Consider the following 144,179-nt stretch of genomic DNA (forward strand, 5'->3'; position numbering starts at 1 on the left):
ACAGGGATTTACAGAAAGTGCATGAGCTACTGTAGGTGTTATCCGATAAGCAGGATTCAGTTAAGAGAATTGTGTAAGAGTAGGTGGTAGGGTTACTGTATGTATAAGGTGGTGCTTAGAATAACTGACATAACATAAAGGGTATAGTAACTGATAGTTTGTCTTCCAAATAGCTTTGGTAAAGTTGAGTTACAAATGTCTTGGAGAGTTAGAATATTGTAGGCTTAATAGAAACCTATATCAGGATGAGTAGCATTATGGGGCAGTACATTTGGAAGAAAGTTGTATGTTAAGGAACGATAGAAAGGTGGATATGGTTTGTCTATATATTAAATTGTATTTAAGACCTAGCGAGTGGGAGGACATGTGTTAAAATGTCCTTATGGATAGATATATATGGAGAGAAAGACACCAATAAAGTGCTAATTGGGATTTATTCTATGTCAGCGAGAATAAAAGAGTGTACAAAAAATTAATTATTAATGCAAATGGAAAAGGCACCAACGCATAATGGGGTTCTAATGATGGGGGATTTTAACTACACTGATATAAATTAAAACACTGAATCTAGTTCTGGTAAAGGAGACAGATCCTAATCAATATTAAATACAACTACCTTTTTCTTGTAGTGGAAGAACCAGTGGATCTTAAAACTAATAGAAATAATATCATATCTAGTACAAAAATATAATTTACAGTAACTCAAAAAAGCATTACGGTGACATACAATATTACCTAAATAGCAATAAACAAACTCCAAAATCAAATAGTTTTAAGACACTAAAATATAGAAATATGAGATTGGTTTGCGAGAGAAAGAGAAAGTTGAACCCTTAAAAATATTCTTTAGAATGATAGTCACAAAGGATGTAAAATACTATGGGGGAGATTTATCAAAACTTGGAGAGAGATAAAGTGGAAATAAAGTACTAACTAATACTAAGGGCAACAGACCGTTGTATCAAAAGTGTTAGGAAAAGCACCAGGAAAAGGAAGCCAGTGTGGTTCACAAAAGAAGTATCAACTAGGGTAAAAGCAAAAAAGATGGCTTTTAGGAAATACAAACAGACTCAAAATAATAACGACAGAGGTGTATCTTGACAGATGGAAGGATGCTAAGAAAGTGATACGACGTACAATGGCAGACGCTGAGGAAAAAATGGCCCCGTCAGTACATAAAGGGGGAAAAACTTTTTTTAAGTATATAAATGAAAGGACAAAATCAAATGGAGGAATAATAAGACTTACAAATGGGTCCTCCATTATCTTGACTGTTTCTGCACCTTGACGGATGTTTAGTCACGCTTAGGCGATAGCTTAGCTTGCCGAGTTTAATCACGGACAGGCGCATTGAGGCGATACTAGATACTCAGCATGCATTACACATCTACACCACTGGGTGGCTAATGCTCCACTAATCCAGTACTTTAGATCGTATAGCGGCGGATTGATCTACAGCTCTGGCAAATGGTCAGTGACAACTGTAATGTTAATAGATGGTGACCAATGGTCAGACGGTGAGAGTTCTCAAAATAAATATATATAGTTTATACAGACACAAACGAACATGTTAAAACACTTGTGTATGCAGATGCAAGATTGTGTATGCAGATGCAACTAATTGTGTAAAAGAAAGTATGTGCAATGCATAAACACCGTGCTTTTGAAATACATGTATGAGCGTCCAAGTCCCCTAAGGCATAAACCAACACCAATGGGGAGGGGTCGCTCTTTGCAGTACTTTTACACATGAACTCTCATGAAGCATCGTGAACTAGCAATGAAGGCTCCCACCTCCCTCGCTGAAGGGATCCCGGGTTCGAGTCCTAATTTTTTTTAATGTGTTCCCTTGACATTCACTTTAATTTTATTTTTTTATTTGTTTTTGAGTATAAATTAATGTATTCTGATGCAACTAACTGAGCAACACAGTACTGTAGATCATCGGCGTTTGTGTGTTGCACATGACCTGTACTCTCTCCCTGTCTACTGCATGACCTGTGCAGGCTCCCAGGAGGAAGGGCGATGGGGGTAGGGGGAGGCGGTGGAAAATCCCGTGCTAATGAAATACAAGTATGAGTGTCCGAGTCCCCTAAGGCATAAACCAACACCAATGGGAAGGAAGTGCCAACTTTTTTTTAATGTGTTCCCTTGACATTCACTTTATTATTATTTTTTTCTTTGTAATACAGTACATTCAATGGAAGGGTGCACACAGGTTTCACATAAATCAGAGTAAATCTGCAGGAGCGATTCTTTACGCTAAATGCAAACACACAGCAGTAATGAGTATAAATTAGTGTATTCTGACGCAACTAACTGAGCAACACAGTACTGTAGATCGTCAGTGTTTGTGTATTGCACATGACCTGTACTCCCTCCCTGTCTACTGCATGACCTGTGCAGGCTCCCAGGGGGGGAAGGGCGATGGGGGTAGGGGGAGGCGGTGGAAAATACCGTGCTTTTGAAATACAAGTATGAGCGTCCGAGTCCTCTAAGGCATAAACCAACACCAATGGGAAGGAAGTGCCAACCTTTTTTGTTAATGTGTTCCCGTGACATTCACTTTATTATTATTTTTTTCTTTGTAATACAGTACATTCAATGGAAGGGTGCACACAGGTTTCACATAAATCAGAGTAAATCAGCAGGAGCGATTCTTTACGCTAAATGCAAATACACAGTGGTAATGAGTATAAATTAGTGTATTCTGACGCAACTAACTGAGCAACACAGTACTGTAGATCGTCAGCGTTTGTGTCTTGCACATGACCTGAACTCCCTCCCTGTCTACTGCGTGACCTGTGCAGGCTTCCAGGGGGAAAGGGCGATGGGGGTAGGGGGAGGTGGTGGAAAATACAGTGCTTTTGAAATACAAGTATGAGCGTCCGAGTCCCCTAAGGCATAAACCAACACCAATGGGGAGGGGTCGCCCTTTGCAGTACTTTTACACATGAACTTGTGAATCTCTCATGAAGCGTCGTGGGCTAGCAATGAAGGCTCCCGCCTCCCAAGCTGAGGGTCCTGGGTTCGAATCCTAAAGTGCCAACCTTTTTTTTTTTTTTTTTATGTGTTCCCGTGACATTTACTTTTAATATTATTTTTCTTCTTTGTAATACATTCAATGGAAGGGTGCACACAGGTTTCACATAAATCAGAGTAAATCTGCAGGAGCAATTCTTTACGCTAAATACAAATACACAGCGGTAATGAACAGCCATAGACATAAAGTACCGCTAAATATAAATTAGTGTATTCTGATGCAACTAACTGTTCCAGCAACACAGTACTGTAGATCGTCGGCGTTAGAGAATCTGTGTTGTTCTTAATGAGAAGGGATCACTGCTACTGTACCATTTACACATCTACAGTATCAACGCGACTGCAGTTCTCTATTTGATTTTGTGTTCTCTATGTGAGGGGGGAAGGGGAAAGTGGGATGGGGGTAGGGTGAGACAGTGGAAAATACAGTGTACAAAGAAAAGGCATAATCAAAACCAAGGGGAACTGACGTAACAACCGGGGATGCCTGGAACGCACGTCGTCTGAGACGCTTATTGCAGTTAAGGACGATATACCTGTACTGTAATGGCTGTTAGGGATCGACCCTATACACTCGGGGAGCTCCGTCTTCTCGTTTGCTGGCGGGACAGACCTCTCGCCAGCAACGAGGAGAAGATAAGGGCCTACCGGAGGGCCAGTAGGGAGATCCTCCGGAAATACAGTAGGAGGAGGACCGTAAGGTCACACCAAAGGCGATGGAGTGACCTAGTCCAGAGGAACCCAAGGTGCCTGCAGGCCATATGGGATTCTAAGTACATTACTGTAGATTGCTGTACTTTACTGTAGATTGCTGTACTTTAAGTTACTGTAGTTACAGGGACTGTATAACACGTGCTAATGTAGCAGCAGGTATCTGGTCTATACAGCACTGTACCTGTGGTAAATAAATGGTTAAACAAGGCCCAAACATTAACCAGGGTCAAAAGGTCAATTTTGTTTTTTTTAAACTTTTCCAAAAAAATTTTGCATTTACTATCCATGTCAAAAGCGACACCATCTAGGTCGACACACCATGTCAACCTATATCTGGTGTCAACCAATTGGTGTCAACCTAAGCTGTGTCGACATAGATGGTGTCACTTTTGAAATTGGTTGACACCAGATATAGGTTGACATGGCCGTTAAGTTGACATGGCAAAAGGTCGACATGAGTTTTAGAAACAAAATATATTATTTTTTTAAACTTTATACAGTTCTTTACAATCCACGTGGTCTACGATTGTGCAGTGTATCATGCAGTGTACAATATATGCAGTGTATCACAGTGTATCGTGCTGTGTAATTGCAGCGTGTCATGCAGTGTACATTCAGTATATGGTATTGTGCAGTGAAATTGCAGTGTAATGCATAGTGAATCACATAGTGCAGTGTACTGTATACAGGTATGTGGTAATTGCAGTGTATAGTACATGCATTGTATCAAATTTTGCATGGAAATTTGCAATGTATCGTGCAGTGTAATGTGCAGTTTATCGTATCATGTAGTGTATTGTGCAGTGTACTGTATCACATAGTGCAGTGCATATGCAGTGCATCGTGTGGTGTAATTGCAGTGTGTCGTGCAGTGCATCATGTGGTGTAATTGCAGTGTGTCGTGCAGTGTACCTGCAGCGTATTGTGCAGTGTATCGTACATTATCATTCAGTGTAACGTCCAGCTGTAATTGCAGTCTCCTGCCTCCCACGCTGAGAGTCCCGGGTTTTATTCCCAAAGTGCCAATCTACTGTATATATTTTTTTATAAGGGAGATTTGTGTTTCAGATAGTATTCTAAGGGACGTTACTGTGGCAGAAATTATTCTAAGGGACGTTACTGTGGCTGAAATTATTCTAAGGGACGTTATTGTGGCCTAATGTGTTATGACGTGCATTACTCTTGCATAACGTGTTATAAAGTCCATGACTGTGGCAGATCTCTACTTTGTGACGTACTGTAATGTGAATATACTACTGCACTACTGTGATGTACAGTACAGTAACGTGAATAAGGTGCTCTACTGTGTGACACAATGTGAATCAAGGACAGTACTGTGACGTGACGTGAATAAACTACACTACTGTGATGTGACGTGAATAAGATGAATTCAGGTGAGTGCTGCATCATCTGTCATGAAATCAATTTATACTGTAATGAACAGTACTGAGATGGTTAAGGGTGGGAGGGCCGCATGTTGATGTGTGTCATAATGTTTATAAGGGCAATGCTAATGTGTGTCACAATGTCTATAAAGGTAGTGTTCTGTCTAATACCCTGGACCTACTGTACTGTACTGTAGCAATACTGTTAGTGTACTGTATGTCACATTTAAAAATGTGCCCCTTAAGTTTTGAAGACAGTACAGTACACTGTGCTCTCCTGAGTGATTAGGTGCAGGGTACTAGAATGAACAAATCCATTGATTGTGATGTCATAAAGATGCTGTCAATGTTGAATTTCATTGGCTGTACGGTATGCTGCCATTATACTGTATATATATTTTTACAGGGCTGGAAGCACGACACCAGCGAAGGCGGGACAGGCGCCACCAAGCTGGTAAGTATTGTCAAATACAGTAGTGTACATAGTGATTTATACAGTTCCACCCCTCTTATTTTATGGGAGACCACACACACGCGCAGTGGTGAATGTAAAAAGCGACATCTGGTGGATGATCACAGGTATTACACATAAAGGTAACGTCGAATGCTCTGTGCGCCTCCGTGAGATTTGGCGCGCCTCTCTGTGACTAGGCGCGTCTCCCTGCAACCCGGTACGCTGCGTATGCCTGATCGTGACTAACGCCTCAGCCAGTCAAGATAACGGAGGACCCATCTGTAAGCCAGAGAGTGAGAATTTGGTGGGGGTAGACAAGGCAATAACAGATCATCTAAATAATTATTTTTGCTCAGTATTTACTACAGAAGGAGTAGGGAAGGGGCCACAGTTAAGTTGCAAGGACATTCATAAAAAGAAAGTAGATGAAACTACACTTAGAGAGGAGAAGGTCCTAACAGAACTTTCAAAACTAAAAGTGGATAAATCAATGGAGCCAGATGGGATACACCCAAGGATACTAAAAGAGCTAAAAGATGTGCTTGTGGCACCATTAACAGAACTATTTAACGAGTCACTAAATACAGGTGCCATTCCAGAGGACTGGAAAAGAGCGAATGTAGTTCCAATGTACAAAAGTGGAAGCAAGGAAGAAGCAAGTAACTACAGACCAGTAAGCCTTACATCAGTAGTAGGGAAAGTAATGGAAAAACGATTTAAAATAAAGAGTTGTGGAATATCTTAAATCAAACAACTTACAAGATCCAAAACAGCATGGATTTACTGGTGGGCGATCATGCCAAACAAATCTTATTGACTTTTTTGACTCTGATGAAAATAATAGATCAACTGTAGATGTAGCATCTAGACTTTAGTAAGGCATTTGACACTGTCCCACATTGAAGACTGCTAAGTAAACTTGAAAGTGTGGGGGTGGATTATAAAACAGTTAAATGAATAAGAACCTGGTTGCAGGATAGGAAACAGAGAGTTGTAGTGAACGGAGTGCAATCTATGGAGGGAAATGTTACCAGTGGAGTACCTCAGGGATCTGTACTTGATCCAGTTCTCTTTAATATCTTTGTTGGTGACATTGCAAATGGTATTGAAGGGAAAGTATGCCTTTTTGCAGATGATACAAAGATTTGCAACAGGGTAGACACATCGGGAGGGGTAAAACAAATGATTGATGACCTAGCTAGGCTTGAGAAATGGTCAAGAGCGTGGCAACTATAGTTTAATGCTAAAAAATGCAAAATCATGCACTTGGGTCTCAAAAACCCAAAGGCTAAATATAGTATCAAGGGTACTATAATGGAAACTACTGAGGAGGAAAGAGATTTAGGAGTCACTATTTCAAGTGACTTTAAGGCAGGAAAGCAATGCAGCAAAGCAATGAGAAAGGAAAGTCAGATGCTTGGTTGCATAGCGAGAGGAATCAGTAGCAGGAAAAGTAATAATGCCACTATATAGGTAATTGGTATGGCCTCATCTGGAATACTGTGTCCAGTTCTGGAGACCATATCTCCAGAAGGATATAAATACATTAGAGAGTGTACAAAGAAGGGCAACTAAAATGGTGCATGGTCTACATCACAAAACTTACCCGGAAAGGCTAAAAGATCTTAACATGTATAGTATGGAGGAGAGAAGGGAAAGGGGAGACATGATAGAAACTTTCAAATATATACCAAGGGTTTTAACAAAGTTCAGGAGGGAAACATTCTTCAAAGGAAGAGAAGTATTAGAACTCAATGACATACACTGAAACAAGAGGGAGGCAGGTTCAGGTGAAACTTAAGGAAAAATTATTTCACAGAAAGGGTAGTGGACAAGTGGAATAGCCTCCCATCAGAGGTGGTAGAGACTAAGACTGTAGAGCAATTTAAACATGCTTGGGATAGGCATATGAATATCCTTACAAAAAATTAAGGTTCAAAAAGGGTTGAGATTACCTAAAAGATACAAAAAAGGGGCAGACTAGATGGGCCAAGCGGTTCTTATCTGCTGTCAAATTCTATGTTTCTATTAGTGATGAGCGGGTTCGGATCCTCGGGATCCGAACCCCCCCGAACTTCACCCATTTTACACGGGTCCGAGGCAGACTCGGATCCTCCCGCCTTGCTCGTTTAACCCGAGCGCGCCCGAACGTCATCATCCCGCGGTCGGATTCTCGCGAGATTCGTATTCTATATAAGGAGCCGCGCGTTGCCGCCATTTTTCACTCGTGCATTGGAGATGATCGTGAGAGGACGTGGCTGGCGTCCTCTCAGTTTCTATGTTCAGTGGGCTGCAAATTGTGCTGCAAATATCTGTGCTCAGTGTGCTGCAAGTGCAAATATCTACGTTCTCTGCCTGAAAAACGCTCCATATCTGACTGTGCTCACTGTGCTGCAAATATCTGTGCTCAGTGTGCTAATTGCTTTATTGTGGGGACTGGGGACCAGCAGTATTATATAGTAGGAGGACAGTGCAGAGTTTTGCTGACCAGTGACCACCAGTATTATACGTTCTCTGCCTGAAAAACGCTCCATATCTGTGCTGCATTGTAGTATATAGTAGGAGGACAGTGCAGAATTTTGCTGACCACCAGTATAACTATATATATAGCAGTACGGTACAGTAGTCCACTGCTCTACCTACCTCTGTGTCGTCAAGTATACTATCCATCCATACCTGTGGTGCATTTCAGTTTTGCACAGTTTGCTGACCACCAGTATATACTATATAGCAGTACGGTACAGAAGGCCACTGCTCTACCTACCTCTGTGTCATCAAGTATACTATCCATCCATACCTGTGGTGCATTTCAGTTTTGCACAGTTTGCTGACCACCAATATATACTATATAGCAGTACGGTACAGTAGGCCACTGCTCTACCTACCTCTGTGTCGTCAAGTATACTAGTATCCATCCATACCTGTGGTGCATTTCAGTTTTGCAGTTTGCTGTCCACCAGTATATAATATATAGCAGTACGGTACAGTAGTCCACTGCTCTACCTACCTCTGTGTCGTCAAGTATACTATCCATCCATACCTGTGGTGCATTTCAGTTTTGCACAGTTTGCTGACCACCAGTATATACTATATAGCAGTACGGTACAGAAGGCCACTGCTCTACCTACCTCTGTGTCATCAAGTATACTATCCATCCATACCTGTGGTGCATTTCAGTTTTGCACAGTTTGCTGTCCACCAGTATATAATATATAGCAGTACGGTACAGTAGGCCACTGCTCTACCTACATCTGTGTCGTCAGGTATACTATCCATCCATACCTGTGGTGGATTTCAGTTTTGCACAGTTTGCTGTCCACCAGTATATAATATATAGCAGTACGGTACAGTAGGCCACTGCTCTACCTACCTCTGTGTCGTCAAGTATACTAGTATCCATCCATACCTGTGGTGCATTTCAGTTTTGCACAGTTTGCTGTCCACCAGTATATAATATATAGCAGTACGGTACAGTAGGCCACTTCTCTACCTACCTCTGTGTCGTCAAGTATACTATCCATCCATACCTGTGGTGCATTTCAGTTTTGCACAGTTTGCTGTCCACCAGTATATAATATATAGCAGTACGGTACAGTAGGCCACTGCTCTACCTACCTCTGTGTTGTCAAGTATACTATCCATCCATACCTGTGGTGCATTTCAGTTTTGCACAGTTTGCTGACCACCAGTTTGTGCAAGGAGAGATTGATTGATTGCTTCTTTTTTGGTGGGGGCCCAAACCAACCAGTCATTTCAGTCACAGTCGTGTGGCAGACCCTGTCGCTGAAATGATGGGTTCGTTAAACTGTGCATGTCCTGTTTATACAACATAAGGGTGGGTGGAAGGACCCAAGGACAATTCCATCTTGCACCTCTTTTTTCTTTCATTTTTCTTTGCATCATGTGCTGATTGGGGACTATTTTTTTGAAGTGCCATCCTGTCTGACACTGCAGTGCCACTCCTAGATGGGCCAGGTGTTTGTGTCGGCCACTTGGGTCGCTTAGCTTAGTCACACAGCTACCTCATTGCGCCTCTTTTTTTCTTTGCATTATGTGCTGTTTGGGGACTATTTTTTGAAGTGTTACATACCCTCCAACATGACCCGCCCCACTAGGTACAAAATGCTCTGTTTCTGGACTTCCCTCTTAATTTATTATTGCCATCACCTGTGAAGAAACAGCTTTCTTATCATTTAACTAGTTCAACACAGGTGATGGAAATCATAAATTAAGAGGGAAGTCCAGAAACAGAGCATTTTGTACCTAGTGGGACGGGTCATGTTGGAGGGTCTGGTGTTATCCTGTCTGACACTGCAGTGCCACTCCTAGATGGGCCAGGTGTTTGTGTCGGCCACTTGTGTTGCTTAGCTTAGTCACACAGCTACCTCATTGCACCTCTTTTTTTCTTTACATCATGTGCTGTTTGGGGACTATTTTTTTGAAGTGCCATCCTGTCTGACACTGCAGTGCCACTCCTAGATGGGCCAGGTGTTTGTGTCGGCCACTTGGGTCGCTTAGCTTAGTCACACAGCTACCTCATTGCGCCTCTTTTTTTCTTTACATCATGTGCTGTTTGGGGACTATTTTTTTGAAGTGCCATCCTGTCTTACACTGCAGTGCCACTCCTAGATGGGCCAGGTGTTTGTGTCGGCCAATTGGGTCGCTTAGCTTAGTCATCCAGCGACCTCGGTGCAAATTTTAGGACTAAAAATAATATTGTGAGGTGTGAGGTGTTCAGAATAGACTGAAAATGAGTGGAAATTATGGTTATTGAGGTTAATAATACTATGGGATCAAAATGACCCCCAAATTCTATGATTTAAGCTGTTTTTGAGGGTTTTTTGTAAAAAAAAACCGAATCCAAAACACACCCGAATCCGCCAAAAATTATCAGGGAGGTTTTGCCAAAACGCGTCCGAATCCAAAACACGGCCTCGGAACCGAATCCAAAACCAAAACACAAAACCCGAAAAATTTCGGGTGCACATCACTAGTTTCTATGTTAATCATCATCTAACTCATGCTACAGGCTGTGTTTGAAAAATGACAGGAGCTCATTGGTTTGTAGTTTATCTCTCTCCACTTCATCTCTGTACAAGCTTTAATACTTCTCCCCTTTTATAATGTGTTCTGTAATATTAACCAACACACTAAATATTACGTTAATATTTAAAAATGGATAAATGTCTGTATATTTCAAATGATAAACCAGTAATCAGTTGTGGGTAAAATATTTTAAGACATGTTACTCACAAATATATTATATGTAATATTTTTATAATAAAATGGATGTTATTTAAAAAGCACAAATATGAAATGTAATCAGAATATAAAATCCGCTTTGATCACACTAACGCGTGGTTTCAATTCGTGCCTAGAGATGGCAAAATACATGGGCTCATAGTACAAGATGGCGACATTGCGGAGAAACAGATGTTTCTATTACTGTACAGCAGTGGCGTGCGGTGAGGTCAGTGGCTGGTGAGGCACTGCAGCCATAATGTCCGCCGAATCCTGTCGATGACCCCTACCACCGCCAAGCCAATGCACGCTACTGCCTCTGAGCCGGTACCCGCTGCCACCGCCAAAGGCTTACAAACTCGCCCACAATCAACTGACTCAGCCCTCCGCCACTAATTTTTATCTCAGTCCGATGCCGCCAATGCCCGCTGCCTGCTCATCATACTTGTAGTGTAGTGTACTTGTAGTGTAGTGTACATTTTTATAGTGTACATTTTTATAGAAAAAATAAATAAAATTAGTGTTTGGGACTGGGAAGGGAGTGGGAGGAGGACATGAATGCAATTTTGTTGTCCAGGGCTTCCATTAACTTAATGGAGAAGGGTCTGAATGGGTTAAAAAAAAATGCGTGGGGTCCCCCCTCCTAATTATAACCAGCCTCGGGCTCTTTGAGCCAGTCCTGGTTGTTTAAATACTGGGGAAAAAATTGGACAGGGGTTCCCCGTATTTAGACAACCAGCACCGGGCTCTTAGTCCGGTCCTGGTTCCAAAAATACGGGGGACAAAAGATGTAGGGGTCCCCCGTATTTTTAAAACCAGCACCGGGCTCCACTAGCCAGGGACATAATGCCACAGCCGGGGGACACATTTATGTAGGTCCCTGCGGCCATGGCATTACCCCCCCAACTAGTCACCTCTGGCCGGGGTTCCCTGGAGGAGTGGGGACCCCTTAAATCAAGGCCCCCCCCCCCCCCTCCAGGCACCCAAGGGCCAGGGGTGAAGCCCGAGGCTGTCCTCAGCACCCCTGGGCAGTGGGTGCCAGGCTGATAGCCATGTGTGTAAAAAAAGAATATTGTTTTTTGTTGTGGAACTACAAGGCCCAGCAAGCCTCCCCCGCTTGCTGGTACTTGGAGAACCTCAAGTACCAGCAGGCGGGGAAATAACGGGCTCGCTGGTACCTGTAGTTCTACAACAACAAAAAATACCCAAATAAAAACACAAACACACACACCGTGACAGTAAAATTTTATTAATACACACTTACACACTCACACATACTTACCTACATCCCACGCCGGTCACGTCCACTTGTCCAGTAGAATCCAAAGGGGTACCTGTAAAAATGAACATTATACTTACATATGATCCACAGGAGAGAGAGAGAGAGAGAGAGAGAGAGAGAGATAACGAGAACAAAAAAACCCAAACTAACCTGCTGCTGCTGGAGCCGGCGGAGGAGGACAGCCGCACAAGCCGCTGCTGGCTGTCAGGTGATCGGGAGCCGGGAGGACGGAGCCAGACGGGGGAGGACGGTGGGAGAGCTGTTAGGGTCTCCTGCCCTGTGCTGCCACGTCGTCATGGCAACCGGGAGACAAGTGCTAGCGGAGTGACCTGAGCGCAGCTGATACTCCGGTTCGGGTCTTTTGCTGTGCAGTGGTTATAGGCTCTGTGCATGGCAGGGGATCCGGTGCTGGTTTTTGTGCTCACAGTCTGTGAGGTCTGAGTGGGGCGTGGACAGCACCTGCTTTATAAGGCCTCTTCTCAGGGTAAGCAGATGCTGCTGAATCTTTGTTGGTTAGTCAGTTTCTGAAAGTTAGCCAGTACTGTGTAGCTTTGTATTTGTTTGTTGCTTACTGCAAATAGGCCTGGGGATTTGGTATTACACTCTGCCAATCCAGACCTAGCAGTAAGACTGGAGTCAGTCGTTTAGCTTGCTGGGGTTCTGTTACTACTCTGTGAACTTAGCAAGTTTGCGGCTGTATTCTAAGACTTGCCTGTCTAATCCTGTCTCACTGTGCTAGGTGTCAGGGGTCAGTTTAGTGGCAGTAAGCTGAACCTGTGCACTGCAAGTGAGAATTAGGATTGTGGAGACTCTCCTTGTGTCTATCATTCCATCTCTGACCAAGGAGTTTACTGCCACACCCGTTGGTAACCCTTTAGGGTTTTGCTGTTGCCCTTAGCAACAGCATTTCGGGTTCTCTACGTATTAAAACACAACATCTTGCTTTTCCCATCTGAGCAGTTCTAATACAAGGGAGATACCCAGTTCCTTAGCCTCTGGGCTTCTCTGTTCACTTTGTGTGTATTTTGTTAACCTATCACCTTCTGTGTACGTTATGTCATATTCCCCAGTCTGTCTGTAAGTCCATTTGTTTTGCATAACAGTTCAAACACCAGTACATTCCTGCAGGCACTGGAGTGCATAACAGTCCTGACACCAGTACTTTCCTGCAGGCACTGGTGTGCATAACAAGAGCTGCACAAGCTGCTGCTAGCTGTCAGGTGATCGGGAGCCAGGAGGACGGAGCCAGACGGGGGGAGGACGGGGGGGAGAGCTGCACACTCCTCAGGACCGCCGCCGCCGCTGGCAAGGTGAGCGGGAGCCGGAGCAGGAGGACGGGAAGGGGGGAAGCCGCAGACACACTGGCCACCGCTACTCACGCCGGGACCCGCCGCCTGCAGCGCCGCATGTGGGTGATTGGACAAGCGGATCCAGCCCTGGATCCGCTGTCCAATCACAGGTGCCTCGCTGACATGGGGGTGGTATCCCTGTCAGCGAGGCACTTGGAACAGTGCCGCTTTCCCCATGTTTTTTCATGGGCTTTTACAGCCCAGTGCTAGGCTCCGCCCCCCGCACTGTCCCGTTCCCATTATCCACGGGAGGCACCTGCTGTCAGTGCCTCCCAAACTGCTTTAAAGCAGTAAAATGAGTAGGATTCAATAAAGAAGATACTTATGACACAGAATATGTGTCATAAGTATCTTCTTTTTATTATTTTAATAATGAATCACAGGGGAGGCACTGCCTCCCCTGACTGCACGTCCCTGCTGTACAGTATGTTTGGGTGCCTAGTTTTGCAAAAGCGTGCTATACTTTATTAGGACATATTTTGTGTTTCCATGTTGTACTTGAGGACAGAAGTGTTTTTCTAGGCACCTTAATACTAATCTTAATATAACTATTCTAATGGTGTGTACATACGGTGAGATTTTTTCTTTCGATTTTGACTATATAGTCAAAATCGCAAGAAAAGTTAGTGCAAATCGCAAGGTGTTATCCCACTTGCGATCCCAATTCGATCCCGATGCGCGGTCCCGCCATGTCGGTATTGCAAGAAAAGATAGACTGTGCAGGCAAGTCAATCCTTGCTAGATCGGTGTACTATCTAGTTCATCTCACATGTCAATTAAATCTCACATAAGCCAAAATCGTAAGTACACATAAGGGGTCATTCCGAGTTGTTCGCTCGCAAGCAGAATTTAACAGCATTGCACATGCTAGGCCGCCGCCCTCTGGGAGTGTATCTTAGCTTAGCAGAATAGCGAACGAAAGATTAGCAGAATTGCGAATAGAAATTTCTTAGCAGTTTCTGAGTAGCTCCAGACCTACTCACAGATTGCGATCAGCTCAGGCCATTTAGTTCCTGGTTTGACGTCACACACACGCCCAGCGTTCGGCCAACCACTCCCCTGTTTCTCCAGACACTCCTGCATTTTTCCCTGACACGCATGCGTTTTTCCACACACTCCCAGAAAATGGCCAGTTTCCGCCCAGAAACACCCACTTCCTGTCAATCACAAACCGATCACTTCAACGATGAAATTTCTTCGTTCGGATGTGAGTAAATCTACTAAGTTTTGTGCTAAAATACTTACCGTATGCGCACTGCGAACCATGCGCATGCGCATTTTTGCCTTAATCGCTCCGTTGCGAAAATCGGCAACGAGCGAACAACTCGGAATGACCCCCATAGTCCATATCTCAAGAAAAGTTAGTCAAAATCGGTGGTGCTGGGCTCTGGGGAGGTCAGGGGAATCACAAAGTGAAAATCGGGCATAGCAAGGATCTCACCGTGTGTACACACCATAAGTCCTAACTAGAGATGTGCGGCAGGCACTTTTCGTGTTTTGTGTTTTGGTTCTAATTACACTTTCGTATTTTGGTTTTGGCTTGGTTTTGACAAAACCACCCTTTCTTGTTTTGGTTTTGGATCTGGATGATTTTTGAAAAAAACATGAAAACAGCTAAAATCACAGAATTTGGGAGTAATTTTGCTCTTACGGTATTATTAACCTCAATAACATTAATTTCCACTCATTTCCAGTCTATTCTGAACACCTCACACCTCACAAAATTGTTTTTAGGCCTAAAAGTTGCACCGAGGTGGCTGTATGACTAAGCTAAGCGACACAAGTGTGTGGCACAAACACCTGGCCCATCTAGGAGTGGCACTGCAGTGGCAGACAAGCTGGCAGATTTAAAAAAATAGGCCCCAAACAGCACATGATGCAAAGAAGAAAAAGAGGTGGAATGAGGTAGCTGTATGACTAAGCTAAGCGACACAAGTGTGCAGCACAAACACCTGGCCCATCTAGGAGTGGCACTGCAGTTACACACAGGATGGCACATAAAAAAACTAGTCCCCAAACAGCACATGATGCAAAGAAGAAAAAGAGGTGCAATTAGGTAGCTGGATGGCCAAGCTAAGCAACACAAGTGTGCGGCACAAACACCTGTCCCATCTAGGAGTGGCACTGCAGTGGCAGACAGGATGGCACTTAAAAAAACTAGTCCCCAAACAGCACATGATGCAAAGAAGAAAAAGAGGTGCAAGATGGAATTGTCCTTGGACCCCACCCACCCACCCTTATGTTGCATAAACAGGACATGCACACTTTAACAAACCCATAATTTCAGCGACAGGGTCTGCCACATGACTGTGGCTGAAATGACTTGTTTGTTTGGGCCCCCAATCAATCTCTCCTTGCACAAACTGGCTCTACAGAGGCAATATGTCGACCTCATCATCATCCTCCGATTCCTCACCCCTTTCACCGTGTACATCCTCCTCACAGAGTATTATTATTATTATTATCCTTTATTTATATGGCGCCACAAGGGTTCCGCAGCGCCCAATTACACAGTACATAAATAATCAAACAGGAAAACAGCAACTTACAGTTGATGACAGTATAGGACAAGTACAGGGTAAATAAACATAGTTACATCAGCAGATTACACTGGAATAAGTATCAGGTGGCAGAAGACTGCTGGAGTTGATGCAGTTGAAGATTATTAAAGTAAGACAAAGGATAAGCACATGAGGGAAGAGGGCCCTGCTCGTGAGAGCTTACATTCTAAAGGGGAGGGGCAGACAGACAGGGGTGACACAGATGGGGTACATAGAGAGTGTAGAACAGAGAGTTAGGATGAGATTTGGCTGGGTTTGGTGAAGAAGTGGGTCTTGAGAGCCCATTTGAAGTTTTGTAGAGAGGTGGAGAGTCTGAGGGGGAGAGGTAGGGAATTCCAGAGAAGTGGTGCAGCACGCGAAAAATCTTGGAGGTAGGAGTGGGAGGAGGTGATCCGTAGGCAGGAAAGTCGTCGTGCATTAGCAGAGCGAAGAGGACGTGTGGGAATGTAAAGGGAGATAAGATCAGAGATGTAGATGGGAGAGGAGTGGGTGAGGGCATTGTAAGCGAGTGTGAAGCTTGAAATGGATTCTGAAAAGGAAGGGGAGCCAGTGAAGGTCTAGTAAGAGAGGAGTGGTAGACGTAGTGCGTTTGGTGAGGAAAATGAGCCGGGCAGCAGCATTGAGGATAGATTGGAGTGGAGAGAGGTGTTTGTCAGGAATGTCAGTCAGGAGTAGATTACAGTAATCCAGTCTGGAGATGACCAGTGAGTAGATAAGATTCTTAGTAGCATCCTGGGTCAGAAAGGGTCTGATCCTGGAAATATTTTTTAGATGAAAACGGCAGGTTTGTGAGAGGTGCTGAATGTGTGGTTTGAAGGAGAGGGAGGAGTCAAGGATTACTCCAAGACAGCGCACTTGGGGGCTAGAGGAGATAGTAGTGCCATCAATAGATAATGAGATTGTAGGAGGTGAGGTTATGCGGGAGGTAGGAAAGATGATCAGTTCGGTCTTAGACATGTTAAGTTTAAGAAAGCGCTGGGACATCCAGGAAGAGGTAGCAGAGAGACAGTTGGAGATACGAGTGAGGAGAGCAGGGGAGAGGTCTGGAGAGGAAAGATAGATTTGGGTGTCATCAGCATAGAGATGATATTGGAAACCAAAAGAACTAATGAGCTTACCTAGTGAGGATGTATAGAGAGAGAAGAGGAGAGGACCAAGGACAGAACCTTGGGGTACACCTACAGTTAGTGGAAGTGAGGGGGAGGTGGAGTCATGAGAAGAGACAGAGAATGAACGGTCAGAGAGGTAGGAAGACAGCCAAGAGAGGGCAATGTCGCGCAGACCAATGGAGTGAAGGATTTGCAGTAGGAGAGGATGGTCCACAGTGTCAAAAGCAGCAGAGAGATCAAGCAGAATCAGTAGAGAGTAGTGTCCCTTAGATTTAGCAGCATGGAGGTCATTGCATACTTTTGTAAGGGCAGTTTCAGTGGAGTGGAGAGGACGGAAGGCAGACTGGAATGGGTCAAGTAGTGAGTGTGAGGAAAGAAAGGAAGTAAGGCGGTTGTAGACAATACGCTCAAGGAGTTTGGAGGCAAAAGGGAGGAGAGAGATGGGTCGGTAGTTGGAGAGAGTGTTTGGATCAAGGGTAAGTTTTTTAAGAATAGGAGAGATGAGTGCATGCTTGAAGGCAGAGGGGACAGTGCCTGATGAAAGGGAGAGATTGAGAAGGTGGGAAAGGTGGGAACAAGCAGAAGGAGAGAGGTAGCGGAGGAGGCGGGAGGGGATAGGGTCAAGTGGGGAGGTGGTGAGGGGACAGGAACGAATGAGGTCCATGACTTCATCTCCAGTCGCATGGGAGAAAGAGGTCAGAGTAGGTGGGAGGGATGGGGAGGGGTGGTAAGGGATGGGGGAAAGCTGGCTACTGATGGTCTGGTGTGATGTGATGTCCTTACGTATGGAGTCAATTTTGGATGTGAAGTAAGTGGCAAAGTCAAGAGCAGAGAGAGAGGAAGGGAGACGAGGTGGAGGTGGGCAGAGGAGTGAGTTGAGTGGCAAAGAGGCGCCAGGGGTTGGAAGACTGAGAGGAGATGAGGTTCTTGAAGTATGACTGTTTAGCAAGAGAAAGGGCAGCACTGAAGGATGAGAGCATAAGTTTGAAATGGAGGAAGTCTGCCTTAGAGCGTGATTTCCTCCAGTGTCGCTCAGCAGTACGTGAGCATTTTTGCAGATATCTGGTGCATTTGGTGTGCCAGGGTTGAGGTGTTAATTTGCGAGGGTGAATAGTGGTTGGTGGAGCAACAGAGTCAAGAGCAGAAGTAAGGGATGCATTGTATGTGGAAGTGGCTTGTTCAGGGCATGAGAGAGAGAATAGGAGAGAGAAGTGAGTCAAACAGGGAGGAAAGGAATGTGGTGTCAATAGCCTCAATGTTACGCTTAGCGATGGTAGCCTTGGGAGGTAGAGATGGGGAAGTCGAGAGAGATAGGTTAAAGGAGAGCAGGTGGTAGTCAGAGAGGGGAAATGGGGAATTGGAAAAATCAGAAATATCACAGCGGTAAGTGAAGACTAGATCCAGTGAGCTCCCATTCACATGGGAGGGTGAGGAGGTCCACTGGGAGAGACCAAGTGAAGAGGTGAGGTTAAGGAGTTTAGAGACAGGGGATTATGGGGGGATGTCAATAGGGATGTTGAAATCGCCTAGGATAATGGAAGGAATGTCAGAAGAGATTAAGTGAGGAAGCCAGGAAGCAAAGTTGTCGATGAATTTGGAGCAACACCAGGGGGGTCGGTAAATGACAGCTACTCTAAGATGGACTGGTTGGAAGAGGCATATAGTATGGACCTCAAATGTAGAGAATGTAAGGGATGGTTCTGGTGGTATGAGTTGGTAGGAGTAACTAGAAGGTAAAAGGACCCCAACACCACCCCCATGGCGACCCCCAGGTCGGGGTGTGTGTGTGAATGTGAGGCCCCCAACAGAGAGAGCAGCAGGAGAAGTAGTGTCAGAGGGCGTAATCCAAGTTTCAGTAATGGCTAGTAGGTGTAGGGAGTTGGAAATGAAAAGGTCATGAGTGGGGACCAGTTTGTTACAAACAGATCTGGCATTCCACAGGGCACAGGATAGGGGGTATGAGTTTGTGGGAGAGATGTGAATGAGATTATTAGGGTTGCTGTAGCGATGAGGAGAGATTAACTTTGAGGGCAGGGATGATGAGAGAGTAGTGATGTTATGGGTGCCTGAGCTAAGAGGGAAACTGCAGGAGGTGGGCAGGGAGGGAGGTCAGTGTGATGTGGATGTGGGGAGGTGACAGGGAAGGGAGAGAGGGAGCAGGGCTGAGTTGTGGGGTAGCAGAACCATGGGGTTGACGTGAGTGAAAGTGGGGTAACAGGAGAGGAGGGGAAAGAATACAGAGAGATGGAGGGGAGACAGAGGAGGGAGGAGGAGGTGTAGGAGACTAGGGGGGAAGGATAAAGACATATGATTAGGTAGACACTGAGTAATGTGGGGAGTATAAGAAAGCCTTGACATAGTGTTTAGTAGGTAAATAGGTTGAGGGAAAGTGGAAGTAGGAGTGGAGGCTGTTAGGAATTCAGAGTTGAAGAATTGCAGAAATGCAGATTAGAAAAGCAGTGTCGGCTCAATGGGTGTAGATTTAGTATGAAATAAATCAGAAGCGTAGATAAAGTGGGAGTTGAAATGTATTTGGACCGTATGTAATGAAAAGATTGTGAGGTTTAAGAAGCAATGGTAATTCTGTAAGATTTTTTAGGTGTTTGTAGGTAAGATTGCATTGGTGCAGCTGTGCATGAAAAACAAAATTCCAATAATATAGATACAAGCATTTGTTGGTAAAATGGATGGTTTATGAAATGTCCAAGTAAGGTAGTCCAATGCTATTTAATCAGATGCAACAATCAGGAGGTGAGTGGTCTGAAGAGTAAGTGATTCACATTTGTTATTAGTTCCTCTGGTTTCTTTGTTTTGTTAGATTGGTGTGCTTCTGTTTTCCTTCTTTTTCACTTCGTATGAACGCTGTTGGAAAGCTGCAGTTGTGTGTCAATTTTATCACGCTTTGATAAAAATGCACGCTTAGATCATAAATGCACAGCCTACACCATTGGATTTAAGTAGAGGACTAATACAAGTGAAACCAATAATTGAAATCTGTAACCACACCCCACCCCCTCAAATGCCAGGCAATAAATTAACTTAGAAAAACAACCAGACATTCCACAAAGATTAAACTGGGTCTATATCATTCTAAACTAAAAAAAGTACTTCAGAATCACATACTATGCAATAATGTTTCAATTTGCATTACCTAGCAGAATCAGCTTGGCCTATACAAATATATAGTGCAGCAGAGTATGTTGGTGGTTGTATTAATTCGTCCCCACTGGAATCCAGCATCACAGGTCCCTGTGTACTATCTGGAGGCAATTGCTGGTAAAGGTCTTCCCGGAGGAATTTATAATTCATTTTGATGAACATCATCGTCTCCACATTTAGTGGAAGTAGCCTCCTACGCCAATCGCTGACAAGGTTACCGGCTGCACTAAACATCCTTTCAGAGTACACACTGGAGGGGGGGCAACTTAGGTAAAATAAAGCCAGTTTGTGCAAGGGCCTCCAAATTGCCTCTTTTTCCTGCCAGTATACGTACGAACTGTCTGACATGCCTACTTGGATGCTGTCACTCATATAATCCTCCACCATTCTTTCAATGGTGACAGAATCATATGCAGTGACAGTAGACATGTCAGTTGTTGGAAGGTCCTTCAGTCCAGACCAGATGTCAGCTTTCGCTCCTGACTGCCCTGCATCACCGCCAGCGGGTGGGCTAGAAAATCTTATCCTTTTCCTTGCAGCCCCAGTGGCGGGAGAAATTGAAGGAGGAGCTGTTGACAGGTCACGTTCCGCTTGAGTTGACAAATTACTAACCAGCAGGTTTTTGCACCTCTGCACACTTGTGTCTGCTTGAAAGAGACATACTACGTAGGCCCTCATTCCGAGTTGATCGCTAGCTGCTTTCGTTCGCAGCGCAGCGATTAGTTGAAAAAGCGGCACTTCTGCGCATGCGTACGGGCCGCAGAACGCACGAGCAAAGTATTTTCACACAAAACTATGCAGTTTTACGCTTTTCAGTCGCAATGCTGATCATTGTGTGATTGAAAGGAAGAGGGTGTTTCTGGGCGGAAACTGACCCTTTTTCAGGGAGTGTGCTGAAAAACGCAGGCGTGTCAGGGTAAAACGCAGGAGTGGCTGGGGAAACGGGGGAGTGGTTGTGACGTCAAAGCATGAACTAAACTGACTGAGGTGATCGCAAGGTAGGAGTAAGTTTCGAGCAGCTCAGAAACTGCATGAAAATTTTTACGTGCAGTTCTGCTAACCTTTCGTTTGCACTTCTGCTAAGCTAAGATACACTCCCAGAGGGTGGCGGCCTAGCGTCTGCACTGCTGCTAAAAACAGCTAGCGAGCAATGAACTCGGAATGAGGGCCGTAGGCTTTAAAACTAGGATCGAGCACGGTGGCCAAAATGTAGTGCTCTGATTTCAACAGATTGACCACCCTTGAATCCTGGCAAAGCGATTGAAGGGCTCCATCCACAAGTCCCACATACTTTGCGGAATCGCTCCATCTTGGCTCCTCCTTCAATTTATCCAGCTGCTTCTGCAAAAGCCTGATGAGGGGAATGACCTGACTCTACCTGGCAGTGTCTGAGCTGACTTCACGTGTGGCAAGTTCGAAGGGTTGGAGAACCATGCACAAGACGGAAATCATTCTACACTGCGCTTGAGTCAGGTGCATTACCCCTCCTTTGTCTATATCGTAGGTGGATGTATAGGCTTGAATGGCCTTTTGCTGCTACTCCATCCTCTGAAGCATATAGAGTGTTGAATTCCACCTCGTTACCACCTCTTGATTCAGTTAATGGCGGGCAGGTTCAGGAGTGTTTGCTGGCGCTCCAGTCTTTGGCACGCAGTGGCAGATTGCTGAAGTGGCCCGCAATATTTTGGGCCACCGACAGCATCTCTTGCACACCCCTGTCATTTAAAAAAAAATTCTGCACCACCAAATTAATTGTATGTGCAAAACATGGGACATGCTGGAATTTGCCCAGATGTAACGCACGCACAATATTGGTGGCGTTGTCCAATATCACAAATCCCCAGGAGAGTCCAATTTAGGTAAGCCATTCTGCAATGATGTTCCTCAGTTTCTGTAAGAGGTTGTCAGCTATGTGCCTCTTAAGGAAAGCGGTGATACATAGCGTAGCCTGCCTAGGAACGAGTTGGCGTTTGCGAGATGATGCTACGGGTGCCGCTGCTGTTGTTGCTGCGGGAGGCCATACATCTACCCAGTGGGCTGATATAGTCATATAGTCCTTAGTCTGCCCTGTTCCACTTGTCTGCATGTCCGTGGTTAAGTGGACACTGGATACAACCGCATTTTGTAGGACACTGGTGACTATTTTTTCTGACGTCTGTGTACATTCTCGGTATTGCCTGCTTAGAGAAGTGGAACCTAGATGGGATTTGATACCAGGGACACACTACCTCAAACAATTCTCTAGGTCCCACTGAACTAATGGTGGGTACCGGAAGCACGTCTAACACCAACACAGCTGTCAAGGCCTCAGTTATTCGCTTTGCAAAAGGATGACTGCTGTCATATTTCATCTTCCTCACAAAGGACTGTTGGACAGTCAATTGCTTACTGGAAGTAGTACAAGTGGTCTTCCGACTTCCCCTCTGGGATGACGATCGACTCCCAGCAGCAACAACAGCAGCGGCAGCAACAGCAGGCGTACCACTCAAGGATCCTACGGAGGAATCCCGGTTAGGAGAGGACTCATCAGGGGATTTGTGATACCATCTCAGAATGCACAGTTATTTTCTGTGCTCTTTCCAGCTTAACTCTTTTAATTTTTCTAGCGGGAGGATGAGGGCTTCCATTGTCATGTGAAGCTGAACCACTAGCCATTAACATAGGCCAGGGCCTCAGCCGTTCCTTGCCACTCCGTGTCGTAAATGGCATATTGGCAAGTTTACGTTTCTCCTCAGACCATTTAAATTTATTTTTTTGGTTCTTTTTACTGAACTTTGACTTTTTGGATTTTACATGCCCTCTACTATCACATTGGGCATCGGCCTTGGCAGACGACGTTGATGGCATTTCATTGTCTATGTCATGGCTAGTGGCAGCAGCTTCAGCACTAGGAGGAAGTGGTTCTTCTTGATCTTTCCCTATTTTCTCCTCAAAATTTTTGTTCTCCATTATTTTTTGGGAGTTATATGAGACAATATGCGGCACGAGAATGACTGGAATGACTGATGAGACTGGACACTACCACTGGTCTGGTGCAGCACAACACAACAACACTTTATACAGCTACACTGGATATATGGCAGCAGAGAACACCAACACTGTGACTGGCTGGTTTGATGCAGCACAATACACTGACTACACTGGACTGAACAGCACAACCCAGCACCACTTATACAGCTACACTGGCAGCAGAGGACACCAACACTCACTGGCTGGACTAATGCAGCACAATACACTGACTACACTGGACTGGACTGAGCAGCACAACACAGCACAAGACTTGCCACACATCCTCTCACTACACTCTCCGAGACTGGAGTGAAAATGGCTGTGACAGAACCACTTCCTACCGGACTTTGCCTTCCGATTTCGGTTCCGAGCCCGGCTTGGGTTTTCCCACCTGACTCGGAAAAACGTCATCCCACTGTCGGATTCTCGCGGGATTTGGATTCCATCTAAGGAAGATGGTGTATCACCATATACACCATCAAAACACAATACGCCATTGTATCTGGGTGGGAAGCCCGTGACAACACAACCAAAATAATTGATTTGATGCATCTAGCCTCGCAAAGCCACACCCCAGTAGTGGTACTCTCCACTGATGCCGAAAAGGCTTTTGATAGAGTTAACGTTCATGGAGGGAGTCCTAAGATACCTAGGGCTTGGACCTGTTAGCCCGTGCCGCATTTTTGCACTATATAATTTCCCTACTGCGAGGATCAAAATTAATGGAGCCCTGTCTGAACCAGTCCTGATTAGGAACGTAACTAGACAGGGCTGTCCTCTCTCGCCCCTTATTTTCATCCTCTGCATGGAGGCTTTAGCTGGATCCATCAGACTTAATCCAAATATTGCAGGAATCACTGTAGGGGGTAGAGAATACAAACTTGCCTTGTTTGCAGACGATCTGTTAGCTGTCACATCGAACCCAGTGATATCCATCCCCAACCTGATGTCCGAATTCAGTAGATTTGGCTCTCTGTCTAATTTTAAAATTAACCCCTCTAAGTCAGTGGCAGTGAATGTGTCAGCTCCCTACCCAGCCCTTGAGGACCTTAAAAAATCCTTTCCATTTATCTGCCATCCCTCTAGCTTTAAATACATGGGGGTTATATTGAATATGGACTTAGCACGCCTTTTTGATGATAACTTCAAAAAATTACTTACTACACTGCGCTCCGAGTTTCGGGACTGGGGCAATAAGAGACTTTCCTGGCTGGGGAGACTTAGTGTAATTAAAATGAATGTTTTACCCAGGGTCCTATATCTCCTCCAGATGCTCCCAGTCCTCATCCCCCTTATCACACAATTTAGTCAGAGATTTTGATTGGGGTAACAGAAGGCCTCGTTTTCAACATGCCATACTTTTCCGTCGCAAACACATGGGTTGTCTTCAGTTGCCCCATTTCTCTTTGTCTTATGATGCCATTCTACTCAATAGAATAATGGAGTGGATACGATCGTATGACACTAAACAATGGGTACTTATAGAGGGTGCAGCTTTATCCTCTCCCATAGCTTATTATCCCTGGCGCTCAAAGATACCTATCATTGCACACCCTACCATTGGCCCTACACTCACGCTGGAATAGGCTTAGAGTTCTCCCATATGTCTCTTCCAAACTTTCTCCTCTGACCCCACTATTTCACAACCCAGACTTTCCACCGGGGGTCTCTGGCCGGGGGTTTGATTCATGGATACTGATGGGGGTGACACGTGTTAGCCAGCTGAAATAATCACTTTCCCTACTTTGCAATTGAAATGGAGCCTCCCGCCATCGGAGATTTGGAAATACCTCCAGCTGAAGCACTTTGTATTGGGGAGTAACTTCCGCCCAAGCATCACTAGACCCTTGACGATTTTTGAGAACATATGCTCAGACTCTTCCCATCCTGTGCATTTTCTCACAAAATGCTATAGATTTCTGATTGAGAATAGGTTCCCGGATCTCCCCAAATTTACAAGACCTACAGATTGAATTATCTGAGGAGACTGGGAAAAAAAGTTTTCAGGCCACTTTTGCAAGCTCAAATAGTTATTCAGTGATTGAAACGCAATTCAAGGTCTTATCGCGATGGTATAGATGTCCCCTGACACTTGCTAAAATGTTTCCCGGTGTTCCGGATACGTGCTGGCGATGTAATAATGAAACGGGTTCGATGATGCACATCTGGTGGGATTGTTGCATGCTTCGCCCTTTTTGGAACAAAATTATTGCAATCTTGAGGTTGATCATGGGTTCAGGGGTCCCCTCTGAGCCCGCTTTCTGGCTTCCAAACTTAGTTGCAGGTTCCCTGTCAACATACAAAAAAAATATTTATTAAAGTTTCTTAATAGCGCCGCTAAAGCGGTTATCCCTGTTCGCTGACGCTGCACTACACCACCCACTGTGAAGGATTGGCTTACAAGAATAGTCCCTGTCTTTGACTCTCTATTTCTTTCTTTCTTGGTTCTTTTTCTTTTTCCTTTTTCAGTCTTTTCTATCTTTATTTGTTTATATGTTATGATCTGTTTTGATTTAGACAGCGGTTGATATAAGAATATTGGATGGACTGGAAGTAATGATATAATAATCAAGGCATTGAGTTTATATCTAGGATTGAAGTGTTTCTGATCAACTGTCAATGTCCATATTTTTTGGATTGTATCTTTCTGTACTACCAGTCAAAGTGTTTATGCTGTTTTCTTTATTATGTTAAAATTCAATAAACATTTATTGAAAAAAAAACAAACACTGGCCCTCATTCCGAGTTGTTCGCTCGCAAGGCGATTTTAGCAGTATTGCACACGCTAAGCCGCCGCCTACTGGGAGTGAATCTTAGCATCTTAAAATTGCGAACGATGTATTCGCAATATTGCGATTACACATCTCGTAGCAGTTTCAGAGTAGCTTCAGACTTACTCGGCATCTGCGATCAGTTCAGTGCTTATCGTTCCTGGTTTGACGTCACAAACACACCCAGCGTTCGCCCAGACACTCCTCCGTTTCTCCAGCCACTCCCGCGTTTTTTCCGGAAACGGTAGCGTTTTTTCCCACACGCCCATAAAACGGCCTGTTTCCGCCCAGTAACACCCATTTCCTGTCAATCACACTACGATCGCCTGAGCGAAGAAAAAGCCGTGAGTAAAAATCCAAACTTCATAGCAAATTTACTTGGCGCAGTCGCAGTGCGGACATTGCGCATGCGCACTAAGCGGAAAAACGCTGCGATACAAAGAAATTTTCCGAGCGAACGACTCGGAATGACCTCCCCAATACGCCAACCAACATGATTGTTGGTAAATGTGTGATTTGCGGTGATAAGTAGCAATCACAGATCGCAGACCAAAACGATTCTTAGTAAATGTTCCCCCAAGGTTAAATTGGTAGCTGCTTTGCTGGCATTTTGTTTTGTCTTCTTCAGAGCTTGGGGAATATTTTTTTTTTTTTAAACCTTGCTAACTTTGGAGCAATGGAAGGGTTACTTTCCCTTTTGTCAATATTTGTTAAAGCAGTTTATAGTATTGTGTAACTGCACTACCACTTCATGGGTTACCAGGATCAAGATCCACTGAGTTTGCGGAGTAACTATTTGTAATGCTATAGTAATGCTTTAGTCGAGGTTAAATGAGTGTGAATCATATGTCTGGAAAGTATACTTTGGTCAGAAAGCCAAGTTATACATTGCAAAGGAAATGGGGAACAATCTGATGAATGTGTGCACATTGAAGCTGAAAAACATATGTTAAGTTTAGTGATGAGCGGGTTCGGATCCTCGGGATCCGAACCCCCCCGAACTTCACCCATTTTACACGGGTCCGAGGCAGACTCGGATCCTCCCGCCTTGCTCGGTTAACCCGAGCGCGCCTGAACGTCATCATCCCGCGGTCGGATTCTCGCAAGATTCGTATTCTATATAAGGAGCCGCGCGTCGACGCTATTTTTCACTCGTGCATTGGAGATGATCGTGAGAGGACGTGGCTGGCGTCCTCTCAGTTTCTATGTTCAGTGGGCTGCAAATTGTGCTGCAAATATTTGTGCTCAGTGTGCTGCAAATATCTGTGCTCAGTGTGCTGCAAGTGCAAATATCTACGTTCTCTGCATGAAAAACGCTCCATATCTGACTGTGCTCAGTGTGCTGCAAATATCTGTGCTCAGTGTGCTAATTGCTTTATTGTGGAAACTGGGGACCAGCAGTATTATATAGTAGGAGGACAGTGCAGAGTTTTGCTGACCAGTGACCACTGACCACCAGTATTATACGTTCTCGGCCTGAAAAACGCTCCATATCTGTGCTGCATTGTAGTATATAGTAGGACAGTGCAGAATTTTGCTGACCACCAGTATAACTATATATATAGCAGTACGGTACAGTAGTCCATTGCTCTACCTACCTCTGTGTCGTCAAGAATACTATCCATCCATACCTGTGGTGCATTTCAGTTTTGCTCAGTTTGCTGACCACCAGTATAACTATATATATAGCAGTACGGTACAGTAGTCCACTGCTCTACCTACCTCTGTGTCGTCAAGAATACTATCCATCCATACCTGTGGTGCATTTCAGTTTTGCACAGTTTGCTGACCACCAGTATATACTATATAGCAGTACGGTACAGAAGGCCACTGCTCTGCCTACCTCTGTGTCGTCAAGTATACTATCCATCCATACCTGTAGTGCATTTCAGTTTTGCACAGTTTGCTGACCACCAGTATATAATATATAGCAGTACGGTACAGTAGGCCACTGCTCTACCTACCTCTGTGTCGTCAAGTATACTATCCATCCATAGCTGTGGTTCATTTCAGTTTTGCACAGTTTGCTGTCCACCAGTATATAATATATAGCAGTACGGTACAGTAGGCCACTGCTCTACCTACCTCTATGTCGTCAAGTATACTATCCATCCATACCTGTGGTGCATTTCAGTTTTGCACAGTTTGCTGACTACCAGTATATAATATATAGCAGTACGGTACAGTAGGCCACTGCTCTACCTACCTCTGTGTCGTCAAGTATACTATCCATCCATACCTGTGGTGCATTTCAGTTGTGCGCAGTATATATAGTAGTAGGCCATTGCTATTGATATATAATTCCACACATTAAAAAATGGAGAACAAAAATGTGGAGGGTAAAATAGGGAAAGATCAAGATCCACTTCCACCTCGTGCTGAAGCTGCTGCTACTAGTCATGTCCGAGACGATGAAATGCCATCAACGTCGTCTGCCAAGGCCGATGCCCAATGTCATAGTAGAGAGCATGTAAAATCCAAAAAAATAAAGCTCAGTAAAATGACCCAAAAATCTAAATCAAAATCGTCTGAGGAGAAGCGTAAACTTGCCAATGTGCCATTTACGACACGGAGTGGCAAGGAACGGCTGAGGGCCTGGCCTATGTTCAAGGCTAGTGGTTCAGCTTCACATGAGGATGGAAGCACTCATCCTCCTGCTAGAAAACTTAAAAGAGTTAAGATGGCAAAAGCACAGCAAAGAACTGTGCTTTCTTCTAAATCACAAATCCCCAAGGAGAGTCCAATTGTGGCGGTTGCGATGCCTGCACCTCTTTTTTCTTTCATTTTTCTTTGCATCATGTGCTGTTTGGGGACTATTTTTGGAAGTGCCATCCTGTCTGACACTGCAGTGCCACTCCTAGATGGGCCAGGTGTTTGTGTCGGCCACTTGGGTCGCTTAGCTTAGTCACACAGCTACCTCATTGCGGCTCTTTTTTTCTTTGCATCATGTGCTGTTTGGGGACTATTTTTTTGAAGTGCCATCCTGTCTGACACTGCAGTGCCACTCTTAGATGGGCCAGGTGTTTGTGCCGGCCACTTGGGTCGCTTAGCTTAGTCACACAGCTACCTCATTGTGCCTCTTTTTTTCTTTGCATCATGTGCTGTTCGGGGACTATTTTTTTGAAGTGCCATCCTGTCTGACACTGCAGTGCCACTCCTAGATGGGCCAGGTGTTTGTGTCGGCCACTTGGGTCGCTTTGCTTAGTCACACAGCTACCTCATTGCGCCTCTTTTTTTCTTTGCATCATGTGCTGTTTGGGGACTATTTTTTTTGAAGTGCCATCCTGTCTGACACTGCAGTGCCACTCCTAGATGGGCCAGGTGTTTGTGTCGGCCACTTGGGTCGCTTAGCTTAGCCATCCAACGACCTTGGTGCACCTCTTTTTTTCTTTGCATCATGTGCTGTTTGGGGACTATTTTTTAAATCTGCCATCCTGTCTGACACTGCAGTGCCACTCCTAGATGGGCCAGGTGTTTGTGTCGGCCACTTGGGTCGCTTAGCTTAGCCATCCAGCGACCTTGGTGCACCTCTTTTTTTCTTTGCATCACGTGCTGTTTGGGGACTATTTTTTAAATCTGCCATCCTGTCTGACACTGCAGTGCCACTCCTAGATGGGCCAGGTGTTTGTGTCGGCCACTTGGGTCGCTTAGCTTAGTCACACAGCTACCTCATTGCACCTCTTTTTTTCTTTGCATCATGTGCTGTTTGGGGACTATTTTTTTGAAGTGCCATCCTGTCTGACACTGCAGTGCCACTCCTAGATGGGCCAGGTGTTTGTGTCGGCCACTTGGGTCGCTTAGCTTAGTCATCCAGCGACCTCGGTGCAAATTTTAGGACTAAAAATAATATTGTGAGGTGTGAGGTGTTCAGAATAGACTGAAAATGAGTGGAAATTATGGTTATTGAGGTTAATAATACTATGGGATCAAAATGACCCCCACATTCTATGATTTAAGCTGTTTTTGAGGGTTTTTTGTATAAAAAACACCCGAATCCAAAACACACCCGAATCCGACAAAAAATTTTCAGGGAGGTTTTGCCAAAACGTGCCCGAATCCAAAACACGGCCGCGGAACCGAATCCAAAACCAAAACACAAAACCCGAAAAATTTCCGGTGCACATCACTAGTTAAGTTACATTTACAATAATTGTGCGCAAGTGTATATCGCTAAATATAATGTGGAGATGGGGCCTGGACTGCACACCCTAGCTTATTATAATGGGATGTGCTACCTTGCTGGGACTTAGGGCCTAATTCAGACCTGATCGTAGCAGCAAATTTGTTAGCAGATGGGCAAAACCATGTGCACTGCAGGTGTGGCAGATATAACATGTGCAGAGAGAGATTTGGGTGGGTTATTTTGTTTCTGTGCAGGGTAAATACTGGCTGGTTAATTTTACTCTGCCATTTAGATTTCAGTGTGAACACACCCCACCCAAATCTAACTCTCTCTGCACATGTTATATCTGCTCTTCACCCCCTGCAGTGCACATGGTTTTGCCCATCTGCTAACAAATTTGCTGGTATGATCAGGTCTGAATTAGGCCCTTAGTGCACAAGGGTGCAGGTGCACAATACACCATTAAAATTATGACAACCATCATATCCGAGGTTCTTGGCATATATTGGCTAATATATGAGCCTGCCCACCTACTTCACGGTGACCTCATCGGACAGGTCCCTAACATTATGGGGGTTGGCCTCTGGGGCGCAGAGCATCCCAGCCATACCATCCCAGGGCATCACACAGATAAGGGATAGAAGTGAGAAATCAGTGTTAGGCAGGTGAAAGAAGCTGCTGAGTGTTAGAAAGAGGACAGCAGTAAGGTGTCAGATTGTTGGAAAGTGAGGTTAGCTGATCAGTGTTACAAGTGTAAAAGATATGTGAAAAATGCTACATAAATAAAAACAAACACAGGGTGATATAGGTGTTAAAAAGAAATGTAAGGTGGTGATGCCCCAAAGTGGCCCAGTCAGAGCATATGGTGTATGGTGCACCTGCACTCTTGTTCCTATATTGTAACGCTAAATATAATGCAGCTGATTCAGAGTTACGTGCAGTGTCCATGTCGGATGCAGTCGTCCAATGTTTTAAGTGTGCAATCATTAAACACCACAAGACACAAGACCTGTGGATTTCAGTGGACATTCCTGGGAGGTTACGTGGGGGTGGCTAAGCAGCTGCTCACACAAGAGGCCACAGTCCGATGCACAAACTGAACCTACCATAGTTTCAATGGTGAAACCTGCAAGTTTCAATGGTGCATCCAATGGTGCACTGATGGTCTGTCTAAATACGCACCATTGCGGAAATGCATCATCTCAAGACTCTACAAGTTGGTGTTTCAGTTTAGAAGAAATTGGCCATGACATTAGTGTAAGTGTTTGTACCTCTCACAAACCTGTCATTTTCATCTCAAAAATATTTCCAGGATCAGACTAGTGATGAGCGGGTTCGGTTTCTCGGAAACCGAACCCCCCCGAACTTCACGCTTTTTACACGGGTCCGAGGCAGACTCGGATCTTCCCGCCTTGCTCGGTTAACCCGAGCGCGCCCGAACGTCATCATCCCGCTGTCGGATTCTCGCGAGGCTCGGATTCTATCGCGAGACTCGGATTCTATATAAGGAGCCGCGCGTCGCCGCCATTTTCACACGTGCATTGAGATTGATAGGGAGAGGACGTGGCTGGCGTCCTCTCCGTTTAGAATAGAAATAGATAGTGAGAGCGAGACACTTGATTTACTGGAGCTTAGGAGTACTCAGAGAGTGCAGAGTTTACTAGTGACTGACCAGTGACCACCAGTGCAGTTTTATTATTATTTAATATAATCCGTTCTCTGCCTGAAAAAAAACGATACACAGTGACACAGTATACCATATCTGTGCTCAGCCTCAGTGTGCTGCATCATCTATGTATATCTGACTGTGCTGAGTGCTCACTGCTCACACAGCTTAATTGTGGGGAAGACTGGGGAGCAGTTATAGCAGGAGTACATATATTTAACAGTGCACACTTTTGCTGCCAGAGTGCCACTGCCAGTGTGACTGACCAGTGACCAGTGACCACCAGTATATTGTGATTGTCTGCCTGAAATAGTTAAACACTCGTCGTGTGGTGTTTTTATTCTATAAACGCATTCTGCTGACAGTGTCCAGCAGGTCCGTCATTATATAATATATACCTGTCCTGCAGTAGTGATATATATATATTTTTTATATCATTATCATCCAGTCTATACTAGCAGCAGACGCAGTACGGTAGTCCACGGCTGTAGCTACCTCTGTGTCGGCAGTCGCTCGTCCATAATTGTATACCTACCTGTGGTGGGGTTTTTTTTTCTATCTTCTTCATACTAGTAGTTAACTTTAGGAGTCTGCAGTGCTGACAGTGTCCAGCAGGTCCGTCATTATATAATATATACCTGTCCGGCTGCAGCAGTGATATATATATATTTTTTATATCATTATCATCCAGTCTATATTAGCAGCAGACGCAGTACGGTAGTCCACGGCTGTAGCTACCTCTGTGTCGGCAGTCGCTCGTCCATAATTGTATACCTACCTGTGGTGGTTTTTTTTTTTTATATCTTCTTCATACTAGTAGTTAACTTTAGGAGTCTGCAGTGCTGACAGTGTCCAGCAGGTCCGTCATTATATAATATATACCTGTCCGGCTGCAGTAGTGATATATATATATTATTTATATCATTATCATCCAGTCTATATTAGCAGCAGACGCAGTACGGTAGTCCACGGCTGTAGCTACCTCTGTGTCGGCAGTCGCTCGTCCATCCATAAGTATACTAGTATCCATCCATCTCCATTGTTTACCTGAGGTGCCTTTTAGTTGTGCCTATTAAAATATGGAGAACAAAAATGTTGAGGTTCCAAAAATAGGGAAAGATCAAGATCGACTTCCACCTCGTGCTGAAGCTGCTGCCACTAGTCTGGCCGAGACGATGAAATGCCAGCAACGTCGTCTGCCAAGGCCGATGCCCAATGTCATAGTACAGAGCATGCAAAATCCAAAACACCAAATATCAGTAAAAAAAGGACTCAAAAATCTAAAATAAAATTGTCGGAGGAGAAGCGTAAACTTGCCAATATGCCATTTACCACACGGAGTGGCAAGGAATGGCTGAGGCCCTGGCCTATGTTCATGGCTAGTGGTTCAGCTTCACATGAGGATGGAAGCACTCAGCCTCTCGCTAGAAAAATGAAAAGACTCAAGCTGGCAAAAGCACAGCAAAGAACTGTGCGTTCTTCGAAATCACAAATCCACAAGGAGAGTCCAATTGTGTCGTTTGCGATGCCTGACCTTCCCAACACTGGACGTGAAGAGCATGCGCCTTCCACCATTTGCATGCCCCCTGCAAGTGCTGGAAGGAGCACCCGCAGTCCAGTTCCTGATAGTCAGATTGAAGATGTCAGTGTTGAAGTACACCAGGATGAGGAGGATATGGGTGTTGCTGGCGCTGGGGAGGAAATTGACCAGGAGGATTCTGATGGTGAGGTGGTTTGTTTAAGTCAGGCACCCGGGGAGACACCTGTTGTCCGTGGGAGGAATAGGGCCATTGACATGCCTGGTGAAAATACCAAAAAATCAGCTCTTCGGTGTGGAAGTATTTCAACAGAAATGCGGACAACATTTGTCAAGCCGTGTGTTGCCTTTGTCAAGCTGTAATAAGTAGGGGTAAGGACGTTAACCACCTCGGAACATCCTCCCTTATACGTCACCTGCAGCGCATTCATCATAAGTCAGTGACAAGTTCAAAAAGTTTGGGCGACAGCGGAAGCAGTCCACTGACCAGTAAATCCCTTCCTCTTGTAACCAAGCTCACGCAAACCACCCCACCAACTCCCTCAGTGTCAATTTCCTCCTTCCCCAGGAATGCCAATAGTCCTGAAGGCCATGTCACTGGCAATTCTGACGAGTCCTCTCCTGCCTGGGATTCCTCCGATGCATCCTTGCGTGTAACGCCTACTGCTGCTGGCGCTGCTGTTGTTGCTGCTGGGAGTCGATGGTCATCCCAGAGGGGAAGTCGTACTCGTAAGACCACTTTTACTACTTCCACCAAGCAATTGACTGTCCAACAGTCCTTTGCGAGGAAGATGAAATATCACAGCAGTCATCCTGCTGCAAAGCGGAAAACTGAGGCCTTGGCATCCTGGGCGGTGAGAAACGTGGTTCCGGTATCCATCATTACTGCAGAGCCAACTAGAGACTTGTTGGAGGTACTGTGTCCCCGTTACCAAATACCATCTAGGTTCCATTTCTCTAGGCAGGCGATACCGAAAATGTACACAGACCTCAGAAAAAGACTCACCAGTGTCCTAAAAAATGCAGTTGTACCCAATGTCCACTTAACCACGGACATGTGGACAAGTGGAGCAGGGCAGGCTCAGGACTATATGACTGTGACAGCCCACTGGGTAGATGTATGGACTCCCGCCGCAAGAACAGCAGCGGCGGCACCAGTAGCAGCATCTCGCAAACGCCAACTCTTTCCTAGGCAGGCTACGCTTTGTATCACCGCTTTCCAGAATACGCACACAGCTAAAAACCTCTTACGGCAACTGAGGAAGATCATCGCAGAATGGCTTACCCCAATTGGACTCTCCTGTGGATTTGTGGCATCGGACAACGCCAGCAATATTGTGTGTGCATTAAATCTGGGCAAATTCCAGCACGTCCCATGTTTTGCACATACCTTGAATTTGGTGGTGCAGAATTATTTAAAAAACGACAGGGGCGTGCAAGAGATGCTGTCGGTGGCGAGAAGAATTGCGGGACACTTTCGGCGTACAGGCACCACGTACAGAAGACTGGAGCACCACCAAAAACGCCTGAACCTGCCCTGCCATCATCTGAAGCAAGAAGTGGTAACGAGGTGGAATTCAACCCTCTATATGCTTCAGAGGTTGGAGGAGCAGCAAAAGGCCATTCAAGCCTATACAACTGAGCACGATATAGGAGGTGGAATGCACCTGTCTCAAGCGCAGTGGAGAATGATTTCAACGTTGTGCAAGGTTCTGCAACCTTTTGAACTTGCCACACGTGAAGTCAGTTCAGACACTGCCAGCCTGAGTCAGGTCATTCCCCTCATCAGGCTTTTGCAGAAGAAGCTGGAGACATTGAAGGAGGAGCTAACACAGAGCGATTCCGCTAGGCATGTGGGACTTGTGGATGGAGCCCTTAATTCGCTTAACAAGGATTCACGGGTGGTCAATCTGTTGAAATCAGAGCACTACATTTTGGCCACCGTGCTCGATCCTAGATTTAAAACCTACCTTGGATCTCTCTTTCCGGCAGACACAAGTCTGCTGGGGTTCAAAGAACTGCTGGTGACAAAATTGTCAAGTCAAGCGGAACGCGACCTGTCAACATCTCCTCCTTCACATTCTCCCGCAACTGGGGGTGCGAGGAAAAGGCTCAGAATTCCGAGCCCACCCGCTGGCGGTGATGCAGGGCAGTCTGGAGCGACTGCTGATGCTGACATCTGGTCCGGACTGAAGGACCTGACAACGATTACGGACATGTCGTCTACTGTCACTGCATATGATTCTCTCCCCATTGAAAGAATGGTGGAGGATTATATGAGTGACCGCATCCAAGTAGGCACGTCAGACAGTCCGTACTTATACTGGCAGGAAAAAGAGGCAATTTGGAGGCCCTTGCACAAACTGGCTTTATTCTACCTAAGTTGCCCTCCCACAAGTGTGTACTCCGAAAGAGTGTTTAGTGCCGCCGCTCACCTTGTCAGCAATCGGCGTACGAGGTTACATCCAGAAAATGTGGAGAAGATGATGTTCATTAAAATGAATTATAATCAATTCCTCCGTGGAGACATTGACCAGCAGCAATTGCCTCCACAAAGTACACAGGGAGCTGAGATGGTGGATTCCAGTGGGGACGAATTGATAATCTGTGAGGAGGGGGATGTACACGGTGATATATCGGAGGATGATGATGAGGTGGACATCTTGCCTCTTTAGAGCCAGTTTGTGCAAGGAGAGATTAATTGCTTTTTTTTTTGGTGGGGGTCCAAACCAACCCGTCATTTCAGTCACAGTCGTGTGGCAGACCCTGTCACTGAAATGATGGGTTGGTTAAAGTGTGCATGTCCTGTTTATACAACATAAGGGTGGGTGGGAGGGCCCAAGGACAATTCCATCTTGCACCTCTTTTTTCTTTCATTTTTCTTTGCGTCATGTGCTGTTTGGGGAGTAGTTTTTGGAAGTGCCATCCTGCGTGACACTGCAGTGCCACTCCTAGATGAGCCAGGTGTTTGTGTCGGCCACTTGGTTCGCTTATCTTAGTCACACAGCTACCTCATTGCGCCTCTTTTTTTCTTTGCATCATGTGCTGTTTGGGGACTATTTTTTTGAAGTGCCATCCTGTCTGACACTGCAGTGCCACTCCTAGATGGGCCAGGTGTTTGTGTCGGCCACTTGGGTCGCTTATCTTAGTCACACAGCTACCTCATTGCGCCTCTTTTTTTCTTTGCGTCATGTGCTGTTTGGGGGGTGTTTTTTGGAAGGGCCATCCTGCGTGACACTGCAGTGCCACTCCTAGATGGGCCAGGTGTTTGTGTCGGCCACTTGGGTCGCTTATCTTAGTCACACAGCTACCTCATTGCGCCTCTTTTTTTCTTTGCATCATGTGCTGTTTGGGGACTATTTTTTTGAAGTGCCATCCTGTCTGACACTGCAGTGCCACTCCTAGATGGGCCAGGTGTTTGTGTCGGCCACTTGGGTCGCTTATCTTAGTCACACAGCTACCTCATTGCGCCTCTTTTTTTCTTTGCGTCATGTGCTGTTTGGGGGGTGTTTTTTGGAAGGGCCATCCTGCGTGACACTGCAGTGCCACTCCTAGATGGGCCGGGTGTTTGTGTCGGCCACTTGGGTCGCTTATCTTAGTCACACAGCTACCTCATTGCGCCTCTTTTTTTCTTTGCGTCATGTGCTGTTTGGGGTGTGTTTTTTGGAAGGGCCATCCTGCGTGACACTGCAGTGCCACTCCTAGATGGGCCAGGTGTTTGTGTCGGCCACTAGGGTCGCTTATCTTAGTCACACAGCTACCTCATTGCGCCTCTTTTTTTTCTTCTTTGCGTCATGTGCTGTTTGGGGAGTAGTTTTTTGAAGGGCCATCCTGCGTGACACTGCAGTGCCACTCCTAGATGGGCCAGGTGTTTGTGTCAGCCACTTGGGTCGCTTAGCTTAGTCATCCAGCGACCTCGGTGCAAATTTTAGGACTAAAAATAATATTGTGAGGTGTGAGGTGTTCAGAATAGACTGAAAATGAGTGGAAATTATGCTTATTGAGGTTAATAATGCTTTGGGATCAAAATGACTCCCAAATTCTATGATTTAAGCTGTTTTTTAGGGTTTTTTGAAAAAAACACCCGAATCCGACAAAAAAAATTCGGTGAGGCTTTGCCAAAACGCGTTCGAATCCAAAACACTGCCGCGGAACCGAACCCAAAACCAAAACACAAAACACGAAAAATTTCCGGTGCTCATCACTACATCAGACCCTTTCTCATCCAGGATGCCACCAAGACCATTATCTACTCACTAATCATTTCCTGACTGGATTACTGTAATCTCCTCCTAACTGGCCTCCCTGACAATTACCTCTCTCCACTCCAATCTATCCTCAATGCTGCTGCCCAGCTCATCTTCCTCACCAAACGCACTACGTCCACCTCCCCTCTCCTACAAGCCCTTCACTGGCTTCCCTTCCCTCTCAGAATCCAATTTAAACTTCTCACACTCATTTACAAAGCACTCACCCACTTCTCTCCCATTTACATCTCTGACCTTATCTCCCTTTACTCTCTCCTAGCCGTCCTCTTCGCTCTGCTATTGCACGCCGACTCTTCTGTCTTCTGATTACTTCCTCCCACTCCTATCTCCAAGATTTTTCACGTGCTGCACCACTTCTCTGGAATTCCCTACCTCTCCCCTTCAGACTCTCCACCTCTCTACAGAACTTCAAACGGGCTCTTAAGGCCCACTTCTTTACCAAACCCAGCCAAATCTCATCCTAACCCTCTGTTCCACGCTCTCTATGTACCCCATCTGTGTCACCCCTGTCTGTCTGCCCCTCCCCTTTAGAATGTAAGCTCCCACAAGTAGGGCCCTCTTCCCTCATGTGCTTATTATTTCTTACTTTAATAATCCTCAACTGCAGTTTTCGGCCACCTTGATACTTATCTCAGTGTCATCTACTGATGTAGTTATGTTTAGTTACCCTGTAATTGTCCTATATTGTCTTCAACTGTATGTCACTGTTTTACTGTTTTGATTATGTGCATATGTTGTCTGTAATTGGGCGCTGCGGAACCCTTGAGGCGCCATATAAATAAAGGATAATAAACGATCCAGATGCGACTGCATCCAAATCAGAATCGGGTGCAATGTGTACTGTTGTGGTCATGTATTAATATAGCTTCTTGTTTGCTTTCAAGATCTGGATGCTTTCTTTCATCTAGATCTCTATGCTTAAAGAATAACTGCTTGGTTTTAAGCATACATTGAACAGGTTATAGAGTTTAATATATACAAGAGATGAATGATGTAACGAACTTTAAACAGACCTGCTACCTTCACATACTCTGTGTTGGACATGCTATTCAAAGCCAACATTTACAAGAACCCTCTTTGAAGACAAAAATAATGGTGCCACATTTTTCCTTGTATCAAAGAGTGCTACTGAAGACTTCCAAATCACTCTCTGGTAATATTTATGACCAGTGTAAACCATACTTGCCGACATTCTATGCCTCTATGGGATGTTCGGATTGACATGGTGACACAATGTGCCTAATTTAGCCCTGCATCCTGTTGCACAGTGTCATGAATCATGACATCGAGCAACAGTATATGGCTCTTAATGACAGAATTAATCACGAATCTCATCATTCAGCCACTGGACCTCCCACTTCACCGGGAGTCGTATCTGGACATTCTAGGAGAGTGGGTAAGTATGGCCTAAGCCTACACATGCTGCCACTTAGACTCAATAGAGGCAGCCATTTTGTGACTGAACAAAAAGTCACAAGAAAGCAGCCCATGAATTTAGAAGAAAGTTCTGCCTCATATACAGTATATTGGCCTTGGAAAGTCTCAGTGATGTCAATTGGTTCCTATTGAATTTAGAAAATAAGATTTTACTTACCGGTAAATCTGTTTCTCGTAGTCCGTAGTGGATGCTGGGGACTCCGTAAGGACCATGGGGAATAAACGGGCTCCGCAGGAGACATGGGCACTTTAAGAAAGAATTTAGATTCTGGTGTGCTCTGGCTCCTCCCTCTATGTCCCTCCTCCAGACCTCAGTTAGAGAAACTGTGCCCGGAAGAGCTGACAGTACAAGGAAAGGATTTTGGGAATCCAGGGTAAGACTCATACCAGCCACACCAATCACACCGTATAACTTGTGATAACTTTACCCAGTTAACAGGATGAACAACAACAGAGCATCATATCAACCCTGATGCAACTATAACATAACCCTTATTTAGGCAATAACTATATACAAGCATTGCAGAAGAAGTCCGCACTTGGGACGGGCGCCCAGCATCCACTACGGACTACGAGAAATAGATTTACCGGTAAGTAAAATCTTATTTTCTCTATTGTCCTAGTGGATGCTGGGGACTCCGTAAGGACCATGGGGATTATACTAGGGATGTGCACTTGAAATTTTTCGGGTTTTGTGTTTTGGTTTTGGGTTCGGTTCCGCGGCCGTGTTTTGGGTTCGACCGCGTTTTGGCAAAACCTCACCGAATTTTTTTTGTCAGATTCGGGTGTGTTTTGGATTCGGGTGTTTTTTTCAAAAAACCCTAAAAAACAGCTTAAATCATAGAATTTGGGGGTCATTTTGATCCCAAAGTATTATTAACCTCAAAAACCATAATTTCCACTCATTTTCAGTCTATTCTGAATACCTCACACCTCACAATATTATTTTTAGTCCTAAAATTTGCACCGAGGTCGCTGGATGACTAAGCTAAGCGACCCTAGTGGCCGACACAAACACCTGGCCCATCTAGGAGTGGCACTGCAGTGTCACGCAGGATGGCCCTTCCAAAAAACACTCCCCAAACAGCACATGACGCAAAGAAGAGAAAAAGAGGCGCAATGAGGTAGCTGTGTGAGTAAGCTAAGCGACCCTAGTGGCCGACACAAACACCTGGCCCATCTAGGAGTGGCACTGCAGTGTCACGCAGGATGGCCCTTCCAAAAAACACTCCCCAAACAGCACATGACGCAAAGAAGAAAAAAAGAGGCGCAATGAGGTAGCTGTGTGAGTAAGCTAAGCGACCCTAGTGGCCGACACAAACACCTGGCCCATCTAGGAGTGTTACTGCAGTGTCACGCAGGATGGCCCTTCCAAAAAACACTCCCCAAACAGCACATGACGCAAAGAAGAAAAAAAGAGGCGCAATGAGGTAGCTGTGTGAGTAAGCTAAGCGACCCTAGTGGCCGACACAAACACCTGGCCCATCTAGGAGTGGCACTGCAGTGTCACGCAGGATGGCCCTTCCAAAAAACACTCCCCAAACAGCACATGACGCAAATAAAAATGAAAGAAAAAAGAGGTGCAAGATGGAATTGTCCTTGGGCCCTCCCACCCACCCTTATGTTGTATAAACAGGACATGCACACTTTAACCAACCCATCATTTCAGTGACAGGGTCTGCCACACGACTGTGACTGAAATGACGGGTTGGTTTGGACCCCCACCGAAAAAGAAGCAATTAATCTCTCCTTGCACAAACTGGCTCTACAGAGGCAAGATGTCCACCTCATCATCATCCTCCGATATATCACCGTGTACATCCCGCTCCTCACAGATTATCAATTCGTCCCCACTGGAATCCACCATCTCAGCTCCCTGTGTACTTTGTGGAGGCAATTGCTGCTGGTCAATGTCTCCACGGAGGAATTGATTATAATTCATTTTAATGAACATCATCTTCTCCACATTTTCTGGAAGTAACCTCGTACGCAGATTGCTGACAAGGTGAGCGGCGGCACTAAACACTCTTTCGGAGTACACACTTGTGGGAGGGCAACTTAGGTAGAATAAAGCCAGTTTGTGCAAGGGCCTCCAAATTGCCTCTTTTTCCTGCCAGTATAAGTACGGACTGTCTGACGTGCCTACTTGGATGCGGTCACTCATATAATCCTCCACCATTCTTTCAATGGTGAGAGAATCATATGCAGTGACAGTAGACGACATGTCCGTAATCGTTGTCAGGTCCTTCAGTCCGGACCAGATGTCAGCATCAGCAGTCGCTCCAGACTGCCCTGCATCACCGCCAGCGGGTGGGCTCGGAATTCTGAGCCTTTTCCTCGCACCCCCAGTTGCGGGAGAATGTGAAGGAGGAGATGTTGACAGGTCGCGTTCCGCTTGACTTGACAATTTTCTCACCAGCAGGTCTTTGAACCCCAGCAGACTTGTGTCTGCCGGAAAGAGAGATCCAAGGTAGGTTTTAAATCTAGGATCGAGCACGGTGGCCAAAATGTAGTGCTCTGATTTCAACAGATTGACCACCCGTGAATCCTTGTTAAGCGAATTAAGGGCTCCATCCACAAGTCCCACATGCCTAGCGGAATCGCTCCCTTTTAGCTCCTCCTTCAATGCCTCCAGCTTCTTCTGCAAAAGCCTGATGAGGGGAATGACCTGACTCAGGCTGGCAGTGTCTGAACTGACTTCACGTGTGGCAAGTTCAAAAGGTTGCAGAACCTTGCACAACGTTGAAATCATTCTCCACTGCGCTTGAGACAGGTACATTCCACCTCCTATATCGTGCTCAATTGTATAGGCTTGAATGGCCTATTGCTGCTCCTCCAACCTCTGAAGCATATAGAGGGTTGAATTCCACCTCGTTACCACTTCTTGCTTCAGATGATGGCAGGGCAGGTTCAGGCGTTTTTGGTGGTGCTCCAGTCTTCTGTACGTGGTGCCTGTACGCCGAAAGTGTCCCGCAATTCTTCTGGCCACCGACAGCATCTCTTGCACGCCCCTGTCGTTTTTTAAATAATTCTGCACCACCAAATTCAAGGTATGTGCAAAACATGGGACGTGCTGGAATTTGCCCATATTTAATGCACACACAATATTGCTGGCGTTGTCCGATGCCACAAATCCACAGGAGAGTCCAATTGGGGTAAGCCATTCCGCGATGATCTTCCTCAGTTGCCGTAAGAGGTTTTCAGCTGTGTGCGTATTCTGGAAACCGGTGATACAAAGCGTAGCCTGCCTAGGAAAGAGTTGGCGTTTGCGAGATGCTGCTACTGGTGCCGCCGCTGCTGTTCTTGCGGCGGGAGTCCATACATCTACCCAGTGGGCTGTCACAGTCATATAGTCCTGACCCTGCCCTGCTCCACTTGTCCACATGTCCGTGGTTAAGTGGACATTGGGTACAACTGCATTTTTTAGGACACTGGTGAGTCTTTTTCTGACGTCCGTGTACATTCTCGGTATCGCCTGCCTAGAGAAGTGGAACCTAGATGGTATTTGGTAACGGGGGCACACTGCCTCAAGAAATTGTCTAGTTCCCTGTGAACTAACGGCGGATACCGGACGCACGTCTAACACCAACATAGTTGTCAAGGCCTCAGTTATCCGCTTTGCAACAGGATGACTGCTGTGATATTTCATCTTCCTCGCAAAGGACTGTTGGACAGTCAATTGCTTGGTGGAAGTAGTAAAAGTGGGCTTACGACTTCCCCTCTGGGATGACCATCGACTCCCAGCAGCAACAACAGCAGCGCCAGCAGCAGTAGGCGTTACACGCAAGGATGCATCGGAGGAATCCCAGGCAGGAGAGGACTCGTCAGAATTGCCAGTGACATGGCATGCAGGACTATTGGCATTCCTGGGGAAGGAGGAAATTGACACTGAGGGAGTTGGTGGGGTGGTTTGCGTGAGCTTGGTTACAAGAGGAAGGGATTTACTGGTCAGTGGACTGCTTCCGTTGTCGCCCAAAGTTTTTGAACTTGTCACTGACTTATTATGAATGCGCTGCAGGTGACGTATAAGGGAGGATGTTCCGAGGTGGTTAACGTCCTTACCCCTACTTATTACAGCTTGACAAAGGCAACACACGGCTTGACAAATGTTGTCCGCATTTCTGGTGAAATACTTCCACACCGAAGAGCTGATTTTTTTGGTATTTTCACCAGGCATGTCAACGGCCCTATTCCTCCCACGGACAACAGGTGTCTCCCCGGGTGCCTGACTTAAACAAACCACCTCACCATCAGAATCCTCCTTGTCAATTTCCTCCCCAGCGCCAGCAACACCCATATCCTCCTCATCCTGGTGTACTTCAACACTGACATCTTTAATCTATCAGGAACTGGACTGCGGGTGCTCCTTCCAGCACTTGCAGGGGGCGTGCAAATGGTGGAAGGCGCATGCTCTTCACGTCCAGTGCTGGGAAGGTCAGGCATCGCAACCGACACAATTGGACTCTCCTTGTGGATTTGGGATTTCGAAGAACGCACAGTTCTTTGCGGTGCTTTTGCCAGCTTGAGTCTTTTCAGTTTTCTAGCGAGAGGCTGAGTGCTTCCATCCTCATGTGAAGCTGAACCACTAGCCATGAACATAGGCCAGGGCCTCAGCCGTTCCTTGCCACTCCGTGTGGTAAATGGCATATTGGCAAGTTTACGCTTCTCCTCCGACAATTTTATTTTAGATTTTGGAGTCCTTTTTTTACTGATATTTGGTGTTTTGGATTTGACATGCTCTGTACTATGACATTGGGCATCGGCCTTGGCAGACGACGTTGCTGGCATTTCATCGTCTCGGCCATGACTAGTGGCAGCAGCTTCAGCACGAGGTGGAAGTGGATCTTGATCTTTCCCTAATTTTGGAACCTCAACATTTTTGTTCTCCATATTTTAATAGGCACAACTAAAAGGCACCTCAGGTAAACAATGGAGATGGATGGATACTAGTATACTTATGGATGGACGAGCGACTGCCGACACAGAGGTAGCTACAGCCGTGGACTACCGTACTGTGTCTGCTGCTAATATAGACTGGATGATAAGGAGATGAAATTAATATATATATATATATATATATAATATCACTAGTACTGCAGCCGGACAGGTATATATATTTATTATGTAATGACTGATGACGGACCTGCTGGACACTGTCAGCTCAGCAGCACCGCAAACTGCTACAGTAAGCTACTATAGTAGTATGTATAAAGAAGAAAGAAAAAAAAAAACCACGGGTAGGTGGTATACAATTATGGATGGACGAGCGACTGCCGACACAGAGGTAGCTACAGCCGTGGACTACCGTACTGTGTCTGCTGCTAATATAGACTGGATGATAAGGAGATGAAATTAATATATATATATAATATCACTAGTACTGCAGCCGGACAGGTATTTATATTTATTATGTAATGACTGATGACGGACCTGCTGGACACTGTCAGCTCAGCAGCACCGCAGACTGCTACAGTAAGCTACTATAGTAGTATGTATAAAGAAGAAAGAAAAAAAAAACCACGGGTAGGTGGTATACAATTATGGATGGACGAGCGACTGCCGACACAGAGGTAGCTACAGCCGTGGACTACCGTACTGTGTCTGCTGCTAATATAGACTGGATGATAATGAGATGAAATCAATATATATATATATAATATCACTAGTACTGCAGCCGGACAGGTATATATATTTATTATGTAATGACTGATGACGGACCTGCTGGACACAGTCAGCTCAGCAGCACCGCAGACTGCTACAGTAAGCTACTATAGTAGTATGTATAAAGAAAAAAAAAACCACGGGTAGGTGGTATACAATTATGGATGGACGAGCGACTGCCGACACAGAGGTAGCTACAGCCATGGACTACCGTACTGTGTCTGCTGCTAATATAGACTGGATGATAATGAGATGAAATCAATATATATATATATATATATATATATATATAATATCACTAGTACTGCAGCCGGACAGATATATATATTTATTATGTAATGACTGATGACGGACCTGCTGGACACAGTCAGCTCAGCAGCACCGCAGACTGCTACAGTAAGCTACTATAGTAGTATGTATAAAGAAGAAAGAAAAAGAAAAAAACACGGGTAGGTGGTATACAATATTATATATATATTATATACAATTATATATATATATATATATATATATATATATATATATATATATTAAACTGGTGGTGACTGGTGGTCAGGTCACTGGTCACACTATCAGGAACTTGCAAGTAGTACTCCTAAGCAGACAATCACAATATATATTATACTGGTGGTCAGTGTGGTCACAATGGCAGTGTGGCACTCTGGCAGCAAAAGTGTGCACTGTACGTTATATGTACTCCTGAGTCCTGCTCTCAGACTCTAACTGCTCCCCACTGTCAGTGTCTCCCCCACAAGTCAGATAATATACAGTCACACTATCTATCACTTCAGCAAGTAACTAGTACTCCTCCTAATGCTCCCCAAAATTACTACTGTGTCTCTCTCTACTGTCTCACTCTCTTCTCTATAAACGGAGAGGACGCCAGCCACGTCCTCTCCCTATGAATCTCAATGCACGTGTGAAAATGGCGGCGACGCGCGGCTCCGTATATAGAATCCGAGTCTCGCGATAGAATCCGAGCCTCGCGAGAATCCGACAGCGGGATGATGACGTTCGGGCGCGCTCGGGTTAACCGAGCAAGGCGGGAAGATCCGAGTCGCTCGGCCCCGTGTAAAAAAACATGAAGTTCGGGCGGGTTCGGATTCCGAGGAACCGAACCCGCTCATCCCTAGATTATACCAAAGCTCCCAAACGGGCGGGAGAGTGCGGATGACTCTGCAGCACCGAATGAGCAAACACAAGGTCCTCCTCAGCCAGGGTATCAAACTTGTAGAACTTTGCAAAGGTGTTTGAACCTGACCAAGTAGCCGCTCGGCAAAGCTGTAATGCCGAGACCCCTCGGGCAGCCGCCCAAGAATGGGCCTTAACTGATTTAGGCAGCGGCAACCCAGCCGCAGAATGAGCCTGCTGAATCGTGTTACAGATCCAGCGAGCAATAGTTTGCTTTGAAGCAGGCGCCCCAAGCTTGTTGGAAGCATACAGGATAAACAAAGATTCTGTTTTCCTGACCTTAGCCGTTCTGGCTACATAAACCTTCAAAGCCCTGACCACATCCAGTGACTCGGAATCCTCCAAGTCAGTAGTAGCCACAGGCACCACAATAGGTTGGTTTATATGAAAGGATGAAACCACTTTCGGCAGAAATTGTGGGCGGGTCCGCAATTCTGCTCTATCCGCATGGAAAACCAGATAAGGGCTTTTATGTGACAAAGCCGACCAATTCTGACACTCGCCTAGCCGAAGCCAAGGCTAATAGCATGACCACCTTCCACGTGAGATATTTCAATTCCACCGTTTTGAGTGGTTCAAACCAGTGTGATTTCAGGAAACTCAACACCACGTTAAGATCCCAAGGTGCCACTGGAGGCACAAAAGGGGGCTGAATATGCAGCACTCCCTTTACAAACGTCTGAACTTCAGGCAGAGAAGCCAGTTCTTTTTGAAAGAAAATGGATAAGGAACCTAATGGAATGAACCCTAATGGAACCCAATTTAAGGCCCAAAGTCACTCCCGACTGTAGGAAATGAAGGAAACTGCCCAGCTGGAATTCCTCCGTAGGGGCATTCCTGGCCTGACACCAAGCCACATATTTTCGCCATATATGGTGATAATGTTGAGCCGTCACATCCTTCCTAGCCTTTATCAGCGTAGGAATAACTTCATCCGGAATGCCTTTTTCTGCTAGGATCCGGCGTTCAACCGCCATGCCGTCAAACGCAGCCGCGGTAAGTGTTGGAACAGACAGGGCCCCTGTTGCAACAAGTCCTGTCTTAGAGGCAGAGGCCACGGGTCCTCTGCGAGCATTTCTTGCAGATCTGGATACCAAGTCCTTCTTGGCCAATCCGGAACAATGAGTATTGTTCTCACTCCTCTTTTTCTTATGATTCTCAGCACCTTGGGTATGAGAGGAAGAGGAGGAAATACATAGACCGACTGGAACACCCACGGTGTCACCAGTGCGTCCACAGCTATCGCCTGAGGGTCTCTTGACCTGGCGCAATACCTCTGTAGCTTTTTGTTGAGGCGGGATGCCATCATGTCCACCTGTGGCAGTTCCCACCGACTTGCAATCTGCGTGAAGACTTCTTGATGAAGTCCCCACTCTCCCGGGTGGAGGTCGTGCCTGCTGAGGAAGTCAGCTTCCCAGTTGTCCACTCCCGGAATGAACACTGCTGACAGTGCGCTTACGTGATTCTCCGCCCAGCGAAGAATTCTGGTGGCTTCTACCATTGCCACCCTGCTCCTTGTGCCGCCTTGGCGGTTTACATGAGCCACTGCGGTGATGTTGTCTGACTGAATCAGAACCGGTTGGTCGCGAAGCAGGGACTCCGCTTGACGTAGGGCGTTGTATATGGCTCTTAGTTCCAGGATGTTGATGTGAAGGCAAGTCTCCTGACTTGACCACAGCCCTTGGAAATTTCTTCCCTGTGTGACTGCCCCCCACCCTCGGAGGCTTGCATCCGTGGTCACCAGGACCCAGTCCTGAATGCCGAATCTGCGACCTTCGAGAAGGTGAGCCTTGCAGCCACCACAGGAGAGACACCCTGGCCCTGGGGGATAGGGTGATTAACCGATGCATCTGAAGATGTGATCCGGACCACTTGTCCAATAGATCCCATTGAAAAGTCCTCGCATGGAACCTGCCGAAGGGAATGGCCTCGTATGATGCCACCATCTTTCCCAGGACTCGCGTGCAGTGATGCACCGACACCTGTTTTGGTTTTAATAGGTCTCTGACCAGTGTCATGAGCTCCTGAGCCTTCTCCATCGGGAGATAACCCTCTTCTGGTCTGTGTCCAGAATCATGCCCAGGAAAGGCAGACGAGTCGTAGGAATCAACTGCGACTTTGGAATATTTAGAATCCAGCCGTGTTGTTGTAACACTTCCAGAGAGCGTGCTACGCTGATCAGCAACTGCTCCCTTGACCTAGCTTTTATGAGGAGATCGTCCAAGTATGGGATAATTGTGACCCCTTGCTTCCGCAGGAGTACCATCATTTCCGCCATTACCTTGGTAAATATTCTCGGTGCCGTGGAGAAACCAAACGGCAACGTCTGGAATTGGTAATGACAATCCTGTACCACAAATCTGAGGTACGCCTAATGAGGTGGATAAATGGGGACATGAAGATATGCATCCTTTATGTCCAGAGACACCATAAAATCCCCCCCTTCCAGGCTTGCAATGACCGCTCTGAGCGATTCCATCTTGAACTTGAACCTTTTCAGGTATATGTTCAGGGATTTTAAATTCAATATGGGTCTGACCGAACCGTCCGGCTTCGGTACCACAAACATGGTCGAATAATAACCCTTCCCTTGTTGAAGGAGGGGAACCTTGACCACCACCTGTTGAAGATACAATTTATGAATTGCAGCTAACACTATTTCCCTCTCCAAAGGAGAAGCTGGCAGGGCCGATTTGAGGTAACGGTGAGGGGGCATCTCTTCGAATTCCAGCTTGTATCCCTGAGACACAATCTCTATTGCCCAGGGATCCAACTGGGAGTGTACCCACTTGTGGCTGAAATTTCGGAGATGCGCCCCCACCGGGCCTAGCTCCACCTGTGGAGCCCCAGCGTCATGCGGTGGATTTAGTGGAAGCCGGGGAGGACTTCTGTTCCTGAGAATTAGCTGCGTTGTGCAGCTTCCTTCCTCTGCCCCTGCCTCTGGCAAGAAAGGACGCACCTCGGACTTTCTTGCCTTTTTGTGAACGAAAGGACTGCATTTGGTAATACGGTGCTTTCTTAGGTTGTGAGGAAACATATGGCAAAAAATTTGACTTTCCAGCAGTAGCTGTGGAGACCAGGTCCGAGAAACCCTCCCCAAACAATTCCTCACCCTTGTAAGGTAAAACCTCCATGTGCCTTTTTGAGTCGGCATCACCTGTCCATTGCCTAGTCCACAGGACCCTTCTGGCAGAAATCGACATAGCATTTATCCTAGAGCCCAGTAGGCTAATGTCTCTTTGAGCATCTCTCATATATAGGACAGCGTCTTTAATATGCCCCAGGGTCATTAATATAGTATCCTTGTCTAAGGTATCAAGTTCCTCAGATAAGGTATCCGTCCATGCTGCTACAGCACTACACACCCAGGCCGACGCAATTGCCGGCCTTAGTAAGGTACCTGAATGTGTATAAATGGACTTCAGGGTACCCTCTTGCTTTCTATCCGCAGCATCTTTCAGGGTGGCCGTATCCTGTGACAGCAGGGCTACCCTCTTTGATAAGCGTGTTAAAGCTTTGTCCACCCTAGGGGAGGATTCCCAGCGTAACCTGTCCGTTGGCGGGAAAAGATACGCCATAAGCATCCGTTTAGAAATCTGCAGTTTTTTTATCTGGAGATTCCCAAGCCTTTCACATAACTCATTTAGCTCGTGTGAAGGGGGAAAGGTCACCACCTGCCTTTTTTCCACATACATATGAACCCTCTTGTCAGGGACTGGGGTTTCCTCTGTGATGTGCAACACATCCTTAATTGCTATAATTATATAACGGACGGATTTAGCCAATTTAGGCTGTAACTTTGCATCATCGTAATCGACACTGGAGTCAGAATCCATGTCGGTATCAGTGTCAACAATCTGGGATAGTGGGCGCTTCTGAGACCCTGACGGCCTCTGCGACATAGGATCAGGCACGGGTTTGAGAGCCTGACTGTCCTAAGGCTTCAGCTTTAGCTAACCTTTTATGCAAGGAATTAACATTATCATTTAAAACCTTCCACATATCCATCCAATCAGGTGTCGGCGCCGTCGGCGGAGACACCACATTCATTTGCTCCCGCTCTGTTTCCACATAGCCTTCCTCGTCAAACATGTCGACACAAGCGTACCGACACACCACACACACAGGGGATGCTCTTTTTGAAGACAGTTCCCCCACAAGGCCCTTTGGAGAGATAGAGAGAGAGTATGCCAGCACACACCCCAGCGCTATATAACCCAGGAATCACACAGTAACTTAGTGTTAACCCAGTAGCCGCTGTAATAATGATTTTTGCACCTAATTATGTGCCCCCCCCCCTCTCTTTTTTACCCTCTTCTACAGTGTATCTGCAGGGGAGAGCGTGGGGAGCTTCCTCTCAGCGGAGCTGTGGAGAAAAAATGGCGCTGGTGAGTGCTGAGGAAGAAGCCCCGCCCCCTCAGCGGCGGGCTTCTGTCCCACGTTTATGTACAATATTATGGCGGGGGCTCATACATATATACAGTGCCCAACTGTATATATGTCAAACTTTTGCCAAGAGGTCCTAATTGCTGCCCAGGGCGCCCCCCCCCCCTGCGCCCTGCACCCTTACAGTGACCGGAGTATGTGGGTGTATGTGGGAGCAATGGCGCACAGCTGCAGTGCTGTGCGCTACCTCAGTGAAGACTGGAGTCTTCTGCCGCTGATTTCGAAGTCTTCTTGCTTCTTATGCTCACCCGGCTTCTGTCTTCCGGGTCTGCGAGGGGGACGGCGGCGCGGCTCTGGGATCGGACGACGAGGGTGAGATCCTGTGTACGATCCCTCTGGAGCTAATGGTGTCCAGTAGCCTAAGAAGCAGGACCCATCTGCAGAGAGTAGGGCTGCTTATCTCCCCTCAGTCCCACGATGCAGGGAGTCTGTTGCCAGCAGAGCTCCCGGAAAATAAAAAACCCAACAAAATACTTTCTTACAGCAAGCTCAGGAGAGCTCACTGAAAAGCACCCAGCTCGCCCGGGCACAGATTCAAACTGAGGTCTGGAGGAGGGACATAGAGGGAGGAGCCAGAGCACACCAGAATCTAAATTCTTTCTTAAAGTACCCATGTCTCCTGCGGAGCCCGTCTATTCCCCATGGTCCTTACGGAGTCCCCAGCATCCACTAGGACGTTAGAGAAAATATATTTTAATGTGTAGGTAAAGGCGTGATGTATAACTAAGGACACTTTTCTTTTATATTGTGCTTCTCACAAGTAACAGATTGGTAAAGGCTAGGGGTGGATTGAGTATAGTCTTTACTGGGCGTGCCGATGATCTAGGGTTTTTCATTGTTAGATAGTTTTATATATGCTTTACCAGCTTCTTTATACTCATACTACACACTCCAGGAAAATACTTGACTTGAATTTTGGACTTGTCAGCATCCTGCTGCCAACATAGCCCCACCTATGTCCTCATTGTCCACCTAATTATTGTTGAACTGACATATGTATTCCACCTAGCCTGGCTCTGGCTTATCAATGGCAAGCCCTGACATAGGTATGCTTCATGGGAAGAGCCAAATTGCTACATAATCCTTGGACTGATCCATCCCTCCCTAATGGCCCAGATTGACTTGCTACTCCTCCATGTAACAAGCCACGAGTAGGAGGGTACCAGCCAACAGACACTCTAACCTGGCTGCTTTCCATGTTAGGATCATAGAGAGTCGGCAGAACAAAGATTGCACCATGCCATGGCCAAAGCACTGGTCCAAGAGCTCATCATCCAGAGGTGAGCAGTCTGTGGCTTTACAAGTCTGTTTATCTCATGTATTGCTAGAATGCCAATTGTGCCTGTCCAGCAGTGGTGGGACTAAAAGTCCCAGTACACCTTAATGGTTTGATGCTGTATTTTATACTGTACTACAGCTGGAGAACATCTAACAAGTTATGTAGATTATCCTAACCTTTACCTTTTCTTCTTTTCATCTTTACTTCTGTGGTTTTGGGACATCCTCTGAAAAGAAGAAAAGGTAAAAATAAGAATTTACTCACCGGTAATTCTATTTCTCGTAGTCCGTAGTGGATGCTGGGGACTCCGTAAGGACCATGGGGAATAGACGGGCTCCGCAGGAGACTGGGCACTCTAAAGAAAGATTCAGGACTATCTGGTGTGCACTGGCTCCTCCCCCTATGACCCTCCTCCAAGCCTCAGTTAGGAACTGTGCCCGGAAGAGCTGACACAATAAGGAAGGATTTTTGAATCCCGGGTAAGACTCATACCAGCCACACCAATCACACCATATAACTCGTGATAGGAACCCCGGTTAACAGTATGATAACAATGGAGCCTCTGAACAGATGGTTCGCAATAACAACCCGATTATAGTAACAATAACTATTTACAAGTATTGCAGACAATCCGCACTTGGGATGGGCGCCCAGCATCCACTACGGACTACGAGAAATAGAATTACCGGTGAGTAAATTCTTATTTTCTCTGACGTCCTAGTGGATGCTGGGGACTCCGTAAGGACCATGGGGATTATACCAAAGCTCCCAAACGGGCGGGAGAGTGCGGATGACTCTGCAGCACCGAATGAGAGAACTCCAGGTCCTCCTCAGCCAGGGTATCAAATTTGTAGAATTTTGCAAACGTGTTTGCCCCTGACCAAGTAGCAGCTCGGCAAAGTTGTAAAGCCGAGACCCCTCGGGCAGCCGCCCAAGATGAGCCCACCTTCCTTGTGGAATGGGCTTTCACTGATTTAGGCTGCGGTAATCCCACCGCAGAATGCGCCAGCTGAATAGTGCTACAAATCCAGTGCGCGATAGACTGCTTAGAAGCAGGAGCACCCAGCTTGTTGGGTGCATACAGGATAAACAGCGAGTCAGTCTTCCTGACTCCAGCCGTCCTGGAAACATACATTTTCAGGGCCCTGACTACGTCCAGTAACTTGGAATCCTCCAAGTCCCTAGTAGCCGCAGGCACCACAATAGGTTGGTTCAAGTGAAAAGCTGAGACCACCTTCGGGAGAAACTGAGGACGAGTCCTCAACTCTGCCCTATCCATATGGAAAATCAGATAAGGACTTTTACAAGACAAAGCCGCCAATTCTGATACTCGCCTGGCCGAAGCCAGGGCCAACAACATGACCACTTTCCACGTGAGATATTTCAAATCCACAGTCTTAAGTGGCTCGAACCAATGTGATTTCAGGAATTCCAAAACCACATTGAGATCCCAAGGTGCCACTGGGGCCACAAAAGGAGGCTGAATATGCAGAACTCCTTTGACAAACGTCTGAACTTCTGGCAGTGAAGCCAGTTCTTTTTGGAAGAAAACCGACAGAGCCGAAATCTGGACCTTAATGGACCCCAATTTGAGGCCCAACGTCACCCCTGCTTGCAGGAAATGCAGGAATCGACCCAGCTGAAATTCCTCCGTCGGGGCCTTCTTGGCCTCACACCACGCAACATATTTTCGCCAAATGCGGTGATAATGTTTTGCGGTGACATCATTCCTGGCTTTGATCAGGGTAGGGATGACTTCCTCCGGAATGCCCTTTTCCTTTAGGATCCGGTGTTCAACCGCCATGCCGTCAAACGTAGCCACGGTAAGTCTTGGAACAGACAGGGTCCCTGCTGCAGCAGGTCTTGTCTGAGCGGCAGAGGCCAAGGGTCCTCTGCAAGCATCTCTTGAAGTTCCGGGTACCAAGCTCTTCTTGGCCAATCCGGAACCACGAGTATAGTTTTCACTCCTCGCTTTCTTATTATTCTCAGTACCTTGGGAATGAGAGGCAGAGGAGGAAACACATAAACCGACTGGTACACCCACAGTGTCACTAGAGCGTCCACAACGATCGCCTGAGGGTCCTTTGACCTGGCGCAATATCTTTTCAACTTTTTGTTGAGGCGGGACGCCATCATGTCCACCTGTGGTCTTTCCCAATGGTCTACCAGCATTTGGAAGACTTCTGGATGAAGTCCCCATTCTCCCGGGTGGAGGTCGTGCCTGCTGAGGAAGTCTGCTTCCCAGTTGTCCACTCCCGGAATGAACACTGCTGTCAGTGCCAACACATGATTCTCTGCCCATCGGAGAATCCTTGTGGCTTCTGCCATCGCCATCCTGCTTCTTGTGCTGCCCTGTCTGTTTACATGGGCGACCGCCGTGATGTTGTCTGATTGGATCAGTACCGGCTGGTTCTGAAGCAGGGGCCTTGCTTGGCTTAGGGCATAGTAAATGGCCCTTAGCTCCAGAATATTTATGTGAAGCGAAATCTCCCGATTTGACCACAGTCCTTGGAAATTTCTTCCCTGTGTGACTGCACCCCAGCCCCGAAGGCTGGCATCCATGGTCACCAGGACCCAGTCCTGTATTCCGAATCTGCGGCCCTCTAGTAGATGAGCCCTCTGCAGCCACCACAGCAGCGACACCCTGGTCCTTGCCGACAGGGTTATCCGCTGTTGTATCTGGAGATGGGACCCGGACCATTTGTCCAACAGGTCCCACTGGAACGTCCTTGCGTGGAACCTTCCGAATGGGATTGCTTCGTACGAAGCTACCATTTTTCCCAGGACTCGTGTGCATTGATGTACCGACACCTGTCCTGGTTTTAGGATGTCTCTGACTAGAGATGACAACTCCTCGGCTTTTTCCACTGGAAGAAACACTCTTTTCTGGTCTGTGTCCAGAATCATTCCCAGGAACAGAAGACGTGTCGTCGGGACCAGCTGTGACTTTGGAATATTGAGAATCCAGCCGTGCTGTTGTAGCACTTCCCGAGAAAGTGCTACCCCCACTACCAACTGTTCTTTGGACCTCGCCTTTATCAGGAGATCGTCCAAGTATGGGATAATTAAAACTCCCTTCTTGCGAAGGAGTATCATCATTTCGGCCATTACCTTGGTAAAGACCCTCGGTGCCGTGGATAACCCAAACGGCAGCGTCTGGAACTGATAGTGACAGTCCTGTACCACAAATCTGAGGTACTCCTGGTGCAGAGGGTAAATAGGGACATGCAGGTACGCATCCTTGATGTCCAGGGAGACCATGTAATCCCCCTCGTCCAGGCTCGCAATAACCGCCCTGAGTGATTCCATCTTGAACTTGAACCTTTTGATATAAGTGTTCAAGGCTTTTAAATTTAAGATGGGTCTCACCGAACCGTCCGGTTTCGGTACCACAAACATTGTGGAATAGTAACCCTTTCCCTGTTGAAGGAGGGGTACCTTGACAATCACTTGCTGTGAATATAGTTTTTGAATAGCCACCAACACTGCCTCCCTGGCAGAGGGAGTTGCCGGTAAGGCAGATTTTAGGAAACGGCAGGGGGAAGACGTCTCGAACTCCAGCCTGTACCCCTGAGACACTACTTGAAGGACCCAGGGATCCACCTGTGAGAGAGCCCACTGTGTGCTGAAATTCCTGAGACGGGCCCCCACCGTACCCGGGTCCGCCTGAGCAGCCCCAGCGTCATGCTGTGGACTTACCGGACGCAGGGGAGGACTTCTGCTCTTGGGAACTAGCTGTGTGCTGCAGCTTTTTCCCCCTACCTCTGCCCCTCGGCAGAAAGGATGAGCCTCTAGCCCTCTTATTCTTCTGGGGCCGAAAGGACTGTACCTGATAATACGGTGCTTTCTTTTGCTGTGGGGTAGCCTGTGGCAAAAAGGTTGATTTCCCAGCAGTAGCTGTGGAAACGAGGTCTGACAGACCATCCCCAAAAAGTTCCACCCCTTTATAGGGCAAAACTTCCATGTGCCGCTTCGAGTCGGCATCGCCTGACCATTGCCGAGTCCATAACCCCCTTCTGGCGGCAATGGATATAGCGCTTATTTTTGATGCCAGCCGGCAAATATCCCTCTGTATAGACGGCGTCTTTTATATGCTCTATCGTCAGCAAAATATTGTCCCTATCAATGGTATCAATGTTATCCGACAGGGAATCTGACCACTCAGCCGCAGCACTGCACATCCAAGCCGATGCAATAGCGGGTCTCAATATAATGCCGGTGTGTGTGTATATAGCCTTAAGGGTATGTTCCTGCTTTCTATCAGCAGGTTCCTTTAGGGCGGCCGTATCCGGAGACGGTAGTGCCACCTTTTTTGATAAGCGTGTCAGCGCTTTATCTACCCTAGGGGGTGTTTCCCAACGTGACCTATCCTCTGGCGGGAAAGGGTACGCTGCCAATAACCATTTAGAAACTATTAATTTCTTATCTGGGGAAGACCACGCTTCCTCACACACCTCATTTAATTCTCAGATGCAGGAAAAACTACTGGTAGTTTTTTCTCACCAAACATAATACCCTTTTTTGTGGTACCTGGGGTATTATCAGAAATGTGTAATACATTTTTCATTGCCTCAATCATGTAACGGGTGGACCTATTGGAGGGTACACTAGTCTCATCGTTGTCAACACTGGAGTCGGTATCCGTGTCGACATCTGTATCTGTCATCTGAGGTAGCGGGCGTTTTACAGCCCCTGATGACATTTGAGACGCCTGGACAGGCACAAGCTGAGAAGCCGGCTGTCCTATGTCGTCAAACCTTTTATGTAAGGAGCTGACACTGTCACGTAATTCCTTCCATAAGTCCATCCACACAGGTGTCGACCCCGCAGGGGGTGACATCACATTCACAGGCATTTGCTCCGCCTCCACATCATTATCCTCATCATATATGTCGACACAGCAGTACCGACACACAGCACACACACAGGTAATGCTCTGACAGAGGACAGGACCCCACAAAGCCCTTTGGGGAGACAGAGGGAGAGTATGCCAGCACACACCAGAGCGCTATATATCACAGGGATATCACCTTATAAAAGTGTTTTCCCTTATAGCTGCATATATATTGTATACTGCACCTAAATTGTGCCCCCCCTCTCTTTTTTACCCTTTCTGTAGTGCAAGACTGCAGGGGAGAGCCAGGGAGCGATCCTTCCAGCGAAGCTGTGAGGGAAAATGGCGCCAGTGTGCTGAGGGAGAAGGCTCCGCCCCTTTTTCGGCGTGCTTTCTCCCGCTATTTTAAAACGTCTGGCAGGGGTTAATTTACACCTATATAGCCCCTGGGGCTATATATGGTGTTCGTTTGCCAGCCAAGGTGTATATTATTGCTGCTCAGGGTATAAGCGTCTCTTTGTGGTATACCGTGTATAAGTGTCTCTTTTGTGGTATACCGTGTATAAGCGTCTCTTCTGTGGCGTAACGTCCCCCCCAGCGCCCTGCACCCATCAGTGACCGAAGTGTGTGGTGTGCATGAGGAGCAATGGCGCACAGCTGCAGTGCTGTGCGCTACCTTGGAGGAAGACAGAAGTCTTCAGCCGCCGATTTTCCGGGCCTTCTTGCTTCTGGCTCTGTAAGGGGGACGGCGGCGCGGCTCCGGGAACGGACGACGAGGTCGGGTCCTGTGTTCGATCCCTCTGGAGCTAATGGTGTCCAGTAGCCTAAGAAGCCCAAGCTACCACCAGTTAGGTAGGTTCGCTTCTTTTCCCCTTAGTCCCTCGCTGCAGTGAGCCTGTTGCCAGCAGGTCTCACTGTAAAATAAAAAACCTAAACTATACTTTCTTTCTAGGAACTCAGGAGAGCCCCTAGTGTGCATCCAGCTCGGCCGGGCACAGAAATCTAACTGAGGCTTGGAGGAGGGTCATAGGGGGAGGAGCCAGTGCACACCAGATAGTCCTGAATCTTTCTTTAGAGTGCCCAGTCTTCTGCGGAGCCCGTCTATTCCCCATGGTCCTTACGGAGTCCCCAGCATCCACTAGGACGTCAGAGAAACTAAGGATAAATGTGCGATAAAAAAATATTAGATCACAATTGATCATATTGTTCAAGGGCATATCTGTAAATCCAATCCCCCAATGACGTCATTGACATGTATTTGTGGACATTGGTCAATTATGCTGCATGAGTTAATGCAATCATTATAAAGGGGTGCTGATGTCAGGCAAAAGGTCAAATAACCAAAGAACACGGGGCAACTAAACTTGCTTGAAACCAATGGCATTGCAGCTTCATGTGTATGCATCTAGGAATCCACGTTCAGAGCATTACCGTTGACTATGATACAATATAAAGAAACAGAAACCTCCTGAGCAATGTCAACTTTTTCTAAATAACAGAACAAAGAGCACGCTGAAAATTCCACAATAAACACATATGTTATTTTAGGTATGTTATTTGGTTCAGCAATACATAGTGGCCCTCATTCCGAGTTGTTCGCTCGCTAGCTGCTTTTAGCAGCTTTGCACACACTAAGCCGCCGCCTACTGAGAGTGAATCTTAGCTTTGCAGAATTGCGAACGAAAGATTTGCAAAATAGCGAATAGAATAGCGATCAGAAATTTCTTTGCAGTTTCCGAGTAGCTCGATACTTACTCTGCCACTGCGATCAGTTCAGTCAGTTTTGTTCCTGGTTTGACGTCACAAACACACCCAGCATTAGTCCAGACACTCCCCCGTTTCTCCAGCCACTCCCGCGTTTTTCCCAGAAACGGCAGCATTTTTCCGCACACTCCCATAAAACGGCCAGTTTCCGCCCAGAAACACCCACTTCCTGTCAATCACACTCCGATCACCAGAACGAAGAAATTTCTTCGTTAAGCCATGAGTAAAATACCAAACCTCTTAGCAAATTTACTTGGCGCAGCCGCGGTGCGAACATTGCGCATGCGCAGTTTGCGGAAAATCGCTGCGATGCGAAGAAAAATAACGAGCGAACAACTCGGAATGAGGGCCAGTGTCTGATATTTCAACTGATATTTAGTAATGTCCAAACATGGCTTTGCTTGCTTTAAGAAATGCAGTGCCACTAATAAATTTCTACAGCCACCTGTAAGAATAGAACAGGGCTATAAAAAAAAAGATACGTGATAAGTGTATAAAGCAGTGGTTCTCAAACTGTGGGTCCCATCTCAGCATGGGGTCGCCACTCTATGTTGCTGACTCCTCTGATCTCTCAGCCAGTGATTTGAAGAGTCTGAAAAATCAGTTGAATTTTCTGTTACTTCAGACTCCTCGGATCACTGGCTTCGAGAGGAGTTATCAAGCAGCTCCACTCCCACCCCAGTGCTTTGCCTCTCCTGCCCCACCCAGCAGCCGCTGCTGCCACCGCGGCCACAAGCAGGCTGCACTCCTGGCATTGTTTTCTACATACAGATATCCCCAGAGGGCACAAAGCTGGCACTTACAGATAAAGCAGGCAGCCAGCAGGATGCAGAGGAGCCAGCTCTCAGCGAGCAGGCCCATGAGTCTGTGAAGAACCTCTTAGAATTTCAGGATGGAGGGGGGGCATCCTCGTACACCGGGGATGAAGGGGTCTGGGAAGCAGAGGCAGGTTCAAGTGACAAGAGGAAGAAGGAGGGGAGAACTCAGCACAGACTTTACAGGATGTCTTCGGATGCAGGGAAACAGATAAGAACGTGGCCAAAGTTCTAAACATGGTAGGTACATGGTAGGTCGCTGTAGGGCCCGTATAAGCTGGGACCCCTGAACCCGTCGCCTCTCCTGCACAAAGCACTTACCTCACCCCATAGGGAGTTGTTCCCTGGACCCTGCCTGCTGGGAGGGATGATCCCCTCACACCTATCAGCAGCTTGTTGCCCTGCCATCTTTGCCTGCATCCAGCACCACCTGCACAGGGTTCTCTCTCCCTGCTTAGAGGGGTGATGATTGCAAGCCCCCCAGCATTCCTCCCAGCATATCAGTGGCAGTTTGAGGATTGTCGCTAAGGGGCAGATTTAATGAGTGATATTCTTATTATCACTCGTTGTGAATGATAAATGGTGCTCCAGCCAATCAGTTCCTTTCTGTCATTCATGACAGTAATGAGCTGGAGCACCATTTATCATTTGTAATGAGTGATAACAAGGATATCAGTGGTTAAATCTGCCCCTAAAGCCTCTTCAATGTCAGACACTGGGTGGGGCCACAGGCAGTAGGGATAGTTGGAGTTGTCACGGCCAGCGGGTGTGTGGGACCGGGGAGTCGCGGCTTACCCGTTAGAGGCTTGTGGATACATCCTCGCTGGCGGGCGGCAGGTGATCCCGGACCGAGGTCCGGGAGTGAAGTCAGTGCGGCTGCAGTATGGGCGGCACCAGGCTCTGGGCGCCGCCATCTTGCTTAGAGACACATGATTTGGAAAGACCAATCAGAGGCCAGATTCATCACAATCCTGCTGCAGCCAATCCTCGAGAGGGTATATCTGGGAGCATTCTGGGGCATTCTGACGCCAGTGCAACATCTTCTGCAGCTAGTCTGCATGCTAGTGCTCTGTCCTCCTAGTTTCCAGTGTGTGTGCTCTCGCTCCTGGCTCCTGTTATTATTGCAGTCCCGAAGTCTGGTTCCTACCTACCTAACTTCCACCCTCTTAGACCCGAACGGTTCCGATTGGTCTACCGCTGACGTCATCTCACCTCAACTGCCTCCGTCATCACCTCAGTCTGCACAGGAGCAACTCAACCTCTGATCACAGTGTACCGGTTCCTACAACTACCTCAGCAAAGTCAATCAGGATCTGCAGTATCCTCATCTTTTTCTTCATCTTTAACGTCCATGTCTTCAATAATATACTTCATGAGAAGGAACTTCATTCAGCCAGCCCACTTCCATCCCGGAGAGATCGCCTCTCAGTCTGAACTTGGCTTGAAAGCATTGGTACCAGTTGACACCTCGGTGCTGACACAGAACTTCGTCCAACCCGGACACCTCTGTCCGAAGAGTCCACCTCCCATCCTGAACCCAGTTCGGAATCACCAGTCCCGGCTAGCATACTCCTGACAGTTTGCACTGGCCCAATGGATCCGGCTGGAGTTCAGGCCTTGAGTACGGACCTCATACAAACCATCGCTGCTCAACTGGAAGGGTTGGAAGCCACCCAGTGTTGGCTAACCCAGTGGCTCCAGTTGATGTCTTTGCGATAAGATTCTTTTCAGTCCTCTTTGAACAGTGTGCGTCCTTCAGTTCCGACCAGTTCCTCCATTAGCCAGCTTGCCTAGCCTCCAGCAGTCTCTTCTCCAACACTGTTGCGGCTACCAACTCCCAACAAATTCGATGGGAACCCTAAGCAGTGCTGAGGCTTATTAAATCAATGTGATGTGCATTTTACACTGCAACCAGGCAACATCCAAGACGAAGGTGGCCTACAGTACATAGTCTCCCTGTTGACCGGATCGGCTCTGGAGTGGGTTTCTCCACTGTGGGAGAGGGATGACCCCATACTCAAAGACCATACCAAATTCATTTCCACGTTCCGAAAAATCTTTGATGAACCCAGATGGGTTTCCTCAGCTTCTGCAGAGATAAATGCGCATACGCCAAAGAAATAGAACTGTAAGGCAGTACGTCATGCAATTCGACTCAAATTCGACTCGAGATTTGCCTCCCAAGCTGGACGACCTGATCTCACTGTGTAATAAAGTTGACCTGAGGTACCGGGAATGCCAAGACGAGAAGGGCAGGAGCGAGCAATTTCGTCCATGAGTTGCTTCTTTTCCACTACCCATTCGATCAGCTCCAGGTTCCGCTGAGGAACCCATGCATATCAGTCAGACTCGTCTGTCCCCTGAGGAGCGAAAACCTGTGTATGTACTGCGAGGATTCCAGTCATCTCGTTGCTTCTTGCCCATGAAGACCGGGAAACTTCCGCTCCTAACTGGTCCAGGAGAAGCCAGGTTGGGAGTAATTAACCATTCTCCATGGAAATCCAAGTCTGAGATTCTTGTTCACAAGGAGTTTTTCATGTCTCTTCTCTTTTAGATTCTGGAGCCAGTGGGAACTTCATCTCAGCTGAGCTCATCCAGAAACATCGAATTCTAACTCAGCCCTTAGGTCAGGGAATTGTTCTTACTGCAGTGGATGGCAACTGACTCTCCAAAGGAACTGTTTCTTTGCAAATTCTTCCTCTTTGTCTTCGGATAGGGGCACTCCATGTTGAACAGATACAGCTTTTAGTAATCACTAAGGCCTCTCATGGAATCGTCCTGGGTCTTCCCTGGCTTTGAAGACACAATACCAGAATTGACTGAGAGACGATGCAAATACTCTCATGGGGAGAGTCATGCTTCTCGTTTTGCCTGTCCAAGAATCGGCCCATTTGGAATGTTTGTTGTGATCCTCCAGATTCCTTACCTATTCAATACTCCTCTTTCCGAGATGTCTTCAGTAAACAGAGTGCCAATATTCTGCCTCCCCATAGACCTTGGGATTGTTACTGCCCGGGAAGATGCCTCCTCGAGGACGAATTTAACCGTTATCTGCTCCAGAGACTGCCACTATGTCTGAATATATTCTGGAAAATCTAAAAAAAAGATTTACCCGTCCATCCAAATCCCCGGCCGGAGCAGGGTTTTTCTTTGTAAGCAAGAATGATGGAGGTCTTTGCCCCTGCATCAACTACAGGTGCTTAAACGAAATCATCATTAAAAACAGCTACCTATTACCACTGACCACAGAGCTCTTCGATAGCATTAAGGGATCCTCACTTGTTACGAAGTTAGTTCTGAGAGGGGACTACAATTTGATACGAATTTGTACTGGAGACGAATGGAAGATGGCATTCAATACAAGAGATAGGCACTACGAATATCTAGTTATGCTGTTCGGCCTCAGCAAATGTCCCTGTCTTCCAAAACTTTGTTAATGAGATCTTTCATGATATGCTCTACAAATCTGTAGTCATCTACCTGGACGATATCTTAATTTTTTCATCAGATATTCAGTCTCACCGGCAACAGGTTTATGAAGTACTTCGCAGGTTATGAAAAAAACATCTTTACTGCAAATTAGAGAAATGTGTGTTCAAAGCAACCTCCATTCCGTTCCTTGGTCATATCATCTCTGCCACCAGTCTCCAAATGGATCCTGAAAAGATTCTAGCTACAAAATTGGGTTCAGCCTACTACATTACGAGCTGTATAAAGATTTCTGGATTTTGCTAACTATTATCGTAAATTAATTAAGGGGTTTTCCACCATAGTCGCCCCTATTGTAGCTCTAACCCATAAAGGAGCCAATGACTTTATGCTGGTCTTCCAATGCTGTTTCCGCTTTTCAATTACTCAAGCAATCCTTTGTCACAGCACCAGTCATTCATCAACTGGACATTAACAAACCATTTCTTCTGGAAGTAGATGCCACCTCCAAAACAGTAGGGGCAGTTCTTTCTCAAAGAGTTCCAGGCAACACTCTACACCCTTGTGGCATCTTTTCAAGAACATTTTTTGCCTGGTGAAAAGAATAATACATTGGGGAACAGGAACTGTTAGCTGTAAAACTTGCTCTTGCGAAGTGGCATTATGTTCTGGAGGGTTCCTAACACCCAGTAACCATATATACCGAGCACAAGAATCTTGTCTTCTTAAAAAATCTTCACTGCTTCAATCCCAGTCTGGCTCGAGGGGCTCTTTTCTTTTCTCGTTTTAACTTCATCTTATCATACCGTCCTGGTTATCAGAATTAAAAAGCTGATGCTCTTTCTTGTTCTCTCAGTTCTGATGGAAACCCAAAAGTTCAACCTCCGAGTCCAGTTTTGGATCCTACAGTCTTCGCAGCAAATACTATTCAACCTTCTCCTGGAAAAACGTTTGTTTCCCCCAATCTTCAAAAGAAATTTCTTCTTTGGGCTCACGCATCTCGTTTCTCTGGACATGTCAGAATCCATAAGACTCTAGAGTTCATACAACAGTCTTACTGGTGGCACTCCATGAGATCCGATATAAACTATTTTGTGTCCTCTTGCATCAAATGCTCACAGCATAAAACACCTCGTCAATCACCTTTGGGACCATTACAACCTCTTTCCATTCCTCACCAACCTTGGACACACTTATCCATGGATTTTATTACAGACTTACCTACCTCACAAGGTTTCACCACAATCTGAGTGATCATTGACTGTTTCTCAAAATTGTCTCATTTTGTTCCCCTCAAGGGTCTTCCTACTGCTCCGGAGTTGTCTCATCTCTTTATTTCTACTATTTTAAGTTACATGGACTTCCTACAGAGATCATATCAGATCGTGGAGTACAGTTTGTGGCCAAGTTTTGGAAAGCTCTCTGCTCAGTGTTCCAGATCAAGCTGAAATATTCTACAGCATATCACCCCCAGACCAACGGTCAAACAGAGAGGGTGAATCAGGAAAACCTTTTTATGACTCCACTTATCTTCATCACAAGATGACTGGCTGGAGCTTCTTCCTTGGGTGGAATTCGCTCACAACAACTCGTACCATTCTTCTTCAAAAACCACTCCGTTCTTCATTGTCTACGGTATGCATCCCAGAGTCCCTGGATTTCTTAGTCTATCTATTCAGGATCTTCCTGCAGTTGAATCTTCTGTTCAGCGATTTTCTAAAATCTGGAGACAAGTACATATTGTCTTTCACTAATCCTCTGACCAGTACAAATTTTGGGGAGACAAAAGGAGACGGGCTGTACCCAGTCTTAAAGTTGTATATCTGGTGTGGCTGACGACTCAGAACCTGAGGCTTCGGGTTCCTTCTATGAAACTTGCTCCTCGATTTATTGGACCATTTCCTATAGAAAAAGTAATGAATACAGTTGCCTTTAAACTAAAACTTCCTCCGTATCTGCGAGTTCCTCAAACCTCTAATTCTCAATAATTTTCAGAGATATCTTCCACGTCTTTCTAGAGTCCTCACTGACAGAGAAGTGGAGTTCAAGATAAAACAAATCTGTGTCTTTTGAAGAAGTTATGGTCGTCTATAGTATTTGTTGGACTGGCGAGGTTATGGGCCTGAAGAGTGGACTTGGGTCGATGCCTCCGACGTTAATGCTCCTGCGTTAGTGCAAAGATTTCATATTCAGAACCGCAGGAAGCCGAAGCAGTGTCCAGAGACCACCCAGAAAGGGGGAGGGGGGTACTGTCATGGCCAGCAGGTGAGTGGCACGGGGGAGTTGTGGCTTACCCCTCAGGGGCTTGTGGATGCGACCTCGCTGGCACTACGGCAGCGGCTGGATGACAGGTCATCTTGGTCCGAGGTTCCGGGAGCAGGGTGTGAAAAAGGTGACATCAGTGCGGCTGCAGTGCGGGCGCACCGGGCTCTGGGTGCCCCCATCTTGCTTAGAAACACATGATTTGGAAAGGCCAATCAGAGGCCAGATTCATCAAAATCCTGCTGCAGCCAATCCTTGAGAGGGGCAGGGTATATCTGGGAGCATTCTGACGCCAGTGCAACATCTTCTGCAGCTAGTCTGCATGCTAGTGCTCTGTGCTCCCAGTTTCCAGTGTTTGTGCTCTTGCTCCTGGTTCCTGTTATTATTGCAGTCCCGAAGTCTGGTTCCTACCTACCTAACTTCCACCCTCCTAGACCCGAACCATTCTGACTGGTCTACCGCTGATGTCATCTTGCCTCAACCGCCTCCGTTACAGCCTCAGATTGCGCAGGAGCAACTCAACCTCTGATCACAGTGTACCGGTTCCTACACCTACCTCAGCAAAGTCAATCAGGATCTGCAGTATCCTCATCATCTTCTTCCTCTTCATCTTTAACGTCCATTTCTTCAATAACATACTTCATGAGAAGGAACTTCATTCAGCCAGCCCACTTCTACCCCGGAGAGATCGCCTCTCAGTCTGAACTTAGCTTGATAGCATTGGTACCAGCCGAAACCTCGGTGCTGACACAGAACTTCATCCAATCCAGACACCTCTGTCCGGAGAGTCCACCTCCCATCCTGAACCCAGTTCGGAGTCACCAGTCCTGGCTAGTATACTCAGGACAGGAGTGACGCGACTAGAATTACAGAAACTAAAGTGCTCTGCCACGATGTCCATGCTGTGTGACAGCTCTGTATGGCTGGCAGGTGGCAGCTGTGCCCTGGGAGAAATGCAGCCAGCACATGTTGACTTATGCAGCCTGCTGTTTCCAGCTCAAAAACATCTCCAGGATCAGACTGGTCATCTACAGATTAGACTACTGTAATCTCATCCTATCTGGCCTCCCTGAAAAATGCCTCTCTTCACTCCAATCTATCCTCAATGCTGCTGCTCATCTTCCTCACCTAATGTACTACATCCACCTCCCCTCTCTTGCAGGACCTTCACTGGCTACCCTTCCCATTCAGAAACCAGTTCAGGCTTCTCACACTCACCTACAAATCCCTCATTGGAGAGTGTAGAGAGAGGACGTGTCTTCATCCTCAGTGTCCTGCATCAGTTCAGTGGTAGTGTCTTGTGCTGCATCAGTCCAGTCACAGTGGTGGTGTCCTCTGTTGCCATATGTCCAGTGCTGCTGTATAAGTCCAGTCCAGTGGTGCTGTGTTGTGCTTCATCAGTTCAGTGGTGGTGTATTGTGCTGCATCAGTCCAGTCACAGTGGTGGTGTCCTCTGCTGCCATATGTCCAGTGCTGCTGTATAAGTCCAGTCCATTGCAGTGGTGCTGTGTTATCCTGCATCAGTCCAGTGGTGGTGTCCCTGTGTTGCTGTATATGTCCAGTGGTACTGCCATACATGTCCAGTGATACTGCTGTATAGGTCCAGTGGTACTGCCATATAATTCCAGTGATACTGGTGTATAATTCCAGCGGTACTAGCGTATAAATCCAGTCCAGTTATAATGCCGTATATGTCCAGTGGTACTGCCATATAATTCCAGTGATACTGCTGTATATGTCCAGTGGTCAATGCCATATAAATCCAGTGGTACTGGTGTATAAATCCAGTCCAGTGATACTGCCATATATGTCTATTGGTACTGCTGTATAAATCTAGTGATAATGCCGTATATGTCCAGTGTTAATGCCGTATAAATCCAGTGGTACTGTCATATAAATCCAGTCCAGTGATACTGCCGTATATGTCCAGTGTTACTGCCGTATAATTCCAGTTGTACTGGCGTATAGGTCCAGTGGTACTGGCGTGTAAATCCAGTCCAGTAATACTGCCATATATGTCCTGTGGTACTGCCGTATATGTCCAGTGGTACTGCTGTATAAATCCAGTCTAGTGATACTGCCGTATATGTCCAGCAGTACTGCCGTATATATCTACCAGCGATACTGCCGTATATGTCCAGTGATACTGCCGTATATGTCCACTGGTACTGCCGTATAAATCCAGTGGTACTGGTGTATAAATCCAGTCCAGTGATACTGCCATATATGTCCAGTGGTACTGCCGTATAAATCCAGTGATACTGCCGTATATATGTCCAGTGGTACTGCCGTATAAATCCAGTGATACTGCCGTATATATGTCCAGTGGTACAGCCGTATAAATCCAGTGATACTGCCGTATATATGTCCAGTGGTACTGCGGTATAATTCCAGTGATACTGCCGTATATGTCCAGTGGTACTGCTGTATAAGTCCAGTGGTACTAGCGTATAAATCCAGTGGTACTGCCGTCTAATTCCAGTGATACTGCCATCTAATTCCAATGATACTGCCGTATAAATCCAGTCCAGTGGTACTGCCGTATAAGTCCAGTGTTACTGCCGTATAATTACAGTGGTACTGGATTATAAGTCCAGTGGTACTACCATATAATTCCAGTGATACTGCCGGATAAGTCCAGTCCAGTGGTGCTGTCTTGTGCTGCATCTGCCCAGTGGTGGTGTCTTGTGCTGCCATAAGTCCAGTGGTGGTGTCCTGTGCTGTATATTATTTACTCCAAATAAAATGGTTATATATATTACTTATATTATTATCCAAATCATTTTTACAGGGTTTGCCCTGTGTGGTGTAGGGGTACGCTTGCCTGTGCTGCGTATTATTATAATAGCTCCAAATAAAAGGGTTATTATTATCCAAATTAATTTTACAGGCTTTGCCGTGTGTGCGTGGTTTAGGGGTACGCTCTCCTGTGCCACCAATATTGTGCGTGTATTACATCTGGGCAAATTCTAGCACATCCCATGTTGTTTGTGCCGCACACTTGTGTTGCTTAGATTAGTCATACAGCTACCTCATTGCACCTCTTTTTCTTCTTTGCATGATGTGCTGTTTGGGGCCTAGTTTTTTAAAGTGCCATCCTGTCTGCCATTGCAGTGCCACTCCTAGATGGGCCAGGTGTTTGTGCCGCACACTTGTGTCGCTTAACTTAGCCATCCAGCTAGTTCATTGCACCTCTTTTTCTTCTTTGCATCATGTGCTGTTTGGGGCCTATTTCTTAAATCTGCCATCCTGTCTGCCACTTCAGTGCCACTCCTAGATGGGCCAGGTGTTTGTGCCGCACACTTGTGTCACTTAGCTTAGTCATCCAGCCACCTTGGTGCAACCTTTTGACCTAAAAACAATATTGTGAGATGTGAGGTTTTCAGAAAAGACTGGATATGAGTGGAAATGAATGTTATTGAAGTTATTAATACCGTAGGATCAAAATTACCCCCAAATTCTGTGATTTTAGCTGTTTTTATGTTTTTTTCAAAAATCATCCAGATCCAAAACCAAAACCAAAACACGAAAGGGTTGTTTTGGCAAAACCAATCCAGATCCAAAACACGAGCATGGAACCAGAACCAAAACCAAATTACAAAACACGAAAAGTGCCCGCCGCACATCTCTATATAAAACAACAACAAATAAATATATATATATATATATATATATATTAATTATAAATATACAAATAAAATAATAAGTAAAAAAATATGTCCGCCACCTCAGAGGAGACAGTAATTAAAGATACTAGAGCCTCCCAAAATATCTGGCATCGTGAGGGCATGTGTATCTGGCAATGTGGGGCCATATCTGGCACTGTTTGGGCATATCTGGCAACATGGGGGCATCAGTGACGTGCGGTGAGGTCAGTGGTAGGGGAGGCACTGACAGCTAAACACCCCCTCCCCCCCCCCCCCCCGCCCATTGAGGGTGAAAAAAAAGTGTAGTCCCCCCACACACCACTAAAACCAGCACCAGGCAGAACCAGCCAGGTGGGATAATGCCATAGCAGGGGAGACACTCGGTGTGGAGTCCCCTTGCCATGCCATTAAAGTGCCCCCCAAGCCAGTCAGGCCAGGGCTGGAATTTCTCGGAAAGCGGGGCCCCAATAAAATTAAAATGGGGCCCCCCTCCCGAGCAACAACCAGCACCAGTGCTATGCCCCGCACCCCTGGTGGCGGTGGGAGCGGGGTTCATTGTATGCTAATATTGTTCTTTACAGGTGGCCTACAGGTCCCAGCAAGCCTGTCCCAGCATGCTGGCACTTGGAGAACCACAAGTGCCAGCATGCCCGGACATAAAGGGCCCGCTGGCATCTGTAGTCTACCTGTAAAGAAAATATTTAAAAAAAACCACAATACTGTCTTTAAAAAAATTTGTATTACTCAGGTTCTTCACTTAAGCTCTTTTGCGTGTCCGCCGCCTTCCCAGGGATTCCGGAGTCTTCACCTGGGGGGGGGGGGGGGCACCTCCCCAGGGCTTCCGGCGTCTTCCTCCGGCGTCACCACGAGATCCGCTGAGACCACCGGACAGGTGAGTACCATTTCATTTTACTCGGGCCACTGGGTTTTCAGCTCTGAAATCCCTGCAACCATTTTTTTTTATTATCAGGAGCGTGGATATCTATGGTAATCAAAAATTGGGCATAAGGTACGAGATAATCCTCGGGCCCAATTGAATTTCCACCTAAAATGGCAATGTAGATTGGACAAATGGTTCTTATCTGCCAAGTCTATGTTTCTATGCTTATTATACTCTGTAATGCCCAGAAATACACGATCATTTTGCAACCCAGATTTTCTTTTACAGTTCATAGGGCCTTTTTCAGGTTGGATCGCTTATACAATCCAACCTGCAGTTTCCCGATGGTCAGGAAACTGCGCACAAGCAAGAGCCGTTCTTCGCATGTACAGAATGGGTCCTGTGATCGCATTGTAGTAATGCGAATGCCTCTATCTGATTGCCAGTACAGGGGATGGGGCAGGGCTACAGGGGAGGAGGAGACCCATTTTCCGGGACTGGCAAGGCCAAGGACTGCGTCCCAGATGCAGATTCATTGGCCTCGCAAGTCGAACTGCGACTGCTAGTCTTTGTAAGCTCAGGCTTACTCAGCCTGCAGTCACAGATGAACATTGCAACTGGTGGTTGCGATGTTTATCCACAACTGCAATCGCATTGCAGTGTACAGATCGCAAATGCAGGAAGGAGGTGCTATGCTGTGAGTAGCTTTGAAAATGCAATCCTTACTGAAGAAGGCCTATAATGTGGTGATAACTTAAATACTCGTGTACTCCTGAAAGATGCTAGGGCTCAGTTAGATTTGGACAAATGTATGGGACTTTTTTTTGCATATGTAACATATAATCATGCTGCACATGTGCACATAAAATGCATATGTATACATATACAGGTTGAGTATCCCATATCCAAATATTCCGAAATACGGAATATTCCGAAATACGGACTTTTTTAAGTGAGAGTGAGATAGTAAAACCTTTGTTTTTTGATGGCTCAATGTACACAAACTTGTTTAATACACAAAGTTATTAATAATATTGTATTAAATGACCTTCAGGCAGTGTGTATATGGTGTATATGAAACATAAATGTATTGTGTGAATGTACACACACTTTGTTTAATGCACAAAGTTATAAAAAATATTGGCTAAAATTACCTTCAGGCTGTGTGTATAAGGTGTATATGTAACATAAATGCATTCTGTGCTTAGACTTAGTTCCCATCACCATGATATCTCTTTATGGTATGTAATTATTCCAAAATACGGAAAAATCCGATATCCAAAATACCACTGGTCCCAAGCATTTTGGATAAGAGATACTCAACCTGTATATGTAGAGTTATGAGAAGCTATATTATAGACAGCCATCTTCAGAACCAGGGACTGTTGATCCGATCCACAATCATACCAAGCGAGACAGCCATCGTGGGTGCACTACATATATTACAGTGGGTGGAATAAACAATACCTGGAGATGTGATATAGACAGAGAAACTACAAAGCAAAGAAAGTAGTATAATATAAAACTAAAGCGCATAGATGGACTGTACATATTACCCAAAACTGTACCAAATGAGGAAGCCATTTGGGCATACTACATATGTTACTATGGCTGGGATAAACAATACAATGATGATAACTACCAGATGACTACCAGAAATACTATCTAGTTGCCACTGATCCCTTTAACTGATAGGGGGTATCCAATCGTACATATTTTGTGTGTTTTTTCATTGCCCTTTCCAGTTAGGTTCCAGGAAAAACACACATTTTTTTTGTGTGAAAATACATAGGCCCTCATTCCTGTTCGCTCGCTAGCTGCTTTTAGCAGCCGTGCAAACGCTAAGCCGCCGCCCTCTGGGAGTCTATCTTAGCTTAGCAGAAGTGCGAACGAAAGGATCGCAGCGCGGATACAAAAAAAAGATTGTGTAGTTTCTGAGCAGCTCCAGACCTACTCCTATCTTGCGATCACTTCAGACTAGTGATGAGTGGGTTCGGTTTCTCGGAATCCGAACCCCCCCGAACTTCACTCATTTTACACGGTTCCGAGGCAGACTCAGATCCTCCCGCCTTGCTCGGTTAACCCGAGCGCACCCGAACGTGATCATCCCGCTGTCGGATTCTCGCGAGATTCGTATTCTATATAAGGAGCCGCGCGTTGCCGCCAATTTTACTCGTGCATTGGAGATAATAGGGAGAGGACGTGCAGCGTTCTCTCAGTTTCTGTGTTCAGTGTGCTGCAAATATCTGTGCTCAGTGTGCTGCAAATATCTGTGCTCAGTGTGCTTGCAAATATCTGTGCTCAGTGTGCTGAAAATATCTACGTTCTCTGCCTGAAAAACGCTCCATATCTGTGCTGCATTGTAGTATAGGAGGACAGTGCAGAATTTTGCTGACCAGTGACCACCAGTATTATAAAAGCAGTACAGTACAGTAGTCCACTGCTCTACCTACCTCTGTGTCGTCAAGTATACTATCCATCCATACCTGTGGTGCATTTTAGTTGTGCGCAGTATATATAGTAGGAGGACAGTGCAGAATTTTGCTGACCACCAGTATATAATATATAGCAGTACGGTACAGTAGGCCACTGCTCTACCTACCTCTGTGTCGTCAAGTATACTATCCATCCATACCTGTGGTGCATTTTAGTTGTGCGCAGTATTATATAGTAGGAGGACAGTGCAGAATTTTGCTGACCACCAGTATATAATATATAGCAGTACGGTACAGTTGGCCACTGCTCTACCTACCTCTGTGTCGTCAAGTATACTATCCATCCATACCTGTGGTGCATTTTAGTTGTGCGCAATATTATATAGTAGGAGGACAGTGCAGAATTTTGCTGACCACCAGTATATAATATATAGCAGTACAGTACAGTAGGCCACTGCTCTACCTACCTCTGTGTCATCAAGTATACTATCCATCCATACCTGTGGTGCATTTTAGTTGTGCGCAGTATTATATAGTAGGACAGTGCAGAATTTTGCTGACCACCAGTATATAATATATAGCAGTACGGTACAGTAGGCCACTGCTCTACCTACCTCTGTGTCGTCAAGTATACTATCCATCTATACCTGTGGTGCATTTTAGTTGTGCACAGTATTATATAGTAGGAGGACAGTGCAAAATTTTGCTGACCACCAGTATATAATATATAGCAGTACGGTACAGTAGGCCACTGCTCTACCTACCTCTGTGTCGTCAAGTATACTATCCATCCATACCTGTGGTGCATTTTAGTTGTGCACAGTATTATATAGTAGGAGGACAGTGCAGAATTTTGCTGACCACCAGTATATAATATATAGCAGTACAGTACAGTAGGCCACTGCTCTACCTACCTCTGTGTCGTCAACTATACTATCCATCCATACCTGTGGTGCATTTTAGTTGTGCGCAGTATTATATAGTAGGACAGTGCAGAATTTTGCTGACCACCAGTATATAATATATAGCAGTACGGTACAGTAGGCCACTGCTCTACCTACCTCTGTGTCGTCAAGTATACTATCCATCCATACCTGTGGTGCATTTTGCGCAATATTATATAGTAGGAGGACAGTGCAGAATTTTGCTGACCACCAGTATATAATATATAGCAGTACAGTACAGTAGGCCACTGCTCTACCTACCTCTGTGTCGTCAAGTATACTATCCATCCATACCTGTGATGCATTTTAGTTGTGCGCAGTATTATATAGTAGGACAGTGCAGAATTTTGCTGACCACCAGTATATAATATATAGCAGTACGGTACAGTAGGCCACTGCTCTACCTACCTCTGTGTCGTCAAATATACTATCCATCCATACCTGTGGTGCATTTTAGTTGTGCGCAGTATTATATAGTAGGAGGACAGTGCAAAATTTTGCTGACCACCAGTATATAATATATAGCAGTACGGTCCAGTAGGCCACTGCTCTACCTACCTCTGTGTCGTCAAGTATACTATCCATCCATACCTGTGGTGCATTTTAGTTGTGCGCAGTATTATATAGTAGGAGGACAGTGCAGAATTTTGCTGACCACCAGTATATAATATATAGCAGTACAGTACAGTAGGCCACTGCTCTACCTACCTCTGTGTCGTCAACTATACTATCCATCCATACCTGTGGTGCATTTTAGTTGTGCACAGTATTATATAGTAGGAGGACAGTGCAGAATTTTGCTGACCACCAGTATATAATATATAGCAGTACGGTACAGTAGGCCACTGCTCTACCTACCTCTGTGTCGTCAAGTATACTATCCATCCATACCTGTGGTGCATTTTAGTTGTGCGCAGTATTATATAGTAGGAGGACAGTGCAGAATTTTGCTGACCACCAGTATATAATATATAGCAGTACAGTACAGTAGGCCATTGCTATTGATATATTACTGGCATATAATTCCACACATTAAAAAATGGAGAACAAAAATGTGGAGGGTAAAATAGGGAAAGATCAAGATCCACTTCCACCTTGTGCTGTAGCTGCTGCCACTAGTCATGGCCGATGAAATGCCATCAACGTCGTCTGCCAAGGCCGATGCCCAATGTCATAGTAGAGAGCATGTAAAATCCCAATAACAAAAGTTCAGTAAAATGACCCAAAAATCAAAATTAAAAGCGTCTAATGAGAAGTGTAAACTTGCCAATATGCCATTTACGACACGGAGTGGCAAGGAACAGCTGAGGCCCTCTCCTATGTTCATGGCTAGTGGTTCAGCTTCACATGAGGATGGAAGCACTCATCCTCTCGCTAGAAAAATGAAAAGACTTAAGCTGGCAAAAGCAAAGCAAAGAACTGTGCGTTCTTCTAAATCACAAATCCCCAAGGAGAGTCCAATTGTGTTGGTTGCGATGCCTGACCTTCCCAACACTGGACGGGAAGAGCTTGCGCCTTCCATCATTTGCACGCCCCCTGCAAGTGCTGGAAGGAGCACCCGCAGTCCAGTTCCTGATAGTCAAATTGAAGATGTCACTGTTGAAGTACACCAGGATGAGGATATGGGTGTTGCTAGCGCTGAGGAGGAAATTGACAAGGAGGATTCTGATGGTGAGGTGGTTTGTTTAAGTCAGGCACCCGGGGAGACACCTGTTGTCCGTGGGACGAATATGGCCATTGACATGCCTGGTCAAATTACAAAAAAAATCACCTCGTTGGTGTGGAATTATTTTAACAGAAAGGCGGACAACATTTGTCAAGCCGTGTGTTGCCTTTGTCAAGCTGTAATAAGTAGTGATGAGCGGGTTCGGTTTCTCGGAAACCGAACCCCCCCGAACTTAACCCTTTTTACACGGGTCCGAGCCATACTCGGATTCTCCCGTATGGCTCGGTTAACCCGAGCGCGCCCGAACGTCATCATCCCGCTGTCGGATTCTCGCGAGATTCGGATTCTATATAAGCAGCCGCGCGTCGCCGCCATTTTCACTCGTGCATTGGAAATGTTAGGGAGAGGACGTGGCTGGCGTCCTCTCCGTTATTGTTGAACTTGATTGTGCACTATTGCTTAATTGTGGGGAGGGCTGGGGAGCAGCTGTATACTATAGGAGGAGTACAGTGCAGACTTTTGCTGATCAGTGACCACCAGTTATCCATTCTCTGCCTGAAAAAAACACTCCATATCTGTGCTCAGTGTGCTGCATATATCTGTGCTCACACTGCTTAATTGTGGGGACTGGGGAGCAGCTGTATTATATAGCAGGAGTACAGTGCAGAGTTTTGCTGACACTGACCACCAGTATACGTTGTCTGCCTGAAAAAAACTCCATATCTGTGCTCAGTGTGCTGCTTTATTGTGGGGACTGGGGACCACCAGTATAATATTATATAGGAGGAGTACAGTGCAGAGTTGTGCTGACCAGTGACCACCAGTATATAATATATAGCATTACGGTACAGTAGGCCACTGCTGTACCTACCTCTGTGTCGTCATTAAGTATACTATCCATCTAGATTATATACCTGTGGTGCATTTCAGTTGTGCAGTTTGCTGACACAGTGACCACCAGTATATATAGCAGTACGGTACGGAAGGCCACTGCTGTACCTACCTCTGTGTCGTCATTAAGTATACTATCCATCTACATTCTATACCTGTGGTGCATTTTAGTTTTGCAGTTTGCTGACACAGTGACCACCAGTATACTATATATAGCAGTACGGTACGGAAGGCCACTGCTGTACCTACCTCTGTGTCGTCATTAAGTATACTATCCATCTACATTCTATACCTGTGGTGCATTTTAGTTTTGCAGTTTGCTGACACAGTGACCACCAGTATACTATATATAGCAGTACGGTACGGAAGGCCACTGCTGTACCTACCTCTGTGTCGTCATTAAGTATACTATCCATCTACATTCTATACCTGTGGTGCATTTTAGTTTTGCAGTTTGCTGAAACAGTGACCACCAGTATACTACATATAGCAGTACGGTACGGAAGGCCACTGCTGTACCTACCTCTGTGTCGTCATTAAGTATACTATCCATCTACATTCTATACCTGTGGTGCATTTTAAATTTGCAGTTTGCTGACACAGTGACCACCAGTATACTATATATAGCAGTACGGTACGGAGGGCCACTGCTGTACCTACCTCTGTGTCGTCATTAAGTATACTATCCATCTACATTCTATACCTGTGGTGCATTTTAGTTTTGCAGTTTGCTGACACAGTGACCACCAGTATACTATATATAGCAGTACGGTACGGAAGGCCACTGCTGTACCTACCTCTGTGTCGTCATTAAGTATACTATCCATCTACATTCTATACCTGTGGTGCATTTTAGTTTTGCAGTTTGCTGACACAGTGACCACCAGTATACTATATATAGCAGTACGGTATGGAAGGCCACTGCTGTACCTACCTCTGTGTCGTCATTAAGTATACTATCCATCTACATTCTATACCTGTGATGCATTTTAGTTTTGCAGTTTGCTGACACAGTGACCACCAGTATACTATATATAGCAGTACGGTACGGAAGGCCACTGCTGTACCTACCTCTGTGTCATCATTAAGTATACTATCTATCTACATTCTATACCTGTGGTGCATTTTAGTTTTGCAGTTTGCTGACACAGTGACCACCAGTATATATAGCAGTACGGTACGGAAGGCCACTGCTCTACCTACCTCTGTGTCGTCAAGTATACTATCCATCCATACCTGGGGTGCATTTCAGTTGTGCGCAGTATATATAGTAGTAGGCCATTGCTATTGAAAAATGGAGAACAAAAATGTGGAGGGTAAAATAGGGAAAGATCAAGATCCACTTCCACCTCGTGCTGAAGCTGCTGCCACTAGTCATGGCCGAGACGATGAAATGCCATCAACGTCGTCTGCCAAGGCCGATGCCCAATGTCATAGTAGAGAGCATGTAAAATCCAAAAAACAAAAGTTCAGTAAAATGACCCAAAAATCAAAATTAAAAGCATCTGAGGAGAAGCGTAAAGTTGCCAATATGCCATTTACGACACGGAGTTGCAAGGAACGGCTGAGGCCCTGGCCTATGTTCATGGCTAGTGGTTCAGCTTCACATGAGGATGGAAGCACTCATCCTCTCGCTAGAAAAATGAAAAGACTTAAGCTGGCAAAAGCACAGCAAAGAACTGTGCGTTCTTCTAAATCACAAATACCCAAGGAGAGTCCAATTGTGTCGGTTGCAAAGCCTGACCTTCCCAACACTGGACAGAAAGAGCTTGCGCCTTCCACCATTTGCACGCCCCCTGCAAGTGCTGGAAGGAGCACCCGCAGTCCAGTTCCTGATAGTCAAATTGAAGGTGTCACTGTTGAAGTACACCAGGATGAGGATATGGGTGTTGCTGGCGCTGGGGAGGAAATTGACAAGGAGGATTCTGATGGTGAGGTGGTTTGTTTAAGTCAGGCACCCGGGGAGACACCTGTTGTCCGTGGGACGAATATGGCCATTGACATGCCTGGTCAAAATACAAAAAAAATCAGCTCTTCGGTGTGGAATTATTTAAACACAAATGCGGACAACAGGTGTCAAGCCGTGTGTTGCCTTTGTCAAGCTGTAATAAGTAGGGGTAAGGACGTTAACCACCTCGGAACATCCTCCCTTATACGTCACCTGCAGCGCATTCATCATAAGTCAGTGACAAGTTCAAAAACTTTGGGTGACAGCGGAAGCAGTCCACTGACCACTAAATCCCTTCCTCTTGTAACCAAGCTCCTGCAAACCACACCACCAACTCCCTCAGTGTCAATTTCCTCCTTACCCAGGAAAGCCAATAGTCCTGCAGGCCATGTCACTGGCAAGTCTGACGAGTCCTCTCCTGCCTGGGATTCCTCCGATGCATCCTTGAGTGTAACGCCTACTGCTGCTGGCGCTGCTGTTGTAGCTGCTGGGAGTCGATCGTCATCCCAGAGGGGAAGTCGGAAGACCACTTGTACTACTTCCAGTAAGCAATTGACTGTCCAACAGTCCTTTGCGAGGAAGATGAAATATCACAGCAGTCATCCTGCTGCAAAGCAGATAACTCAGGCCTTGGCAGCCTGGGCGGTGAGAAACGTGGTTCCGGTATCCACCGTTAATTCAGAGGCAACTAGAGAGTTGATTGAGGTACTGTGTACCCGGTACCAAATACCATCTAGGTTCCATTTCTCTAGGCAGGCGATACCGAAAATGTACACAGACCTCAGAAAAAGACTCACCAGTGTCCTAAAAAAAGCAGTTGTACCCAATGTCCACTTAACCATGGACATGTGGACAAGTGGAGCAGGGCAGACTCAGGACTATATGACTGTGACAGCCCACTGGGTAGATGTATTGCCTCCCGCAGCAAGAACAGCAGCGGCAGCACCAGTAGCAGCATCTCGCAAACGCCAACTCGTTCCTAGGCAGGCTACGCTTTGTATCACCGCTTTCCAGAAGAGGCACACAGCTGACAACCTCTTACGGAAACTGAGGAAGATCATCGCAGAATGGCTTACCCTAATTGGACTCTCCTGGGGATTTGTGACATCGGACAATGCCAGCAATATTGTGCGTGCATTACATCTGGGCAAATTCCAGCACGTCCCATGTTTTGCACATACATTGAATTTGGTGGTGCAGAATTATTTAAAAAACGACAGGGGCGTGCAAGAGATGCTGTCGGTGGCCCGAAGAATTGCGGGACACTTTCGGCATTCAGCCACCGCGTACAGAAGACTGGAGCACCACCAAACAGTCCTAAACCTGCTCTGCCATCATCTGAAGCAAGAGGTGGTAACGAGGTGGAATTCAACCCTCTATATGCTTCAGAGGATGGAGGAGCAGCAAAAGGCCATTCAAGCCTATACATCTGCCCACGATATAGGCAAAGGAGGGGGAATGCACCTGACTCAAGCGCAGTGGAGAATGATTTCAACGTTGTGCAAGGTTCTGCAACCCTTTGAACTTGCCACACGTGAAGTCAGTTCAGACACTGCCAGCCTGAGTCAGGTCATTCCCCTCATCAGGCTTTTGCAGAAGAAGCTGGAGACATTGAAGGAGGAGCTAAAACAGAGCGATTCCACTAGGCATGTGGGACTTGTGGATGGAGCCCTTAATTCGCTTAACCAGGATTCACGGCTGGTCAATCTGTTGAAATCAGAGCACTACATTTTGGCCACCGCGCTCGATCCTAGATTTAAAACCTACGTTGTATCTCTCTTTCCGGCAGACACAAGTCTGCAGAGGTTCAAAGACCTGCTGGTGAGAAAATTGTCAAGTCAAGCGGAACATGACCCGTCAACATCTCCTCCTTCACATTCTCCCGCAACTGGGGGTGCGAGGAAAAGGCTAAGAATTCCGAGAACACCCGCTGGCGGTGATGCAGGGCAGTCTGGAGCGAGTGCTGACATCTGGTCCGGACTGAAGGATCTGCCAACGATTACTGACATGTCGTCTACTGTCACTTCATATGATTCTCTCAACATTGAAAGAATGGTGGAGGATTATATAAAGTGACCGCATCCAAGTAGGCACTTCAGACAGTCCGTACGTATACTGGCAGGAAAAAGAGGCAATTTGGAGGCCCTTGCACAAACTAGTTTTATTCTACCTAAGTTGCCCTCCCTCCAGTGTGTACTCCGAAAGAGTGTTTAGTGCAGCCGCTCACCTTGTCAACAATCGGCGTACGAGGTTACTTCCACAAAATGTGGAGAAGATGATGTTCATCAAAATGAATTATAATCAATTCCTCCGTGGAGACATTCACCAGCAGCAATTGCCTCCCCAAAGTACACAGGGACCTGAGATGGTGGATTCCAGTGGGGACGAACTAATAATCTGTGAGGAGGGGGATGTACACAGTGAAAGGGGTGAGGAATCGGAGGATGATGATGAGGTGGACATCTTGCCTCTGTAGAGCCAGTTTCTGCAAGGAGAGATTGATTGCTTCTTTTTTTGGTGGGGGCCCAAACCAACCAGTCATTTCAGTCACAGTCGTGTGGCAGACCCTGTCGCTGAAATTATGGGTTTGTTAAAGTGTGCATGTCCTGTTTATACAACATAAGGGTGGGTGGGAGGGCCCAAGGACAATTCCATCTTGCACCTCTTTTTTCTTTAATTTATCTTTGCATCATGTGCTGTTTGGGGACAATTTTTTTGAAGTGCCATCCTGCCTGACACTGCAATGCCACTCCTAGATGGGCCAGGTGTTTGTGTCGGCCACTTGTGTCGCTTAGCTTAGTCACACAGCGACCTTGGTGCGCCTCTTTTTTTCTTTGCATCATGTGCTGTTTGGGGACAATTTATTTGAAGTGCCATCCTGCCTGACACTGCAGTGCCACTCCTAGATGGGCCAGGTGTTTGTGTCGGCCACTTGTGTCGCTTAGCTTAGTCACACAGCGACCTTGGTGCGCCTCTTTTTTTCTTTGCATCATGTGCTGTTTGGGGACTATTTTTAAAATGTGCAATCCTGTCTGACACTGCAGTGCCACTCCTAGAAGGGCCAGGTGTTTGTGTCGGCCACTTGGGTCGCTTAGCTTAGCCATCCAGCGACCTTGGTGCACCTCTTTTTTTCTATGCATGATGTGCTGTTTGGGGACTATTTTTAAATCTGCTATCCTGTCTGACACTGCAGTGCCACTCCTAGATGGACCAGGTGTTTGTGTCGGCCACTTGGGTCGCTTAGCTTCGTCATCCAGCGACCTTGGTGCAAATTTTAGGACTAAAAATAATATTGTGAGGTGTGAGGTGTTCAGAATAGACTGGAAATGAGTGGAAATTATGGTTATTGAGGTTAATAATACTATGGGATCAAAATGACCCCCAAATTCTATGATTTAAGCTGTTTTTGAGGGTTTTTTGTATAAAAATACCGAATCCAAAACACACCCGAATCCGACAAAAAAATTTCAGGGAGATTTTGCCAAAACGCGTCCGAATCCAAAACACGGCCGCGAAACCGAATCCAAAACCAAAACACAAAACCCGAAAAATTTCCGGTGCACATCACTACTTCAGACTATTTCGTTCCTGTTTTGACGTCACGAACACACCCTGCGTTCGGGCAGCCACGCCTGCGTTTCCCCTGGCACGCCTGCGTTTGTATCTGACATGCCTGCGTTTTTCCACACACTCCCAGAAAACGGTCAGTTACCTCCCAGAAACGCCCACTTCATGTCAATCACTGCGGCGAGCAGTGCGACTGAAAAGCGTCGCTAGACCTTGTGTGAAACTACTTCGGCTGTTGTGAAAATATGTCGCGCGTGCGCCGTGCGCCGCATGCACAGAAGTGACGTTTTTTTTGCCTGATCGCAGCGCAGCGACCGAAAACAGCTAGCTAACAACTCGGAATGACCACCATAGTTCCCACAAAAAGTCGCGGACCTATGTATTATCGCTGCACTTATCACGAGTCTAGGGGCACTTATCGCGGATTATGCTTCGCGTGCCTGAGGCATGCAAAGCATAATCCGTGATAAGTGATTGCATCGGGGGTGGAGCGGGACGCATTGGGGCTAACTGAATAGTCTACGTCAAACCAGAAATATAGTTATATAATATATAGCAACATATTAGCATTATTTATTTGTCATTTCCATTGAAGAAGGAAGACTGCAACTGTAAAATAATTTATATTCATATAATATTATTTCTATCGCATGCTGGGGGCCGGCCAGCGCAGGGCAAGGCCACCCAGCATGCTGACCGTCCCGCCCAGCAACTGTGGACGACCCCTGACTTCCCAGCCAGGTACACCGCCGCAATTTTTTCCATTGGATCGGCTGCATATGATGTCACACAGCTGCTTCAAAAAATGGCCCCGTGAATGCCTCTATCTGTCAATCAGGCAGAGGCGTTCGCTGCCAATGCAATGCGATCGCATTGGCCAGAGGCACAAGTGCAGGACAGTATGACAGTTAGGAGCTGATTGGTTGGCATTTTATCTCTCTCCACTTTATCACTCTTTAAGTTTTTATACATAGCCCCCTCAGTTACACACAGATGTACAAACGCTCCAAACTCCAGTTGTCAGTGTATAATAACAATGTAGTTTTGTCGCTTCCAGTTGTTTCAGTTATGTAAACAAGCTTCACATTTTGAGCTAAAAGACTTTCACTGTGCAGAGTCTCATGGTTTTAGCCATAGTATAAAAGGACACATCCAAGGACGGACTCGCGCACGTCAAAGAGGGGGGGAGGGGGTGCGCGCACGTCATGGAGGGCGCGCTGACACGATGTGTGTGAGCGTGCCGCATGTCAGGGGGCGTGGACTCGTGGCATGCCCCCATTTCCATGGAGATGCTTGCAGGGGCAGGGGGCGCACCGCAAGTCCGAGGTCGTGGACTCGCACACGCCCCCATTTCCGGCCCGGATCTCTGTGGGAACAGACCAGCCCACCCCTTCTGGCATACACTAGTAGTGCCAGATGGGCAGTGCATGTCAGCTATTATGTAGAGATCAATTCACCAACTCACATAGCAGTGGTAATCTTTGGAATCTGCTTTCCACAGACAAAGGGGGTGCAGATGTACTAGACGATCATTACAGTATAATAAAATATAATACGTCATAAGAGGTTGTTGGTATATCGTTGGCCAATGATATCAGCCTGCCCACCAATTGTCCAGGTCACCTCTTGTCGAGCAGGTCCCTAACACTATGGAGCCAACATCTGGAATGCAGGGAACCCCGACACATGATCCAGGAAAGGACCCCCCTCCAGGGCATCACACTAAAAAAATAGTGATATAAAGTGTAGGTATGTGACTGTCAAAGTCGAAAAATATTGAAGAACACACAGCACGTATAAACTGCACACACATGCCCACTGCGCGTGCACTCGTTCTGCCGTGCGTGCACATATCCGCAATTTGCGTATGGTCACTCCGGCGGACCTGCGCATCGGCGCGTGGTATGGTTATTTACGGCAGAGTTTGTGTACGCATGGAGAGCCATCAAAACACATCACATATTTAATCCAAATAGTGCACAATGTACACATAGGGGTAAATTTACTAAGGTCCCGATTTTGACCGAGATGCCGTTTTTTCATCAAAGTGTCATCTCGGTAATTTACTAAGCAATAATCACGGCAGTGATGAGGGCATTCGTAATTTTTTGCAAGTCCAAGAAAAAAATTACGAATGAATACACCATCGGTCAAAACGCGGCTGTTTAAGTATGAATCTCGGTCATTTACTAAGAAGTGCAAAGCAAAAAACAAACAAACACTGCCGTGAAAAATTACAACTCGTAAAAAAGTGCTTTAAAAAAACAGACCTGCTTTTTTTTTTCGTGATTGGATAGGCATGCACGGATCCATGAGATCCGTGCATGTATATCAGTGGGAAGGGGTGGGAAAGTGGTTATTTTCTTTAAAAAAATTGCGTGAGGTCCCCCCTCCTAAGCATTACCAGCCTCGGGCTCTTTGAGCCGATCCTGGTTGCAGAAATATGGGGAAAAAATTGACAGGGGTTCCCCCATATTTAAGCAACCAGCATCGGGCTCTGCGCCTGGTCCTGGTTCCAAAAATACGGGGGACAAAAAGAGTAGGGGTCCCCCGTATTTTTAAAACCAGCACCGGGCTCCACTAGCTGGACAGATAATGCCACAGCCGGGGGTCACTTTGATATAGTGCCCTGCGGCCGTGGCATCAAAAATCCAACTAGTCACCCCTGGCCGGGGTACCCTGGGGGAGTGGGGACCCCTTCAATCAAGGGGTCCCCCCCCCCCAGCCACCCAAGGGCCAGGGGTGAAGCCCGAGGCTGTCCCCCCCCATCCAATGGGCTGCGGATGGGGAGGCTGATAGCCTTTTGTGATAATGAAAAGATATTGTTTTTAGTAGCAGTACTACAAGTCCCAGCAAGCCTCCCCCGCATGCTGGTACTTGGAGAACTACAAGTACCAGCATGCGACGGAAAAACGGGCCCGCTGGTACCTGTAGTACTACTACTAAAAAAATACCCAAAAAAAGACAAGACACACACACCGTGAAAGTAAAGATTTATTACATACATGCACACAAACATACATACATACTTACCTTATGTTCACACGCAGGTCGGTCCTCTTCTCCAGTAGAATCCAAGGGGTACCTGTTGAATAAATTCTACTCACCAGATCGCGGGTCCCAGGGTCCTCGGGGCATCCATTTGTAATCCACGTACTTGCATAAAATAAGAAAACGGAAAGCCGAGCCACGAACTGAAAGGGGCCCCATGTTTTCACATGGGACTCCTTTCCCCGAATGCCAGAAACCCACTCTGACTGATGTCTAAGTGGGTTTCTTCAGCCAATCAGGGAGTGCTACGTTGTAGCACCCTCCTGATCGGCTGTGTGCTCCTGTACTGTCTGACAGGCGGCACACGGCAGTGTTACAATGTAGCGCCTATGCGCTCCATTGTAACCAATGGTGGGAACTTTCTGCTCAGCGGTGACGTCACTTTAGGTCAACCGCAGGGCAGAAAGTTCCCACCATTGGTTACAATGGAGCGCATAGGCGCTACATTGTAACACTGCCGTGTGCCGCCTGTCACTCAGTACAGGAGCACACAGCCGATCAGGAGAGTGCTACAACGTGGCGCTACCTGATTGGCTGAAGAAACCCACTTAGACATCAGTCAGAGTGGGTTTCTGGCATTCGGGGTAAGGAGTCCCATGTGAAAACATGGGGCCCCTTTCAGTTCGTGGCTCGGCTTTCCGTTTTGTTATTTTATGCAAGTACGTGGATTACAAAAGGATGCCCCGAGGACCCTGGGACCCGCGATCTGGTGAGTAGAATTTATTCAACAGGTACCCCTTGGATTCTACTGGAGAAGAGGACCGACCTGCGTGTGAACATAAGGTAAGTATGTATGTATGTTTGTGTGCATGTGTGTAATAAATCTTTACTTTCACGGTGTGTGTGTCTTGTCTTTTTTTGGGTATTTTTTTAGTAGTAGTACTACAGGTACCAGCGGGCCCGTTTTTCCGTCGCATGCTGGTACTTGTGGTTCTCCAAGTACCAGCATGCGGGGGAGGCTTGCTGGGCCTTGTAGTACTGCTACTAAAAACAATATCTTTTCATTATCACTGTTAGGGTCTCCTGCCCTGTGCTGCCACGTCGTCATGGCAACCGGGAGACAAGTGCTAGTGGAGTAACCTGAGCGCAGCTGATACTCCGGTTCGGGTCTTTTGCTGTGCAGTGGTTATAGGCTCTGTGCACGGCAGGGGATCCGGTGCTGGTTTTTGTGCTCACAGTCTGTGAGGTCTGAGTGGGGCGTGGACAGCACCTGCTTTATAAGGCCTCTTTTCAGGGTAAGCAGATGATGCTGAATCTTTGTTGGTTAGTCAGTTCATGAACGTTAGCCAGTACTGTGTAGCTTTGTATTTGTTTGTTGCTTACTGCAAATAGGCCTGGGAATTTGGTATTACACTCTGCCAATCCAGACCTAGCAGTAAGACTGGAGTCAGTCGTTTAGCTTGCTGGGGTTCTGTTACTACTCTGTGAACTTAGCAAGTTTGCGGCTGTATTCTAAGACTTGCCTGTCTAATCCTGTCTCACTGTGCTAGGTGTCAGGGGTCAGTTTAGTGGCAGTAAGCTAAAACCTGTGCACTGCAAGTGAGAATTAGGATTGTGGAGATTCTCCTTGTGTCTATCATTCCATCTCTGACCAAGGAGTTTACTGCCACACCCGTTGGTAACCCTTTAGGGTTTTGCTGTTGCCCTTAGCAACAGCATTTCGGGTACTCTACGTATTAAAACACAACATCTTGCTTTTTCCATCTTAGCAGTTCTAATACAAGGGAGATACCCAGATCCTTAGCCTCTGGGCTTCTCTGTTCACTTTGTGTGTATTTTGTTACCCTATCACCTTCTGTGTACGTTATGTCATATCCCCCAGTTTGTCTGTGAGTCCATCTGTTTTGCATAACAGTTCAAACACCAGTACATTCCTGCAGACACTGGAGTGCATAACAGTTCTGACACCAGTACTTTCCTGCTGGCACTGGTGTGCATAACAATCACAAAAGGCTATCAGCCTCCCCATCCGCAGCCCATTGGATGGGGGGGGACAGCCTCGGGCTTCACCCCTGGCCCTTGGGTGGCTGGGGGGGGACCCCTTGATTGAAGGGGTCCCCACTCCCCCAGGGTACCCCGGCCAGGGGTGACTAGTTGGATTTTTGATGCCACGGCCGCAGGGCACTATATCAAAGTGACCCCCGGCTGTGGCATTATCTGTCCAGCTAGTGGAGCCCGGTGCTGGTTTTAAAAATACGGGGGACCCCTACTCTTTTTGTCCCCCGTATTTTTGGAACCAGGACCAGGCGCAGAGCCCGATGCTGGTTGCTTAAATATGGGGGAACCCCTGTCAATTTTCCCCCCATATTTCTGCAACCAGGATCGGCTCAAAGAGCCCGAGGCTGGTTATGCTTAGGAGGGGGGACCCCACGCAATTTTTTTTTTGGATTTTACAGTGTTTAATTAAAAAAAAAATTGAACCCCAGCACGGATCACACAGATCCGGCCGAGATTCATTGTAAAAAAGTCGGCAGTGTTTTGCTAATCACTGCCGTGAAAATAAAAAAAAAACACGAATGACATCGACATCGGAACAAAAGAAAAACCCGAATACGGCAGCTTAGTAAATCCGTCGTAACAAATTCAAAAAGTTGCAGTTTTACACTTTCGATGTCATTCGTGATTGAACTTTGACCTGAAACGGGAAAATACGAATGTTAGTAAATTTACCCCATAGTCTCCTTGCACCACATCAGAAAGTTATAGCTGTTTAAATGGTTGCAGAACAAAGGGATTCACCTTTACAGGATAAGAGGGGACAGACTAAGGTTATAAGGTGGTATTTGGTATCCAGCTGTAGGGTATTTTAAGGGTAACAATCCGGTGTTGGTCTGCGGAAGATCGCATGTTCCTGTGGATAGTTATGTGCAGAAGCAGAATATAGATATAAACTGTATTTACTGTGTATTATGTATGCGGCGGGAATCCAGAGGAGACCACCCACAAGAGCAGTTGAGAAAGACATCGCCTACCTTTTCAAATCAACCTATGACCTCTCCTGTACTGTAAAAGTGCATCCCTGTGTCCAATGGACAAAGGGATTACAGTATCCATTGTATTGCTTTTGGAAGACTTGTATAAATAAAGCCTGCTGCAGCCCGGCCAGACACAAGATTCACAACGTTATCTATTTGATTACGGAGGACTGGACCAGGAAGCGTACGCGAATATTCCCACGTATGTACATTGACTGTAGCCATTATTCTGTTATATATATTGTCTTGTATTGTAGTTAGTGATGTGCACCGAACATTTTTCGGGTTTTGTGTTTTGGTTTTGGATTCGGTTCCGCGGCCGTGTTTTGGATTCGGACGCGTTTTGGCAAAACCTCCCTGAAAAATTTTTGTCGGATTCGGGTGTGTTTTGGATTCGGTTTTTTTTTTTACAAAAAACCCTCAAAAACAGCTTAAATCATAGAATTTGGGGGTAATTTTGATCCCATAATATTATTAACCTCAATAACCATAATTTACACTCATTTTCAGTCTATTCTGAACACCTCACAATATTATTTTTAGTCCTAAAATTTGCACCGAGGTCGCTGGATGGCTAAGCTAAGCGACACAAGTGGCTGACACAAACACCTGGCCCATCTAGGAGTGGCACTGCAGTGTCAGGCAGGATGGCACTTCAAAAAAATTGTCCCCAAACAGCACATGATGCAAAGAAAAAAAGAGGCGCACCAAGGTCGCTGTGTGACTAAGCTAAGCAACACAAGTGGCCGACACAAACACCTGGCCCATCTAGGAGTGGCACTGCAGTGTCAGGCAGGATGGCACTTCAAAAAAATTGTCCCCAAACAGCACATGATGCAAAGAAAAAAAGAGGCGCACCAAGGTCGCTGTGTGACTAAGCTAAGCGACCCAAGTGGCCGACACAAACACCTGGCCCATCTAGGAGTGGCACTGCAGTGTCAGACACGATGGCAGATTAAAAAAATTGTCCCCAAACAGCACATGATGCAATGAAAAAAAGAGGCGCAATGAGGTAGCTGTGTGACTAAGCTAAGCGACCCAAGTGGCCGACACAAACACCTGGCCCATCTAGGAGTGGCATTGCAGTGTCAGACAGGATGGCACTTCAAAAAAATAGTCCCCAAACAGCACATGATGCAAAGAAAAAAAGAGGCGCAATCAGTGGCGGATCTAGACTTAACTTTTAGGGGGGGCGGTTTAAGAATTATGACTCCTCCCCCTAATCATAGCCCCTCCCACTTAGTAATGCCCTTCCCGTTCGCTTCTAAAATTTCCTATTGTTGCCATTACTAATAAAATGTTGCCAGTTAGTGGAGAGAACCCTGCGCACTGGTGATACAGATTGGCGAATCGCCATTCCTTCCATCAGAGGTGGTAGAGGCTAAGACAGTAGGGCAATTTAAACATGCATGGGATAGACATAAGGATATTCTTACAAAGAAATAAGGATCAGATAAGGTTAGAGATAAAAATGTAAAAAAAAAAAAAAAAGGGGCAGACTAGATGGGCCAAGTGGTTCTTATCTGCCGACAACTTCTGTTTCTACAGCACACAGAATGAGCCGAAATTCACACTATAGCACACTGTATGAGCTGAAATTCACATTATAGCACACAGAATGAGCTGAAATTCACATTATAGCACACAGAATGAGCCGAAATTCACATTATAACACACAGAATGAGCCGAAATTCACATTGTAGCACACAGAATGAGCCGAAATTCACATTGTAGCACACTGAATGAGCAGAAATTCACCTTGTGGCACACTGAATGAGCCAAAATTCACATTGTAGCACACAGAATGATCCGAAATTCACATTGTAGCACACTGAATGAGCTGAAATTCACCTTGTGGCACACTGAATGAGCCGACATTCACATTGTAGCACACTGAATGAGCCGAAATTCACATTGTAGCACACTGAATGATCCGAAATTCACCATATAGCACGCTGAATGAGCCGAAATTCACATTGTAGCACAGTGAATGATCCGAAATTCACCTTATAGCACGCAGAATGAGCCGAAATTCACATTATAGCATGCGGAATGAGCCAAAATTCACATTATAGCACGCGGAATGAGCCAAAATTCACATTATAGCACACTGAATGAGCCAAAATTCACATTATAGCACGTGGAATGAGGCAAAATTCACATTATAGCACACTGAATGATCCGAAACTCACACTGTAGCACACACTGAATGAGGTAAAAATCAAATTGTAGCACAATGAATGATCCGAAATTCACCTTGTAGCACACTGACTGAGGCAAAATTCACATTATAGTACACTGTATGAGGCAAAATTAACGTTATAGCACACTGTATGAGGCAAAATTCACATTATAGTACACTGTATGAGGCAAAATTAACGTTATAGCACACTGTATGAGGCAAAATTCACATTATAGTATACTGTATGAGGCAAAATTAACGTTATAGCACCCTGTATGAGGCAAAATTAACGTTATAGCACAATGTATGAGACGAATGATGCAAAATGCACACTAATTGAGGCAAAATAATGCAGGGAGAAGAGAAAAACACACACACACCTCTACACACACACACACCTCTACACACACACCTCTACACACCTCCTCATAGGTAGAGGCCTGGCCGGGTCCCGCCGCGGTATTGGGAACGGGTGGAGAGCGGTGCAGTGCGGCAGGGAACGTAGACAGAGAGAGAGCGTCTTGATGCGCGTACAGGGAGGAGGGGGCGTGCTCAGAACAGAGGCCGCTGTACGCACGTCAGGACGCTCCTCTCTCTCCTCCTCCGCCGCCGCGCTGCACCGCTCGTCAGACTCCAACCCGTTCCCAATACCGCGGCGGGACCCGGCCTCCATCCCGCTGCCGGTATATGTAGGGGGGGCGTTCGCCCTAATCGCCCCCCGCTAAATCCGTCACTGGGCGCAATGAGGTCGGTGTGTGACTAAGCTAAGCAACACAAGTGGCCGACACAAACACCTGGCCCATCTAGGAGTGGCACTGCAGTGTCAGGCAGGATGGCACTTCAAAAAAATTGTCCCCAAACAGCACATGATGCAAAGAAAAAAAGAGGCGCACCAAGGTCGCTGTGTGACTAAGCTAAGCGACCCAAGTGGCCAACACAAACACCTGGCCCATCTAGGAGTGGCACTGCAGTGTCAGGAAGGATGGCACTTCAAAAAAATTGTCCCCAAACAGCACATGATGCAAAGAAAAAAAGAGGCGCACCAAGGTCGCTGTGTGACTAAGCTAAGCGACCCAAGTGGCCTACACAAACACCTGGCCCATCTAGGAGTGGCACTGCAGTGTCAGACATGATGGCAGATTAAAAAAATTGTCCCCAAACAGCACATGATGCAAAGAAAAAAAGAGGCGCAATGAGGTAGCTGTGTGACTAAACTAAGCGACCCAAGTGGCCGACACAAACACCTGGCCCATCTAGGAGTGGCATTGCAGTGTCAGACAGGATGGCACTTAAAAAAAATAGTCCCCAAACAGCACATGATGCAAAGAAAAATGAAAGAAAAAAGAGGTGCAAGATGGAATTGTCCTTGGACCCTCCCACCCACCGTTATGTTGTATAAACAGGACATGCACACTTTAACGAACCCATCATTTCAGCGACAAGGGTCTGCCACACGACTGTGACTGAAATGACTGGTTGGTTTGGGCCCCCACCAAAAAAAGAAGCAATCAATCTCTCCTTGCACAAACTGGCTCTACAGAGGCAAGATGTCCACCTCATCATCATCCTCCGATTCCTCACCCCTTTCACTGTGTACATCCCCCTCCTCACAGATTATTAATTCGTCCCCACTGGAATCCACCATCTCAGGTCCCTGTGTACTTTCTGGAGGCAATTGCTGCTGGTGAATGTCTCCACGGAGGAATTGATTATAATTCATTTTGATGAACATCATCTCCTCCACATTTTCTGGAAGTAACCTCGTACGCCGATTGCTGACAAGGTGAGCGGCTGCACTAAACACTCTTTCGGAGTACACACTGGAGGGAGGGCAACTTAGGTAGAATAAAGCCAATTTGTGCAAGGGCCTCCAAATTGCCTCTTTTTCCTGCCAGTATACGTACGGGGGATCCGGTCTGAAGATCGACAGTGTCTAGGTCGACAATGTTTAGATCGACCACTATAGGTCGACAGTCACTAGGTCGACATGGATGGAAGGTCGACAGTGTTTCTAGGTCGACATGTGCTAGGTCGACAGGTCTAAAGTTCAACATGAGTTTTTCACATTTTTTTTCTTTTTTTGAATTTTTTCATACTTAACGATCCACGTGGACTACGATTGGAACGGTAAAGTGTGCCGAGCGAAGCGGTAGCGGAGCGAAGGCACCATGCCCGAAGCATGGCGAGCGAAGCGAGCCATGCGAGGGGACGCGGTGCACTAATTTGGGATCCCGGTCACTCTACGAAGAAAACGACACCAAAAATAAATAAATCCTCATGTCGACCTTTAGACCTGTCGACCTAGCACATGTCGACCTAGAAACCCTGTCGACCTTCCATCCATGTCGACCTAGTGACTGTCGACCTATAGTGGTCAACCTAAACATTGTCGACCTAGACACTGTCAATTTGATGAACCACACCCACGTACGGACTGTCTGACGTGCCTACTTGGATGCGGTCACTCATATAATCCTCCACCATTCTTTCAATGGTGAGAGAATCATATGCAGTGACAGTAGACGACATGTCAGTAATCGTTGGCAGGTCCTTCAGTCCGGACCAGATGTCAGCACTCGCTCCAGACAGCCCTGCATCACCGCCAGCGGGTGGGCTCGGAATTCTTAGCCTTTTCCTCGCACCCCCAGTTGCGGGAGAATGTGAAGGAGGAGATGTTGACGGGTCACGTTCCGCTTGACTTGACAATTTTCTCACCAGCAGGTCTTTGAACCTCTGCAGACTTGTGTCTGCCGGAAAGAGAGATACAACATAGGTTTTAAATCTAGGATTGAGCACGGTGGCCAAAATGTAGTGCTCTGATTTCAACAGATTGACCACCCGTGAATCCTGGTTAAGCGAATTAAGGGCTCCATCCACAAGTACCACATGCCTAGCGGAATCGCTCTGTTTTAGCTCCTCCTTCAATGTCTCCAGCTTCTTCTGCAAAAGCCTGATGAGGGGAATGACCTGACTCACGCTGGCAGTGTCTGAACTGACTTCACGTGTGGCAAGTTCAAAGGGTTGCAGAACCTTGCACAACGTTGAAATCATTCTCCACTGCGCTTGAGTCAGGTGCATTCCCCCTCCTTTGACTATATCGTGGGCAGATGTATAGGCTTGAATGGCCTTTTGCTGCTCCTCCATCCTCTGAAGCATATAGAGGGTTGAATTCCACCTCGTTACCACCTCTTGCTTCAGATGATGGCAGGGCAGGTTCAGGAATGTTTGGTGGTGCTCAAGTCTTCGGCACACGGTGGCTGAATGCCGAAAGTGGCCCGCAATTCTTCGGGCCACCGACAGCATCTCTTGCACGCCCCTGTCGTTTTTTAAATAATTCTGCACCACCAAATTCAATGTATGTGCAAAACATGGGACGTGCTGGAATTTGCCCAGATGTAATGCACGCACAACATTGGTGGCATTGTCCGATGTCACAAATCCCCAGGAGAGTCCAATTGGGGTAAGCCATTCTGCGATGATGTTCCTCAGTTTCCGTAAGAGGTTGTCAGCTGTGTGCCTCTTCTGGAAAGCGGTGATACAAAGCGTAGCCTGCCTAGGAACGAGTTGGCGTTTGCGAGATGCTGCTACTGGTGCCGCCACTGCTGTTCTTGCTGCGGGAGGCAATACATCTACCCAGTGGGCTGTCACAGTCATATAGTCCTGAGTCTGCCCTGCTCCACTTGTCCACATGTCCGTGGTTAAGTGGACATTGGGTACAACTGCATTTTTTAGGACACTGGTGACTCTTTTTCTGAGGTCTGTGTACATTTTCGGTATCGCCTGCCTAGAGAAATGGAACCTAGATGGTATTTGGTACCGGGGACACAGTACCTCAATCAAGTCTCTAGTTGCCTCTGAATTAATGGTGGATACCGGACGCACGTTTCTCACCGCCCAGGCTGCCAAGGCCTGAGTTATCCGCTTTGCAGCAGGATGACTGCTGTGATATTTCATCTTCCTCGCAAAGGACTGTTGGACAGTCAATTGCTTACTGGAAGTAGTACAAGTGGTCTTCCGACTTCCCCTCTGGGATGACGATCGACTCCCAGCAGCAACAACAGCAGCGCCAGCAGCAGTAGGCGTTACACTCAAGGATGCATCGGAGGAATCCAAGGCAGGAGAGGACTCGTCAGACTTGCCAGTGACATGGCCTGCAGGACTATTGGCTTTCCTGTGTAAGGAGGAAATTGACACTGAGGGAGTTGGTGGTGTGGTTTGCAGGAGCTTGGTTACAAGAGGAAGGGATTTAGTTGTCAGTGGACTCCTTCCGCTATCACCCAAAGTTTTTGAACTTGTCACTGACTTCTGATGAATGCGGTCCAGGTGACGTATAAGGGAGGCTGTTCCTAGGTGGTTAACGTCCTTACCCCTACTTATTACAGCTTGACAAAGGCAACACGCGGCTTGACAACTGTTGTCCGCATTTGTGTTGAAATAATTCCACACCGAAGAGCTGATTTTTTTTGTATTTTGACCAGGCATGTCAATGGCCATATTCGTCCCACGGACAACAGGTGTCTCCCCGGGTGCCTGACTTAAACAAACCACCTCACCATCAGAATCCTCCTTGTCAATTTCCTCCCCAGCGCCAGCAACACCCATATCCTCATCCTGGTGTACTTCAACAGTGACATCTTCAATTTGACTATCAGGAACTGGACTGCGGGTGCTCCTTCCAGTACTTGCAGGGGGCGTGCAAATGGTGGAAGGCGCAAGCTCTTCCCGTCCAGTGTTGGGAAGGTCAGGCATCGCAACCGACACAATTGGACTCTCCTTGGGGATTTGTGATTTAGAAGAACGCACAGTTCTTTGCTGTGCTTTTGCCATCTTAAGTCTTTTCATTTTTCTAGCGAGAGGATGAGTGCTTCCATCCTCATGTGAATCTGAACCACTAGCCATGAACATAGGCCAGGGCCTCAGCCGTTCCTTGCCACTCCGTGTCGTAAATGGCATATTGGCAAGTTTACGCTTCTCCTCAGACGCTTTTAATTTTGATTTTTGGGTCATTTTACTGAACTTTTGTTTTTTGGATTTTACATGCTCTCTACTATGACATTGGGCATCGGCCTTGGCAGACGACGTTGATGGCATTTCATCGTTTCGGCCATGACTAGTGGCAGCAGCTTCAGCACGAGGTGGAAGTGGATCTTGATCTTTCCCTATTTTACCCTCCACATTTTTGTTCTCTATTTTTTAATGTGTGGAATTATATGCCAGTATCAATAGCAATGGCCTACTACTATATATACTGCGCACAACTGAAATGCACCACAGGTATAGAATGTAGATGGATAGTATACTTGACGACACAGAGGTAGGTACAGCAGTGGCCTTCCGTACCGTACTGCTATATATACTGGTGGTCACTGTGTCAGCAAACTGCAAAACTAAAATGCACCACAGGTATAGAATGTAGATGGATAGTATACTTGACGACACAGAGGTAGGTACAGCAGTGGCCTTCCGTACCGTACTGCTATATATGCTGGTGGTCACTGTGTCAGCAAACTGCAAAACTAAATTGAACCACAGGTATAGAATGTAGATGGATAGTATACTTGACGACACAGAGGTAGGTACAGCAGTGGCCTTCCGTACCATACTGCTATATATACTGGTGGTCACTGTGTCAGCAAACTGCAAAACTAAAATGCACCACAGGTATAGAATGTAGATGGATAGTATACTTGACGACACAGAGATAGGTACAGCAGTGGCCTTCCGTACCGTACTGCTATATATACTGGTGGTCACTGTGTCAGCAAACTGCACAACTGAAATGCACCACAGGTATAGAATCTAGATGGATAGTATACTTGACGATACAGAGGTAGGTACAGCAGTGGCCTTCTGTACCGTACTGCTATATATACTGGTGGTCACTGTGTCAGCAAATTGCAAAACTAAAATGCACCACAGGTATAGAATGTAGATGGATAGTATACTTGACGACACAGAGGTAGGTACAGCAGTGGCCTACTGTACCATAATGCTATATATTATATACTGGTGGTCAGCAAACTGTGCAAAACTGAAATGCACCACAGGTATCGATGGATAGTATACTTGACGACACAGAGGTAGGTACAGCAGTGGCCTACTGTACCGTAATGCTATATATTATATACTGGTGGTCAGCAAACTGTGCAAAACTGAAATGCACCACAGGTATGGATGGATAGTATACTTGACGACACAGAGGTAGGTACAGCAGTGGCCTTCTGTACCGTACTCCTATATATTATATACTGGTGGTCAGCAAAATTATGCACTGTACTCCTACTATATACTGTCTACAATGCAGCACAGATATGGAGTGTTTTTCAGGCAGACAACGTATACTGGTGGTCACTGGTCAGCAAAACTCTGCACTGTACTCCTCCTATATAATATTATACTGGTGGTCCCCAATCCCCACAATAAAGCAGCACACTGAGCACAGATATGGAGTGTTTTTCAGGCAGACAACGTATACTAGTGGTCACTGTCAGCAAAACTCTGCACTGTACTCCTGCTATATAATACAGCTGCTTCCCAGTCCCCACAATTAAGCAGTGTGAGCACAGATATATGCAGCACACTGAGCACAGATAAGGAGCGTTTTTTTCATGCAGAGAACGGATAAAACTGGTGGTCACTGATCAGCAAAACTCTGCACTATACTCCTCCTATATTAATATACAGCTGCTCCCCAGTCCCCACAATTAAGCAATAAGTAAAGCAAGCACAAATATTTGCATCAACAATACACGGAGAGGACGCCAGCCACGTCCTCTCCCTAACATTTCCAATGCACGAGTGAAAATGGCGGCGACGCGCGGCTGCTTATATAGAATCTGAATCTCGCAAGAATCCGACAGCGGGATGATGACGTTCGGGCACGCTCGGGTTAACCAAGCCATACGGAAGAATCCGAGTATGCCTCGGACCTGTGTAAAAAGGGTGAAGTTCGGGGGGGTTCGGTTTCCGAGAAACCGAACCCACTCATTACTAATTGTAGTGTATAATTTGTATTGTAAACCCCCCTTCAGAAATAATCCACTGTGGTGTCGGAACCCAGCGGTAAACTCACAATTGGTGTCGAGTGCTCATTGCCCTGCTAAGGTTTAAAGTGTAATAGCATCACACTGCATTGCTGTATAAGGTTTAAAGTGTAATATCATTGCATTGCATTACTGTGAAGGTTTAAAGCATGGGTCTTCAACCTGCGACCCTCCAGCTGCTGTGGAACTACACATCCCAGCATGCCCTGCCTCAGTTTTAGCATACCTTAATAGCAAAACTGTAGCAGGGCATGCTGGGATGTGTAGTTTCACAGCAGCTGGAGGGCCACAGGATGAAGACCCATGGTTTAAAGTGTATCTCTGGGTGTGTGCGCACTGTGTGTACTTTGTACCCCCAGCGCGGCGTTTGTACGCTAAGTCCGTACAGTGATACGGGACTCTATACGCAAACAGTGTATAAAGTACGTAGCGTGTGTACTAGGTTTAGCGGCCGCAGCGGCTCCATGGTAAAGTGTATTCTACGTGTGTATAAGGTATAGCTTTTATTCCTGTAAAGATAATCGACATTATCAAAGGTCCCTACTATGGGGTAAATTTACTAAGCTCCCGATTTTGACCGAGATGCCGTTTTTTCATCAAAGTGTCATCTCGGTAATTTACTAAGCAATAATCACGGCAGTGATGAGGGCATTCGTAATATTTTGAAGTCCAAGAAAAAAATCACGAATGAATACACCATCGGTCAAAACGCGGCTGTTTAAGTATGAATCTCGGTCATTTACTAAGAAGTGCACAGCAAAAAAAAAACAAACACTGCCGTGAAAAATTACAACTCGTAAAAAAGTGCTAAAAAAAAACAGACCTACTTTTTTTTTCCGTGATTGGATAGGCATGCAGGGATCCATGAGATCCATGCATGTATATCAGTGGGAAGGGGTGGGAAAGTTGTTATTTTATTTAAAAAAATTGCGTTGGGTCCCCCCTCCTAAGCATAACCAGCCTCGGGCTCTTTGAGCCGATCCTGGTTGCAGAAATATGGTGAAAAAATTGACAGGGGTTCCCCCATATTTAAGCAACCAGCATCGGGCTCTGCGCCTGGTCCTGGTTCCAAAAATACGGGGGACAAAAAGAGTAGGGGTCCCCCGTATTTTTAAAACCAGCACCGGGCTCCACTAGCTGGACAGATAATGCCACAGCCGGGGGTCACTTTGATATAGTGCCCTGCGGCCGTGGCATCAAAAATCCAACTAGTCACCCCTGGCCGGGGTACCCTGGGGGAGTGGGGACCCCTTCAATCAAGGGGTCCCCCCCCAGCCACCCAAGGGCCAGGGGTGAAGCCCGAGGCTGTCCCCCCCCCATCCAATGGGCTGCGGATGGGGAGGCTGATAGCCTTTTGTGATAATGAAAAGATATTGTTTTTAGTAGCAGTACTACAAGTCCCAGCAAGCCTCCCCCGCATGCTGGTACTTGGAGAACCACAAGTACCAGCATGCGGCGGAAAAACGGGCCCGCTGGTACCTGTAGTACTACTACTAAAAAAATACCCAAAAAAACATAAGACACACACACCGTGAAAGTATAATTTTATTACATACATACACACATACATACATACTTACCTTATGTTCCCACGCAGGTCGGTCCTCTTCTCCAGTAGAATCCAAGGGGTACCTGTTGAAGAAATTATACTCACGAGATCCAGGGGCCCAGGGTCCTCGGAGAAATCCTTTGTAATCCACGTACTTGAAAAAAAAAAAAAAAAAACGCTTACCCGAGCCACGCACTAAAAGGGGACCCATGTTTGCACATGGATCCCCTTTTCCCGACTGCCAGAAAACCCACTCTGACTGATGTCTAAGTGGGTTTCCTCAGCCAATCAGGGAGCGCCACGTTGTAGCACTCTCCTGATCGGCTGTGTGCTCCTGTCCTGACTGACAGGCAGCACACGGCAGTGTTACAATGTAGCGCCTATGCGCTCCATTGTAACCAATGGTGGGAACTTTCTGCCCTGCGGTTGACCTAAAGTGACGTCACCGCTGAGCAGAAAGTTCCCACCATTGGTTACAATGTAGCGCATAGGCGCTACATTGTAACACTGCCGTGTGCTGCCTGTCAGTCAGGACAGGAGCACACAGCCGATCAGGAGAGTGCTACAACGTGGCGCTCCCTGATTGGCTGAGGAAACCCACTTAGACATCAGTCAGAGTGGGTTTTCTGGCAGTCGGGAAAAGGGGATCCATGTGCAAACATGGGTCCCCTTTTAGTGCGTGGCTCGGGTAAGCGTTTTTTTTTTTTTTTTCAAGTACGTGGATTACAAAGGATTTCTCCGAGGACCCTGGGCCCCTGGATCTCGTGAGTCTAATTTCTTCAACAGGTACCCCTTGGATTCTACTGGAGAAGAGGACCGACCTGCGTGGGAACATAAGGTAAGTATGTATGTATGTGTGTATGTATGTAATAAAATTATACTTTCACGGTGTGTGTGTCTTGTGTTTTTTTGGGTATTTTTTTAGTAGTAGTACTACAGGTACCAGCGGGCCCGTTTTTCCGCCGCATGCTGGTACTTGTGGTTCTCCAAGTACCAGCATGCGGGGGAGGCTTGCTGGGACTTGTAGTACTGCTACTAAAAACAATATCTTTTCATTATCACAAAAGGCTATCAGCCTCCCCATCCGCAGCCCATTGGATGGGGGGGGGACAGCCTCGGGCTTCACCCCTGGCCCTTTGGTGGCTGGGGGGGGGACCCCTTGATTGAAGGGGTCCCCACTCCCCCAGGGTACCCCGGCCAGGGGTGACTAGTTGGATTTTTGATGCCACGGCCGCAGGGCACTATATCAAAGTGACCCCCGGCTGTGGCATTATCTGTCCAGCTAGTGGAGCCCGGTGCTGGTTTTAAAAATACGGGGGACCCCTACTCTTTTTGTCCCCCGTATTTTTGGAACCAGGACCAGGCGCAGAGCCCGATGCTGGTTGCTTAAATATGGGGGAACCCCTGTCATTTTTTTCCCCATATTTCTGCAACCAGGATCGGCTCAAAGAGCCCGAGGCTGGTTATGCTTAGGAGGGGGGACCCCACGCAATTTTTTTTTAAATATTTTGCAGTGTTTAATTTAAAAAAAACAAAAAAAAAAAACCCCAGCACGGATCACACAGATCCGGCCGAGATTCATTGTAAAAAAGTCGGCAGTGTTTTGCTAATCACTGCCGTAAAAATAGAAAAAAAACCACGAATGACATCGACATCGGAACAAAAGAAAAACCCGAATACGACAGCTTAGTAAATTAGTCGTAATAAATTCAAAAAGTTGCAGTTTTACACTTTCGATGTCATTCGTGATTGAACTTTGACCTGAAACGGGAAAATACGAATCTTAGTAAATTTACCCCTATGAGTTTAAAGGTAGAGAGTATGTGAAATAAATGTGCATACATAAATAATAGACAAACATGATATAAAAAGTGACTGTGTATTTAAATGGTGATACCCTGAGACAGCCCAGCCAGAACAGGCATGGGGGACCCCACGTCCAAATGCCAACCCCACATTTTCTGACACTACAGTATATAAAAATAAATAGGACTTACTTAGAATTATGCCTGTGCAATTTAGAATCATTTCTCCGAATCTGCTTTCCAGTCTGGTAGCTAGATAGCGCTACCTTGCTTGTTGAGGTTTTGAAATTTTCTTTCAGAAGTAATTAGCTCTTTGTTTTGTTATTTGTTGTTTTGCCCGAGGCTCCCAGGCAAAACTGCCTATGTGTAAACACGAAGAGTGAAAGCAGCTTCCGCCTATAGTACTTAAGATGCTTCAGTCTGAGAAAATATAAACAAAATGCTGGCAGACGCCCATCACTTCCCCTACACAGTGCCCACAGCCACTACTTCAGGTGAGCACATGTTTGACTTCTAACAGGAGCCTTAAAGCCATCATTGTCTATACCATGGGTCTTCAACCTGTGGCCCTCCAGCTGCTGTGGAACTACACATCCCTGCATGCCCTGCCACAGTTTTGCTATTAAGGCATGTTATAACTGAGGCAGGGTTTGATGGGATGTGTAGTTCCACAGCAGCTGGAGGGCTATAGGTTGAAGACCCATGGTCTATACCAGGGGTGGCCAAACAGTCGATCGCGATCCGCCGCCCAGCCACCCGAAGCCGCGCCTCTCCTGCATGCCGCTCTGCCTCCTCAGTCTGGTCTGCGGCAGTGACGGCCGAGTGTATAGCTCAAATCAGGTGCCGGTTCGTTAGCCAATGAGAGCTCGCGGACCGGCGCCTGATTTGAGCTATACACGCTGCCGTCACCGCCGGAGACCAGACTGAGAAGCAGGGCGGCAGACAGGAGAAGCGCGCGCTGCGCTCTCCACACAGCAACGGTGAGCTCTTCTATGGGGGCATATCTGGCATTGTGGGCACATGGCTCAGTGGGGGCATATCTGGCAATGTGGGGCATATCTGGCACTGTGGGGTCATATGTGGCACTAGGGGCATATCTGGCTCTGCGGGCACATGGCACTGTGGGGGCATATCTGGCACTGTGGGGGCATATCTGTAATCTGGTGCTGTGGGGGCATATCTGGCACTGTGGGCACATGGCACTGTGGGGGCATATCTGTATCTGGCACTGTGGGGGCATATCTGGCACTGTGGGCACATGGCACTGTGGGGGCATATCTGTATCTGGCACTGTGGGGGCATATCTGGCACTGTGGGCACATGGCACTGTGGGGGCATATCTGTATCTGGCACTGTGGGGGCATATCTGGCACTGTGGGGGCATATCTGGCACTGTGGGCACATGGCACTGTGGGGGCATATCTGTATCTGGCACTGTGGAGGCATATCTGGCACTGTGGGCACATGGCACTGTGGGGGCATGTGTATCTGGCACTGTGGGGGCATATCTGGCACTGTGGGCACATGGCACTGTGGGGGCATATCTGTATCTGGCACTGTGGGGGCATGTGTATCTGGCACTGTGGGGGCATATGTGTTTGAGGTTTTTACCTGTGGGGGCCAATGTGTTATTTCGTGCGAGACAGTCATTATACTCTGTGCAGCAAGGCTACGTCCCTTTTTTAAGTTATACCACGCCCACTTTTTGTTATACCACGCCCACTTTTTGTCATGCCCCTTTTTGCGGCGCGCGCTATTATTCCTCCTAGGTAGATCACAAAAGCTTTTTAGCTTTCACAGTAGATCACCGACTCCAAAAGTCTGGCCGCCCCTGGTCTATACTATACTATACTATACCTTTTTTTAAGTATTACAGGTTGAGTATCCCTTATCCAAAATGCTTGGGACCAGAGGTATTTTGGATATCGGATTTTTCCGTATTTTGGAATAATTGCATACCATAATGAGATATCATGGTGATGGGACCTAAATCTAAGCACAGAATGCATTTATGTTACATATACATCTTGGCCCTCATTCCGAGTTGTTCGCTCGCAAGGCGATTTTAGCAGAGTTACACACGCTAAGCCGCCGCCTACTGGGAGTGAATCTTAGCTTCTTAAAATTGCGAACGATGTATTCGCAATATTGCGATTACAAACTACTTAGCAGTTTCTGAGTAGCTTCAACCTTACTCGGCATCTGCGATCAGTTCAGTGCTTGTCGTTCCTGGTTTGACGTCACAAACACACCCAGCTTTCGCCCAGACACTCCTCCGTTTCTCCAGCCACTCCCGCGTTTTTTCCGGAAACGGTAGCGTTTTTATCCACACGCCCATAAAACGCCGTGTTTCCGCCCAGTAACACCCATTTCCTGTCAATCACACTACGATCGCCGGAGCGAAGAAAAAGCCGTGAGTAAAAATACTATCTTCATAGCAAAATTACTTGGCGCAGTCGCAGTGCGAACATTGCGCATGCGTACTAAGCAGAAAAACGCTGCGATGCGAAGAAAAATACCGAGCGAACGACTCGGAATGAGGGCCCTTATACACACAGCCTGAAGGTCATTTTAGCCAATATTTTGTATAACTTTGTGCATTAAACAAAGTGTGTTTACATTCACACAATTAATTTATGTTTCATATACACCTTATACACACAGCCTGAAGGTCATTTAATACAATATGTTTAATAACTTTGTGTATTAAAGAAAGTTTGAGTACATTGAGCCATCAAAAAACAAAGGTTTCACTATCTCACTCTCACTCAAAAAAGTCCGTATTTCGGAATATTCCGTATTTCGGAATATTTGGATATGGGATACTCAACCTGTATTAACCTTTTTATCCACCTACTGGTATGATCCTCTAAGGAGAACAGGAAGAGTATCTGTGAGGATACCGGGTGACCTGGGTATCCTGGGGATCACACTGTGGAGCGGGTTATAATGAAAAAAAAGGTGATCTTTATTCAGGGAGACCCAGAAATCCAGTGAACAGCAACCAGGGTTATACTAATAATGTCCACTCAGAGTTCAGCAAAGTCCTTACCAGCTGCTCTGTATCTCCTCCAGTCCTGGGTAGCAATGACAGCTGCAGCAGGGCACACAGAGTGGCTAGTCACTGATGACACTGAGAGGGGACGACACCCCAACCTCCAGTGAGTCTAGCTGTGCACCATCACCTCCACACACACAGTCTCTTCCTCCCAGCAACTTCCTCACTCCCACAATTCTCCCTTGCTGGTTCCTTCTCTCTCCTCCTTTTAGATTGGTGGATCATGCTGTCAGTCTTTCCAGAGGGGAAGGAGGAGGGCTTTTCTAAAAGGAACACTCCCTTGCTGTCTGCTTCTGGGATACTTCCTGTGTGGGACTTCTGCAGACTGAGGGCTTCAATTTAAGAACTCAGAACTTGGGCCATAGAATTAACTCTTTCCTTTTTAACATGAAAGCAAGTCCTAGACATCCCTTTCCCTGGTCTCCTCACATACCTCCCCCTTCTTAAATCGAGGAGATAGGCATGATCCCAATGTTGGAGTCCTAACTGTTGTCTCGGCCCGAAGGTCTGCGAAGTTTGGCATTTGTTTCCTCACATCTGGATTACCCGTCAGCGTTGTGATAGTCTCGTCCCTTTTTGTGAGAAATAGAAAAGTTGAAACCTTGTAACGCTAAACTCCACCTCAACAACCTCCCATTTTCCCCTGAGGTTCTATTTAGCCAATTTTACGGGTTATGGTCAGTAATAATAGTGAATTCTTTACCATAGAGATAAGGTTGTAGTTTCTTTAAGGCCCAGACTATGGCTAGACACTCCTTCTCAATAGTGGCATAGGCTATCTCTCGGTCAGCTAGCTTACGAGATAGATACACAATTGGGTGTTCCCTACCATCTTCTCCCACCTGGCACAACACTGCCCCAAGTCCACACCCTGAAGCGTCTGTCTGCACAATAAACTTTTTATAGTAGTCAGGGGCAGCCAACACTGGGGCTCGAGTCAGCGTGTCTTTTAAGATGGTGAAGGCTTGCTCACACTCAACAGTCCATTCGATCTTCCGAGCATATCTCTTTTTGGTCAAGTCAGTTAGGGCCTTGGCCACGGTGCTGTAATGTGGTATGAATTTTCTGTAATAGCCAGCAACACCAAGGAAGGCCCGCACTTGCTTCTGGTTGACAGGTCTGGGCCAGTTGACAATAGCCTCCACCTTTGCCGGTTCTGGTCTAATAGATCCTCCTCCAACCCGATGTCCTAGGAACTGAACCTCAGCCATCCCCATCTGACATTTATCTGGGCGTATGGTGAGCCCGGCCTGTCTGATTCTTTTGAGCACTTCTGCCACATGAGTTAAATGGTCTGCCCAGGTATGGCTGAAGATGGCGATATCATCGAGGTAGGCTTGTGCAAAGTCTTGACATCCCTTCAGTAGGTCATTCACCATTCGCTGGAATGTGGCAGGGGCGTTCTTCATCCCGAAAGGCATGGTAGTACACTCAAAGAGTCCTATGGGCGTGATGAAGGCAGAACGCTCCTGGGCTTCTTTGGTAAGTGGGATTTGCCAGTAACTCTTGCTTAAGTCCAGCGTTGAGATGAACTTGGCCCCTCCAATCCAGTCCAGTAGCTCGTCGATACGGGGCATAGGGTAAGCATCAGTTATGGTTACTTCATTCAGTTTGCGATAGTCCACGCAAAACCGTGTAGTCCCATCTTTCTTGGGAACCAACACGACCCCAGCGGCCCATGGGCTTTTAGATGGCACAATGACCCCCAAAGCTAGCATTTCTTTGATCTCAGTCTTTACCTGTCTCATAACATCTGGGGTCATTCGGTAAGCGACTTGTCGGATGAACTTACTGTTCCCAGTGTCCACATGGTGAGTGGTCTGGTGAGTTCGACCAGGTTGACATGAAAACTGGGCTTGTTCAGCCTCTAAGATCCTATGCATCTCTTGCTGCTGTGCCGTAATAAATTGTGGTCCCACCTGGACTGATTCCACTCCCTTATTCTCTTTAGCAGCTCCCAAAAGGTCAGGCAATGGATCAGTTTCTGGTGTCTCCATCGCAGGGCAACATACCATCATGGCCGCTACTTGACAATCTCTATAAGCTTTGAATCTATTTATATGGAAGGTGCGTAGGCGCTTCCCTCCCTTATTCAGGGCGATCACATAATTGACCGGTCCGGTGCGCCTTACCACTGTATACGGTCCATCCCAGGTGGCTTGCAGTTTGTTTCTCCGCACTTGGATAAGCATCATGACCTTTTGCCCTGGATTTAACTCACGGTCTTGAGCGTGGGCATCGTACCATTCCCTTTGTTTCTCTTGTGATTCCTGGAGATGCTCTTGGGTTAACTGTAGCAATCTTCTCATCCGATTCCGCATGTTCTTTACATATTGTAAAATGGGCTGCTGGTGTTCTTGAAAAGTTCCCTCCCAACTCTCTTTGACCAGGTCTAGGGGCCCCCGCACTTTCCGGCCGTACAAAAGTTCAAACGGGGAATATCCGGTAGATGCTTGTGGTACTTCCCGATAAGCAAATAGAAGCTGTTGCAGGGCTCTCTCCCAGTCCCTCCCCTCGGACTGTACATAAGCTTGTAGGAGTCTTTTCAGCATTCCATTGAATCGTTCACATAGTCCATTGGTCTGAGGATGATAAGGGGTGGTCCGAAGAGGCCGAACCCCCCACTTTTCCCACAGGGTTTGCATTAGTTCACCTTGGAATTGAGGCCCTTGATCTGTGACAACTTCCTGTGGATATCCGACCTGACTGAATATGTCCATCAGTGCTTGCGCAACATGTTCCGTGTCAATGGATGACAGGGCCACGGCTGCAGGGTAACGTGTAGCAAAGTCCACCAGCATTAAGATATACTTCTTGCCCGTAAGACTGGGAATAGCTAATGGTCCAACTAGGTCTATGGCAACACGGGCAAAGGGCTCCCCTATAATAGGTAATGGGTGTAGAAAAGCTTTCCGTTGGGGCTTTCCCAGTCTCTGACAGGTATCACAGGTGTCCCGATACTGCTTAACGTCTCTAGAAATCCGTGGCCAGAAGAAATTCCGCAACAGTCGGGCCAATGTTTTACGGGTGCCAAAATGGCCAGCTGCAGGGATGTCGTGGGCAAGAGCTAGTAATTGTGCTCTGTATTGTGTAGGTACCACCAACTGTTTAGAAGGCATGACTGCTTCCTGTCTGGGCCGAGGAAAACCACTTGGTACAGTAATTCCTCTTCCCACACTATATTGCTTCCATCAGCTGTTTCCAACCCCATTTCGGCTGCACTCCTCAATTTGCTCAGGGAGGGGTCAGTACGTTGGGCCTGTCGGAACTCACTCCGGTCTCTTCCAAGTGCTGCTTGGACTTCTAAGTGTGAGTTTTATACAGCAAAAAGGTGAACTCTGATTAATCTCTGTCTATCCATATAGGGATAGTAATATTGAGAGAGAAAGAAATCTGATTCTGATTGTGATTGTTTGTATCTATACTGTTTCTTTTTGTTTTATTATATCTGTACTGGGTTGTTGTTTTTTTTGGAGGGGGAAAAAAAAGTGTGAGGTGAAAAGCCAGAGGGGTTAAATCAGGTGTGAGTAATCAGGAGTAATCAGGAGGAAGGGCTGATTAAAGCAGCTGGCTGAGCCTATATAAGCAGTGACTAGACTCTTGGAGCTTGCTCTGTTGACTTGTCTCTTCCAAGTGCTGCTTGGACTTCTAAGTGTGAGTTTTAAACAGCAAAAAGGTGAACTCTGATTAATCTCTGTCTATCCATATAGGGATAGTAATATTGTGAGAGAAAGTAATCTGATTCTGATTGTTTGTATCTATACTGTTTCTTTTTGTTTTATTATATCTGTACTGGGTTGTTGTTGTTTTTTGGAGGGAAAAAAAAAGTGTGAGGTGAAAAGCCAGAGGGGTTAAATCAGGTGTGAGTAATCAGGAGTAATCAGGAGGAGGAGGGGCTGATTAAAGCAGCTGGCTGAGCCTATATAAGCAGTGACTAGACTCTTGGAGCTTGCTCTGTGGACTTGTCTCTTCCAAGTGCTGCTTGGACTTCTAAGTGTGAATTTTAAACAGCAAAAAGGTGAACTCTGATTAATCTCTGTCTATCCATATAGGGATAGTAATATTGTGAGAGAAAGTAATCTGATTCTGATTGTTTGTATCTATACTGTTTCTTTTTGTTTTATTATATCTGTACTGGGTTGTTGTTTTTTTTTGGAGGGAAAAAAAAAGTGTGAGGTGAAAAGCCAGAGGGGTTAAATCAGGTGTGAGTAATCAGGAGTAATCAGGAGGAGGAGGGGCTGATTAAAGCAGCTGGCTGAGCCTATATAAGCAGTGACTAGACTCTTGGAGCTTACTCTGTGGACTTGTCTCTTCCAAGTGCTGCTTGGACTTCTAAGTGTGAGTTTTAAACAGCAAAAAGATGAGTTAGAATACAGAAAAAGGTGAGTTTTATAATACACAATCAGGAACACACATTTGCAGTACCATTAAACTTCTGGTGAGGCTGCAAGGGGCTGACCTTGTGAGTGAGTGCCTCTCTTACTTGGAGTAGCAGAGGGGCTGTGATTGTGCGTGTGTGAGGGACTTTTTTTTTTTTTTTATTAGCAGGAGCTGGAAGCCGAGTGAAAAGGAGGTGCAGTGAGCTGGAACAACTGCAACTGCTAAGTGGAGAATAGGTGCCGCAGGAGAGAGTACTACGGCTGCATAAAAGTGAAGGACCAAGAACCACACAAAGATAGATAAGTATAAGCCAGCTTAATTTATTGTATAAGTGAGATTGCTTGTCTTCTACTTTTTATTTTTGCTGCTTTTTCTGTGAGAGTAACAGGGAGTTAGACCTTACAAACAATATGGGAGGGGCTGTGATTGAGGACCTCACTCAGTGCATGTCGTGCAAGATGTATGCACACCTGGAGCTACCGGTCCAGTGTGATTACATCTGCACGAGGTGTGTGCAAACTGTTGCCCTGGAAGCCCAGGTAACTGATCTAGAGCAAACCGTTACGCGACTGAGGGGGATTCACAATCTCGAGCGTAGTTTAGACAGAATGGTGAAGGAGTTGCGGGAGGGGTCACTGGTAGAAGAGGATGATGATCAGGTAGCCAGTTGGGTCACAGTAAGAAGGAAGAAAAAGAGGGGGAGGCACGACATCTCCGAACTATCAAACCCGAAAAATTTGCCCGATTGGACGAGGAATCGGAGGATGATAGTGAAGAAATGACGGTGCCGGAGGAGACTGCTCCCTCTAGCATCCAGAGGTGCGGTCCCTCTGGCGCGGTTGGGATAAAAGATAGAGAGGTACCTAGTCAGATGGTGGTGGTAGGGGATTCTATCATCAGGAAGGCAGATGTAACAAAATTTGCAAAAAGGAAATAAGAGCGGCTAAAGTAGAAACTGAAAAACTAGTAGCAAAGGAAAGCAAAGCGAATCCCAAAAAATTCTTTAAATACATTAATAACAAGAGATTAAAGAAGGAGAGTATAGGCCCTTTAAAAGACAAGTTGGGAGTCTTAAGCAAAAATGATAATGACATAGCGGACACACTAAATGAGTTTTTTTCAACAGTATTCACTCGTGAGGACCCAATTCAGGGACTAATGCACAATCTCAATAATGAGAATATCCCACTGATAGGTACTTATTTAAGCGAGGAAGTAGTCTGTGACCGATTAAAACATTTAAAGATTAATAAATCACCAGGGGCCGATGGTATTCATCCAAGGGTTCTAATGGAGCTTCACTCTGAACTGGCAAAAACGCTATCTTTGATCTTTAAGGATTCTGTTATATCAGGTATGGTTCCCAAAGACTGGCGTATAGCGGAAGTAGTGCCTATATTCAAAAAGGGAAGTAAAGCTGAACCAGGTAATTATAGACTAGTTAGTCTTACATCTATAGTGGGGAAAATATTGGAAGGTATTCTAAGAGATAGTATTCAGAAGTTCCTTGAAACCAATAAGGTCATTAAAAGGAATCAACATGGGTTTATGAAGGACAGATCCTGTCAAACCAACTTACTTGGCTTTTATGAAACAGTAAGCGCAAACCTAGATCAGGGTAAAGACGTGGATGTAATCTTTTTAGACTTTGCCAAAGCGTTCGATACTGTACCACACATGAGACTTATCTACAAGCTACAAGAATCAGGGCTAGGAAGCACAATATGCACTTGGGTCAAAAACTGGTTAGATAATAGGAAGCAGCGCGTTGTGGTTAATGGATCTTTTTCAACTTGGACTGAAGTGCTAAGTGGTGTGCCGCAAGGCTCAGTATTAGGACCGCTATTGTTCAATATTTTCATTAACGACCTAACAGAAGGTCTAGAGAGCATGGTGTCAATTTTTGCAGATGATACTAAATTGTGTAAGGCTATAAATACAGAGGAGGATGCCGAGTCTCTTCAGAACGACTTAGTTAAATTAGAAGCATGGGCAGCCAAATGGAGAATGCGCTTCAACACAGACAAGTGTAAGGTAATGCACTGTGGTAACAAGAACATAAATTACACCTACCTACTAAATGGGGTAAAATTAGGGGTTTCTGTACTGTAAAAGGACTTAGGTGTCCTCATAGATAGCAAGCTAAGCAGTAGTACCCAAAGTAGGACTGCAGCAAAGAAGGCTAATAAGATATTAGCATGCATAAAACGGGGTATTGATGCTAGGGACGAGAGTATTATACTCCCGTTATATAAATCACTAGTGAGGCCACACCTTGAATACTGTGTACAATTCTGGGCACCGTACTACAAAAAGGATATCCTGGAGCTTGAAAAGGTATAGAGGAGGGCGACCAAACTAATTAAGGGCATGGAGACGATGGAATACAAGGAAAGGCTTGAAAGACTAGGCATGTTTACATTGGAAAAGCGGAGACTAAGAGGGGATATGATCAACATCTTCAAATATATAAGGGGACAATACACAGAGCTTGCGCGGGACCTGTTTTTGGTTAGATCAACACAGAGGACTCGTGGACACTCGCTCAGGTTAGAGGAGAGGAGATTCCGCACAATACGGCGTAAAGGCTTTTTCACGGTAAGGACAATACATGTTTGGAATTCCCTGCCCGAGGGAGTTGTAATGGCGGAATCTGTCAATACCTTTAAGAATGGGTTAGATAAATTCCTAATGGATAAGGATATCCAGGGGTATGGTGCATAGTCATGCATTATAGTTACTATAAATAGGGATAAAATGTAACGGCTGACAGCAGCATCAGTCAGAAATTTTAGTCAAATCACCATGCATAGGAGACCACAAATAGGTTGAACTTGATGGACAATTGTCTTTTTTCAACCTCAGATACTATGTTACTATGTTACTATGTTATGTTACCTCCCCCAAGTCTACCTCTAAAGTACTGGACAATGAACTGGAGTCACTCACCATTGTCTGGGTAGGCAGGTTCTGGTCCATATCTGTAGCATGGGTCACCTCTCTTCGTGTTTGGCTTCTGGTTACCACCTGGACGAAGTGTGTCACTAGTCCTTGTCCCAGATCATTCCCGAGGATTACCTTGGCTGGTAGCCCCTTGAGTACTCCGACTTCCACGATTCCTTGATCAGCTCCCCAGTCCAGATGTATCTTGGCAACAGGGATATCGGCCTGTTGTCCCCCGGCAGTGGCAATTCGCACATACTGTCCAGGAATCACCTGGGAGGCGGGAATCCGGTCTGGCTCAATCAACGTGAGTGAGGCCCCAGAATCATGTAGGCCCTGTACCTGCTGGTTCTCCACTATCACAGTCTGTAGGTGCCCTCGCATATTCCAGGGAGTCGCCTTCTCCTCTCCCAGCACCAAGTCCACAATATACACCCCACCCATCATCCCATCCATATCTGACTGGACGACCTCCTCACCATAATCCTACGTGGGGTAACATACCACAGAGACTGGAGCCGGTCTAGCCCCAGGGAATGGCCATCTTGTTCGTGGACAGTCCCTAAGCAAAATCCCCTGGTTGATTGCAGCAATAATACTTCCGAGGTTCTGGGTTAGCCACTCTGAATCTGGGTGACTGATAAGTGATGTTTTTGATAGGGCCACCTTTATTACTATCTTTGACTTGCGGTTCTTTGTCAGAGAGCTTCTCCACTTGTGGGGTTCTTGTACCGCCTGCTGCACTGAAGACTCTCCATTGCTGACGATTGGCTATATATTCATCAGCCCATTCCGCAGCTTGTTCAGGTGTACTGGGCTTCCTATCTGCGACCCACTCCCGTACCTCTGGTGCCATCTTAATCATTAGCTGTTCTACCACAATTAAGTTGACAATCTGCTCCACAGTGGAGGCCTGTCTTCCTTCAAGCCATTTACCACAGGCTTGCTGTAACTGACTAGCAAACTCTTGGTAGGAATCATTTCCACCTTTATTCAGTGTCCTGAATTTGAGATGATAAGATTCTGCAGTTATCTAGAACTTAGCAAGCAATGCCTTCTTTATACAGGCGTAGACTCCACATTCCTGGGGGGTTAGGTCCCGATAGGCTTCCAGAGCCCTGCCAGTGAGACTTGGTCCCAAATACTTTGGCCAGTCAGCTGGCTCTATTCCATGCACCCCCATGAGATTTTCAAAGATCTGGAGATGAGTGTCAATGTCTGTTTCATTTTCCCGAAATGTGGGAACATCCTTAAATCCCAAGCGTCGCTTCTCTTGTTTAAAACTTCGGGGTTACTCCGGAATTCCACTGCCAGCAGGTATTTGTACTCCTAGTATAGCTTGGATCATTCCAGCTCTCTCCTGTGGGGTCGTACCTTCACCTAGTGCCCCCAGCCAGCTCTGCAGTATGGCAGGAGTAGCAGTGGTCGACTCTGGTAACTTACTGGATGAATTGCTACCACTGCCTGTTGGTCCCTCTTCATCATCACTCAGGTGGTCAGGATCCTCTGGGTGCCCCCAATCCCACTCCAACAGAGTTTCCCTGGTCTCAGTCCCATCATAAGTAATTCCCTTCATCCTGCAAAATCCTTGTAGGTGAGGTTTCCGAGCTGTATGGTAAAACTTCTCCTGCTCTCTCATTGCATTCTCCCCTTGACTGCTGGACACAACTGCTGGCTGACTCTCCATGCTAATACTTTGTGTATTAGCTCTCTGGAAACTCTCTCCCTGGAAACACTGCAGGAACTGTGTGATATCCCACTGCTGCCACCAAATGTGAGGATACCGGGTGATCTGGGTATCCTGGGGTTCAGGGATCACACTGTGGAGCAGGTTATAATGAAAAAAAAAAGGTGATCTTTATTCAGGGAGACCCAGAAATCCAGTGAACAGCAAGCAGGGTTATACTAATAATGTCCACTCAGAGTTCAGCAAAGTCCTTACCAGCTGCTCTATATCTCCTCCAGTCCTGGGCAGCAATGACAGCTGTAGCAGGGCACACAGAGTGGCTAGTCACTGATGACACTGAGAGGGGACGACACCCCAACCTCCAGTGAGTCTAGCTGTGCACCATCACCTCCACACACAGTCTTTTCCTCCCAGCAACTTCCTCACTCCCACAATTCTCCCTTGCTGGTTCCTTCTCTCTCCTCCTTTTTGATTGGTGGATCATGCTGTCAGTCTTTCCAGAGGGGAAGGAGGAGGGCTTTTCTAAAAGGAACACTCCCTTGCTGTCTGCTTCTGGGATACTTCCTGTGTGTGACTTCTGCAGACTGAGGGCTTCAATTTAAGAGCTCAGAACTTGGGCCATAGGATTAACTCTTTCCTTTTTAACATGAAAGCAAGTCTTAGACATCCCTTTCCCTGGTATCCTCACAGTATCATTTGGTAGTTGACCACCCAATTGTTGAACAGAGATGATTTTTTTTTAAAAAGCCTAAAAGTATAGCATTCGTAACCTTACTGGTGTAACTGTGACGCGTTTCATGTATGACCACCATTATTATGTTGTTGTTGTTGTTGTTGTTGTTATTAATGCCATTCTATACCTGCTCATAGTTGCCATTTAATCACTGACCTGAAGTTTGCAGAATTTTTTTTTATCACAGATTTTATTTCTTATTTCTCTTTCTTCTTTTTTGTTCTTAAAAACATTAATGATTTTTAGAAAAAGCTTAAATTGTAAATCAAGACTAATTATAAAAATATCTGACTGACAGTACCTGATGCCATCCTGGTTTGTTAACAAAATTGAGAATAATTGTAACATTTGCATACTCTGCCACCCTGTTGCCTGCAGTGGCAATCTCACTACTTCTGCTTTATAAACAAGGCATTGCATGTGGTGTAATGCTGGAAATAAGTTTTTACTTGGAGTGGGAAACCCATGCATAGGGTTCCTAATAAAGCAGCTGTAGTTTGCTTAGTCTGCAGAACTCTGCTGACCGCAACCTTTAGTAGAATCACTGAATGTGGTGATTTTCACACAAATTGCTGAGTAGCTAACTTGTCTGTGGAGGCGGAAGACACACATACTGTAAATAGCACCCTAAATGACTCTGCATAGGTTCCTATGGTTGCTACAGTGAAAATTCCTGCAGCAGATATGTGGAAATAGCTGTGTGTACAGCTTCACCCATGCATTGCAGAGAGTAACTAAAATTCCACAGCTTGAAGGAACCAATAAAAATAACCTGGCAAAAATCACATTCAAAGAGAACTTGTAAATGTCGACCTGGTAGGTCCTCATTTGTTAATTAGTGGACCTGGGCCTACTTCAGGGATGTACGCTAACCCGATGGTGTGAGGACTGTGCATGCACTGGAAGTGCCCATCTGAGAATCTGCTCACAGTGGCCAATATTTACTAAGAATTCGAGTTTGTCCGATTTGTGTTTTTTTTCCTAAGTCCCAATCCGGGAATTCACTAAGCACCAATCTCGGCAGTGTTTGGACTATTCGTAATGGTTTGATTGGAAAAGTTCCGAAATACGAATGAATAGACCATCGGTCAAACGCGGCTGTTATTTCATACAATACGGGAATTCACTATTCATTCGTATTTGGGTGTTAGTCTCTGAGTGCTCAATTGCGGTCGTATTTTTTTGCGATTCGGTAAAAAAGCGGCAAAAAAATAGACCTGCTTTTTTCAGCCGTGTTTACATGTGTTGACACTTACAAATCATTCTAACCTGAATTAGGATGCCTATAAAAGGGACACAAACTTCTCTCATGCAAAATAATTTATTTCCTTATGTTTGCTGGCCAAAAATTGTAGATTTGTAAGGCAATACACATTTAACAACATATATCCATTATTACACAGATTTGTGTTCAACTTTCAAATATTTCAAATGTTGTTGTTTCTGCATCATGTTTTTAAATCTGATTACTTATTTTTAACACACACAAACATGGCACAACAATAATGTCAGTCATTTTCGGACTGAATTATCTAAATATTACTCCCAACATATTAGGACATTTTTAGCCAACTCAATTGTGTTTTTCTTGTCAATTTGTCTAGAGAAGAAATGTAAAACAGTTACAATTCACATTGTAAATTGTATTGGTCATGGATGAATCTGCCTGGCTGCCATTTAGTCTATCTGCTGGCTCAAAGAATGATTAGAATCTAGAAAGAGTAATGATTAGGAAAAAATAAAGTGGTCTGCTTTCTGCCTGCTTAAGACAATCTGCATGGCTGCCAATTAGTCTGTCTTCTGGCTCAAAGAATGATTAGAATCTAGAAAGAGTAATGATTAGAAAAAAAGTGGTCTGCTTTCTGCATGCTAACATCTATGTGCAGCTCAAACAACAGTTTCCTGCTAACAAAAAGTACAAAGATGGTAAAGAAGAAATGTGTGTTCAAAATTCCTTTTGTTGTTTGTACCAGTTATAATTAATGATGTTGTACTAATTGTCAAGGAGCTAAGTGTTATATATATTCTGTTAATCATACACTTGGTAAGTGTTTTTTTTTCTCTTCTCTTTAAAGAAATGGGTGTGTTTTTTTATGTTTATTTGGGTGGTTGCTTGTCCTGGCCTTTGCCTTTACCACTGTCGTGTTGGCGTGCTCTGGTGGAGCGCCTTGGTGGTGATGGCACTGGCGTTACATTTGGAGTAGTCGTACCAGAACTGCTGCTTGTTTGCTGTTGCTGCAGGGATCTGAGTGTTTCATTGAGGTTAGTGAGGGTGGCACTGAGTTCACGTGTTGCAGCATTTTGATTGTCTACAATTCTGGACATGGTTCATTGATCATTTGATTGCTCTCTAAAATGTTTATACAGGTATAGCTTTGCTGTTGTCTGTGCTGTTCTTCCATTATGCGCTGTAAGTTGCCCATGACATGTGTAATATATGCACGTATGATTTCCATGGTATTTGCAATTCTTGTGTTTGTTTCATTTTGTCTACTCAGATTTCTGCTGATTCGTCTGAGGTGAGATGGTAGGCTTGCAAACATTTGGGTCTGCCTACGCAGGCAATCTTCATTAGTGGCCTGCTGTCTAGCCCAAATGGTCCAGAACACTTGATCTGGGCCTTGTGTTACTGGTGTTGTTGGGCTGTGTTGGGTTGGTGGTGTGCTTTGCTGTGGGGGAGTACTCACAGGTGCTGGGGGGCTGATTCCTTCGCTTACTGGATGCATTTCTAACATGATTGTGTCATCCATGTCACTGTGTTGCTGTTGTTGCGCAGGGATGCTGGTACCAGGACTAGAAGCTGAAATTATAAACATTTATCTGTTACTTATCCATATGTTTGATACATTGGTACAAAGCACTAAACATGGAACACATGTAATGGACTGGTGCTTTCAGATATCCGGCCTAGCAACATCATCACTCATTACTTAAATACATACATATGCCTGTTTGTGGCAAATGTGTCTGGTTACTTCATTCTGAAAGCAAACACATGAGTTGTATGGTACATCAGACATACTCCTGCCTAAAAACACATTGTAATCCATAATGTGTTGCCTTATAGTGTCTCCAACCAAAACATAGTAATGTTTTTGTATGCAGTTGGCAATGTTAGGACAAGCACACATGTGTAAATGATTCTAACAACCTTACTATTTGCAAAGCTTACACATGAGTTTCTGTTGCAGCATCTTCCACACAATGTGCTACTGTATGGCTGAAGTGGACATACATATCTTTACTGGATGTTGTGTTGGCCATTTTGTTTGGTTTCCATTTCATGTTTTACTGACTTGGGTAAGTATAGCAGATTTTGATGGGTATTGACTTAATGAGTTTAAGTAAATGGTTTTTTAAAGATCTGACATTTTTAATTGTTATCACAGTTTGTTACTCACAATCAAGATGAGGGGAGTGTGGTTGTCATCTTGGAGGTGTGTCCAAAATTTGGAGTGGGGGCACCGAACAAACAGTAGATAATCTTTGTGGCGGGGTAGCCTGCTGTGGTTGGCCCTGGACATCAGACCTTGCTTTCTTTGCTGGCAGATTTTTTTTGTGGTGTGTTCCAGAAGTGCGCCTTCTGCTGCTTAAGACTTCTTTGGATGGACCTAGTATTGAAAGTGACATTTTGTTATGGCCATTCATTTACAAACCTAACCTATACTACAATGGACACTTTACCTGCTTCCGCAGCGTCATCATCATCAGATGTGATGGGAGTGACTGTAGGACGACCAGTACTGCTTTTTTTCAACACTGTAAATCCAAAAACACACAAAAAAAACATTATTCATGCTATTGTTAATACATCCACCCATTAGGCTTATAAACATTACATCTTTAAAAAATGGATGTTTTATTATGAATCTAAAAATAAGGACATTAAACACAAAAAGCACAACAACAAACCCAAAACATTGTCCAATAGCCATATGCACTATGGAAGTGCAACACAGGGAATCATATACAGGACACAGACATAGGACACAATTCCAAAAACATACACTAACAAGCCAAAACACACACAGCTTCATTTTCAAATAAAATGAAAAAAAAAAAAAAAAAAAATACAGATGCGATATAGAAATAGGTCTGTGATGTGGCACTCCAAACACACATTAACACAATATGAGGCCAACAAAAAAAAAAAAAAAAAAAAAAAAAACAGTAAGGTAACTAAGTCTGCAGTTGTTGTGTCAGTGTACAAATACAGACTCAAAATAAACCAGCAAATAGTGGCCTTGACTTAAACAATATTACATTGAGTATTAATGAAATTATACATGTAACTGCCTTCAAAGACACTTTGCACTACTCCAGAATCTAACATATCAACCACTGATTTGGAAACATTGCACATGGATAACAGAATAAAAAAACATAGTCCAACATTCAAAATGTACAATGTGCAAAAGTAAAACATTAATGCTGGACAATTCAATGACACACCAAGTCCAAACTACACATGGAAAATGTACTGTCCAAAAACCACATGACATACAAGCAAGTAAGACGTTACATTGACTTTTGTATGAAACATGACCCAAAACAATGTATTTGATGACGCACACTTGAAGATGGGAGTAATATGCAACGTCACATGACACACATTTAAAACATACAGTAAGCCAGAAGTAATGTCATAGAATGTTAAGGCAAATACACATGCTCACCATCCTTCCTGGGGCGATCGGAATCCCAGACATGGGTTGCAGACACTACTTCTGGAGGGATTATAGTCCGCATGGGCTCCTCATAGTCCAGATATGTGGCAATAAAGGGCGGACCACCACCGGTTTTGCGAGCCGACTTCGCCTCCTTGGCCATTTTGGACTTGACACGTCGCTTTATGTCATAGTACCGTTTGCGGCACGTGTCCTCCGTCCGCTTCACCACCCCCTCACTATTTACAGCAGCAACTACTTTCGCCCACAACACCGTCTTCTTCCGTGTTGGCACCTTGGTGGACTCACGCCCAAATAGCTGCCGCTGATATTTCATCAGCTCACGCACCAATGCCACATTTTCTGCATAACTAAACTTGACATTCCGCCCAGTCTTAGTAGTGGTGCGTGGCTGCGGAGCTGTCTGACTGTCACTATCACTGTCACTTGAGGCTGCTGCAGCAACCTCACCAACCTCCTCCACCTCACTAACACTCACCTCCTCCACCTGACCGACCTCCTCCCCCTCACTAACACCCTCCACCTCACTCACCTCAGCCACCTCTGAGTCACACATAATTGTGTGACTAAACAATTAACACAGAAAAAAAAGACAAAACAAAACACTCCTCCGCTACCACTACACTAATCACACACACACACACACACACACACACACACACACACACACACACACACACTCAAACACTGACAAGGGACTATAAATAAAAAAAACTAGGACAAAAATTGAGACAAAACCAAAAAATACAAGACAACAAGAATGACAAAACTACTTGACAAAACTACTTTCAAACACAATACAACACTCAGAACTAGCAAAAAATACTCCTCCAAACAAACACTACTCACCAAACTCCACTGCACAACCTCTCTCCTCACCACTAACTAAACCCACGAGGTGCGGACGGTTTGGGGCGTATTTATATGGTTGCGCACAGACACTCCTACCATCTGAAACACAACCAATCACGAACAGGGATGAAAACCGAAACTAAAAGTGAAAATGCGGCCGCGGGAAAAAAAAAACCCTGCCGCGTTTAACTTAGACAAAAACCCAGCAAAAACAAGACAAACATGTACGAAAACGACAATGACGGCCGTAAATGTGCCAAAAAAACCCGACTGGCATCGACATCGGAAAACACGTAAACAATAAACTCGAATGCTTAGTAACTTGGCGTATATAGTTTCAAAAAGTTGCATGAAAATGCACCCGATACAAGACGAGTTTAAACACTACACAAACCGACACAAACACGAATATTAGTAAATTTTGGCCAGTGTCTCCCAGCGGAAGCTAGATTGACAAGCTATGAGCTGTTTGGGAGGCGGAGAGGGGGTGTTCCTAGCCACCGTTCCTGGAAGCGGGAAGTGTCACCCCCATATTCCGGGAGAGACAAGGACAGGGCCTGCGTTGCTATATGCATATTGCCTGGCCTAGCAAGCTGCCAGAAACCAGCTAGGCTGAGTAAGCTCAGGTTACACAGCCTGGCCAAACCCATACACTCCAACTGTACCTTTTTGGCAGGTACAGTACCTTTTTTCTGTGGTCCGATTGTTGACTCTCCATTTTTCCATTGAAAGTATAGGAAAAAGGGTGTGACCACGCCCCCATTACCCGTGGCCATGCCCCCTTTCCTAATTTGTACTGATTTTTATGTGTAAAATGTTGGAGGGTATGCAAATCTGCAACCTATGGTCGCGATGGTGATCCGAGGTAGCGCCCTACTCATATTGCAAATGCAATGCAAGAGGTGTCTATTTCATATAGACACCTCCTGCTGCATTTTCATTTTGATGGACGGAATTGCAAAGCTGCTTGCGTCCGTCTCTGAAATTCTGTCCATCTCTGAATCAGGCCTTCTATTCAAACCATAAAAAGACAAAACTGCCTTTTCCACACCCCCTCAGTTCATTCGGGATGGCTGACAAACGTACTTTTTGTCCCTTTTCCACTGCCATCCTTCTCACTAGAATGCTGTCACAAGGCAGAGTGCAGAAGTGACAACCTATCAGAGAGGCAGTGACATCTAGTTAAAAAATTATGACTTTCTTGGATAGGTCTGTGTTGAGGTTGCTGACACTATGGGGCAGATTTAACAACGATTGATATCTTGTTACCATTCGTTACAAATGTTAAATGGTGCTCCAGCCAATCAGCTCCGAACTTTAATTTTTCAAACATATGACAGGAGCTGACTAGTGGGAGTGATAACAAGAATATCACTCATTGTTAAATCTGCCTCTATATATTTAAAGAGGCACCTAAGACACCTAAGCAGTGTTGAATATTTCCTGCAGCGTTTTGGTTGGGAGCAGTAGCGGCTCTTGCCACGGGCAAGCAGGCTTTTTGCCCGGGGCGCCGCTACCCTGAGGGCTCCGCCGCTGTGGCAAGCGCAGCTACTAATCCACCCTCCCTCCCCGGCTGCAGCGAGCGCCGTGTGCGCCCACTGCAGCCGGCGTCGCTGACTGATGCTAGAGGTCAATATTGACCCCTAGTGTCAGTGCGGCGCTGCTACGGGTGAGACGTCTCTCCCATAGAAAGGAGCCGGCGCCTGGAGACAGCAGCAGCAACGGCAGCAGCGGTCCGGAAGCAGGAGCGAGGCTGGTAAGTATTGTGGTTTTTTTTTAGGGTTTCAAAGCGGCGCTACTACAGGGGGCACATACTGGGGGCACTACTACTGGGGGCACTACTACAGGGGGCACATACAGGGGGCAAAGCTACAAGGGCACAGCTACTGGGGGCAGATCTACAGGAGGCACAACTACAGGGGGCATATACTGGGGGTACTGCTACGGGGGAAACAGCTACTGGAGGCAAATCAACTGGGGGCACAGCTACAAGGGGCACAGCTACTGGGGGCACTACTACAGGAGGCACTGCTACATGGGCAGTGCTACAAGGGGCACAGCTACAGGGGGCACAACTACTAGGGGCACAACTACAGGGGGCACAACTACTAGGGGCACAACTACAGGGGGCACAACTACAGGGGGCACTGCTACAGGGGGAACAGCTACTGGGGGCAAATTAACTGGGGGCAAATCTACAGGGGGGCACAAGTACAGGGGGCACAACTACTGGGGGCACAGCTACTGGGGGCAAATCTACAGGGGGGCACAACTACAGGGGGCACATACTGGGGGCACTGCTACAAGGTGCAAATCCACTGGGGGCACAGCTACAGGTGGCACTACTAAAGAAGGCACAGCTACAGGGTGAAAATTAACTGGGGGCACAGCTGCTGGGGGTATAGCTACGGGGGGCACAGCTAAAGCGGAGCACAAGTACAGGGGGATAACTGTGGGCATGCCCCTTCCCTATGAAGAAGCCACGCCCCTGTTTTGGGGGCGCGCGCCCTCGGCGTGCACCAACTGTATTTTACCTGGAGGGGGGGGGGGGGGGGGAGCCACAGGAAACTTTCGCCCAGGGCGCCTCAAGGTCTATAACCGGCCCTGGTTGGGAGGGCAGAGTGTTCAGCGTTATAAACGACAGCATTAGATTGTTGGCTATGGAACTGAAAGTGAGCGGCATCTTACACCTCTTCGGTGTACTAAGCATTTAAATGTTGTTGGTACCACTGTGCATCTTGATTTGCTTATCTACACCAAATGCATAGGCCCATGGAGCACGGTTGTAGCGCTTGGAGAGGATCATAAGTTTACACAAATCAAGAGGACTAGTTAGACAAAGTACAGAGTACTGTACAGTGCATCTGGAAAGTATTCACAGCGCTTCACTTTTTCCTCATTTTGTTATGTTACAGCCTTATTCCAAACTGGAATAAATTTAATTTTTCCCTCAAAATTCTACACACAATGGGGCTAATTCAGACCTGATCGTAGATGTGCTTCCCTGACATGCGGGGGGACCCCCAGCACAGGGCTAGCCTGCCCCGCATGTCAGGCATTGCCCCGTCGCACAAGTTCAAAAGCATCGCACAGCGCAATGCTTTTGTAATTGAAGAGCAGCTCTCTGCCAGTGCAGCTCCTGTGCGCTGGCAGGAGCTACTCGTTGCTGCCGGTGTCGCAGCGGCTGCGTGTGACACACCGCAGCCGCCCCCCCCCCTTCCCCCCAGCGGTCCTGCGATGCCCGGACCACGCCCTCTAAACGGCGGCCAAGCGCCGCCGGCCCGCCCCCTCCCACCCAGCGACCGCCTCTGCCTGTCAATCAGGCAGAGGCAATCGCAGGGCTGAGACACCCATTGCTGTCTGGCATATGCCCGGCGCACTGCGGCGCCGGTGCATGCGCAGTTCAGACCCGATCGGTGCTGTGCGTTTTCACACAGCACCGATCAGGTCTGAATTAGGCCCAATACCCCATAATGACAATATGAAAAAAGTTTTTTGAGATTTTTGGAAATGTATTAAAAATAAAAAACAAAGAAATCAAATGTACATAAGTACTCAGTCTTTGCTCAATACTTTGTTGATGTACCTTTGGAAGCAATTACAGCCTCAAGTCTTTATGAATATGATGCCACAAGCTTGGCACACAGATCTTTGGCCAGTTTCACCCATTCCTCTTTGCAGCATCAGGTTGGATGGGAAGCGTCGGTGCACAGCCATTATCAGATCTCTCCAGAGATGTTCAATCGGATTCAAGTCCGGGCTCTGGCTGGGCCACTCAAGGACATTCACAGAGTTGTTCTGAAGCCACTATTTTGATATCTTGGCTGTGTGCTTAGGTTCGTTGTCCGGCTGAAAGATGAACCATCGTCCCAGTCTGATGTCAAGAGCGCTCTGGAGCAGGTTTTCATCCAGGATGTCTCTGGAAATTGCTGCATTCATTTTTCCCTCTATCCTGACTAGTCTCCCAGTTCCTGCCCCTGAAAAACATTCCCACAGCATAATGCTGCCACCACCATGCTTTACTGTAGGAATGGAATTGGCCTGGTGATGAGCGGTGCCTGGTTTCCTCCAAACATGACTCCTGGCATTCACGCCAAAGAGTAAAACCTTTGTCTAATCAGACCAGATAATTTTGTTTCTCATGGACTGAGAGTCCTTCAGGTGCATTTTGTCAAACTCCAGGTGTGCTGCCATGTGCTTTTTACTGAGTGGCTTCTGTCTGGCCACTCTACCATACAGGCCTGATTGGTGGATTGCTGCAGATATGGTTGACCTTCTGGAAGGTTCTCCTCTCTCCACTGAGGAATGCTGTAGCTCTGACAGAGTGACCATCGGTTTCTTGGTCACCTTCCTGACTAGGGCCCTACTCCCCCGATAGCTCAGTTTAGACGGACGGCCAGCTCTAGGAAGAGCCCTGGTGGTTCCGAACTTCTTCCATTTACGGATGATGGAGGCCACTGTGCTCATTGGGATCTTCAAAGCAGCAGATATTTTTCTGTACCCTTCCCCAGATTTGTGCCTCGAGACAATCCTGTCGCGGAGGTCTACAGACAATTCCTTTGACTTCATGCTTGGTTTGTACTCAGATGTGCACTGTCAAGTGTAGGACCTTATATAGACACGTGTGTGCCTTTCCAAATCATGTCCAATCAACTGGATTTACCACAGATGGACTCCAATTAAGCTGTAGGAATATTTCAAGGACGATCAGTGGAAACAGGATGAACCTGAGCTAAATTTTGAGCTTCATGGCAAAGGCTGTGAATACTTATGTACATGTGATTACGAAAAAACTTTTTTCACGTTGTCATTATGGGGTTTTGTGCATAGAATTTTGAGGGAAAATTAAATTTATTCCATTTTGGAATAAGGCTGTAACAGAACAAAATGTGTAAAAAGTGAAGCGCTGTGATACTTTCCGGATGCACTGTAGGTGCACAGTTGTACCTAGTTTTTGTGATTATAAGAAAAAATTGACATAAAGAGGTAAAGGGGCACAATTTTTAGGACCCCACACGGTTCATGTTTTGCAGGTCACCTGTAGATTTTTTAAATGTGGCAGTTGGTGATACACAGTGCAGCTGCTGGGCGACATGGAAAATGTGAACCGTGTGGGGTCCTGAGGACCGAGTTTGAGAACCACTGGTGTATACTATATATAAAAGTGAGGGCCGGTGCTTCCATTATGCAGCTTTAGGCAGCTGCCTATGAGCGCCAGTACCTGAGGGGGCAGCCCGCTGAGGCTGTCAGGGGCCCCTATCATTTTGGCTGTTAGCCCCCATGTGACTGCTATAATAGCAGCACTGCAGCAGCAGAAGGGCACCCAGCGGCATGGACACAGTAGCAGTTCTGTGGGGAGTCCTGCAGCGCTGCTAAACTTACTGACAGCAGCTGAAGGTTTTTGGCCATTCCAGGCCACTGTACACTACATAATGTCCCAGGATCCACCTTTGCCTCTCCGGAATTCATCACCTCTGGAGAGGTTATATAGGTCTCCCCCTCGGCTTGTCCCGTGTACCCTCTCCGGAGCCTGGTGCTTGATGGTTTACAGGGTTTGCTCTGTCTGGTGTAGGGGTACGCTCTCTTGTGCCGCATATTGTGTTATATAACTCCAGAAAAATAATGGAGAACAAACATTTGGAGGATAAAATAGGAAAAGATCAAGAACCACTTTCTCCTAGTGCTGAAGCTGCTGCCACTAGCCATGACATAGATGATGAAATGCTATCAACGTTGTCTGCCAAGGCCGATGCCCATTGTGATAGTAGAGGGCATGTAAAATCCAAAAAGCCAAAGTTCAGTAAAAAGACCCAAAAAAATAAATTTAAATGGTCTGAGGAGAAACGTAAACTTGCCAATATGCCATTTACGACATGGAGTGGCAAGGAACGGCTGAGGCCATGGCCTATGTTCATGACTAGTGGTTCAGCTTTACATGACGATGGAACCCTCATCCTCCTGCTAGAAAAATTAAAAGAGTTAAGCTGGAAAAAGCACAGCAAAGAACTGTGCGTCCTGAGATGGTATCACAAATCCCCAAGAAGAGTCCAAGTGTGTCGGTGGCTGCGATGCCTGACTTTCTTAACACTGGATGTGAAGAGGTGGCTCCTTCCACCATTTGCACGCTCCCTGCAAGTGCAAGAAGGTGCACCCACAGTCCAGTTCCTGATATTGAAATTGAAGATGTCACTGTTGAAGTACACCAGAAGTGTGGGTGTTGCTGGCGCTGAGGAGGAAGTTGACGATGAGGATTCTGATGGTGATGTGGTTTGTTTAAGTCAGGTCCCGGGGTAGACACCTGTTGTCCATGGGATGAAGAAGCCCATTGTAATTCCTGGGCAAACAACCAAAAAAGCCACCTCTTCGGTGTGGAATTATTTCTCCACAAATCCGGACAACAGGTGTCAAGCCATCTGTTGCCTCTGTCAATCTGTAATAAGTAGGTGTAAGAATGTTAACCACCTAAGAACATCCTGCCTTATACATCACCTGCAGCACATTCATCATAAGTCAGTGTCAAGTTGTGAAACTTTGGGTAAGAGCGTAAGCAGTCCACTGATACCTAAATCCCTTCTTCCTCCTGTACCCAAACTCATGCAAGCCACACCACCAACTCCCTCAATGTCAAGTTCCTCCTCAGTCAGGAATGTCAGTAGTCCTGCAGGCCATGTCACTGTCAAGACTGAGGACTCCTCTCCGGGATTTCTCCGGAGGATCCTTGAATGGTACGCCTGCTGTTGATGCCGCTGCTGTTGTTGATGCTGGGAGTAAATCGTCATCCCAGAGGGGCAGTCGGAAGACCACTTGTACTACTTCAACTAAGCAATTGACCTTACAACAGTCCTTTGTGAGGATGATGAAATATGACAGCAGTCACCCTGTTGCAAAACGGATAACTGAGGCCTTGACACTTATGTTGGTGTTAGACGTGCATCCGGTATCCTCCATTAGTGCAGTGGGATTTAGACAATTGATGGAGGTATTGTGTCCCCGGTACCAAATACCATCTAGGTTTCACTTCACTAGGCAGGTGATACCGAGAATGTACAAAGATGTCACAAAAAGAGTCACCAGTGTCCTACAAAATGCGGTTGTATCCATTGTCCACTTAAACACGGACATGTGGACAAGTGGAACAGGGCAGACTAAGGACTATATGACTGAGACAGCCCACTGGGTAGATGTATGGCCTCCCGCAGCAACAACAGCAGCAGCAACAGTAGCAGCATCTCGCAAACGCCAACTCGTTCCTAGGCAGGCTACGCTATGTATCACATCTTTCCATAAGAGGCACACCGCTGACAACCTCTAGCGGAAACTGAGGGACATCTTTGCACAATGGCTTACCCCAATTAGACTCTCCTGGGGATTTGTGATATCAGACAACGCCACCAATATTGTGTGTGCATTTTATCTGGGCAAATTCCAGCACGACTTATTTTTGCACACACAATTAATTTGGTGGTGCAGAATTTTTTTAAAAATGACAGGGGTGTAAAGGAGATGCTGTCGGTGGCCACTTTCGACATTCTGCCACCGCAGGCCGAAGACTGGAGCGACAGCAAACACTCCTGAACCTGCCATGACATCAACTGAAGCAAGAGGTGGTAACGAGGTGAAATTTTTTACTCTATATGCTTCAGAGGATGGAGGAGCAGCAAAAGGCCATTAAAGCCTATACATCCACCTACGATATAGGCAAAGGAGGGGGAATGCACCTGACTCAAGCGCAGTGGAGAATGATTTCAGTCTTGTGTAAGGTTCTCCAACCCTTCAAACTTGCCACTTGTGAAGTCAGTTCAGACACTGCCAGCTTGAGTCAGGTCATTCCCCTCATCAGGCTTTTGCAGAAGCAGCTGGAGAAATTGAAGGAGGAGCTAAGATGGAGCGATTCCGCAAAGTATGTGGGACTTGTGGATGGAGCCCTTCATTCGCATTGCCAGGATTCAAGGGTGGTCAATCTGTTGAAATCACAGCACTACATTTTGGCCACCGTGCTCGATCCTAGGTTTAAAGCATACGTTGTATCTCTCTCTCCGGCAGACACAAGTCTGCAGAGGTGTAAAGACCTGCTGGTGAGTAAATTGTCAACTCAAGCGGAACGTTGCCAGTCAACAGCTAATCCTTAATTTCTCCCGCCACTGGGGCTGCAAGGAAAAGGATAAGATTTCCGAGCCCACCCACTGGCGATGATGCAGGGCAGTTAGGAGCGAGTGCTGACATCTGGTCCGGACTGAAGGACCTGTCAACGATTTCTGACATGTCTACTGTCACTGCATATGATTCTGTCACCTTTGAAAGAATGGTGGAGGATTATATGAGTGACAGCATCCAAGTAGGCATGTCAGACAGTTCGTATGTATACTGGCAGGGAAAAGAGGCAATTTGGATGCCCTTGCACAAACTGGCTTTATTTTACCTAAGTTGCCCCCCTCCAGTGTGTACTCCGAAAGAGTGTTTAGTGCAGCCGGTAACCTTGTCAGCGATCGGCGTAGGAGGTTACTTCCACAAAGAAGACCTTCACCAGCAATTGCCTTCAGAAAGTACAGAGGGACCTGTGATGGTGGATTCCAGTGGGGACGAATTAATACTCTGTGAGGAGGAGGATGTACTCAGTGAAAGGGGTGACGAATCGGAGGATGAGGATGAGGTCGAAATCTTGCCTCTGTAGAGCCAGTTTGTGCAAGGAGAGATTGAGTGCTTCTTTTTTCGGTGGGGGCCCAAAGAAACCAGTCATTTCAGCCACAGTCGTGTATCAGACCCTGTCGCTGAAATGATTGGTTTGTTAAAGTGTGCATATCCTGTTTATACAATATAAGGATGGGTGGGAGGGCCCAAGGACAATTCCATCTTGCGCCTCTTTTTCTTCTGATCATCATGTGATGTTTGGGGACTATTCTTTTAAAGTGCCTTCCTGTCTGACACTTCCGTATATGGCCAGTGGTACTGCTATTTAATTCCAGTGATTTGGACGGATAATTCCAGTGATTTTGCCATTTAATTCCAGTGATTTGGACGTATAATTCCAGTGGGAAGTGTTTGTGTCGCTTGGCTTAGTCATACAGCTACCTCATTGCACCTCTTTGACATTTTTGCATGAGGTGCTGTTTTGGGGCCTAGTTTTTGAAAAGTGCCATCCTGTCTGACACTGCCGTATGAGTCCAGGGGTACTGCTGTATTAGTTCTGGGTACTGCCGTATAAGTCCACCAATTGCAGAATTTTTAAAAAATGAAAGGGGCGTGCTGGAGATGCTGTCAGTAGACCAAACAATTGCGTCCCACTCTCGACATTCAGCCACGGCATGACACTACTAGATGGGCCAGGTGGTTGTGTCGCTTAGCTTAATCATACAGCAACCTTGGTGCAGCTTTTTTTCTTCTTTGCATCATGTGCTGTTTGGGGACTATTTTTTTAAAGTGCCATCCTGTCTGACACTTCCGTATATGTCCAGTGGTACTGCCATTTAATTCCAGTGATTTGGATGTATAATTCAAGTGATTTTGCCATTTAATTCCAGTGATTTTGCCATTTAATTCCAGTGATTTGGATGTATAATTCCAGTGAATTGGACATATAAGTCCAGTGGGAATTGTTTGTGTCGCTTGGCTTAGTTATACAGCTACCTCATTGCACCTCTTCGACATCTGTGCATAAGGTGCTGTTTGGGGCCTAGTTTTTGAAAAGTGCCATCCTATCTGACACTGCCGTATGAGTCCAGGGGTACTGCCGTATAAGTGCACCAATTGCAGAATTTTTAAAAAATGACAGGTGCCTGCTGGAGATGCTGTCAATGGACCAAACAATTGCGGCCCACTCTCGACATTTAGCCACTGCGTGACACTACTAGATGGGCCAGGTGGTTGTGTCACTTAGCTTAGTCATACAGCAACCTCGGTGCACCTTTTTTTCTTCTTTGTATCATGTGCTGTTTGGGGTCTTTTTTTATATCTGCCCTCCTGTCTGCCACTGCAGTGCCACTCCTAGATGGGCCAATTGTTTGTGTTGCTTGGCTTAGTCAAACAGCATGAGGTGCTGTTTGGGGCCTAGTTTTTGAAAAAGTGCCATCCTGTCTAACACTGCAGTGCCACTCCTAGATGGGCCAGGTGTTTGTGTCGCTTAACTTGGCCATCCAGCTATCTAATTGCACCTATTTTTCTTCTTTGCATCATGTGCTGTTTGGGGACTAGTTTTTGAACAGTGTCATCTTGTCTGCAACTGCAGTGCCACTCCTAGATGGGCCAGGTGTTTTTGCCGCACACTTGTGTCGCTTAGCTTAGTCATACAACAACCTTGGTGCAACTTTTAGGCCTAAAAACAATATTGTGAGGTGTGAGGTGTTCAGAATAGACTGGAAATGAGTGGAAATTAATGTTATTGAGCTTTATAATACCGTAGGAGCAAAATTACCCCCAAATTCTGTGATTTTAGCTGTTTTTATGTTGTTTTCAAAAATCATCCAGATCCAAAACCAAAACCCGAAAGGGTGGTTTTGGCAAAACCAAGCCAAAACAAAAACACGAAAGTGGAATAAGAACCAAAACACAAAACACGAAAAGTGCCAGCCGCACATCTCTAATTTAAAGCAAAACAAGACAGTATTTTAGGTGAAAAAAAGTTTTTTAAAATGTAAAATATAGTATCTTTTTCAAAAAAATGTTTTACATTAGATCACCTACTGTATTTATGTGGCGTACTTCTAGTTGGTAGCGGTATCTCTTAAAATGAAAGAGTGAGCATACGTGTGATTTGTACGCGACGCATCATCTGGGCACACTAGTGCAAAGCCAAGGCATTTTGCAAAGTGTGTCCAGGGTGCTTTGGAAATGAAGACCTATTTCAGCATTCGCCCATAAACTGTAAACATTGGCATGAGAAAAGATCATTACCACTTCTTTGACAAAGATAAATGTAACACTACTTTCATTTTAAAACGCTTTACAATGCAAAGAAGAAAAGATCTGGGAAGTGTTTATGAAGCAGAATGGTGAAAGTTGTAAGTGGGAGTGTAGAATATTTCTGCCTTAATGCAATAGTTTAAGTGGCCTGTTTAGATTTATGGTAGATTGCAGTACTGTGGTTGTTAGGTTACAGAGAGAATAGTGACTCAAATGCGGTATATTTACTGTCCATAGGGAAGGAGGGAGGGATTGTGAATACTTTTGGTAAAGTAGTAATGGAAATGTTGGGTGACTAACAGAAAGCTGAGTATAAGCCATTCCAAAACATATTCTAAGCATACAATAATATTTTCTATGTGTCAAACTATTTGCTATTACAGACCTTCTCCCTAAATGCTACTTATTAATCTCATAATCAATTAATTATCAAATGTTTAGTGTTTTACGTGTCTGCATTTACGGTAAACACTATGTAATATAACAACGCCGTAACGCCACCCCCTAAATGCTGCAATCAGGCAGAGGCATTCGCACATGTGAGATGCCATTGCATCTCACTGTGTGCACACACGCACTGCAGTCCATGACTGGGTCCAAGGGGAGCAGCTGGCTCCATAGTAGCTGCACCCACGGTAGTTACACAACTGCCTCGATGCTTCTCCGTCTCTACCTCCTAAGGCTACCATCACTAAGCGTGCTGCCCTTTTTGTCTCTAAACAGTCCTACTTCAAGAACCTCATCTTCTCCCAGTCTTCGAACCCCCAACATCTCTTTGCCACTATCATCTTCCTCCTCTGCCCACCCCCACCTTGACTCCATTTTTCACTCTCTGCCCTTGACCTTGCCACCTATTTCACATCCAAAATTTACTCAATAAGCCAGTACATCAAATCCCAACAGACTCTCAAAAACCCACCCCCTCCTTTCCCTGCCCACCCTTTCCTATCTATCTGGACAACTCTGACATCTTTTTTCCCTGTATCTGGAGAATACGTAATGACTCTCATCCATTCCAGGGGCTACTACTCTGCTTATTCTCCTTCACCTCTCCTCTGCTTTTGACACTGTGGACCACTCTCTCAACCTGCAAATCTTTCACTCCATTGATTTGTGTGATACTGCCCTCTGCTTTTTGTCCTCCTGCCTCTCTAACTGCTCCTTATCCTCTCATGACTCCACCTCTCTTGTACTTCCCCTAACAATAGGTATCCCCCAAGTTTTTATTCTTGGACCTCATCTTATCTCTCTCTATACGTACTCTTTAGGTGAGCTCATTTGCTCTTTGACTTACACTATCATCTCTATGCTGATGATGCCCAAATATACTGTACCTTTCCTCCTCTGACCTCTCCTCCTCTCTCCTCACATAATCACATAAACATCTCTTAACATGTTTAAGACAGAGCTGATCATCTTACCACCCTTCCGCATAACCTCACCTCCTACAATTTCATTATCTATTGATGGCACAACTATCTCCTCTAGACCCTAAGTACGCTGTCTTCGTGTCATCCTTGATTCCTCTATCTCCTTCAAACCACAAAGTCCTGCCACTTTAATCTCAAAAATATTTCCAGGATCAGACCCTTTTTCACCCTGGATGCTACTAAGACTCTTATACACTCACTGGTCATTTCCAGATTGGACTACTGTTATCTCCTCCTATCTGGCCTCCCTGACAAATGCTTCTATCCATTCCAATCTGTCCTCAAAGTTGCTACCTGGATCATCTAAAGCGGGATACACACAGAGAGATGTATGCTCAATTTCTAAGCAATCTGCGTCGCTATCGCTGACTCTAGATTGGCCTGCGCTCCCCCCACCCCCCCGCCTCACTCAGCACACATCGCGCTGTGTGCTGAGCGGGACAGAGATGTGTGCTGAGCGTTCTGTGCTAGATCGCTCAGCACACATCTATGTACACATCGGTACGTGTGTACGCCCCTTTACTCTCCAAATGTACTATGTCTGCTTCCCCTCTCTTAAGGGCCGTACTGACGGGGTGATTTCCCCAGACATGTGTGCTGAGCGGTCTAGCACAGACCGCTCAGCACACATCTCTCCCCCCGCTCAGGACAGCGTGATGTGCTGAGCGAGGGGTGGGACGAACATGGGGTGCCGCTCATTTCACCCAGCGGTGAAATAAGCGACCTGCTAGATTGTGCCTGCATGCAGGCCAATCTAGCACTGGCGATAGCGACACCCAGGACCGCGCATGACGGTCGCCGACACCCCTACATAAGGAGCGATGTTCAGCTAATTTCTAAGCAATCTAGACATATTGCTTAGAAATTAGCTGAACATCAGTCCGTGTGTACCCCCCCTTTACACGCCCTACATTGGCACCCCTTCTGAATCCAATTAAAGCTTCTTACACTCACTTACAAAGCCCTCACCCATCCCTGTACTATTTACATAACTGATCTTATCTCCCTTTACACTCCCACCCACCCTCTTTACTCCGCCTCTCCTGCCAACTGATTACTTCCTCCAATTCCTGTCTCCAAGATTTTGACCGTGATGGTCCCTACCTCTGTAATTCTCTACCTCTCCAAATAAGACTCCCCACCTCTCTACAAAACATTAAATGGGCTCTCAAGACCCACTTCTGCATCAAACACAGCCATCCATGCTCTCTGTCTATCCCATCTGTGTCACCTGTCTGTCTGCCTCCTCCCCTTTAGAATGTAAGCTCTCATGAGCAGGGCTCTCTCATGTGCTTTCCCTTCTCTTACCTTGACTATTTTCTACTCCATCCTCCCTACAACGGCACCTAACCCTCAGTTTCTGCCACCCTGATGCTTATCTTAGTGTCATATCCGCTGATGCAGAAATGTTTATATACCATGTACTTGTCCTACATTGTCTTGTACTATAAGTCACTGTTTTCTTGTTTTGCTCATTTGTTTATGTACTTGTTTAGGTGCTACGGAACCCTTGGATCACCATATAAATAACATTAATAATACTAATAATAATACACATACAGATGCTCGCTACAATGCATAATGCAAACAAAAGATGGGGTTAGGTATCGGAAGGCAAGCTCCAAAAAACAAGCTTTTTAGATCTTAATACAGTTGCCTATAACGCAATCTCTAAACACTTCTGTCGACTGCATTTGCAATAGAAAATAGAGGGACCACAGCAGATGTCAGAGATATCTTCTGAGGGGTGTAGTATGGCTGACCGGCGGTCAGCTTACCGATGCTGGGATCCTGGCAACATACCGACGCCGGGATCCCGATGGGGAGGGGCGAGTACAGCAATCCCCTTGCGGGCTCGGTGGCGACCTGAGGTCACCACGGGTTCTATTCCCACTCTATGGGTGTCGTGGACACCCACGGGTGGAAATAGTCCCTATTGGTCGGCATGCCGACCATCGGGATAGTGAGGGGTCGGGATGGTGGAGGAGGTCATGTGACTGTCGGTCTCCCGACCGCCGGTCACATGAATACCACCCCTTCTGAGGTACCATCTTAATACATTTGGAGGAAACGTATTTTATGCAGAAATAATGGACTGTGTATTTTAAAGAAACATTCTGGATCTGGAGGCATTACCTGTACATTACACATCCCTGGTATGAGATGCTTGGCCTGTACTTTAGACAGGGTTCTTGAGTTCTTATCATTTGATTTAAAAAGTGTGCATATAACTTCTAAAACACAAAGGTATGCATCTGAAAAGAGATTTGGGTCCTTAGCCAGTCTGCAGTATTACAACAGGTTTGTTTAAGATTCTCAGGAGATAAACAGCTTCTGGAAGTGTTTGTTCTAAATGAGATATGTGCATAGAAGGCAACGCTGGTGATTACAGCTTGCCACCAGATTGGTAAGGATTGGAAGTGATCAGAGTATAAGAAAAATCTGACAACAGTGTTGCAGAATACCTGCCTGAGTAAATATCTTTGGCCGGTGAGTACAGAATAAATATCCTAGAGAATGTTATTATGTACTTGCACTGGAACATCTTTGGAAGAGCCAGTAAGTTATCAATAATATCTTACTGTTGTAGCCTGGGGATAGTTGACAAAGGGGCTTATACGGAGTTGAACCAAAGTCTGCTGCCATTACACTTGCATTGCATGCACAGAGCTAAATGCCATATGCTGAGTCATATGCATCTATGCTATCACATCTATCCACTTGGTTTCATATCCATCATCATTATCAGTGCCCACTTGCACCAGTCCTATCCTTAGAGCAGGGATGGGGAACCTCAGGCCTTCGGGCCGTATAAGGCCCGCAGAGCCACTTGATCCTGCCCAGCCAGGCTCACCTAACCGAGGGAGATGCCGGGTGCCAGCTGAGATTTTGTTACTAGCGGGTGCCTGGCTTCTTCCCCTCAGCATCAGCCGGAGGCAGGAGCTCACTTCTGAGCTTCGGCTTCCGGCTCTGGCAGTGTGCGTGTGTGGCCGTGCGGTGCTATGGGAGAAATGTCATGACGTCTCTCCCATAGTTCTGAGGAGCAGGCAGCCAGGCGGAGGGCAATGGTCCGGAAGCAGGAGCAGGGCTGGTGAGTATTGTGTTTTTTTTTCTTTTAATGGATGTGTGTAAGCGGCACTACTAGGAGGCATATCTAATGGGGAATATTTAATGGGGCATAACAACTGACTGGGGGTATATCTAATGGGGCATAACAACTAACTGGGGGCATATCTAATGGGCATAACAAGTGACGGGGCATATGTACTGGGGGCATATCTACTGGGGCATAACAACTGATGGGTGTATATCTACTGGGGACATAACTACTGACTTGGGGCATAACTACTGGGGGGCAGGCTAATTTTTAAGTTGATAATTTTTGTATAGCCCCCGAAGTATTTTATAAATATCCAAATGGACCTTGGTAGAAAAAAGGTTCCCCACCCTTGCCTTAGAGGATAGACATGCCTACAAGCAAATGCCAAGTTGCCACCCAGTTACACCCACTCATACACACGTGGAGATGCAACAAAGATGCGTAGGACTCAGCTCGTAGATACGTACACTCGTCTATGAAGCTTGCACAGTGTTAAAAGACACAAAATCCAGACTCGTGACCGTTGATGCATTGCCCCAAAATGTAAAAGTACATTATTAATTGTATAATAATCAGATAATCAGTTTTTATTATTTTTTTGTTTTTATTCTTACTTTTTTCAGTTTCAGAGATGGCTTGTACCAATCGGATAGAGAATAGTAGAGAAAATATATTTTTACATCTGCAAATTTTGAATACAAGTGTATAAGAAAATCTTCGAGCACAGTCTTATACAGATGGAGCCGTCTTTATTTTGTCCTTTAATAGGATTAATTGAGCCAGGGCAGTCGGACTTAATCCCCTGCTGTAATGACTTATTCCCCTGATGTATTGTTCTCTCTGTATTGTATTGCAGCTGAAAACAATAGATGAAGGGTTTATGATAATAAGTCCTGGTGTGCCTAGGCGCAGCAGAGAAGCCAAGATAAATGAGGCTCCATCTGTACTGTAAATGAAAATCTTTCTGTTGAGTGTTTTCAGTCACCACTGTTTTTCCATTTGCTGTTCTGAGCCTAGTGTTCTCTCATGTTTCAAAGTACCGTATTCAAGCTAGAAGAGATTGTAGCCCTGTATAAATTGCTTTTTAATTGTTTGCCAATATTAAGCTGCATTTAGCTGTTCACATGCCTAGTGACGTCCTCATCTGCTCTTGCCAAGCAGTATCTGTGTTGGACCCAGAACTCCCAGACACCACGGGGAGGACGGAGGCAGAGGTGTTGTGGGGGCTGGAGTTTTGGCACAACCAGTAGTTGGATTTGGGCCGGTGCTCTACACTTTATGTGTCTGGTTTACTAATATCACGTAAGTGCAGTATTATGAAAGTCTAATTACGGAAACCCTCTCCCTTTCAGACGTGCTGCCTGTAACACATTCCTTCCACATCAGTGGCTGCTTCCTGTTTATTCATCTCTCCGTCTCCCTCATTTTGCCTTCTTCTTTCCATTTCCTAAAAAGACAGCAGTGAAATTGTTACTTTCCAGTGTACATCAAACAATCTGCTTTCCCAGCTTATCACAAAATGAATGGGAAACAGATGCATCCTGGGCACTAGTTACTGAGCTTTGCTGACTCTGCTCTCTCTTCACAATAGATTGTAAGCTCATAAGGAGTATAGCACTTGTTACAACACAATTTGTTATTTTCCATAATCTTGAACAAACTGCATATAATAACTAGAAATACAGTATATACTGTATTGAGAATAGAGATGAGCGGGTTTGGTCCGTCAAGATACGAACTCCCCCGAACTTCACCTATTTTACACGGTTCTGAGGAAGCCTCGGATCTTCCCGCCTTGCTCGGTTAACCCGAGCGCGCCCGAACGTCATCATCCCGCTGTTGTATTCTCGCGAGATTCGTATTCTATATAAGGAGCCATGCGTCACCGCCATTTTCACTCGTGCTTTGGATATGATAGCGAGAGGACGTGGCTGCGTTCTCTGTTTCTGTGTTCAGTGTGCTGCAAATATCTGTGCTCAGTGTGCTGCAAATATCTACGTTCTCTGCCTGAAAACGCTCCATATCTGTGCTGCATTGTAGGAGGACAGTGCAGAATTTTGCTGACCACCAGTATATATATAAACGGTACAGTAGTCCATTGCTCTACCTCTGTGTCATCAAATATACTATCCATATCTGTGCTGCATTGTAGTTGTGCGCAGTATATAGTAGGAGGACAGTGCAGAATTTTGCTGACCACCAGTATATATATATAGCAGTACGGTACAATAGTCCATTGCTCTACCTCTGTGTCGTCAAGTATACTATCCATATCTGTGCTGCATTGTAGTTGTGCGCAGTATGTAGTAGGAGGACAGTGCAGAATTTTGCTGATCACCTGTATTTCTCTGACGTCCTAGTGGATGCTGGGAACTCCGTAAGGACCATGGGGAATAGCGGCTCCGCAGGAGTCTGGGCACAAAAGTAAAGCTTTAGGACTACCTGGTGTGCACTGGCTCCTCCCCCTATGACCCTCCTCCAAGCCTCAGTTAGATTTTTGTGCCCGACCGAGCAGGGTGCAATCTAGGGGGCTCTCCTGAGCTTCTTAGAAAAAGTTAGTTTTAGGTTTCTTATTTTCAGTGAGACCTGCTGGCAACAGGCTCACTGCATCGAGGGACTAAGGGGAGAAGAAGCGAACCTGCCTGCTTGCAGCCAGCTTGGGCTTCTTAGGCTACTGGACACCATTAGCTCCAGAGGGACCGAACACAGGCCCAGCCTCGGAGTCCGGTCCCAGAGCCGCGCCGCCGGCCCCCTTACAGAGCCAGAAGCAAGAAGAGGTCCGGAAAATCGGCGGCAGAAGACATCAGTCTTCAACAAGGTAGCGCACAGCACTGCAGCTGTGCGCCATTGCTCCTCAGGCACACTTCACACTCCGGTCACTGAGGGTGCAGGGCGCTAGGGGGGGGCGCCCTGAGCAGCAATAAAAACACCTTGGCTGGCGAAAATACACCACATATAACCCACAGGGCTATATGGATGTATTTTAACCCCTGCCAGAATACAGCAAAACGCGGGAGAAAAGTCCGCCGAGAAGGGGGCGGAGCCTATCTCCTCAGCACACGGGCGCCATTTTCCCTCACAGCTCCGCTGGAAGGACGTCTCCCTGACTCTCCCCTGCAGTCCTGCACTACAGAAACAAGAGGGGGGGGGCACTAATTTGGCGCAGTAATAATAAAAACAGCAGCTATAAGGGAAAAACACTTTTTATAGGGTTATCCCAGTATATATATAGCGCTCTGGTGTGTGCTGGCATACTCTCCCTCTGTCTCCCCAAAGGGCTAGTGGGGTCCTGTCCTCTATCAGAGCATTCCCTGTGTGTGTGCAGTGTGTCGGTACGATTGTGTCGACATGTATGAGGAGGAAAATGATGTGGAGGCGGAGCAATTGCCTGTAATACAGATGTCACCCCCTAGGGAGTCGACACCTGAGTGGATGGGCTTATGGAAGGAATTACGTGACAGTGTCAGCTCTTTACAAAAGACGGTTGATGACATGAGACGGCCGGCTACTCAGCTTGTGCCTGTCCAGGCGTCTCAAAGGCCATCAGGGGCTCTAAAACGCCCGTTACCTCAGATGGCAGATACAGACGCCGACACGGATACTGACTCCAGTGTCGACGATGAAGAGACGAATGTGACTTCCAGTAGGGCCACACGTTACATGATTGAGGCAATGAAAAATGTTTTACATATTTCTGATAATACAAGTACCACGAAAAAGGGTATTATGTTTGGTGAGAAAAAACTGCCTGTAGTTTTTCCTGCATCTGAGGAATTAAATGAAGTGTGTGATGAAGCGTGGGTTTCCCCCGATAAAAAAACTGATAATTCCTAAAAGGTTATTGGCATCATACCCCTTCCCGCCAGAGGATAGGGCACGTTGGGAAACACCCCCTAAGGTGGATAAAGCGCTCACACGCTTGTCTAAACAGGTGGCACTGCCGTCTCCTGATACGGCCGCCCTTAAGGAACCTGCTGACAGAAAGCAGGAGAATATCCTAAAATGTATATACACTCACACGGGTGTTATACTGCGACCAGCAATCGCCTCAGCCTGGATGTGCAGTGCTGGGGTGGCTTGGTCGGATTTCCTGACTGAGAATATTGATACCCTAGATAGGGACAGTATATTACTGACTATAGAGCATTTAAAAGATGCATTTTTATATATGCGTGATGCACAGAGGGATATTTGCCGACTGGCATCAAGAGTAAGTGCGCTGTCCATCTCTGCCAGAAGAGGCTTATGGACGCGGCAGTGGTCAGGTGATGCGGATTCCAAAAGGCATATGGAAGTATTGCCTTATAAAGGGGAGGAGTTATTTGGGGTAGGTCTATCAGACCTGGGGGCCACGGCAACTGCTGGGAAATCCAAATTTTTACCCCAGGTAGCCTTTCAACATAAGAAGACGCCGTATTATCAGGCGCAGTCCTTTCGGCCCCAGAAGGGCAAGCGGGCAAAAGGCTCCTCATTTCTGCCCCGTGGCAGAGAGAGAGGAAAAAGGCTGCAGCAAACAGCCAGTTCCCAGGAACAGAAGCCCTCTCCCGCTTCTGCCAAGTCCTAAGCATGACGCTGGGGCTTTACAAGCGGACTCAGGCACGGTGGGGGCCCGTCTCAAGAATTTCAGCGCGCAGTGGGCTCACTCACAAGTGGACCCCTGGATCCTTCAGGTGGTATCTCAGGGGTACAAATTTGGAATTCGAGACGTTTCTCCCTCGCCGTTTCCTAAAGTCTGCTTTACCGACGTCTCCCTCCGACAGGGAGGCGGTATTGGAAGCCATTCACAAGCTGTATTCCTAGCAGGTGATAATCAAGGTACCCCTCCTGCAACAGGGAAAGGGGTATTATTCCACGCTGTTTGTGGTACCGAAGCCGGACGGCTCGGTGAGACCTATTTTAAATCTGAAATCCTTGAACACTTACATACAGAGGTTCAGATTCAAGATGGAGTCACTCAGAACTGTCACTATCAGTTTCAGACGCTGCCGTTTGGATTGTCCACGGCACCCCGGGTCTTTACCAAAGTAATGGCCGAAATGATGATACTCCTTCGAAGGAAGGGAGTTTTAATTATCCCTTACTTGGACGATCTCCTGATAAGGGCAAGATCCAGGGAACAGTTGGTAGTCGGGGTAGCACTATCTCAAGTAGTGTTGCGGCAGCACGGTTGGATTCTCAATATTCCAAAATCGCAGCTGATCCCGACGACACGTCTTCTATTCCTAGGGATGATCCTGGACACAGTCCAGAAAAAGGTGTTTCTCCCGGAGGAGAAAGCCAGGGAGTTATCCGAGCTAGTCAGAAACCTCCAAAAACCAGGCCAAGTGTCAGTGCATCAATGCACAAGGGTCCTGGGAAAAATGGTGGCTTCCTACGAAGCAATCCCATTCGGTAGATTCCACGCAAGAACTTTCCAGTGGGACCTGCTGGACAAATGGTCCGGATCGCATCTTCAGATGCATCAGCGGATAACCCTGTCACCAAAGACAAGGGTGTCTCTCCTGTGGTGGTTGCAGAGTGCTCATCTTCTAGAGGGCCGCAGATTCGGCATTCAGGACTGGGTCCTGGTGACCACGGATGCCAGCCTGCGAGGCTGGGAAGCAGTCACACAAGGAAGAAATTTCCAGGGCTTGTGGTCAAGCCTGGAGACATCACTTCACATAAATATCCTGGAGCTAAGGGCCATTTACAATGCTCTAAGCCTAGCAAGACCTCTGCTTCAAGGTCAGCCGGTGCTGATCCAGTCAGACAACATCACGGCAGTCGCCCACGTAAACAGACAGGGCGGCACAAGAAGCAGGAGGGCAATGGCAGAAGCTGCAAGGATTCTTCGCTGGGCGGAAAATCATGTGATAGCACTGTCAGCAGTGTTCATTCCGGGGGTGGACGACCTCCACCCGGGAGAGTGTGGACTTCACCCAGAAGTCTTCCACATGATTGTAATCCGTTGGGAAAAACCAAAGGTGGACATGATGGCGTCCCGCCTCAACAAAAAATTGGACAGGTATTGCGCCAGGTCAAGGGACCCTCAGGCAATAGCTGTGGACGCTCTGGTAACACCGTGGGTGTACCAGTCAGTGTATGTGTTCCCTCCTCTGCCTCTCATACCCAAGGTACTGAGAATTATAAGACGTAGAGGAGTAAGAACTATACTCGTGGCTCCGGATTGGCCAAGAAGGACTTGGTACCCGGAACTTTAAGAGATGCTCACAGAGGACCCGTGGCCTCTACCTCTAAGAAGGGACCTGCTCCAGCAAGGACCCTGTCTGTTCCAAGACTTACCGCAACTGCGTTTGACGGCATGGCGGTTGAACGCCGGATCCTGAAGGAAAAAGGCATTCCGGAGGAAGTCATCCCTACCCTGATCAAGGCCAGGAAGGATGTGACCGCAAAGCATTATCACCGCATTTGGTGGAAATATGTTGCGTGGTGCGAGGCCAGGAAGGCCCCACCGGAGGAATTTCAACTGGGGCGATTCCTGCATTTCCTGCAAACAGGAGTGTCTATGGGCCTAAAAATTGGGGTCCATTAAGGTTCAAATTTCGGCCCTGTCGATTTTCTTCCAGAAAGAACTGGCTTCAGTTCCTGAAGTTCAGACGTTTGTCAAGGAGGTGCTGCATATACAGCCTCCTTTTGTGCCTCCAGTGGCACCTTGGGATCTCAATGTAGTTTTGGGGTTCCTCAAATCACATTGGTTTGAACCACTTAAATCTGTGGATTTAAAATATCTCACATGGAAAGTGGTCATGCTGTTGGCCCTGGCTTCGGCCAGGCGCGTGTCAGAATTGGCGGCTTTATCATGTAAAAGCCCTTATCTGATTTTCCATTCGGACAGGGCGGAATTGAGGACTCATCCTCAGTTTCTCCCTAAGGTGGTGTCAGCGTTTCACCTGAACCAGCCTATTGTGGTGCCTGCGGCTACTAGGGACTTGGAGGACTCCAAGTTTCTGGACGTTGTCAGGGCCCTGAAAAATAAGATTTTACTTACCGATAAATCTATTTCTCGTAGTCCGTAGTGGATGCTGGGGACTCCGTCAGGACCATGGGGATTAGCGGCTCCGCAGGAGACAGGGCACAAAACTAAAGCTTTAGGATCAGGTGGTGTGTACTGGCTCCTCCCCCCATGACCCTCCTCCAAGCCTCAGTTAGGATACTGTGCCCGGACGAGCGTACACAATAAGGAAGGATATTGAATCCCGGGTAAGACTCATACCAGCCACACCAATCACACCGTATAACTTGTGATCTAAACCCAGTTAACAGTATGACAAACGTAGGAGCTTCTGAACAGACGGCTCACAACAAATAACAACCCGATTTTTTTGTAACAATAACTATGTACAAGTATTGCAGACAATCCGCACTTGGGATGGGCGCCCAGCATCCACTACGGACTACGAGAAATAGATTTATCGGTAAGTAAAATCTTATTTTCTCTGACGTCCTAAGTGGATGCTGGGGACTCCGTCAGGACCATGGGGATTATACCAAAGCTCCCAAACGGGCGGGAGAGTGCGGATGACTCTGCAGCACCGAATGAGAGAACTCCAGGTCATCTTTAGCCAGGGTATCAAATTTGTAGAATTTTACAAACGTGTTCTCCCCCGACCACGTAGCTGCTCGGCAGAGTTGTAATGCCGAGACCCCTCGGGCAGCCGCCCAGGATGAGCCCACCTTCCTTGTGGAATGGGCCTTGACAGATTTAGGCTGTGGCAGGCCTGCCACAGAATGTGCAAGTTGAATTGTGCTACAAATCCAACGAGCAATCGTCTGCTTAGAAGCAGGAGCACCCAGCTTGTTGGGTGCATACAGTATAAACAGCGAGTCAGATTTTCTGACTCCAGCCGTCCTTGAAATGTATATTTTCAATGCCCTGACAACGTCCAGCAACTTGGAATCTTCCAAATCGCTAGTAGCCGCAGGCACCACAATAGGCTGGTTCAGGTGAAACGCTGACACCACCTTAGGCAGAAACTGAGGACGCGTCCGCAGTTCTGCCCTGTCCGAATGGAAAATCAGATATGGGCTCTTATACGATAAAGCCGCCAATTCTGATACTCTCCTGGCTGAAGCCAGGGCCAGTAGCATGGTTACTTTCCATGTAAGATATTTCAAATCCACCGATTTGAGTGGCTCAAACCAATGGGATTTGAGAAAATCCAAAACTACATTCAGGTCCCACGGAGCCACTGGGGGCACAACCGGGGGCTGTATATGTAGTACTCCTTTTACAAAAGTCTGGACTTCAGGAACTGAAGCCAATTCTTTCTGGAAGAAAATCGACAGGGCCGAAATTTGAACCTTAATGGACCCCAATTTGAGGCCCATAGACAATCCTGTTTGCAGGAAATGTAGGAATCGACCCAGTTGAAATTCCTCCGTGGGGGCCTTCCTGGCCTCACACCACGCAACATATTTTCTCCAAATGCGGTGATAATGTTGTGCAGTCACCTCCTTCCTGGCTTTAACCAGTGTAGGAATGACCTCTTCTGGAATGCCTTTTTCCTTTAGAATTCGGCGTTCAACCGCCATGCCGTCAAACGCAGCCGCGGTAAGTCTTGGAATAGACACGGTCCCTGCTGAATCAGGTCCCGTCTTAGAGGTAGAGGCCACGGATTTTCCGTGAGCATCTCCTGAAGTTCCGGGTACCAAGTTCTTCTTGGCCAATCCGGAGCCACGAGTATCGTTCTTACTCCCCTTTGCCGTATAATTCTCAGTACTTTGGGTATGAGAGGCAGAGGAGGAAACACATACACTGACTGGTACACCCACGGTGTTACCAGAGCGTCCACAGCTATTGCCTGAGGGTCTCTTGACCTGGCGCAATACCTGTCCAGTTTTTTGTTGAGGCGAGACGCCATCATATCCACCTTTGGTTTTTCCCAACGGTTCACAATCATGTGGAAGACTTCTGGATGAAGTCCCCACTCTCCCGGGTGTAGATCGTGTCTGCTGAGGAAGTCTGCTTCCCAGTTGTCTACTCCCGGAATGAACACTGCTGACAGTGCTATCACATGATCTTCCGCCCAGCGAAGGATCCTTGCAGCTTCTGCCATTGCTCTCCTGCTTCTTGTGCCGCCCTGTCTGTTTACGTGGGCGACTGCCGTGATGTTGTCCGACTGGATCAACACCGGCTGACCCTGAAGCAGGGGTTTTGCCAGGCTTAGAGCATTGTAAATTGCTCTTAGCTCCAGTATATTTATATGAAGAGACATCTCCAGGCTTGACCATACTCCCTGGAAGTTTCTTCCCTGTGTGACCGCTCCCCAGCCTCTCAGACTGGCATCCGTGGTCACCAGGACCCAGTCCTGTATGCCGAATCTGCGGCACTCTAACAGATGAGCACTCTGCAACCACCACAGAAGAGACACCCTTGTCCGTGGCGATAAGGTTATCCGCTGATGCATCTGCAGATGCGATCCGGACCATTTGTCCAGCAGATCCCACTGAAAAGTTCGTGCGTGGAATCTGCCGAATGGAATTGCTTCGTAAGAAGCCACCATCTTTCCCAGGACTCTTGTGCGTTGATGCACAGACACTTTTCCTGGTTTTAGGAGGTTCCTGACAAGTTCGGATAACTCCTTGGCTTTCTCCTCCGGAAGAAACACCTTTTTCTGAACCGTGTCCAGAATCATTCCCAGGAACAGCAGACGTGTTGTCGGGGTCAACTGAGATTTTGGAAAATTCAGAATCCACCCGTGTTGTTGCAGCACTACTTGGGTGTCAGGAATCTGCATTTTCCATCACATCACTGCTGTGGAACTACAGGTTCCAGCAGTTCAGTTCTGTTCCAGTTCTCGTTTTCAGTCCTCTGCAGCCTGGAGTACATAGTGCTTCAACTAACTCACAGCTGATCTGGACACCCAATCCAGCTAGTATCTCCGCCTGCAGTTTGTGTCCAATCACTGCTGGGCAGGTGGTATAACTTCCAGTTTGTGGCTCTCTCACATCGCCTTGGACAACACGTCACATCCCGTGAACAGACCGCTCCTGTTTGCAATCCTCTGTCTACAGAGATTTCCTTGTGTATTAGACCTGTGGAACAACAGGTCCCAGCTGTTCCAGTTCCCAGTTGTTCCTGTGTTCCCGTGGAACTACAAGTTCCAGCAACCCCTCCAGCTCTCCTGCGACATTCCGTGTGCAAGTTCCTGTGTTCCTGTGGAACTACAAGTTCCAGCAACCACTCCAGCTCTCCTACTGCATCCAGTGGTTCCCTGTGTTCCAGTCTCCAGATCCCCTGTGTTCCTGGTTATCCTCCTGCATCTCTGTGGAACTACAAGTTCCAGCAACCACTCCAGCTCTCCTGCTGCATCCAGTGGTTCCCTGTGTTCCAGTCTCCAGATCCCCTGTGTTCCTGGTTATCCTCCTGCATCTCCGTGGAACTACAAGCATCAGCAATTCCTGCATTCATTTACAGGCTTCACACCAATCTCCAACACAGTGTGCTTCAGCCTCAGCTGTAGAGACTCCATCTCCAGGTGCAGCTCATCACCTCACCTGTGAATCAGCTTGCAAGCTGCCTGTGCTTTCCAATAGCACTGTGAACCCTGCATCAAGTCTTCTGCATCTGCTACCAGGTTTGCTACCATTATCATCACCTCTGCTGGCTCCACGTGTTTATCATCTCTGGTTCCCATACCAGCATATTGCCATAGACTCTCACTGTATTGCCATAGACTCTCACTGTTTTGCCATAGACTCTCAGCTTCCACGCTGCATCATACCCATTGCATTTATTATTGTTTATTTCTCCAAGTATTCCTGCTGCCATATTGTTTTATCTTTCTCCTTAATAAACAACATTGCGCACATGCGCAGGAATCCAATCCAGTATCCTCACTTCTTCCATCCTACCTCCACTGACCCACTAGCGCCCCCTCCGGGGACACAAACCAGACCGAACCTGACAGTTTGTCCAAGGCCCATGGACTCGGATGGTGGTCAGAATGTGGGGTCAGGGGCCTTACAAAATCTGGTCTCCCGTTTGGATGGTCAAGAGGCTGCGCAGCAGCAGATGATCCAGTTTCTACAGGGAATGTCT

The 144,179-nt window shown here is 46.4% G+C and overlaps 2 long non-coding RNA genes across 2 annotated transcripts in view; both read right to left on the reverse strand.

Annotated features, from left to right (window-relative positions):
- Window positions 1-23,802: 23,802 nt before the first annotated feature.
- Window positions 23,803-102,573, reverse strand: LOC135051059 (uncharacterized). The gene is made up of 3 exons (XR_010242017.1): window positions 102,424-102,573; window positions 51,867-51,910; window positions 23,803-25,594 (listed from the first exon to the last, which is right to left on the reverse strand). It is a non-coding gene; the product is annotated as an uncharacterized LOC135051059 (long non-coding RNA).
- A 31,191-nt stretch (window positions 102,574-133,764) lies between these two features.
- LOC135042776 (uncharacterized) overlaps window positions 133,765-144,179 on the reverse strand; it is a 254,693-nt gene continuing 244,278 nt past the window's right edge. The window contains exon 3 of the long non-coding RNA XR_010235857.1: window positions 133,765-134,585. This is a non-coding gene — a long non-coding RNA (uncharacterized LOC135042776). The remainder of the gene's footprint in view (window positions 134,586-144,179) is intronic.

Source organism: Pseudophryne corroboree, chromosome 2 (assembly GCF_028390025.1).
Source record: "Pseudophryne corroboree isolate aPseCor3 chromosome 2, aPseCor3.hap2, whole genome shotgun sequence".
Classification (NCBI taxonomy): Eukaryota; Metazoa; Chordata; class Amphibia; order Anura; family Myobatrachidae; genus Pseudophryne; species Pseudophryne corroboree.